General features: G+C 41.1%; 1 protein-coding gene across 1 annotated transcript; it reads right to left on the bottom strand.

The window, feature by feature from the left end:
• Nucleotides 1-38,028: 38,028 nt before the first annotated feature.
• On the bottom strand, nt 38,029-142,183 carry LOC143211333 (uncharacterized). The gene is made up of 3 exons (XM_076428869.1): nt 141,813-142,183; nt 100,314-101,712; nt 38,029-38,194 (listed from the first exon to the last, which is right to left on the bottom strand). Exons 2-3 carry the CDS (start codon nt 100,593-100,595, stop codon nt 38,180-38,182), a joined length of 297 nt encoding a protein of 98 aa, XP_076284984.1. The 5' UTR covers nt 100,596-101,712; nt 141,813-142,183; the 3' UTR covers nt 38,029-38,179.
• Nucleotides 142,184-144,179: the final 1,996 nt, after the last annotated feature.

The raw sequence follows: 144,179 nt of genomic DNA, 5'->3' as shown, positions 1-144,179 counted from the left end.
AATCGCTCTATCGACTTCGCGCCCGCAAAACCTGAGTGAAACGTTCACTGCCTTTTCATTGCGAATTCCAGGCACCCAATGAAACGCGTTCTCTTTGTACGCCCTAATGCAAAATGCTCGTCTGGACCGAAGAAACTTGTTTGATGAATATATGTGAGATTTCGCATTGAACAAGAAATTATATTAGGTCATCGCATAAGTTCTTGCCGTTTTCCGTGCGGTTGCATATGTTCGTTTTGTAAATGTACCTTTAAGTTTGTTTTAGGTATTTTCAGAACATCTCCTCGACTGATAAACTTCGAGATTTCTGTACAAGGTCTTGAATTTTATCTTCGTCTGTCTGGGGAGGACGCCCGGAACGTTCCTCGTCTTCTAAACAAAAATTCCCACCACTTTCTTGGTAAACAGCACATATGTTGTTCGTGGCGATTGTTACTGAACTTACTTTCCGAAATTCATATAACCTCAGATGTTGGAAATGACTAAACAAGAAGACCGTTTAGTCATAATCAAAAGTCTTTCCTTCAAATATTCCCATTTCTATAAAATTTCATGCTTTTCGCGCAACGCCAATGTGGCACGTCTTCCCCTTATCCGATCAAGTTCATCTTCTTCAAGTTCACCAGTGGCACAATTGGAGGGGGAGTGGTGGAAAAAATCTCGCAAAAAAATTTCACCAGGTGTAGCTAAGGTCCACCCTACAGTTTTGATTCCGTATTTCATTTCGAAATTTCAGCAGTTAATCCGTAATCAATTATCCGATTGACGATTACAATTGAAAAGAATGCAATCGTTAGCCGCAATTAACGACTACAGCAGGAGTTTAATTGTTAATTGCGAATAACAATTGAAGGAGAAATTTATTCGTCAATCGTTGATTAAATTTTTGCCCACCTCTGGTTGAAATTGATGCCGCAAAATAACTTTGACCTTGAATTTCAAAGACAAATGATCAACAAAAATGCAAAAGAAACCAGGGGTCAACACTCGATCGTTCTAAATCTTGCTTAGATCGTGTAGAAAATTTAGGGACGAGTCATTGTTGAGGCTAGAAGTGGTTGCACGACATAAATCGTTTGCTAATGGACGCCAACGCCATGGCTTTCACATCGAAAGAGTTAAAAGGAGTTTTGATGCAGCTTGGTTCCACGGAGAAAAATGGAATCTGGGCCACGGTAGGACGTAGAACACCAGGATTCGGTTTTCAGACGTTTCCGGTGTCGTACGTGCGGACCGTGCGCGGCTCACATGAATTACTACGTCAGCCGACGAGCATGTCGTGTTCATTCAGGAAATATGAAGGATCTGGTACGAGGACGCGAACACGCCGCCGGGAAAATAGCTTTAAAGGGAAAAATGGCGACGTCCGAGCGGCCAGGCTTGGACACGCCGAACTGGATAATCAACGTACGTGCTCCAACATGGTTAGGATCCTGTCGCTCTGGATCCTCGTCCTTTCGAGCACCGTGTTTCGAATAAGTAGACCGTGAATGAACTCGAAATTTTGACTCGGGGAAGTCTAAAAAAAAAATCGTAAAATATTCTACATCTGGTCATTTTAAAACGATGAATTTCCGGCTTTTAAGCCGCTGAACTTGTTTCTCAAATATATTCTTCGTTATGCGATAAAGTGAGAAATTGAAGTTTGCTTTACTGTGGTGTTAAAAATTTTATTTCACATTCGTTTCAACGCGATCTCGCGAAAGAATGCCTCCTCTTTGTAATGACCTACCAGAAATGGATGCGCGATTTTTTTTCTACCGTTTTATTGCACTTTGAAGTTCGACGGATTCGCGAAAAGTAGAACTGTCGCAACGTTAATTTTTATTACGTAGAATTCCTTCGTAACATCGTGCATATGTACAGCTTGATGCGGTGAAGATGTTTTATTTCTAAAAGCTTTATAAACTCGACCGTTGCTGTCGAACTAAATAAATTATTTTCGCGGCTCAAACCACTACACACTTAAAGTCTGAAGCCTTCTTCTTGGAACGAGCCCGTAAAACGTGCTGTACGATTTTTTTCTACTGGTTTTATTGCACCTTGAATGAATAATGTACCACGAGCAATAGAATTGAATTGAGCGTAGATGGATTAGTGTCCATCTACCTTCGCCGGAATTGGAACAGTTATTTAATCCCGATTTCCAATGAATATTTGACAAACTGGAATCGACACTTGTCACTTAGAGTTTCATCAGTTTTCTACCAAGATTATTCCAGGATCTGAACGAAATGAAACAATAATTGAAATGTTAAAATAATTCCGAATATTATATCGCGTCCAGAAGATTTCCAATCGTCCGGCGAATCTCGGTAAAATGGGACGCGGTTCTCGCGGGGGATTAATTGGGCGGAAGTATTAATCTGATTCGTGGATCAGCATTAATCACAGCTACGTTCGATGATTAATTTTTCAATGAATTCGTTCGCGCGGCTCCATAAACGGCACCTGTTGTGTCGGGAGAGGGAAATTGGAGAAATCGCGACATATTCGCGACTGCGTCGATTAAGAATAACACAGGGAGAGATCGATAGTTGACGGTGGAGCGAGTGACAACGAAGGGAGCTCTGTGCGTTGGTGGTGCGGGTGGCACGTGTCGGCGAAGCGAGCTGCAGTTACGGGAGATCAATTATTCCGTCGTTGTCCGCTTCAATCTTTATTAGCCCGATCTTGAATTCCGAATCGGTCATCGAGTGGACGCGGGACAATCAGGAGATGGAAGGGTTTTACGAGGCACTTGGTCGAGTTCGTTAAACGAGTTGCATCGCGGCTTCTTATCCGGCCCGTTTCGCCATTCGGTTTCTCGACGGGAACGAGACAAGGGCCGCGTTATCCTTCGAGAAGGGCCGGGCTTAAATCCGACGACACTTCCGATGCTGATTCCTTTCATCCCCTTAAAAGGCGAGGTTACGATTGCAGGCGTCTCGGACAGACTGCGGAGCGGCAACCAGCGCCGACGACATCTCGTCAAACCAGATCGCAGATAGGTTCTGCTGAAAGCGTCCTCCTCCGTGACGCCAAACCGGCGGCAAAGCCATCGAAATGAAAAATCGACGCGCACAAAGCTGCTCTGATATTAATTGACTCCTACGGGAGACAGCGGGCACTCGGGGTTGCGAAACATTTGCATTAGGACGCCTTCTTACTCTAAGAGATGTGCCTCTTTCGTGTTGATCCTTTTAGATGACGGATAAAGAAGCTGTTTGACTTCAGATGGTAAGTTATTGCTTGCGTAAAGCTCTGGAATACCAAGAACAGCTGCGAACGTTTCAGTAGTTCGTTTTTAACCCTCCGTCCGCAACGTTGTCGTTTATATTCTGTGCGCGAAACGTCACTCTTTAGTTAGTCGTGAACATTAACGACCCAGCATGCAGACAAATAAAAATATGGTTGCAGAAAGAGGATTACTTCCGGCTTATTTCAAAAAATTGTTTAAATCGTGTGGCAGATTGAAAGCGAGGACATTTTCTTTTTCAAAAATGTTTTCGCCGCTGGAGTCGCTATCAATGATTTCTCGAAACATGATCTACGATTTTTTTCACCGTTTTATCGCACATTTCCGTAAAAGCGAAAGGCGAACTCAGCGAAACGCCATAAACGTTGTAGGGGTTGAAATGGAACCGGAGCATTAATTACAGCAGGAGCAGAGATTTCTTCGAATAATAATCCCGTAAAAAGTATACCGTTCCCCCGGTCTAAAAGTCGTGAGAAAGTTTCGTCTGGAACAAGCCAATGGCTCGTTCCAGGAGGCATAAACGTTTAGAGAGGGGAGGGTGGCTGTTGAACGGCCGAGAAAGGGACGAAGACGGAAACGAGACGGGACGCCGCCGCGCCGGCACGTTGAAGCCGGCGACGCTTGTTGTACGCCGGGATGAAACGTGCAGATCCCTTGGCACAGTTCCGGCTTACACGTTTGACAGCTGAGGAAATTATATTTCTCAACTGCCATTTAAGTTTGCGCGCCGCTTCGTTCATCAGGTCGAATAGGCAACCGGCATCCCCCTGGTGGATTGCTCTCCTCCGACCACCCTCGCTAACCCCTACCTCCGTAGTCCTCTTTCCGTTCCAGCAGCCACTGTCCTTTTCATTCGTATTCCCCGCGTCTACGTTTCCGTTATCCTCCACCGGAATCCCCGGCAATCCAACTTCGTGGCTTAATCCCTTGATGGTAACACGATCTAGATCCAACCAGCTCACTTTACCGCGCGATCCTCGCTGACATTCGGCCGCGGTCTTACTGACACTCCTACGATGTACTGTGTGCCCGTCAGAAGCGGCAGACAGAGGTTCACCTGACACACCTGTTCCTCGTGGTATACAGGGTGAGGCGCAAATTAGTCCCCACGATTTTTCAGCCCCTTCGGATGGTCGGACAGAAAAGTGTTTCTTACCCCAAAGTTAATCAGTATTTAACCGACAAGAAATTGCAATTTTTTAAAATAAAAAAAGATCTATTTTGAACAAAAAAATCAAGGTCGCTGTCATATCTTTTAATGGTACTGGGTATTTTTAACTTCATAATATTGTAGGCGACGTCAAAACGAATTCAACGACCTACGATGACTTTCAGATGACCTTGAAAGAAAATATCGCCATGAATCAATTGCCAGAATATTTGAAATATTTCGGCGGTACATAATAGCAAAAAAAAAAACATGTTTTCATTCTGTTTTCAATGTGGCTCCGTATAAATTTGGTTTTTTGTGAGTTAAGTTCTGAAGCAATGTTTACGTTCCTTTGTTTACCTATAAATGCGAGGCGTTGCTATTACGTGTGTACCGCCGAAATATTTCAAATATTCTGGCAATTGATTCATGGCGATATTTTCTTTCAAGGTCATCTGAAAGTCATCGTAGGTCGTTGAATTCGTTTTGACGTCGCCTACAATATTATGAAGTTAAAAATACCCAGTACCATTAAAAGATATGACAGCGACCTTGATTTTTTTGTGTTGAAAATAGATTTTTTTTTTATTTTAAAAAATTGCAATTTCTTGTCGGTGAAATACTGATTAACTTTGGTAAGAAACATTTTTCTGTCCGACCATCCGAAGGGGCTGAAAAATCGTGGGGACTAATTTGCGCCTCACCCTGTATACTCCTCCTCACCCATACGATACCGACGAACTATTTATCAATAGCATCTAATATTTGCAATCTCCGGTTTCACCCCTTAAGTGACCCACGAAAATTAAAAACCTGGTTTGAAGAGTCTGTATTATTGTCAAATAAGACATTGTTTTTGAAAAGTATCATTTTTAAAACATGCGAATACATTTTTGATAGCGTATTTTATGCATATAAAATTTTATAATAATTTACGAATATTGAGAGTGTAAAGATGCATCCATGAGGAAATGTTCAACAAATGAATTTCCTCTTTCTCTTGGGTATACAGGGTGTCTCAGCTGAAGGACGCCACCTAAATGTCTCCTTTATTTTTAATGGCACAAACAAATATTTTTGGCATAATTTAAATGGTATCGAAGGAGGAATATCATAGAAGAACAATTTTTATTTGTGCGGTTATTTTTTCATACTTTTTTCAAGGTCATCGTTATTTTTTTTATCGGGAAAACATATTTTTGAAGTGAAACTTCTTTGATGAGGGGGCTACAATTTTGTGGCGTTACGGAAGTGACGAAATTTCGCGAATAACCTCGAATAGTTTGACAAGTAACATTTTCATAATTAATTTACTAACTTTAAAGACATCATTGGTGAACTTTTAAAACTGTAGAATGTAAAATGAAGCCTTGGCTACATTCCCATTTCAGTTTTATGCAGGTTTGATGCTTAAATTGTTAGTTATTAACAAATTTTGGAGAAGTGGTATGTTACGTATGTCTGTCCTTGTCGCACAGTTCGATCCTCCTTGTCTTTCGCAATATGGGAACTTCTGAAACAATCAGTCCGCGCAACAATTGTTAATAACTAATTAACCAGAGTTAATTTGTGAACATTTGCAATTGGATAACATAGAATCAACCTCCAGCTACTTTCACATGCAGTTTCAATTTTGTCTAAATGTCTTGCAAATACTGCATCGAGAGTTGTCCCTGATCTTGTTGTCGCTTCATTAGGATTATTTACCATTTCCAATCTTAATTTACTTCTAAACATTACTAGACTGCAAGAAGTCTTTTTTATTCCATCTTGTCTAATGACTTAAGCATATTCAAATGTATTTTTTCAGCCGCTACAAGATGGAATAAAAAAAAAAGTTTTCCCGATGCAAAAAATAACGATGACTTTGAGAAAGCTATGAAAAAAATAACCGGACAAAAGAAATTGTTCTTCTATGATATTCCTCCTTCGATACCATTTAAATTATGCCATTAAATATTTTTTGTCCATTAAAAATAAAGGAGATATTTAGGTGGCCTCCTTCAGCTGAGACACCCTGTATATTATAAGAAATGGCTCCACATTTGGATAGACACGTTCTTGTTATTTTTATAAAGTAAGGTAAAATACTTGTGGTGTTCTATAAACCTAGTGTTATAAAATTCATCATAACATTAGCATTCTGAAATCGAACATTTCGTGTGCAGCAACGTAACGAATAAAAATGTGAGATCTCAGGCCACAGACGACCGAGCTAAACGGCAGCAATATGGAAACATATTCGAAATTAGAAGCCGGGTCTATGTACAACATAAGCTATGGAACTTGAGGGACTTCCCCCGGCGAAACTTTGATAGTTCGCCTAGTCAGGTTCTATGACTTCCCCCGACAGATCTTGGTAGACGTTGCGCGTCGACTGCAAGTTCCGTACAAACAGAATTCGACACAGGCATGGAGACAAAAGCTTGCGCGAGTGATCCCACCTGTAGACAGCAGTATTCGCGCGCTATAAGCTCGTCTTTATCGTAAAGTTTCGCTCTCGCTCCGCGTCATTACTCTCTTCTCGCATTCGGTACTTTCGCTCTCGACAAAAGAAGAAGAGGCCCCGTAGTCCTTCGAGTAAGCGAGCTTATGCTAGAAACCAGGGCAATGAAATCGCGAGGTAGATCCTCTTTATCGAGTCGCATGAAAATTTTCGGATGAAACCAGTTGTCTCGGGCTCTCGCGTGTATGAAAAGGGTGCTCGCCCGCCGAGAACAGTAGCTGCGTCGGACAAAAGGCAATTCATTAACGTTGTAATCAGGTTTCCGGTGGATGGGTGCCGCCGGGCATATCGTCTGTTTAAATTGAAGTCCTGATACATACATTGACGCGTTTACATTGATGTACAGCCTGTCCCACGTATAATGGTCCACAATACAACTCACTTTAATGCTTAAAGCTCTCCGAATGACGCTTACCATTAGCACTTACCTTTCGCGTGTGCGATGTATATCTTTTTAAACGAACCTTGAACTTTTTCATTTTGCTCGAAGCTTCGTAAATGGTATGTAGAGTTAAATAAAAGAATTGTTCTGAATAATTGTAGTAAATTGAAAATATAATGTAACAGTGCTTTTAAAGTCTTGTCACATTTTAACCGTTTCGTGTTTCACCATTTTGTACCAGAGGCGCATAAAATCCGCCCTCTACTTACGGCTTCTCCAAAAATATTAAAGAGTCGCAACGGGTAGCAAAGAAAATACAATTGCGTCGAAATGACGAACGTAATTCCTGTCGGACTAAAAACTCTGAAGGTCGACAGACTTTCCAGCAGACACAGTACGAATATTGTGGAACATTTTTGCACGGTGGAAAATGGAAGATCGCCACTGCGAATTGTCTGAAAAATAGAAAAGACGAATTAAAGTCTCGCTGGCAAATTCCAAAATTTTATCGCAGTGTGGTTCTTGATGTGGGTAGCGCAGAAACAATTTTTCTGGCGGGTTTTTGCGCGAGAACTGAACCACCGCGCCGGGCTCTGTGTACGAGCTGATGCGTCCCGAGGCTTTCCGGCTCTCTGATGCATAAAAACAATAAAAGGTAACAAAACATATGGTTTCAACCGGATGTCGAATTGACCGCTCGCGAAAAAGCTGACGGGCTAATGCAACAGGGTGTCCGAGAGAGACATTTAAAATTCGTCACGCTATTAAAGCCGGTATTTTCATGCAGAGGAGGATTTCAAATTTTCGGCGAGCTCTCTCCGACAAGAATGAAGATCGCGTATTCGCGACCGAGTGACGGCTGATAAATTCATTTTAATAATTAACAAACCGGTGATGGTGGTGCATTTCGAATCTCCTTCAATTAATATTTAATTTGGCTGATTTTTACTTTACCGGACTGAAAATTTGTGCCTTCCTCCTATAAATTATGATGTATTTGGTATGTAATCCAGTAGATTTGTATCCGGGGAAGCTGCAGATCGAAGTTTAGATCCTGTAGGATCAATGGTGCAGGAGTTATGCTTGCTTAAAGTTGAGCAATCTGCAGTGTTTTTGACAGGTAAGGGCGCCGCCATATTGGTTTGTAGTGACAGTCGCGCGCCGCTTACCGAGCAGAATAATTAAGGAGTTGGACCGGCGCACAGTGCGTCGGAATGCCCGTTTTTTGGACAAAATTCCATATCTTAAAAACTATATAAAAAAATGTTTCAAATAAAAGTTATAGAGTATAAGGAGGACTATATGATGATTGTATTTGTTTGGTATTGTTGTAACCTTGAGAAGCTCTATGAAGGTCACTTTTAAAATTTCATACGGTAATGTACATTTTTGATTATGTATTCTAATAGGTGAGGTTAAAACATTTTCAAAACACTACAAAAACATTATTTTTGCATAGAACGTTGTCAAGATATATGCATCCAAAGGTGGCGTACCGTCTACAGTGGTATTGATTATATGTATTACTACAAGTGAAACAAAAGTCAAAAGTCAAAATCGACTGTTTAGTAACGTGTTTATTTTCGTACGATTTTATATTACATAATAATGATAATAATAACCATTTCTCGAAAATCTCTGCGTACGTGGTTTCTGGGTGTCGTCCTAAATAAATATTTTTTTAAATTAGGGGAGCAAGCAGGAGCAGAAAATTTTTATAGAATTTGGTAAAGAATAGAGTCCTACGAATATTTTCTAGCAAAAATCACAAGACATGTTTTAGCTTTTTTGAGAAAAACTTAGTTAAAGTTATAAGAATTTTCGATTTCGCGTTTTAACAAACGGATCACTTCGAATCAATAAAATACGATAAATAATAATTGTAAAAACCGCTAGGGAGCCAAAATAATTAGTACACACCTTGACCTAAATGATCCATCGCAAATTACTCGATTTTTGGCTTTTCGATATGTTGTTTAACGTTTTCTAAAGATGCGCGTACTTGAGGTTATAACACAAGAAAAATTGGCGTGTCGGATTATGACGGAAGGAACATGTTTTTTTGACAATCGATGTTCAGTTTTTTTCTGGCGAATGTTCATGAATAAATGGTATTTTAAAAATAGATTCATGTAAACAGATATACATTTTAAAAATATTGATTTTTTTATTTTTGCCCTCTTGGCCGACTCGCGGTCGTCACTACAAACCACTATGGCGGCGCTCTTACAAAAACACTGCAGATTGCTCAACTTTAAGCAAGCATAACTCCTGAACCATTAATCCTACAGGCTCGAAACTTCGATCGGCAGCCGCCCCGGGTACAAATCTACTAGATTACATACCAAATACATAATAATTTATAGGAGAAAGGCACAAATATTGAGTCCGCTAAAGTAAAGTTTACCCTTTAATTTCATTCAAAACTAGTGTGCCGATGATTCGAGCTATCGATACTTCTTTCAGTTTGTTAGAATGATTTAGAAAAGGGGAGAAACTTTATCCGTTCCGTGATAAACGTATAAAATCCACAGTCTCTCTAATAATTAGCATCTCTATTGAAATTAGAGAGTGCGATTTGAAGGTTGCACGGTCCACTCGTTCGAGATCTTCACAGCTGAACAGATCGACAAAATTGTTTCGAACCGAGGGATGGTCAGTCGCGTTTGTTTCTTTGCGCGTCCCTGGTCGCACGACCGGTTTGTTAATTGCGGAGCGGCTCTCGCACGGCCGCGCGTCGTTTGTCCCCGCGGCCATTCATCGCGCGTTTAATTCGGAACAATGTTTACGCGGTCGGCGCACGTTGCATCAGATAAAAACGAATCACGTTCGCCCCGTCGCGTCGCGACGCCGTCGGTGTGGTCGCCGCAAAAATTCCCGGCGCACCTCCTTATATACGGCAGGGAAAACAATTACAGGGAGGCGACGAAAAGAGACAAAAGGGAGGCGAAACAAGCCCGGAGGAAAGGGTGCACAGTGGGGACAGAGATGGAGGAAGAAAGGGGGGATGTAAACAGAGATAGAGAGAAGGGTGCATACAAGGATAGAAAGAGGGGGGGAAAGAGAGCCACAGGAGGCGAGAACGAAGAGGGGGACAGCGGCAGTAATTTCGCGGGGAAGAAAGCTCGCGCGAGGGACCCATTAACCCTGACTGAGCAACCCTCCGTGCAACCCCCGGCCCAGCAAACCCTTTTTCCCGGGCGCGCGCAACGAGAAGCTGCGTGCCACGACATAACGGCCCGTAAAACGTAATGGCTAACGAAATTACGACCCTAATACGGCCACACACGGTGAACATTAAACACCGCGGCCGACCATCCCGGCCAGACGAGACAAGCCCTTCGCGAGAAGCGATCGAGAGGCCCACGATCGAGCCCGAGATTCATAAAGTGCTCGTTCCCAGATCACCTTCCTGGTCGAGGGAGGAATATACTCCGTATATTTTTCCAGAAGTCGCTGCCTTTTTATCGCTCCCCCAGGCTTTCTGATGGAGAGCTTCTCCCTTTCTCTCTCTCTCTCTCGCTCTCTTTGTTACACTTTCTCGCTCGGACTTTTTCTATTTTTCTGTCTTGAGCCACCGCGCACGTTGCGTTTTATTCTCCGCTAAGGGCGGGCCGTGTAACTCTCAAGTTCAGGGTCGTAAGTTACGCTTGTAACAGCGAGTGACACGAGGGATGCGTGAGTGCTCGCTGGCTTTCGGTTTCGCAGTACGTGGCTGGCTCTTTTTGATGGCTTTTGGATGCCGACTTTCGAGCTCGAGTGCTACGAACATCCCTCTCCGAAGAGCTTCTTCTGCGGAACATATATCCTGCAGAAATATGTCCCTGTAACATCTCGTATAGATCCTGCTCCTTTGAACTGCCTGAGAAAAATTGCCAGTTTGCGTGATGCTTCACAGCCTAGACATCGTACTCGGGCGTACCGAATAATCTTTCATCCCCTGAATGATAAGTGTGCCGATTTACAATCATAATAATTGCAAATTAAAAAAATTTCCCGTAGATGTAGTGTTAATTAAGTTCTTCTGATTTGGTGGGCGATTGATTAGATTATGATCCGGCAGTCAACGTGCTAAAGAAAATTTAAGAAAATCGATTTTTACTAGAATACAGTCAAACCTGTTTTTGCGTGGTTTTTTTTTCTGCGGTCCCTGTCTACCGCACAAAATCAGGTTTGACTGTAACTTCTTAAAACGAAAATGGAAGTATCACTGGAGAGGGAGATGCACGTATGCGACTTTCACACCGCGGCACAGTGGTCCAAACGGCCGATTTAGGAGTGCAAAAGTCAAAAAACCAAACATGAAGTAGGCATTTAATACTGTTTCTTACATCAACACACATGTCTGTAGAAGCTGAAATCAACAATTTTACTTCTCAAATCAATTATTGTTAAGTGTGGCATAGGTTGAAAGTAGCAGTATGAAAAGTACATCGATATAAAGGACATCCTTTTCACCTATTATTTTTTTGTTTGGAACATTAATATTGATTTCTAATTATAACAGCCGTGTTCAGAAGCATTAGGAAGATATGAAAAAAAATATAAAACAATTTTTCGGAAATGTTTAAATAATGTTCCTCAAGGAAGTATTAAGAAATTTATTTTTTAAGTTTGTTGTAGGAAATACTAATGATATTCGCCCGTATTCGCGTTAATTTTTGCATGAATATTAGGAATGGAATATGTAGTTTGTGGTTTCATCAAATTTATTTACAGAAAATTGCAGATTAGCAAGTTATTTTATTTTTTCTGGTACAGTTCGATGACGAGTACGCGTGGAACGAAGAGGTTTTAAGAAATTCATTTCTTAAATTAGTAGGAAATACTAACGATGCTCGCCCGTATTCGCGTTAATTTTTGCATAAATATTAGGAATGAAATATGTAGTTTATGGTTTCATCAAATTTATTTGTAGAAAAATGCAGATTAGCAAATTATTTTATTTTTTCTGGTACAGTTCGATGACGAGTACGCGTGGGACTTACATATATAATAGACGTATTATTATAATAAATAATATATAATAGACGATTAATAGACGTATTAGGCAATAATGTGCAATGAATGCACATTATTATTATTATTATTGTTGTTGACGTAAATTTCATTTCTGAAAATTATACTTTTGTAAAAAACGAAGAATTGTGTACAAGTTTCTCTTTTCTATCACTATACATTAAAACTGGCATTATAAATTGAAATATGTTACTTCTCTGCTATATTTTAAGAAAAAAAAATATTTCAATAAACTTACGGAACTCTATTAGCCTTCTTTATACTTACCTAATGTGTATAGAATACATGTAACACAGAATTATCGATTATTAGAAGCGTTTATACTTTTGCACTCCTAAATCGGCCGTTTGGACCACTGTGCGCGGGTACGTTCATAATTTTTCGAAGTGCCGCGTGCGGTTCGAGTGTCGGTTACGAGCGACGTATCATCTGCGTGGTGAAAAAAAAGCGGGGCCCGTGAACTATGAAAGGGTGAAAGTGTCGTTCCCGCGGCGGCTAGCGTCCCGAAAATTTAAGCAGAAGCCGCAGAGCGGCACGGAACCGGCGAAATTGAAGTGGCGCATGGAAATAGCGGAGACACCCCGTGACAGAGACGCATACACGATGATGGGGGTGAGTGTGCGTGTGTGGAGCGACGGGGGTCTCGCGTCGCGTGAGTGCTTCAGCCCTATAGAGAACCGGCCTGAAACCGTTTCCCGATCGATCGTGAAACCGTCGGCGTCGTACTACTTGGTACCGGGAATCTATTTTATCAATTTTTACATTCGCCACGCGTTTCATCGCCGAACCGGCTCCCAATTGCGCCGGTTCATTTGCATGATTAATCATTCGACGTCGCGCCCTGGTACCGGATCGGTTGAATGAGCGACGACGAAACCGTCCGCGCAGTGGAAACCACCTCCTCCATGCAATAAATCTACTCTACCGCTTCGAGGATCCGGTTTAATCGGCTGCCAAAAGTGTTTGGATAAAGGAACCTTTGCGAGAACCCATTTTTAGGAGGATTTCATCCCTCCACATTTCAGTAGAATGCTTTTCTCGAGACAATGAACGAACGAGTTAATCACTGTGTTTTCATAAAATATTTAAGGGTACTACGTTTTTCTACTTGACGAACAACCCCTTTTTCTTCACTGGATTTACATCGACGTTGCATACATAATAAATTGAAACACGATATGAAAAGTCAATGTAAATACAGAGAGCGTGCAATAAAATATAAAATTCAATACGATCCTATTTATTTTTCTGTCTGCCGAATGACAATTTTTTGCTCCAAATTGCATTCTATTTACATCCGTAGTCTACACAGGCAAAACATCCTTAGAGATTTGAAAAGTCTGTAAACAAAAAATACACAATATCATTTTATAATCGAGAATCTGCGATTCCAAGAGAAATAAAAATGTTTTTGACCACAACAAGAAATTTAAGAATGTTCCTAATAATTGCGTCCGACCGCATGCGTTCATGATAAATATTCAAACGAAATTTTTCCCGGGGAAACTTTCGGGCATGGTGACTTTTTTCATACATTTTTCAGTGTATGTACATGTTCTACGTGGCCGCCGTAGAATCCCTTAAAAATGTGGAATATTCATTCGCTGGGTGACAGTACGCCCGTAAAAATCGAGTTTGAATATTTCCATTTTGTGCGAGTGCACTTCCAGAACGACGGCTGAGAAAATCGTGCACGTAGAACCTTCTCCCTTCTAATAATAGCTTCCTAATACCTGAATCTACAGCGTAGAACCTCTGCAACCCCATCAAACACTCGAACATTGTGGCGCAAATCTCCCGCAAAGATTTTCCGACACGCTCGCAAACGTTCGCGCGAATCACCGTGAAAGTTGATTATTTCGCAGGTCGCGATCGTTCGTGGAGTCTCGGCATTTGTTTCCCCGCTAATTCCCCGTTCGCCCTCGGTCTTGTACACCTGAAATTCTCCCGATGAATATTCACGGTGCTCTACAAATGATCTCCGCCCTTCATAAAGTTGAAGTAAACACTCGTGTACCGTACAAAGGCTGCATTTGCACGTGGAACCCATGCGCGCGAACCATGGCGCTGGGAACGATACCACGGCAGGCGAGCTGGAACGGGGTTTATGGCTTTTTAACGACGATCGTTCAGCAGACGATCCCTCCTTGGGTGCGTTGATACCGGCAGTTGCACTCGAGCGTGCTTGAACGCGCGCTTTACACGCGGATGTTTTCGGCCAGCAGTCTACTCAACGAACCGCTTGTTAACCGTGATACGTTACACCGAACGGTGTACGAGAACTCGAAAATACCGCAATCCCAGTATCAGAACAGTTCGAGCAGATCTCGGTTAGGTGGGGTCGGTAGGGTTCTCGAAAATTTCGGGATCCTCATGTAGATCGAAAATTCTCGAAAATCCCCACGTATTCGAGAACCCTAACGCGCCCAGGAATCAAGAATATTCACGGGGTCTCTAAAATTTTTGTGGTCCCAATATGCCTAGGATCCTGAAATTTCGAGAACCTTATACAGGGTGGGGCTTTTAAATTAAAAAATACCTCATTCGATTTAAAAAAAATGAAGTTGACCTTGGAATGACCTTAAAAACATGATGAAAATTTTAAATGGATATGACTACTGCATCAGTCCCTCCTTGACTTAAACTTTTTATGTGAAATATTTTTTTCCTCTGGAATTTAGTTTTCGAGATATTCCAGGTGGTCAGGGTAAAGGATGGTCAGGAAAATTTTTAGAACCATAATATTACTAGGAAATCCGAAATTTTCGATATGCCTAGGATCCCCATATTCCTAGAATTCCCATATGTCTAGGATCCCGAAATTTTCGAGAACCCTATATGCCTAGGATCCTGAAATTTCGAGAACGTTATATGCCTAGGATCCCGAAATTTTCGAGAACCCTATATTACTAGGAATTCCGATATTTCCGATATTTCCGACATGCCTAGGATCCCCATATTCCTAGAATTCCCATATGTCTAGGATCCCGATATGCGTAGGATCCCGAAATTTTCGAGAACCCTATATGCCTAGGATCCTGAAATTTCGAGGACGTTATATGCCTAGGATCCCGAAATTTTCGAGAACCCTATATTACTAGGAATTCCGATATTTCCGATATGCCTAGGATCCCCATATTGTTAGAATTCCCATGTCTCTAGGATCCCGAAATTTTCGATCACCGTATGTGCCTAGGACCCAAAAATTTCTACAACCCTACATGTATACCTTTCCAAAATTTTGAGAACCCTAATACCTACCTATCTAGGACCCCGAAATTTTCGACTACCCTCTATGCCTAGGATGCTCATATTCCTAGGATCCCAATATGCCTAAGATCCCCATATTCCTAGGATCCCCATATGGCTAGGATTTCGAAATTTTCAACCACCCCATATGCCTAGGATCCGCCTATTATATATGCCTAGAATTCCGAAAATTTCGAGAACCCTAATATCCCTAGGAATTCCGAAATTTTCGAGAATCCTAATTGCTCAGAAATCCCAATATCTTCGAGAATCCTAAAATTTTCAGGCACCCAATAGTTTGCACGGTGGAATTCCGGAATCGCGCGCGAAGATCTTACTAGCCCGCCCCGAATTCGCTAGGGAAACGGACAACGAAGGGAATGAATCAGTCAGCAAGGGACCTCCATGTTTAAGGAGGAACGCTCTGTAGAAGTATGCTCGGCACCGCTCGTTTCTTGCTCGGGAATAGAGAGACACTCGCCGGATTGAATTTTAAAAAGCCATTTTTGCATGTGCGTCACAGAGCAGAAACAGATATATATTCCGGAATGCGAATTTGAATATTTTTCGTGCTCTCCCGCGTTTCCCTTTGTACGACGCGGGGCCGGCGAGGACAAACTGCGCCGACGGGTTATTACAAAGAAACAGACAGTTTCAATGTTTCGCGAGATGCCGGGTGTTTGACGCTTTGGCTAGAAATGGTTGGCTGCGAGGATCGTGGAGTTCAGTGTTTTGTGCTTTGTGGTATTGCGGTTGGTTAAAGCTGGCATCAAATTTATTCGTAGGTCGTGAGTTGTTTTTGAGATTGCTGAAAGGGAAGCGGAATCTTGATTTTTCGGTGGCTGCGAAATTGAGTCCTTGTGCCGGCAACTTTTAAAACTGACAAATAAAGTGGAAAATCGAGAATGTGTCTATCACTAAAGAATATACAATATAATTATTAATTATGCGAGTTACAATTATGTTCGAACGCGAATTTAGTCCATACAGAAATACAGCAAATTATATACTAAAAGTTACCCTCATACAGTTGTAGCAGTCGGTGCGTAATTCAACATGTGGTTATCAATGCGGTAGTTCGGGTTAAACTACGCGGTTCGCGGTACTAACCAGGTGGGTTACCGCGGATTTTTCTTCGAGAATTCATTAATTTAAAATTATAGAATTGTTCTATTATCATCTTCAGTATGATCAGTGGACTATTAGCCATTAAAAGGGTGGTTGTTCAGGGCAGAGTTGGGCAAAAATGAACTAATATTTAAAAATGTTATTTGATTGTTAGTCAAAACTTAAAAAAAATTAGTTAAAACTTTTTGATTAGTTAGTCATAACTACATGGCACTAGTTAGTCACAACTCTAAGTAATCGTTAGTTATTGCTTATTAGTTATGATTAATCATTAGTTAGTTTAAATAATGTCATCAATCTTTAGTCATCAGTCACTATTGTGCGATTAACATACATACATCAATATGTACACTTAAACTATATCGGAATTTGCAGTGACCAAACGTGTCATAATCTGGATTTTATATGTTTATAAACTAATAGGATATTTTTTTCTTATTATAATGTCTTATTTTAACTTATAACCACTTTTAGTCATTAGTCATAATGAAATTCTGGTTGCGTATTTAGTCATTAGTTATGCCATTATAGTCATTATTCAATATTCATCCAGTAATATAAAAAGTTAGTCATTACGCACAAATACTTATGTAGTCATTACTCATAGTCACGGTCAAGTATTTACTTAGTCATTAATTATTACTCACTTTTGTAGAGCTTCTGAAGTTCTTAGTCAATAATCATAATTGTGACTAGCGTTTGCCCAACTCTGGTTCTGGGTTGAGTTACTTTCAAAGTTACTAGGATTGAACCCTTCTCTCCATGATCACTCTTGCCCTTCTCTAAGGGTTTGAGGATGTTAAAGGGCTTCATCTTATAATTAGATATGCAAGGGTCCGCGGATAGGTCAATGCTAAAGTCCTTCAGAAATTCAAAGGGGGCCAGTATTCCTAAAGGAATGATGATCTCAGAAATAAAAAAGGGAGAATTCTACAAGGATTCATGGGATTCTGAAAAGTTATAATGCTTTAAGGGTTCACAGGAACGAATGCAAGGGAAAGAAGAAAGTATTGAAGGGTTGTTAGGACTGCAAAGTTGAAGTATTCCCAAGAGATCTTAAAAGTACAAACTAAATAAAAATTTCTGAAGGGTGTTCAGAACACAAGAGGGTACTCAGTATTCTGAAAGAGCCCTTTGTAATTCAAACTGCCAATATCCTGACGAATATATCTGTAATCCTGGGGAATAGTAGAAATGCAAGGTTGTAGGTCTATTCCCAAGAGATCTTAAAAGTACAAACTAAATAAAAATTTCTGAAGGTTGTTCAGAACACAAGAGGGTACTCAGTATTCTGAAAGAGTCCTTTGGAATTCAAGCTGCCAATATCCTGACGAATATATCTGTAAACCTGGAATAGTAGAAATGCAAGGTTGTAGGTCTATTCCCAAGAGATCTTAAAAGTACAAACTAAATAAAAATTTCTGAAGGGTGTTCAGAATACAAGAGGGTACGCAGTATTCTGAAAGAGCCCTTTGTAATTCAAGCTGCCAATATCCTGACGAATATATCTGTAAACCTGGGGAATAGTAGAAATGCAAGGTTGTAGGTCTATTCCCAAGAGATCTTAAAAGTACAAACTAAATAAAAATTTCTGAAGGGTGTTCAGAATACAAGAGGGTACGCAGTATTCTGAAAGAGCCCTTTGTAATTCAAACTGCCAATATCCTGACGAATATATCTGTAATCCTGGGGAATAGTAGAAATGCAAGGTTGTAGGTCTATTCCCAAGAGATCTTAAAAGTACAAACTAAATAAAAATTTCTGAAGGTTGTTCAGAACACAAGAGGGTACTCAGTATTCTGAAAGAGTCCTTTGGAATTCAAGCTGCCAATATCCTGACGAATATATCTGTAAACCTGGAATAGTAGAAATGCAAGGTTGTAGGTCTATTCCCAAGAAATCTTAAAAGTACAAACTAAATAAAAATTTCTGAAGGTTGTTCAGAACACAAGAGGGTACTCAGTATTCTGAAAGAGTCCTTTGTAATTCAAGCTGTCAATATCCTGACGAATATATCTGTAAACCTGGAATAGTAGAAATGCAAGGTTGTAGGTCTATTCCCAAGAGATCTTAAAAGTACAAACTAAATAAAAATTTCTGAAGGTTGTTCAGAACACAAGAGGGTACTCAGCATTCTGAAAGAGTCCTTTGGAATTCAAGCTGCCAATATCCTGACGAATATATCTGTAAACCTGGGGAATAGTAGAAATGCAAGGTTGAAGGTCTATTCCCAAGAGATCTTAAAAGTACAAACTAAATAAAAATTTCTGAAGGGTGTTCAGAACACAAGAGGGTACCCAGTATTCTGAAAGAGTCCTTTGGAATTCAAGCTGCCAATATCCTGACGAATATATCTGTAAACCTGGGGAATAGTAGAAATGCAAGGTTGTAGGTCTATTCCCAAGAGATCTTAAAAGTACAAACTAAATAAAAATTTCTGAAGGGTGTTCAGAACACAAGAGGGTACCCAGTATTCTGAAAGAGTCCTTTGGAATTCAAGCTGCCAATATCCTGACGAATATATCTGTAAACCTGGGGAATAGTAGAAATGCAAGGTTGTAGGTCTATTCCCAAGAGATCTTAAAAGTACAAACTAAATAAAAATTTCTGAAGGGTGTTCAGAACACAAGAGGGTACTCAGCATTCTGAAAGAGTCCATTGTAATTCAAGCTGCCAATATCCTGACGAATATATCTGTAAACCTGGGGAATAGTAGAAATGCAAGGTTGTAGGTCTATTCCCAAGAGATCTTAAAAGTACAAACTAAATAAAAATTTCTGAAGGTTGTTCAGAACACAAGAGGGTACTCAGTATTCTGAAAGAGTCCTTTGGAATTCAAGCTGTCAATATCCTGACGAATATATCTGTAAACCTGGAATAGTAGAAATGCAAGGTTGTAGGTCTATTCCCAAGAGATCTTAAAAGTACAAACTAAATAAAAATTTCTGAAGGGTGTTCAGAACACAAGAGGGTACTCAGCATTCTGAAAGAGTCCATTGTAATTCAAGCTGCCAATATCCTGACGAATATATCTGTAAACCTGGGGAATAGTAGAAATGCAAGGTTGTAGGTCTATTCCCAAGAGATCTTAAAAGTACAAACTAAATAAAAATTTCTGAAGGTTGTTCAGAATACAAGAGGGTACTCAGCATTCTGAAAGAGTCCATTGTAATTCAAGCTGTCAATATCCTGACGAATATATCCGTAAACCTGGAATAGTAGAAATTCAAGGTTGTAGATCTATTCCCAAGGGATTTCAGAAACATGTAACACGTTTCGAGTATTTCCAGGATCTCCTGGAAGAATGCAAAGTCCAACCGTATTTTTCGAATGCGAATAGCTAGTATTCGAAAAATTATAGGATTGCAAGACGCCAATATTTCCCGAGGATTTCACGAATGCAGGTCTCCTGGAAGAGTAGTTGGAATGCAAAGGGCCAGAAACAACGTTGCTTAGAATAAAACTTGTCCTATACACAGCGAAACAGTTTTGTCTCGACAGTTCGTGTCTGGAATAAGGATGTTTCGAGGGTTTGTGTGAGAGTGGCTTCCGGGCCACGCTTATCGAGTCGACAATTCCGTCAGCGAGGTGCACGACGGCGACGTCGCCGTTGTAATGAGTCCGTGGAAGGGACAAATGATTTAATTGACCCGTTACGGGGCGGAACAATTTTCGCTGGAACGTTGGGGAACAACGGGGGCTCTCTTTCACGCTGGATTCTTTGAGGATAACTCGGCCACTGCGTCATAGAACGCACCCTCAAGACCACGGGAATTGTTTTGGCTGTGAGTTCCCGGTTAAATGCTCACTCAACCCACATTCAGTAACTCCGCGAAGTAATTGCTACTCCGAGCTGTCAAGGTCCTAAAGCGTTTCACGAAGTACCTGAGGAACTGTTGTTCAAGTACTCCGGGGGACAAAGGGGGATTGTTTATTGTGGAACGCCGACATTATTGTCGTTTTGCTGGACGGAGGCTGCTGAGGCGTCGCTCGGCCACCGCCGAGGAAGGCAAAGGCAATTAAAAGACAGAGAAAATTAATGTGTATTTGTTTCGTTCGTTGATATAAATTAGAAACGCGGCAGCATTTCGCGGCACGGATGAATTATGCGAGCCGTTTAACAGTTTTCTACCCGCGTTGCTCGCTCGCCCGCGCACATACAATCGCGACACACCTTTTCCTTAGGATATTACTTTTTCCCTCTCTCTCTCTCTCTCTTTTCCTCTGTCTCTCTATCCGGTGTAACGACGTCGTTGTAAAATGCAATTGCGTCTTTACTTTAAATTGAGCCATACATCCTTCTCCCCGGTAAATTAGTTCTTCACATCGGTCCGGGTATGGCAACGGTCGCGGATGAATGTACAACGAATGAATATTCCACGAACTACTTGAAAACTTTCTAATAAAGTATCAGAGTTTTTTCATTAGCTCGGCGATGACGTGCCGCCACGGATCTCCGTTTCGAAATTCTTCGTTTGAAATAACTGTTTCGTTATTCTGTAGAATTTCGATTACGCGCGAGCGTTGTTTTTCCTTCGAAATGAAACTGCAATCGGTGGGCGAACGTGATATTGAAGTTATCGCCTCGTATTAATGCATTGTTCTACAAACGCGAAGGTAAAAGTGCAATCGTACGCTATGAATAATTTTCGGAAAATGAAAATGAGGTCGCAATTGCGTGTACCGTTCGCCGCTGCAGAAATATCGAAATAATCGCAAAATTGCTCGACGCAATTATTTACAGCGAATTAAAATCACCCCGGCTATTTAATTATTGCGTACGCCGGTTCTGCGAATCGACGAATACACGGTGAAACGTCGAAATAAACCTCGCATGATCAGCTACCATTTTATACACTATTTGCGCGAGCGTACTCCGAAAAAAACTAATCACGAAGAATTGTGCGAGGGAAACGTCCTTATCCAACGCTGTTATTACCGGTCTGTACTGCGTTTCGTGTCAGTAAAAAGCAGAAACATGTAAGGTTTGAGAGCTGCACGCTTTAATTGGCTCGTTACTGCTGGGTCTCTGTGTATCCAATTAATATAGAAATTGTAGATTAGTTCGCTTGACAAATTGCATTCATCGATAAATATCTTTGAAGTCTCATTTATTTTAGAATTGTGCATTGAATTTTTAGGACAGTTCCACCGCAGTACGAAACGGTGACGTTTCGTCCAGTGATTACCATTTCGTGTACTGAAATTAATGTTCACGATTAATTAACTTTACGAGCTGTGAATTATAAAGACGATACAGCCGACGATATAATTAATATTGTGAATTTCATTATTGCATTCATACTTTGACTCAATAACGATTCCTGCACGAGCAACTGCTACAATTGAATTATAATTATACGCCCTGTAACGATAATTATAATAAATATTCGTGTGCGAGTCTGGCGTAACCGATTCGAATTATTGGAACAACTTGATCGTGCTAGCTCTGGCTTCTGGGTGATTGAATTTTTCGCGTGTCTGACCAGTGGCTGACCTATTCTACTTGAAGCTTGATTGTGACTCCGGTTTAACTTGTACGTGATAAAATTGAAATACTCATAACTAGTCTGCGGATCTTTATGCAAAATGAAAAATGTAATAAAAAATAAAACCTTTATACCAATAGTTTTTTTTTTTCTTTTATGCATGTCCTTTCTTAGTAATTTATGTTAAGTCTTTATTCTATTGTAAATGGACCTCGGTCCGTGCATAATAAATAATAATAATAAAAAATTGCATTGATTGTAAGACAGGGGAACCAAATAAAAATGTATTTTTATTTAAATTATTTTATACTTTTTAGTCCGTTTTAAAAAATGTATTTTTACCTAAATAATTCTTCATAAATGCATAAAATCCGCAGTCTACTCATAACAAATGTTTTTAACACTCGTAGGAAGAGGTTGGCAATAACCTAGATAAATAATTAATTTAAAAAAAATTGGCAGGGAGAGGTGTTCATGTAATAAAAAATATGAATCACGAAAAATGATTCTGCGTCTTCGTACCCGTGGGCGGCTGATAGAAATCTTGAATTACAACCGGGAACCGCGAGATTCTGTTCAATAATGCAGCCGTCTATCGTGTCAACAGATTCGCCGCGAAGGAAAACCCATCTCGCCGCGAGAATTGAAAAACTCCGCGATGTAACATACCCTTTATTTCACGAGGAATAACGCGAGCCACCGCTAGGAAAGCGTGTGCGTGTGAGGGCATATATATATATATATATATATATATATATATATATATATATATATATATATATATATATATATATGTGTGTGTGTGTGTGTGTGTGTGTGTCGGTGATCGCGCGTGCAACGAATGCCAGCCCGGAACGAGCGTGTTTTCCTGCACGCGTACACCTCCCTGCGTTTTATGGTTTATTAGCCGTCGCGAGTTTGTCCGTGTCGTAACCTTTCCACCGGCAATCCGTACTGCTTTTTTTATGGCTCGCCGCGATACCGTCAACCGTAGAATATTCCTTTGTTCTTCGTCCTTTCGTCCCCGTCGCGGCTGCTGTACCGCCTGTCGCAGATATTCCAAAGGGTAGCTCTGCGGGCCTAAATAAGGCAAAGATTGACAGCCAAGAAATTTATATTAGAAGCTCCGAATTATTCTTCCTCGGGGGATGATTCAGTGGACTTAAATGAGACGGAGATTGACAGCAACGAAGTTCCTATAGTTTTTGAATTTTGAATTCTTATTTTCTCCTGCAGTAATTACAAATGCAAATACTGTCCAAACACACTACGAACACAACGCAGAGGAAACGAATTCGAAAATCAAGCAGCGCCAAAAAAGAGTATCAGAAAATTACGGAGAACCGCGCGTAATATTTTCCTGATTGCAAATTATGTTCGATGCGCTGAAGTTTTGTGAGATTTTCGCTCGATCGGTGTTAGCAATCGGACACAAATGGATCGGGTCTCGCGACTGTAGTTCTTCGCGGTCGACGCGGCGCGGAATATTTTTCTGTTTCTTTTACAAATGTAGATGCGATTTATCGGGGGAACGACTGCCTCGATGGGCGTTTACTTTATCGAGAATAGCGTGAAAAATATTTCCGCACATCAAAGGACTGCTCGTTCGAACGGTTTCCAGAGCGTGGCCAAGCGACGCGCACTCGATAGGAAAGTTTCCTGACGGGAAATATCGAATATCGTAACGTTCCCCTTCGATTCTGCGCCTCGGCACGACGATAAAGCAAAACCAAATACGATTTAAATAAGGTAAAGAGATAGACAGGCTTTCTTACGGGCCTCGTGAACATTTTCAGTGAAATCGTCGACGACTATCGAAAATACATTGTCGCATCTTTCTTTCGATATCGTTTTAATGCTCGAGTAATTAAAATTCCGTCTGCTCGTGCACCAGGGCTGAGCTGTTCAACGGGGGCAATTTCGGAATAAAATAACATCCACTAAGATTGTTGACTTTCCTGAAGGCTGCACGAGATGAAGGAAACGTAGTTACCGCCGGGGGAAAATTCTGGAGTTGCAGGAATTGTATGAAAGGGGAGGAAATTGAATGAACGTCAATTACACGATACACGGGCTTCCCCTGGAATTTTTGGTCGGACTGTAACAGCTCGTTCCTCCAACGAAAATATTAAAAGAATAGGAGCTGTAAACGGTGCAATAAAAACTAATATTTGCGAAGCTGGAGATTGTATTCTTGAAGTCGCATTATTCATAAATTCTGGGATGTATCCGTGGTAATTTCGAAACTTCAGCAGTATATTTCCTTTCTTTATTAATGTTTATGTGGGATAATATCTCATTTATTTGAAGTGAACTACGACATCTAACCACGTTGTTTATGTAACGGGACGATAGATACGCTCTAGCCACGCTTTACTTGTTTAATACTAAAATAGAAATAGTCTACTAAGTCTTGATAATATTCCGATTAATTAGATTAAAGGTGTTCGTTAAGGCGAACAATTTTCCTGGAAATTTACTGGGTGTACAAAGTGAAAGTACTTTCATGAAATTAAAATTTGTATCTTCCTATACAGGGTATTTCACATAACTTGACCACCTTGAATATCTTTGTTGTTTTTAAAGATACGTCAAATGTCTGAAGGACAAAGTTGAATGGTAAAATGGGGCTTATATGATACCAACAAATTTTTGTTTTTATGTAATTTTTTTAGAGATATGAAGGTCACCTTCATTTTTTTAAAATGAAATGAGGTAATTTTTAATACATAAATCGATGCAGCTGGACATTCGTTATAAAAAAGTACTAACCTATGTATATCGAAGAGTTAATGTAATAGTTCAGGAGATATTTCAATTTAACCCTTAAAATGCTGAGTGGGTCCTATAGGGACCCCAGAAAGTATTGTTCCTTAATAACTTTGTAAGTAATTGTTTGTAATTTTTCATATTTTATGTATTTTCTCTTTTTTCATCGTCTAATATTGTGGATGAGTTGTTTATTCTAAAAACATTACCGTTATTTTGCTTTTAGCTATAAACATACCGACAGAAAAGTAAATATTCTTTGTGAAGAATGTCGAATGTTCACATCTGCAATGATTATAGAGTAGAAATAATAGAGAAGAAAACTGTACGTTGCTTGGACCATGACGAATGAAGAGTATATTCTATTGTTTAGAATCTTGATGTATTCATTTTTTTGTAAAGAGAATAAAATTTGATTTTATGTTTTTATACCATAATTATATCAATAAATACATATATTAAACATATCTATTTTTTATTTTCAATTCTACAATTTTTTAACGTGGAGTCCCTTGAGGACCCCACATCGTTATTAGTGTTGCCAAAAAGTATACAGCATTTTAAGGGTTAAATAACTCCTGAACTACTAGCTTTTCGACATACATAGGTTAGTACTTTTTTATAACGAATGTCCAGCTGCATCAATGATGTATTAAAAAGTACCTCATTCCATTAAAAAAAATGAAGGTGACCTTTACATCTCTAAAAAAAAATTACATGAAAATAAAAATTTTTTTGGTATCGTATGAGCCTCATTTTACACCTTTAAAAACAACAAAGATATTCAAGGTGGTCAAGTTAGGTGAAATACCCTGTATATGCACAGGATTTTCAATTGTTTCAAATGTCTGTGAAATAAACTGTTTGTTCGCGAAAGGCTGGGGTATTTGTATAAATATTTGGGGTTCGGTAGTGGAACTGTTCGGAATGCGGGCTAAAACTATTTATTCCGATAACGTACTCGGTCACGCAAATTTACCAACTAAAAGGTTCGACGTGAAATATCGGATCTAGTATCGAACCGATAACGTACTTTCCTTCGTTTCGATCGGAAGACTGTGTGTTGGTTGATCGGCTAACGTGGTTTCACGTTATACGGTTATACCAAAGCCAGGACCATTTGAATGGTCACCGGGGAGAGTGGACAAACGTCGATCGAGCGTGGAAAACGCACTGGCGCAGGATAAAAGCCGCGAAACATTCGAAAGTGCGATGCATTAAAAGGTAAAACCGATACGCGTGGATTCTCTGAAAGCCGACGGAGCTTTTACCGGAACGCTCGTTCAGCCCGTTCGGCCCGTGCACTGATCGTGTACATCGAGTGCTCTTCAATGTTGGAAATTAGGCACGCGGGAACCCTTAAACCGCACCGCGTTGCCTTCACATTCGTAACATTTGTTAAGCGATTCTCACTGATATTCTCCCGTAACTCCGCATCAAATTCATTATGAAAATTACATTTTATTATTTGTCATTCAGAGAAAAGTGGTCTGATAAGATGCAGATCAACTTCGAATCAATTCAATTAACAAATGTTAATATATTAATGGGTTATCCAAAAGTACCTTTAGGATGTTGAATGAGAATATCTGTTAAACGCCATGTTTGTTTCTTGCCACTTTCTTATATGTTTTTCTAACCTACAATGATATAATACAATTTTAACAATGGAGTCGTATACGATTCAACAGCGTGTTAAAGTTATTAAAATTTATTTTGCAAATCTGTGTTCAACACAAAATACCGATCGCAAATTACGTGATTTTTTCAGAGCAAACAATTCGAAATTTGGTTAATAAATTTTATGGAACTGGATCTGTTTATAATTGTCATAGATGATACCTGATTATTAAATAAAAAAACCAATAAAATTAAAAATAGTATGTTTTTTATTCAAAAACAACTTCCTATAGTCTATTTTGGATATCCCATAATAGACTATTTTCCGACACGAATTTTCTGTTGGAATAATTCGTCTCGCAAAATGCAGAAGATAATAGTCCAGCGAAATATTAATGTCCGGAATTGTTAATTTTAATGTCACGAAATGGAATACCAAAGTGGTTGCACGCGGCGCTTTATCGTGCAATTACATATTTAAACGATACAGCCTGGTCTTTTGCAATGAGTAATTATGCTCGCAAGAATGTAACAAGAGAAACGTGAGTGAGATGGTTCCATAGAGATAACCTCGAGAGACACGTGGTGTCCGTGAAGCCATAGATCGTACCATGAAGCCATCCAACAGAAAGAATAGGTGCTATCATTGTCTGCCAACAGAGATGAATGTCTCTTTTTGCAATAGGTATTCAGTCCGTCGGAAGATTTGTCGATTTTTATACGATTACGTTCGAGTAAGTTATGGGCCCAAGTCATTCTACATTCAACTAGATTAGAATCTCAACACGTGACGCATAAGCATTAAATAATTAATCGTATAGAAGAATAAATACACTTACCTGATCACGGCGTCGTCAGTGATTAACTCGGCAACATGGAGCCACATTAAATAAATAAAATCCCGAAATGAAGATATTTCTTAAATTGATCATGAAGATAATTAATTTTTCAAATTTAATTTAACTTTCGTCGTAATTATTTAGAGCAAAATTTGATATTTAACGGGTTGAACGAAATATAAATGTTCAATCTCAAAAGATTCGAGTCGATCGTCCCCAAACTCCGGTCAAACGTCAGCCATTCTTGCAATGCGGAAACAACGAAAAATATCACATTCAAACCTGCATCACAATTTATTCGACCATGTATCCTCAATTGATTACACGGTCCGTAGGTTATCCGAGCTTTCAGGAGGACCATTCACGAGCAGGATCGCAGGATCGAGGAAGGACATGGTTGGCTGGTGTATAGGACACTTCGATCCTCAACGACGACATTGTTTTTCCTGAGGCTAGAGGATGCGCTGGCATTAAATTGAATATCTTCCGGTCAGATTTCCCCTGGGGCCGGGAGATCTCGTATCTTTGGTTACGGGTCGATAAATTTCGGATCGCGCGTTTCTATTTAAAACGGACCTGGGTGCCGCGAGGCGGAACGCTCTTATCGACCGGCTGGATAAAAAGGATCCCGATTTGCATGGAAACAAAGGGGGACGTCGATAAGCGGAACACCGGGTAGCCTGATCGTGTGAGTCTTTCGTTTTTCTCGGAAAAACATTGTTCTCGCATCCTGATCGCCGTCCAGCTGACGAGTCCGAAGGAACCCGAACTTCCGACTTTATGCTCGTTCGCATCGGCGGTTCGCGGCGGAGCCGAAGAGTCTGGCGAGGATGTAACAGGTGGCACATTCCCTCTCGCTCCGCTCGACGACGTGCGATTTCGCGCCGCACCGTCATTATTGACGCTGCCACCCTCGCTGCCATCCCCGCGAAGAAGGGAGCGCGCCCTCCACCCTTCCATCCACGCTCTTAAAATCCTCTCCAGAGGAATCCCCGTTTCCGCTCGATCGTGGCCGTGGCACCACGTAACCGCTCTTCTCGCCCCCCCGCGATTTCGCTCGCAATAAAGCTTCCCCCCCGGAACAACCGCTCCACGGAATAGAAACCGCCCGGACCAAATGCATTCGCTCGGCCGCGAGAACGTCGTTACCATCGTCGAACGCGATATCCCGTTCCATTTGACTTCGAAATGTAATATCCGTGCCAGCGTTACTTCGCCGGAACATTGTCCGGGGTATTTTTTTAACTGGTCCTGACTCATACGGGATAATACTGTGCGGAACTGATTTTTTAGAGGGTCCCTTAATGGATTTTGTAACGGGAATTTAGCTATTGCACGAGAGCATACGAATTTTTCTGTCTGATCTATTAATGGTCGAGTCGTTCCACTTGAAATTTCGTGTGGCCTTTCTGTAGCAATGTGTAGAGGCATTTCACGGTATAATTTATGTTAGTCGTTTGTCAAGTCCTCGGGTATTCCATTTTGCGACTGTCCGACTTAGGAGCGACGGGTTCTACTCGAGACTTAAAGCTTCCCTTTCTATGACACACTTTCTTGGGGTAATATTAAAATCCTATATTTATATGTTTCTGTGATAGTACTTCTTTGAGTGCTCCTGATGGAATTTTTCGTACGTCTGGGAATCGATTGATCTGTTCTACTTAAATCCTGAATTTTCGAACTGGTTCAAATTTGTCAGAATAAAATTCAAACAGTAGGTTTTATATGAAAAACAGGATGTCCAGGAATATTTTCGAAACGGAATCAACAGAAATTCACGAAATATTGAAAAATCGATGGTTAAAGCCGACAAAAGATTCGCGAAAACAAATAAACAGAGAGAAGCTTATTTGTATCGCTGTTTGATTTGAAATAGTTGAATTTGAATTTCGGCAGGTACAATCTTAACATTGATTACGGCTTAGCCGGCGCGTTTGTTCGTATTGTACTGTTTCCACTTCTAGCAAGTAGAAATGCTGGCATGAAATCGTTAAAATTTTAATATTTCCGTTGTCAGATTGCTTCTACACTTTCTCACCAAGTGTCACAATTTGGGGGGACGAGACCAGAAAAAATCAAAGTCGAAAAATAAAGGCAACCCTGTGGGACAGTGTGTTAGTGGGTGAAGTAGGGTATAAAGAGGATTGGTTTTTGCCGGCAAGGGTTGGAAAGGAAGTGCGAAGGGACGCGATTCGTTTCGGGTGACCCCGGTGGTTGGTGGTCAATTAGTATTCCGCGGCTGGCCGTGGTGGAGAGGACGAGAATCGGCGCGAGCGTTCTTGGACGAGACGACGCGACGCGGGGCGTTTCAAACACCCTGGAAACATAATTCCACGGCGTCCGCTGTTTACCGTCGACGTCAGACGCTGAAATATTCATGAAACAAACTCTGGTCGGATCGCGTCGCCCTTTTCCTTGTCCCTGGCTCGATGGTCTCTATTGTCTACCCTGTGTTACACGCGCTCATTTTCCCCGTCTTTGTTCCACCTTTCGTCCAAAACACTTGACTCACTTGCGATCACCCACACTCGCACGAAACCCGTGCACAACCACACACGTGCATCCCCTTGGATGGTTCTCGCGCGACTACCAACCCCTGTCTTCATTTTACAGGAGATTTCATGGTCCGCGCTCCACCCTCCACAGAGATTCCCTTTCATCCCTCCATCGCGTATCAATGGACACGACTCGATTACCACTCACGCGAATATTGCATCGCTTTCGAGCTGGTTTTCGGTTAATGGAACCTACAGGGCGCGGCCTCAATGCGGGAATTATGTCGATCCATTTTTTAGTCCGCCCGGCAATCCCATTAATCATTCGGCGCGAAAAGACCGAAATCGAACCGACCAGGGACTCCCGAACTTCTCCGAACGGTTTTCCAATTTTCTGCGATAACGAATTTTCGAACATTTACGGTCGAATGTCATTTTCCAGTGATTTCTACTCTCTGGAGAACGGTGGGGTGGTCAACTCTTTGAAAACAGAATGTCTGACCAATCACACGGTCATTCTACTTGCCACTCTCAATTTTCTATTGAATTCGTTTTGTATCGATCCACTGACGAGGATAACATAATTCTCCGTTACAGAAGCTAATTTTCCGAAATGAACGTGTCGATCTAATTACTGGGATGGTCTACTTGACCAACTATTTCGTTTGTATTAAATTGACTTTCAATTAATTTTTCGATGAAGCGAATTAAATCTGAAGGGTGCTCGCGTTTCCTGAAACGAGTTTGTCTGACCGATGGTTGACCTACTCTACCGGATGCTTATTTTCTCGTAATTTCATGCGGCTTAACTGTTTCACGAAATTAGAATGGAGATTAAACATTGTACGTGTTTTTTTTCTTATCCAAATGACGTATATTTTCCTTCTGCAATTTTTCATGAAAGTTCCATGGTTCGTTTCACGTCGACAGAAGCTTTTACACTCGTGACTCCGTCACGCATTCGCACACAATCACACGCAAGAAAAGCACATCGTCGAGTGACATCTTCTCTCCATAGAAAAAGCTCGTAGTTCACTCGTGTCTATTCGTTGATCTACCTGTCTGGTTTTTTTGGGAGACTGGATAGAGGGAACAAAGTGATCTTTAGACTGCGGGTCTCCATGCAGAATAAATCATTCGTAATTCTCATCTGTTCACAATCATTCTAAATGGTTCACAGCAACATATCAATACTCTTAAATGTTTTTCAACCTCTCTGTTCCTTGAAATTACAGCTATTCAACGTTGTAAATGCATAAAATCCGCAGTCTAGTGATCTTACATATCTAAATCATTCTCGAATCACAACGCGTTGTCTTTCGGCATTTATACCAGTGTATTTACAAAATTACATATATATGTATATTTATATATAGAATACCGCTGCAAATGAGTATCACGTGTGTATCTATGCGCAGGTGTGTGTGTTCGTGTATGTACGTGTACAAATCCGTGTCCGTGTATCCAGTGTCTCGTGTGTCCTTAAGCAATTAGACTTCGTACGCTATGTAGGAAACTTTCTAAACGTTACAATTCAAATGTTGCTGTTCCTTTCGGTATCTTTCATCGTTCGTTTCTCTCTCTCTTTTTTTTTTGTCGTCGATTTCCGTTTTTTAATAAATCCTAAATCTACGCGCGGTAGGATCACGCCCATCGAGCGGGCTACGCGTGTTCGCCGAGCAGCTCCTCCATTTTGGCAACGTTTCATCGTCTGGCACACCACTTCTCTTTTTCGACGCTATCTGTTCCAACCGACCGGAATATCCGCGGAATCTTTCGTACAAAATTGGCAGGAATCGTTTGTTTTCGATTTTCTGGACGCGATTCGCCGCACATCCCGATTCACGAGCTCCGAACCCTGTATCGAGATCACGCAACCGTGTCGCAAACAATTTATTCGCTCGTGAACACCGACGCTTGAGAATCGCCCTCCGAACCTCGGAACTGGTCGCACAGATATGATTTGCTGCGATCCTAACTCAGACCAACCAGCAAAATGATCGACAAGCAGGGACGTCAATGAAACACTCCTACAACGCATGAAAGAAATTTCAGGAGCTATAGTCAAAATTACATACAAATTATATGATAAATTCATTCGTGGAACATGTCTGATCAATGACTGAGATGTACTACTTGAACCCTTCTTCGTTTTCAAATTACATAAAGTGTTCGTTCGAGGAACAGGTCTGATCAATGATTGAGATGTTCCACTTGAAACCTATTCCTTCGTTCCCAAATTGTATGATTAATTTATTTATTTTGAAACATGAAATGGTATATACAATACATTAAGTATACTTAAGACAACTGAAATTTAATAGCAGCAAAATAGAAACTTTGTGTTACAGAATTTCTGTTAAATAGACGCCCGAGATATACAGGGTGTACATTTGAAAAGTTTCCAGTTTTTTTAAAAAGTGTAAAACACGTGTCCAAGGATTTCGAGGGGGAAAGAGGATATGAAAAAACAAAGTTGACCTTCAAATGACCTTGAAAACGCCATTCGAGTAAAAAACTGATACCGCCCCCCACTTTCCCCCTCGAAATCCTTGGACACGTGTTTCACGCTTTTTAAATATGGCTGAATATGGAAATTTTGTACATATTGTTGGGATCTTAAAGTATGGTGTTTGATATTCTTCTCGCGTTTCTAAACAACATGAACGCCTTCGGTTTCGTACTTTTGATTAGTTGTTTTCGTTCCGTAGATCGCTCTAATTTGAAAAAGACATTCTCGAATTGTTCCGAAGGGGGAGTTCGCGCGGCGGGCATCGTCGAAAATATAGTTTATGAAGAACTATCAACCCTTCAGCGCGAACTTCCAGCTCGGAGCTGCTGGTCTGAGTTAGACGATCCCATTCTACTTCAGTAAACCGCGCGCTAGTCGCTCTCCATTGGAGTACATCCACCCATTCATGCGGCTGAAAGAGTGAATACAGTAACCCACGGTTAAACTGAATTTTCCATTCCTCTTCCATTCCCATTCGCGGCGCGCGAGACACGTTTATTTTTCGACTTTTCGTCGCCCCTGGTAAAAGCGGAGGGAATATTCGGGATCGCTCGGACGTTCGATCGCGATCCTTCTTCCCTGGGGAACGCGAGCGCGCAAGAAATCGAGGAATTCCAGAATGGCTCCAGGATTCCCAGCTAACCGTGCGATTCGCTCGATCAGCACAGACCTAGACAGAGAGAGAGGGAGTGAGAGGGAGAAAGGGAGACAGAGATAGACGCGTAATTAGCGCGCGCACTCGCTCGACGATTAGGCGGTTTATCCGGGCCGGTAATTAACGTCGGCATCGTTAGCGCGTTAGTCTCGTTTGCCCTCCTCCCCTTTGCACTGCCAAATAGAGGGGTTGAAAGGGCCGTGTGTGCGACTCCGTCCGCCTCTGGATAGACGAGCGAGGGTCCGCTCGTCGTACAGATTAAAAATAATAACCGGTGACCCCTCTCGTCACGCTAAGTGCTTCATTCTCCTTGGAAAACGCCCGCGACGTGGCAAATGCTAATTTACACCTGCCTTCGCCTGTAAATACTTTCTATCGCAAATCTATTCGGACTTTTGACGAACATCCATGTCTGTACAAACTTCTGGTATCGTTTACTGGTGCCAGAGGATCTTCATACACGTACACTACCGGCCAAAAGGTTGGCTACACCTACTGCTACAGAGTAGGATTTAATATTTGTAAAAAGAAAAAATTTTTTTAATATTTCACACATTGGTGTACATGTATCCTAACTTTTGGCCGGTCGTGACATACAGTAGTCGTTCGGAAATAATATTAATAATTCGTATTTTTTATTCTACAGGGTGGGCCATCTAACGTTTGGAATTTGAATCGGCTATAAAAAAAAAACTAATGAAAATTTTTTCAAAGTCATGTGTTTATTAGAAAGATTGAACCTTTCCATTTAGGAATGGAAGACAACATCATTCAAATGACTGCCACGGCTAACCTTACAATACCCCATTCGATCAGTCCAATTTTTCAGTGCATTTTCGATTGTTTGGGCCTCTCAGTTCCACCTCGGAGGATACGTCAATAAGCAAAATTGTCTTTATCTGGAGCTCAGAAAATTCACACGTCATCGTGGAGAAACCAATGCATCCACAACGAGTGACTGTCTGGTGCGGATTTTGGTCTGGCGGCATTATTGGGCCATTTTTCTTCGAAAATGAGCAAGGAAACAGCCGTTACAGTGAATGGCGATCGCTGCCGCGCCATGCTAAGCGATTTTTTGTTTCCCAAAATTGAAGAGGATGACATAGACGACATTTGGTTTCAACAGGACGGCGCAACGTGCCACACAGCCAACGTAACAATCGATCTTCTGCGCATTGTTTTCGAAAATCGCAATAAATCAGCCGAAATGCTGATGTCAATTGGCCACCTCGAAGCTGCGATTTGACTCCGTTGGAATTTTTTTTTGTGGGGAGCCGTTAAGAACAAGTGTTACGCTAACCATCCAGCGACGATTGACGACTTGAAACACGAAATCGAAGTTGCCATTGACGAAATAGAGGCCCGAACAATCGAAAATGTACTGAAAAATTGGACTGATCGAATGGGGTATTGTAAGGCTAGCCGTGGCAGTCATTTGAATGATGTTGTCTTCCATTCCTAAATGGAAAGGTTCAATCTTTCTAATAAACTCGTAACTTTGAAAAAATATTCATTAGTTTTGTTTTTTATAGCCGATTCAAATTCCAAATCTTAAATGGCCCACCCTTCACAAGGGAAACGCGTTTCCGGGTACTGTGCCGAATCCCTCGAAAGCAGCTTTCGATAGACGGTAGAGCAGCTTCGATAACGCTCGGTATCGCGAGGAATCATAAGTTCGGAACTCGAAACAAAATAGATGTAGCAAATCATTGGTCGTGCACAGCTGGTACGGGAGTCGCCGGACACGGGAGTTACAACTGGGCCCGAGTACGTTCTAACCGGACAGTGAACATGTTAAAACTCGGAAGAAGAACATCAGATAACCGGGTGGGAGGTAACTTCTGGTTTCTCGGTGGCCGGGTCCAAGAAAGCTTTCCAGCGGAGCAATAAATCGCGGTGAGGAGGGTTCAAGCGGGTCCGGCGCGACGGTTTCGCAAGAATGCGTACCGTGTGTCGGCCCCGGGGGAAAAAAAGGAGGACGTCGAGTCTGGGTTCGGTAATTTCACGGTGTCACGCGAGCACGCGTGCTCGTACGAGAAGAATTCATGGTTGCGGGCTTCCGTGTCTCCGGCTTGTTTCTTGCGGTATGTTCTCTTCGCCGGTTTCCGTGTCCCTCGAGGAGTTTATAGACTCGGGGGGTGCAACTTTCTCCGGTTCATGCAAAAACTGTTCGATCAGTAGACGCCGCGCCGGTTAGCTTCTCGGCGCGTATCGCTTGGGACAAGCGGGGAAAGCAACGAGAGACAGTGGGGTCGATACTCGGGGATCGCTCAGTGGGCTGAATTTCAGGCCGTGTCCCGTCCATTAATCCTTCCGCCTTGAAGAAACGCAGAGACAGAAACTCTTCCGGGCCACTTGACGTCGAAATTGCGCTAATTCCGATGATTTACCGCTGCCGGGGAAACCGGCCTGTCAGAAAAGACAGATACAAATACACAAGACCGTTCTAATTCGCGGGGAGCACGCGAGGACGCGTGCGTGGCCGACGCGGCATTCATGAAGCCTCTCTTGTCTGCTCCACCCCCCCGCATCCACCTCTCCACGGTTCTGTTTGTTTCCTCGGCCCGTTGTATTCTTCCTTAATTTATCTTCCAGTAACAACCATGACTTCGCCCCCGCCTCCGTCGTGGAACTTCTCCGAAGAAAAATCTCAGGTTCTCTCTCTCTCTCTCTCTTTTTCTCTTCCAAGCTGGCCAAATAGAGCCCTGACGTAGCCAGAGCCCGCGAACGAAAACGGTCTTTCTTGCGTGCTCGAGGGAAACGAAAGCGGATCAAGTGGGCACGTACTCGACTCTCCTTAACCCGGACTATCGTCTGATCAAACTCATTCCGTGGCTCGTTCGAACGTCTATGTACTCCAACGCTGAGGGAAGGGTCCTTGTGATCCACCGGTCCTTTGTGTGCCGACCAGATAGATGTGTACCCTCGGCAAAGGATCGCTGATCGTCGAAGTATGATCCTCGTACGACTCCGTTTCTCCCGATCGAACCGATCCGATGCCGATCTACAGAACACGGTGTATCGAGGTTGCCCAGATCGTGTGTCATCCCGTGAGTTGATGTGTATCTTCGAAGGGAATGGAGACGACGTCCAAGTGCGACCGTCCAGTTAGCCAAACCTGCCTGCGCGCACGCTGCCCATCGAGCCCTGTCCCTTGGCCGGGATGTGTGCAAACAGCGATCCCAACGATCCTCTTGATACACCAAGCTGCACCGGAACGGTGTATCCTTGGCAAAGGTAAGCCGATCACGGAAGTATGATGGATAAATTGGACAGTCCGACCCAATTCATTCCTTCGCCTGTCGAGCTATAAGCTGATGACGTGCCGGGTATAATCCTGATTTCTCGCTGCACGTGCACCCTTACCAATAAATCTATATTTACTGCCACCATCATCGTGTCGACTGCCTCTGGACCCGGTCCGTCATCCCTTCAACTCTAGTCAGAGGTTCATCGCGCCACTGTTTGTGAATGGGATCGGGATTCCTCTGATCTCCGCGTCTCCTTTCAACGTGCCGACAAACCCGAAACTGTTTTCTGATGTTCCATACGTGTGGCCAGTATCTCGTCAGAGTCTATTAGCTGGTTTAGCAACCGAACAGCTGGACATTCCTTTGATCTCCGTGTCCCCTATAGACACGATGGCTAAACAGGCCCACTTTTCCCGCGTGCCTCCGCGTCCCGTTCGTTATTTCGTTTGCAGGTGGTAGTTCTGCGTTCCCTCTAGGATGCCGGGCAAATTATTTTCCGATGGTGTACACGCTTCGATACCTCTTCAAAATTTATTTGATGGATCGGCAAGTGGACCTCGGTAATTATAGATTTTTCTGCTTTCTTTGAACGAGGTAGCAAAGTTACAATTAGTTCCTAATATCTTGGACCAATTCTTATCGAATCTATGACTTAGTTCGAGAAGAGGGTATGGTAGAGCCATGATTCTCCGGATTCCTCGTGTTTCTTTCCAACATGCCAACAGAACTGGATCAATCTTCAGATTGTCATCGTTCACCCGCAATCTCATCAAGCAAATTGGCTAGTTTGCCTCTCCTCCGCATCAAATTAAGTAATCCTCTGATCCTCTGACGATTCCTTTACAGACATCCAAACTGGAACAATCTTTCGACGCTTCCGGGCTAATCTCTCATCAAGTCCATCTCCTAGTTCAGCTCCAGTACTTGTATCAATGTAAGAAACGCTTTTCCAGAACCGTGGCAACTGAGTTTGATGTTCCTCGATCTATTTATCTGATCATTGGATCAGTTCCCCCATGAATCTTGGTGCAGGTGGGTGGGCGGCCTGCAGGCCCCGTCTTGGCTGACATGGAATCCTCGATTTTTTGATGGACATATTCATCGAAGGCTCTGGACCTGGGTCTTTAGAGTCATGCTGGGTCGGGCCAGGGGATCGATCCTCTCGAATGATCCCGGGGCTGTCCCTCGTCATCTGATCACTGGAGCGGCCTGCAGGCCCAGGCTAGGCTGACAAAGAGTCCTCGAATTTCTGATGGACATATTCATCGAAGTCTCTGGACCTGGGTCTTTAGAGTCATGCTGGGTCGGGCCAGGGGATCGATGCTCTCGAATGATCCCGGGGCTGTCCATCGTCATCTGATCACTGGAGCGGCCTGCAGGCCCAGGCTAGGCTGACAAAGAGTCCTCGAATTTCTGATGGACACATTCTTAGAAGACGCTAGATCAGGATAACTGGAATCGTGCTGAACTATGCCAGCGGATCGATCGTCCCGAATGTTCTCGGGGCTGTCCCCTGTCATCTGATCACCGGATCGGTTCGCTGATGAATCTCGGTACAGGTTGATAGTGTGTGAGCGGCCCGCAGGCCCCGTCTAATCTGACAGGGCCGGGACGCGTGGCGCGCGGCATAGAATCCTCGATTTTCTGATCGACACATTCCGCGGCCGCGAAGACGCTTCCACGGCATCCGGATAATCCTCGGTAGGATCGTCTCGCGGCCAGATGCCTCCGGTCGGTGGTAGACACGCGCCGGATACGGTGCTCGGGCGAATAGCTTTTGCTCGCGGCGCTGCCAGTGGCATTCGTGCTGTCGGTGGTGGTGCCGTTGCTGTTGCGTCGCTCGTTGTCGGCCAGCGGGGAACAATGGGTCGCGACGGCTAGGTCGCCAGGTTCTGCAACACATAATGACACGCAATGATGAACGATGCCTGGCTGGTGCGCGCTGGGTCTCGTTAAAACGGTTAAAACGCCTAGTGCGTGAACACGCGAATTCACCGGTTCACGTTTCTGTGTAGTATGTGTTTGTTCTTGTGTGTGTGTGTGTGTCTGTCCGTCGAGTTCTTGTTTTCTATTTTTTATTTGCCGCTTTGTTGTCCGCTCGCTCTCCCACCCATGCTCTCTGTCTCTTTCTCCCTCGCTCTATCTCGCTCTATTTTTGTCCTTTTTGTATTATTTGCCCCGAGTCAGCTTCCGCGCATTGTCCGGGAATTAAAGGGACGTCCAACGGGATGGACAAAGAGAAATCGGCCTCTAATTCCGCGCGACAATGTCCGTTAACGAGAAACGAAGAATTTCTATCGGCGAAACATCATCCCGCTCCCTCTCCGACGCCGACGACCCAGCCACACTCGAACTCACTAATTTTCCCATCCGTCGTTGAGTGGAAATTCATTGACGAACCGTGGGGAACGCTCGCTCGAGAAAGGTGGCCAACGGGATTGACGGAATGAGGACGATTCGTTGAGTAACGAGGGAAAAAATAGGGGACTTCCGGGGATTAACCGCGTGCGAGCTCATCAACTCGATTGCGAGAATTTTCGTTCAGCTGCGAAGACCGAGGGGGTATAATAGTCCCGACTATTACTGACCACTCAAGGTCTCTCCCCCCTCCGCGAATCAACTTTATTGTCCGGTGGAATCTAACGAATTGGTGGGGATAGGTGTTGGCCCACTTTGCTCTGCCAAAAATGCTAATCCTCCCCAACTGCTGTTGCACAGAATTCGCAATATTTAGAGCGCAGACCTCGATTGACGATTTTGCTAAAACCGAATGCAGTCTAACATAATGATGAGGATGGGTGGAGTCTAACGAATTGGTGGGGGTAGGTATTGGACGACTTTACTCTCCCAAAAATGCTAATTCTCCCCAACTGCTCTTGCACAGAATTTGCAATATTTAGAGCGTACACCTCGATTGACGATTTTGCTTAAACCGAATGAAGCCTAACATAATGATGAGGATGGGTGGAGTCTAACGAATTTGGTGGGGGTAGGTATTGGACGACTTTACTCTCCCGAAAATGCTAATTCTCCCCAACTGCTCTTGCACAGAATTCGCAATATTTAAAATGTAGACCTCGATTGACGATTTTGCTTAAACCGAATGAAGCCTAACATAATGATGAGGATGGGTGGAGTCTAACGAATTTGGTGGGGGTAGGTATTGGACGACTTTACTCTCCCAAAAATGCTGATCCTCCCCAACTGCTCTTGCACAGAATTCGCAATATTTAGAGCGTAGACCTCGATTGACGATTTTGCTAAAATTGAATGCAGTCTATCATAATGATGAGGATGGGTGGAGTCTAACGAATTGGTGGGGGTAGGTGTTGGACGATTTTACTCTCTCAAAAATGCTAATTCTCCCCAACTGCTCTTGCACAGAATTTGCAATATTTAGAGCGTACACCTCGATTGACGATTTTGCTTAAACCGAATGAAGCCTAACATAATGATGAGGATGGGTGGAGTCTAACGAATTTGGTGGGGGTAGGTATTGGACGACTTTACTCTCCCAAAAATGCTGATCCTCCCCAACTGCTCTTGCACAGAATTCGCAATATTTAGAGCGTAGACCTCGATTGACGATTTTGCTAAAATTGAATGCAGTCTATCATAATGATGAGGATGGGTGGAGTCTAACGAATTGGTGGGGGTAGGTGTTGGACGACTTTACTCTCCCAAAAATGCTAATTCTCCCCAACTGCTCTTGCACAGAATTCGCAATATTTAGAGCGTAGACCTCGATTGACGATTTTGCTAAAACCGAATGCAGTCTAACATACTGATGAGGATGGGTGGAGTCTAACGAATTGGTGGGGGTAGGTGTTGGACGATTTTACTCTCTCAAAAATGCTAATTCTCCCCAACTGCTCTTGCACAGAATTCGCAATATTTAGAATGTAGACCTCGATTGACGATTTTGCTAAAATCGAATGCAGTCTATCATAATGATGAGGATGGGTGGAGTCTAACGAATTTGGTGGGGGTAGGTATTGGACGACTTTACTCTCCCTAAAATGCTAATTCTCCCCAACTGCTCTTGCACAGAATTCGCAATATTTAAAATGTAGACCTCGATTGACGATTTTGCTAAAACCGAATGCAGTCTAACATAATGATGAGGATGGGTGGAGTCTAACGAATTTGGTGGGGGTAGGTATTGGACGACTTTACGCTCCAAAAAATGCTAATTCTCCCCAACTGCTCTTGCACAGATTTCGCAAGTTTTAGAGCGTAGACCTCGATTGACGATTTTGCTAAAACCGAATGCAGTCTAACATAATGATGAGGATGGGTGGAGTCTAACGAATTTGGTGGGGGTAGGTACTGGACAACTTTACTCTCCCAAAAATGCTAATTCTCCCCAACTGCTCTTGCACAGATTTCGCAATATTTGATGATGAAGCCTAACGCAGTGATGAGGACCGATGTTCACAGACTCTGAACATTCAAAAATGCTAATCACTTCTCAACTGCTCACACACAGAATGTGTAATCACGTTATGGAAATTGTAATGATATGCAAAACATTGTACGCCCCTTTCAGCAAAATAGTCAATCGGGGTCTACACTCTAAACACGGTATTGGAATATTTGCTAACTACACACAGCATCGAATCACAGGGCAAACACCATCGGCTACAATACACATCGGTATACAATAGTTGTCGGTTGTAACTCTCATCAAAATACGTCTACTCAATTAATACTTCCTATTGACACCGAAACAATTAAACAATGGAAATATGTAACCCACCCGAATATACGAACGACAATAGGTTGTTCGTTTCTCTCGGGGCTAATTAGAGGATTGAATTGTAAATCAGCGCCTGAACACCGGTCATTCACGATTCATTTATACATCTCCGCTGCGATAAAGTGATTATTAGGTCGCGAATGTTTGGCCATTGTTCCGCGAGGTTCGGAGTTAAGTGTAATCTTGTCGAGTTGGTGAATGACTCTTCTAATCGTGCTTTTTTAACAAGTAGTCCGCGAGTTGTTTTATCGAACCGACCAGTTAATTTGGTGTTCATGCTCTTCGTGCATTTACGAGCAATTTTGCTCTTTTGTTTCCTATTTTTTCAATAAAATTTTTCAGTTTTCTTTCCTGCTACATCTTACTGCCTTCTACAATGTCTACTGTATCTTAATAATTCATCGTAATAATTAATAAAATTTAACGTTTTCAATTGAATGAAGAAGCATCATGTTGAGTAAAATTTTATTTTCCGGATTACCATTTTTAAGTAAGCATTTCGCAAATGCTCAAAAATGTCTGCACAAATTTCCTGAGAGAAATAACCAAAACGTTTATGGAGATTTGCATCACGTCGAAATTGAACGTATGCGTGATTGCATGGACAATGTCTCGCGCACCACCGTGCCAATTCGAGGAAGCACCGTATAAAAATTCGCAGACGTCCGGGGGTCGATGTTACGCCGACGCTAATACAGGCAAAACAGACATCAAACAGTTTTAACCTGGTTTACGATCGAAAAGCCATCGAGCAGACGTTTTCGCGAAAAATAAAATTCAGCCAACATCCCGGCGTGGCGGCGTTCCGCTAGCCATGGAATTCATTTAGGCGATGATCGAGCGAGTCGAAACGAGCAGGGGCGCATAAAAATTCCTGTCGTCGGGATAAAAAAGATCGATCGAAAGAAGGGATACGTCTGCTCGTCGACTAATTTTACAGCGGCGCCATGGTACAAATGAAAAACGGACATCCTATAAATCGTGCATGGTCGCGTGCATCCGGATACGGAGATCTCCGTAGCCGATCGCAATTTGCGCGATCTCCGATATTGCTGCCGGCTCGTTTCGCGTCGTGAGATATTAACGCCGCTGGAACCGACCTCCTCCCACTCACTCACTCTCTCTCCTCTCTCACCCTTCCTCTTCCACAGTTAGCTACCCCGCGTCGCTCCTCACCAATCTAGATCCCCCTTGGCCATAGTTCGACGTCTACCCCTTCGGTTATATCGAGTCCGTCTCCGGTGTTCCCGAATTAACCGTAGCAAACCGATCTGCGGTGGGTCAAAGTTCTACCGTGGACTGTACGCAATCAGCTGCTAATTGGGAAATGATTGGAGCCACCTACGCCGATACCATCGGGCCTCTAACTATCCTCCGGACGGCCGAATAACCCGTGGCCCTCCTATAAATGCCCCCATAAATGCCAAAACGTACGCACACCGTCGCGATATCCTCGCCGCAATCGACCCACCAGCCCACGCACAACTCCCGTGTTCGTGCGTATGCGTTCTCCAGTAGCATTGTGCTGCCACGCTCCACATCAAACGCCACGTTCGTATGTTTAATAATTCGATAGACTGATTTTATTTTGATCCCCGCACTGTTTGTGTAGTTTTACACGCGTCGCGGTATAATATTTGCTTGTCCCGGGTGAAACGCGCGCCCGCTATTCCGTATTTTGAGGGATTATGAGTCACGTGCGATCCATATGATAAAATACAGCGGAACCGCGTCTGTCAACACACGGCCATGCGAGTCCTCTGTGTGAACGATCGCTATGTTTGTTTTAAACGGATAAACTTTCGGGCCCCGACTGTAAATGTGACGTGCGGATTTCCGGCGGTTATTGCTGTAACAACGCGAATGCAAAATACAAACAAACGATTCGACGAGACTCGATCATCCCCCGGTCATCTTTATTCATTATTTAATGAATCTTTTTAAGAGCCGTTTAATTTATTTGCCGAGCCTTTCGTTCCTCGCTGTCATCGTTTTTTGTTTTAACAGTGTAAAAACATTGCCAAAATTTTGTCGTATTATATTCGAGTTGGTATGCACTAGAAGCACAACCCCTTGCGCGTTTCTTTTTTACAATTTATTCTGCTACAGTATGCAAAAATTTGTTTTATTTGGTCCTTTTCTCTCTGTGAAAAATAGCTCGACATAATACACATTTTTTAAAACTGCTATGCTACGCAGAATTCCGTTCTACTCGGTTCTACGTTTAAAAAAAAAACAAGTAAAAGATACAGACAAACACTTTTTATATCCGGAATACTCGACTTGGGAAAATTGCCTCCCGAATTAGTATTTTCAAGTAGAAACGGTCAGCCATGGTCAGACGCCTTAGCCACTTTCCAAGTTAATTCTCCCGGAAAAGTGGGCTCGTGTAAAAAATTTTGTTCTACGTTTTTCACTCATTATTTCACGCAGAATTACCTCTCAGTGCCGCACCACTGTCGTAGAACACTTTGTGTAATAAATAAAACATAATTAACAGAATGTAAAGCTGAAAACGTTTAGTTTCTTTAACGTAATGGATTGGTGTGCCAAAAGTGATAGAACTGATGGCAATTAGGGATGAATGAAATATAAATATACATTCGCGTTTATTCTAATATTTTTAATAAACAGTTACTGAATTAATACCAGTTCCCAATTACTACAATATGCGAAATTAAGAACACGTTCACTTTGTACACAGGGTGTGTCCGTTAAGTTATGTCACCATTTTTTAGGCATTTCCAGTAGTGCAATTAAAAAATGTTTTCGACAAAAGTTTCTCAGTACTTGGTCAGCTACATGTTCGCATATTCTTAAATCTGAAAAAATGCTTTTCACGTAAAAAAGTAAAGGTCACCTTGACTTTTTTAAATGGCACCACATGCTTTGGACATCATGGGATTGTTTCTGACGTCGAGACGAATTTGACAGTGTACTATACTATGACCTTGAAATGACCTCAAACTTGAAAATTTATTAAAATATAAATCAAGTTACATCAGATGTCCGAACTGCGGCTCTTTGTATTAGATTTTTCTATTATTTTTTCTTAGTTTAGAAATCGTTGGATAGGAACGTATGGTCCAATTCGTTGGCCACCGCGTTCTTCAGGTCTGTCTCCGTTGGATTTTTATCTTTGGGGATATCTGTAATCTGTTGTATACGATACAGCAATCAATAATGTTCAAGAACTTCGAAATCGCATAACAACTGCATGTAGTAACATAACCCGAGACACTCTAATTATGGCGACAACGAAAAGTCTAATAGAAAGAGCGGAGCTCTGTATCGTAGAAGATGGATCGCAGTTCGAACATCTGATGTAACTTGATTTATATTGTGAGAAATAATGTTTCATTAAAATTACGTTTGCACAAAATTTCCGAGTTTGAGGTCATTTCAAGGTCATAGTGTAATACACTGTTAAATTCGTCTCGACGTCAAAAACAATCCCATGCTGTCCGAAACATACGGTGCCATTTAAAAAAAGTCAAGGTGACCATTACTTTTTTACGTAAAAAGCATTTTTTCAGATTTAAGAATATGCGAACATGTAGCTCAGCAAGTGCTGAGAAACTTTTGTCTGAAACATTTTTTAATTGTACTACTGGAAATGCATAAGAAATGGTGACATAACTAAACGGACACACCCTGTATACCGTTATAAATTTCAAGCCGCCGAAATAAGTTTCCACGCACGAGTATATTTTATAAAATAGTGCATGAGAAAATGTGAATTTGCATAACAAAAACGAGTCGGACGCCCCATACACGTAGTGTGCTCGCATGCAACCATATAAATATCAAAGAGCCGCGGTAAGTGGCCGCAAGTGATGCTTGCGCTTCGGATACGTCTTTCGGTTTTATTGGTATATCAATTCCTCCACACCCTGGAGGCAACAGTAGACTTTCATCTTTCACAGAGAGCAGGAAGATAAACATAGGTTCGCGACTGGAAATCAAGCGTTTAATTTCCGAACGACGGGGGACATGTTGTTTTCTGCTTTGAAGGGTGGAGGAACGTTTGTAGTATCCAACGCGGACAAATTGGTTTGATAATACCGGCTGGTGACAGATTCCTTTACCGATACCACGAAAATGGTGTCCATCAAAATTTCCCACTTCACAGGCTCGGTCTCTCGCAAGCCCTGTGCGTGTGTGTGTGTGTGTAGCTTGCTCTCCTTTATATTCACGCAAGCCGGCGCGGCTCTCCCTTTACCCCCGCGGCCGGGGTGTAATTTCATGAAAGATCAGAGGCGGCGAATTAAAGAAATTCCTTTGACCGTGGACTGGCAAAGGGCCGCCGCCCGGAATACCTAATCGGCATAAATATTTACCGTCGCGAGATATCCCGTCCCTTGCAATTTTTCCTCCGGCCGGATAAATGTTTTATGAGGCCGCTAATCAAACGAAAGGACTCACCCCTCTCTCTCCGATGGGAAGGGGAGCAAGAGGAAGAGAGCGGGAGTATCGGGCCATCACGAGCTTCGAAATCGTTTAAAGATACCCCTCGGCGTTCGTGAAAATTTCAGGCTATCCTCCCACATACACAGGCGCAGCACATATTCGACTCATGAATTCGTGACGAGCCTGTCCGCGCACCCCGTTAAAACCTGGCTCGGCGAACCGGCGGCAACGGCAAGAAAACGAAGGGGAATATGCCTTTTCAGCCAGACACGATGCTCAGCTTTCCTACGCTTGTTTCAATCTCGCGGCGGAGAAGAATCCGACCAACTTTTTGAATTTTAATGCTATCTCTGTTATTCAGTTAGCCGGGCCCTGTGTTTTCAAGGTACAGATGCTTTGTTTAAATGCAATAGCCGACTGACGGCTATTTCATTGGCTACCGCATTTATTGCACCGTTCCGTAAGAAAGTTTTACTTTACCAATATACAGTTGTGATAAGAAATTCGCAATTTTATTAGCTACTACTTTTACTATATTTTCCAGGGACCAGAAATAACAGTTATTCTAAAATTTTATACGACAGAAATCATTGACAAAAAGTTTAAAAATTTAAGATAATTTACACGCAATTTTATTAGCTACTACATTTACTATATTTTCCAGGGACCAGAAATAACAGTTATTCTAAAGTTTTCTACGATAGAAATCATTGATAAAAAGTTTAAAAATTTGAGATAATTTACACAAAATATAAAGAAAACATTTTGAAGAACAAAGTGGTTAAAAAATATAGATTTTATACTTTTTGGTTACAAGTAACAGTTGTTAGTGTCCAAAAAATTGGATCCTCCTCGATAACTGTTATCGATGAAGAAAAACTGTTTCGATTGCTCAAAGCAGTTATCGATGGGAGAAGTTCATTTCGATCGTTCATAACAGTTATCAATCAGAGAAATTTATTTTCACTTACTCATAATAATCATTGATGAGTAAATTCATTTGGGGTGCTTATTTAATTATTGAGTTGTCTACTCTTTTTCGGATGGTGCAACCCTGTGAAATTCGTTGACACAAAATATGTTTGTTAACTGTCTTTGATAATTGATTGTCTACCATTTGAAAGTTGTGCTATTTAATAATAACTATTACAAATTTCCTTCATCAATAACCGTTGTGAGCGATCCAAATAAATTTCTCTCATTGATAACTGTTATAAGTGATCGAAATGAAATTCTCTCAACGATAACATTTACCAACAAGAGAAAAAATTTTCCACTTTACCAAAATACGATATTCGAAATTGCAATTTTATTTACCAGCGTATTTATTGTAAGGGGGTATGAAAAGTAATTGTCTACTAAAGTCTACACCTCTGGATCGGTCGACATTGGTAAAAGAAAATTGTTGTTAAATTTGAAGTTGCAAAATATGAAAGAGAACTTTATGTCCATTGTTACACATAAGAGAATACTAATACTACCGTTCCTTCGGCGGATTAGGCGATGTACCTGGATAGGACGGTGTAGCAGGCAAAAAATTTTACAACCACCGCGTTCCGACAACTTCAACGCCGACAGATGGTCAACACGTGCGACAGACCCATCGAAGCGACGAGTGGACATACACTTATAAATCACGTCATTGACGACCGAAGTCAATACGAAAAAAAAATTTCCTTGACAGTTTCCCACTCCTCAACCTGAAATCCTTCCGACACACTCGCGTCCAATTAACAAAGGCTACATTTCCCCACCTAAATCCACCCTTAACCATTCACGAAACAACCGAGGTGACAATCGCAGAACTATACATATTTTGATCGCGGTCGGAGTGACTTCTTCTCGTTCGCTGCTACGATTTCGGAAAGTGTATTGTGTAGTGTTTAGTGGTTGTGTAAAAGTTTGGTGTTTTGTGCTACACAGTTATTAACACGTATTCGGTGTAAACTTTAAGCGACCTTAGCTTCTCAACTATTAATCTTAGAGGTTCGAAACTTCGATCTGCATCCACGCCGGGTACAAATCTACTGGATTACATACCAAATACATCATAATTCGTAGGAGAAAGGCACAAATTTTGAGTCCTATCCTATGGAGTCGACGGAGAAACAGAAGATTCTGAAAAATTTGTAAGTACCTATACTTTACATTAGTATTTTATAATTATGTGTAACAATGGATATAAGGTTTTCGGTTGACTATTACTTTTTACACACCGTGTACAATTTTTTAGAACATGTACAGATAAATTTCACTGTATTAAAATACGATCGAGGTTGACAGACTGCAATTTTATTGGCTGTTGTATCAACTGTATACATTTTTTTTTAAATTTCTAGTTACATTTCATAAATAAATATAAAAATATTACAATTGTCCAACATTGTATATTTTTTAAGAAAATTGGGTGGTATTTTTCACTTTATTGCGACATAGTGGTAGCAATAGCAATTGCATTTTTTTTTTATCTGCTATTGCATGCATTGTCCATTTTATGCAACAACTGCGTGTTAGCTCCCGGCTAGTTTCAAAATTTTGTTAGCGGATGACGTACTATATTGAAAATACTGCAACGAAAAATTGCTGATTCATTCAAATCGCTCGAAATTCGAGTAAAAAAAATTTCATAATAGAAACTTTTGTGAGAATATTGTTCTTATGCGACCTTAAAAAGTTTAACCAATAACAAATCCTAAGAGAAATTAAACTACTTTGATGGTTGAGAACGGTTTAGGATGATCCAAGCATTCAACTAATAAATATACAATTTCAATCGCATTTTTACAAGTACACAATCTTAGGATAAAGCTGAAAGTGCTATAATAACAAAGGAACAAATGTCCTCTAAAACGTTATCCCAGCAAAGTCCTGCGAAGCGTAGCGATTTATTCTGTTTAAGAATTACGAATTTCCATTCGGATGCAGGGCGTACGTCCCAGTAAAAAAGGAAACACTCAAAGATCACCCCTTTTTCACCCTGATGGATGAGAGTGCACCCTCGAGGGGAGAGCGATAGCGGCTGATCATCGTCTGCCGGTTCCCCGGATGGAAAGGAGAGCACCGTAAAACTAATTGCGGCCGACTTGCACCAAGCTTCCGACCCCTGGTCCCCATCTCCTTCATTCCATCCCTACCGTTTCCACCCCTGTGTCGTCGTTTCTGTGAACCGACCACCCTTAATAGCGTGCGGTTATTACAGAGGAACGACAGGCGAGCGCGATTATACGCAACCCTTTCCCGTTCTTCGCTATCAACCCCCGTTCGTTCCTAATTTTCACCTATTTTCTTCGCGGTAGAACTTCGTTTGAAGAATTCCTCCACTCCCGGGGGCGAGCCTAGGGGACCGGTGTTTTTTTAACCCCGATCAAACTAATTCCACGGTTTATCGAGGAGGATTTTAATGAGAATTCTGAAATCTCTCCGCGCCGTTCTTATTTAATATTTGGATAAATAGAAGGGTCAAGCGAGCAGTATTTACCCTCGAGTTTTAATCTTGCGACGTTTCTTGGCTGCGCGTGTACATAGGGTGTCCCGAAAGAACCGGTGTAATGAAAAGATGGTGGGAGTTTGCTGGACTGACCAATCAAATCGCGATACGCTTCGCAAGCACACGGGACTTTAAATATTTAGACAGTCTGCACACACGGTGGCGGCTTTATCAAATTTCTTGGCCCTTTATTAATTTCATAGATTGGATAAATTTTAAGGGAGGATCGAAACTCCGAGATCTTATCTGAAGCTTTAAATTAAACTCTACCGCATACCAGTGTCGGGCAGAAAATTAATCAACGATTGACGACTAAATTTCTACTTCAATCGTTAATCGTAACTAACAATTAATCTCCTAGTTTAGTCGTTAAAATTGCGGTTGACGATTAAATACTTATTAATCGTTAATCGCGGTTAACGATTAAATTTCTACTTTAGTCGTTAATTGCGATTAACGATTATTAATCGTCAATCGGATAACTGATTAATGATTATTGCTGAAATTTCGAAATGAAATACGTAATCGGAACTGTATGAATACTGAAAAAAATGTAAACTGAGTTTAGGTGTATTGTCATTTGGTCCATAATACAAATTCTGTTTACTGTGGATTCCTTTTTTTCATCAACGATTGACGATTAAATAAATCGATTGAATCAATCGCCGATTTATTCGACGATTTCTTAATTCAATCAACGATTGACGATTAACTTCGATGAATCGATTGAATCAATCGCCGATTATTCGACGATTTTTTTTTTTAATCGTATACATTGATCAATCAATCATGATTAAAATTTTAATCGTTTAATGCCCAACACTGCCGTATACATAATGATACGAGGAGTAAAATAAAACGTACGAATCTAATTTCACGAACTAGGTCAATCGTCTGTTCACATTGGGTTCATAATTCTTTGATATTTTAATACATTAAAAAGAGACCTCGAACGAAGATATTGATTATTAGTTGCAAGCTGTCTTTGCTGATGGGTTGAAGTAGATTAATATGTTCAGTGTCAGAGAAGGAAATCACGGTCTCAGAGAATGACCCCGGCAGTCCCTTGAACGAGGTCCGTCATCGGTTTCCGTGGATCGAAGAGTAGAACGGCGCAAGGCCTCCTAAAAAAATGATGAAATCGCTCGGAGTCGAGACGCTGCCTTTCCAAGTTTTGAGGATTCCATTAAAATACATCGGCCACTCTAAGATATTGCAGCGTTAAATTTGACACAAGTTTCTGCCCCGCGCGGCCATGAATCACCGTGCCGCAATCATTTTAGCCGCGCGCGGCGAGCTTCTTTTGTCTCCGGCGCGCCTCGCCTCGCGTGTTTTCTTCGCTGCCTCCCCCGGAGGAATAAAAATGGTATTCGGTAAATCTTGCAGGATGATTCGTGTATTTCCCCGGGATGGGATGGATTATACTTGGAATCGCAGTTCAAAAAGTCTGGAGCACAACGAAATGTCTCCCGCCGTATTTTTCCATGCCTGATCCCCGTCGATTCGTCATCTTTTTGCGGATTTTTTCCTAATGTCCTGCTTCCTCCCGCCGTTATCCTACTGTCCTCCCCGGTTTTAGATGATTAAAAAATTCTGCATCCGGCCAGCATGCTATTTATTCGACCGTCCCATCCGGTCGATTTTAAATGGAGATCATTTAGTTTAAAATGATAGTACAGCAACGAATCTCATTTTTGAGCTTGGAAGTTCTACTATTTTCACTATGCATCGTCTGTGTTCGCCGAAAAAATTTTTTGAGAAAAAGAACTTGGAAAACTCAACTGTTTTACTATATTTTTGGTTTAAATATTGGTTGCAATATTTAAACTATTTTTGATGAAATGATCACAGTTTAAATATTGACAATTTTTCGGGTGTCGGAAATTTTTAATACTTTTTATGAGCATTGAATTTTGCAGGCGGACGCAAAGTAATTAATATTTCGTCAAACTTTGTACAAATTTACTGGTTGTTTAATTAAAACTTCCAGTCTCTCTGCGCTGTGTTTATTTCAGGGGAATTGTAACTTTTGTTTGCGCGACTTTTTAATTAAATTTTGTATTCTTTATAGTTCTACATCGAATTCGTACCTTCTACACGAATTTTGTGAAATGCTTTTGAGCACATTCGTGTAATGAAAACAAGATATTCTTTATCCACAGGCCTGTTAAAAAATGTAATTAGTTACTATTTCCATCTTTTAAACTTGATTTCACTAGGTTCTATAAATATTAGATATTAATAAACTTAACGATTAATTATTAGGCTGCTGATTTCACGCATTTATGACAGAAACGAGTACAGAGTTTGGCGTTAATCGATTAAAATTTTAATCATGATTGATCGATTAATGTGCACGATTAAAAAAAGAAATCATCGAAAAATCGACGATTGATTCAATCGATTGATGAAGTCAACCGTCAATCGTTGATTAAAAGAAGAGATCATCGAAAAATCGAGGATTGATTCAATCGATGGATGAAGTTAATCGTCAATCGTTGATTAAAAAAAGAAATCATGGAAAAAAACATAAAAACACGTAAACAGTGTTTGTATGTATATAGACTAAATGACAATACACCTAAATTCAGTTTACATTTTTTTCAGTAATCATACAGTTTTGATTCCGTATCTCATTTCGAAATTTCATCAATTAATCATTAATCAATTATCCGATTAACGATTAAAGTAGAAATTTAGTCGTCAATCGTTGATTAAATTTTCGCCCAACTCTGAACGAGTAGATAAAATACAAAAGAGCCGTTAAAAAGGATCCATAAACACTGATAGAGCCAATTAAACTGATTAAGAGAAGAAACAAATTCAATTTAATTTCCTCGCGACCGCTGTATATACATTTTTCGCGGAAAGATCCGCAGTCCATTAATTAGAAGATAAACGAGGCAGACGAAACAGCGAAACAAACGCCGGTGAATCCAACTATGAGACCCGGAGTGCTTACAATACAACGATCGCAGTTAAATCGTGCATTTATGAATCCCTCAAATACGCGAGTCCGGTTTAAAGTCCGCATCGGTGGAATGCGGGAGCTGGTGTTCGACGAGCGGATTTCGCGTTCGGGATCGATCGAAACGAATCGAAACGAAGAATGCCGGCCACGGAATGCGGCGTAATCGCGCGGAATGTGGAAGTTTGTTTATCCGCGAGCCAGTCGGAACTTCCCGAAAAAAATAATTAGCCGAGCGGGACGGGCAACCGACGCGTGTCAGAACGTTCAAGTTAATTTCGCGGATAATCGTTCGGGCAATTTGGCGAGTGTACGCGGCGGCAAGTAACCCCCCGAATTCCGCGTAAATCGCGGCAAAGAAGTCGGCAACTGCCCGCCGCCGAGAAGAGAGAAGTTGCGGAACCGCGCAATTACCGAGCGAGCCAGACGTCCCGGAACTTTAAGCCTGCCTCTAACGAATACCGAGGAAAATTTTAACTAGGTGTCCGCCGAGAGTTAGCGACAAGAGATTCAGATCAGAATGGAAACACTTTTTCGTCGCGGGAATTTTCCTGTGAACGGGAACTTTACAATAAAATGTCGCGGGCGAGAAGTGTTTCCAGAGAGATAGGATTAAAGGATACCGAAAGGCTCGTCGCGCAGGGCTCGTGGAAAACGACGGCTAAAAAGGAAACTTTTGCGAGATTGAACGGAACCGCTACTTCGTCGGACTTCTTGATGGATCGTGTCATCCCCGGAGACAAATTTATTAGCCCCGGGGAAGAGATCGCGCTGTCGGCCAGAAGATAAGCACGGAGATGTTCTTAATCATACGAAATTGTGACCTAACACTTTTTGGAAAAATTGCTCAGCTGTTAATCGCTGATTTTTAATCCCCGCGTGTACCTCAGCTTCAGAATTTGCCTATTTTTCATATTAGATCAAAATAATCCGACCAAATATTAGGTTAAAATGAAAGTTCTTACGGTTTTTGTTATTTTGATTTTATAATGAAAACCGCAAGAACTTTCTTTCGAACCTAATATAATCGTAAAAATGTGTTTTTGCATTCGAATTTGTAGTCGAATTAATGTGTAAAACGGTAACGAATGAAAACTATCGTAGAAAAATTGCTGCAACTATTTCTAAAGATTGTACGACTGTGAAATTACATCATTTAAATTCGCAAGCAGGTAAAATACTAAAGTCACAATCTCTGAGGTTCTTGTATAATTCCCACATAAACATATCTAAAGAATCCTAAGTCGAGAAACGATTGGAAATTATGAGTTTCTTTACCACAATACAATCTACTAGAATTTCATAGCGTCCCAGCTGACTTGACGCGAGTTGTCCAAATTAAAATGAAAGTCTAATTGACTCGCAGGTTGTTGCATAACGTTAATATTTTTGGTGATATTCTCAAACAGTAAGAATTTTAAAAAAATACAGCAAATATTCGCCGCGCAGGACAATTATTGAGTCCAATTAAGTGTAGTATGAAATTCATTTCCAAGCGCAGTTTGCAAACAAATATAATGCCATATTTATTCTGCACCGAGGATAAGTGTACGAGAGAAATTGTGTGGGAAAAAAGTTTTCCATACACATGCAGAGTGTGTCAATTAATTCTGATTTGTTTTAGTTGTTTCCCATGTGAAATATATTATACTCCATCTTTTCCCTATTGTCATTTTAATTTCCTTTGCGCTCTTTATTTCCAGCCAGCTTTGTTTTGTTATGTAATAATTCACGTGATATTGCAACTGTTTGTTGCTAATGAATTCGTATAAATGAGCCTGTGTTTGAAAGCTGAAAATTGCCTTTGTAATGAAAGAACGTTGAAACAAGTTTGTTGAGCATTTTTTTAATAACAAGGATTTATGCAAAATTACTCTTTTCCGTATCGAGAAGAAGCGAGAGGCGAATAAAAAATTAATTCTTCCTTAAATCATTTTATAATAAATTGGAAATAATATATTGACACTCTCTTGAATTCTTTAATAAGTGAATAGCATCCACAGTCTAATTATAATAATCTCAGAATTCGAATTGAATTTGTGTAAATATAATCAGCTATAATGGAAATAATTGGAGTTAAAAATTATGGTAACAATGATCACAAGGATCGGTTGACGCGAAGATTTATTTTAATTGTTTTTTCTATGTTCGTCAACAACGTTACAGATTTATCAATACTCACATTTCCCTTCATGTCAAGATTGTTTGTCAGCAATATGTTTAATGACGCTGCTATTATATATCATCTGCGCGCAGTTGCTCAAATGTCACGCAGAATCCCGACCGTACAGTTTCCATTGCATTTATTATTCATATGGTATCCGTAAATACGATCGTATCTCCCATTTCCTACGCTGATCGATTTTATTGACAATGAAATAGAGATGGATGCCTCATTTGCGTTGCTTCCCATACAAAATCCGTAAATCCATCAATTCTTCATATCTCCGTGAAGAATTCATGTTCGACGCTGTGACAGATCATAACAGCTCAATCCATGCAAGCAGCCGCGTTTCCAATACACTTCTCCCCGTTTGTCGTTCGTAAAAATACTACACAGTTTTCCGATTGTACATAGACCTCCAATTTTCAACGTAATTACATGGACTTTCTACATACGAATTACATGGGTATTCATAAAAATATTTTCAGATAATTCACAGACTTTAAAATCAAATTTTCACTCTAAAAGAATTCCAGTAAAACCTAATTCAAGAATAACAACTTCCTCCATTAAAACCTAAAATAAATGTAGAAGCTCGGCGTACTATACATAGACTGATTTCAAAAATTTAAACCAATTGAATAAATCACTAGATTGCGGATATTTATGCGTTTACAGAGCTTGCCTTTTTTTTAAGAATATAAGCAAACATTTATAATAATAAATATTATCGACATCTCCACTTTGTGCTTCTGTAAGACATGATTTAGTTAATAAATTGAGCTCGTTCCTAGTCCTGATAACAATTGAAATTCGCATAAAGACCCGCAGTTTATAAATTGCATACAAATTCAAATAAAATGTGTACGATATTTTCACGTGACCATTTACTACAGTGGTAGTAGTACGCAGGTTTCCATTTGAAAAAACAAAGTTGACCTTCAAATGACCTTGAAAACACCACCCAGATAAAAAACTGACACTGCCCCCCTCTTTCCCCCTCGAAATCCTTGGTTCTACACTTTTTTAATATCTTTCATACTTCTCGAGATATTCGGCTGGAAAGTTTTCAAATGAACTGTATATTTTAAAGTTTCATTAAGGGCCCAAATATAAAAAAGTTTAAAAAATGCCTTTTCTTACTTTTGCATGTAACCTTGTAAGTTATATTTTTTGGAAAATCCTTTTTGCACATCATCTAGTAAACCTTCTAATTGATTATACAAAATCGGTGTTACGAGTATCAATTATAAAAAAGTTATTCTGTGTTAAAGGGCGTACGTATACTGTCTACACCCACTGTATATTTTGCACAAAGGTTTGGTCTCCTCTCGCCACCGTCGAAGTACGCACTATTTGTCAATTTTCGCCGGAGATTCTACGCATACTTGGTGGACGATCGATCGCGCTTTGTCTCATATCGAGGTATCCATTAATAAGCATCATTCCGGGGAAGATCAAACATCTAATGCACCTGGTAAACCTTCGCCCGCGCCCTGTAATCCCCGAGCTATATTCCCTCATCAAACGCGAATTAATAAACAATGTTTCAAGCCGGTAGGTATGATGGAAGTTCAATGAAACCGGCAGTAAGAACGATCAGAGGGTGGCCTTGCAGAGTACAGAAACGCGGGCGCACGCCACGGCCAAGTGCGGTTCGTTTCCGGCACAACGGCGATATCAATTTGGCCAATTAAATGCAGCCCGTTTGTAGCGGGTAAACGCGTTATCTGCGCGATTATATCCGTTAACCAGGCCCCTTCTCTCCCTTTCTCGTCCTGGCTGCTCATCGAGATGCCACGCCAGGAACACGCAGCCGCGACACCGGCCCGCGGTATCTACGAGCTTCGAGGAACCGTGTTAGAGGTGAGCACAGTTGGCACTACAATCTCATATCCTGCCCTTAGACTAGCTTCACCAAATGAAACCTCGGCCCGCGGTCCGCAAATATCGCGGCGAAAGATCGGCCCGAAGTCGACCCGACTTTAACAGAACGTCTCCAGACAATGCCATGTATATGCATTATGCTCCCGGTTTATTTTCGACGCAAGTTTTCCAGCTTCGGATTTTGTTTTTTTTTTATAGAGAAAACACAGAACAGTCGCAGCAAGTTTTTATTGGGGCTTTATTCCGCGAATCTTGCGGAGTGGGGCAATATTTTTTTTTGTTTAGGTGGTCTTACACAATGGCAGCGTTATGGTCGCGCGTTTCGTTATTTTCTAGACAAATCTACCTGCGCTGTTGCAGATATTTTTTACTTTCCTTGTGCGTGGTGATTTTGTGAGATAGAAAATGCTGTGGTACTCTCCGAGGTCCACTTGATAGAGAGCTAATGAAAAGTTTCTGATTCTGTCTTCTATTGTCTCGAAAAAATTCTAGGTGTAACAATAGTCATTAGTAAATTTTTGTTGGGTCATGAGAGACCCCGAGACGCCATTCAGGATTAATAATAACGTCGGGGCTCGTCTGGATCGTGAATTTTGAAGAAAAAGGGGATAAAAAGAGACCGAACGACACGAATTTAATTGGAGCTTATTGAAAGGACACTACTCTGAATGCATACAAGCTGTTCCGAAAAAATAACTTGGTGACACAGGAATTAACAATCCATTTCATTATTTAATTGTTCGACCGAGGTTGAACGTTGAACGAAAAGACGAGTGGCTTTCACGATTAACCTTTAGACTCGCGGAGATTTCTATGTATTCAGGTTTGCGTAACAGGATTTGTAAAAATGGAATGTAGATTAAAGCGTATTTCCTTTGCGAAGATTTTACGAGATTGGAAATAAGAGTAAATGAAGTTCCTCGTCCGTCGGGATATGTTTTCTATGTTAATCTTTTCTGCAGATTTACATATGCTATAAATGCATAAAGAGTCCGTAGTCTACGCATTGAAATTCCATCTTTTGTTTGCCTTGACCGTTCGGGCTTGTTACAAATGTATGAAATCTTTGTAGAACATTCAGACACACGTTACATCCATACAATTCCGGCCCTTTGTATTAGCAGTTATTTCACAGACGATAATTATTCGCGTTATTAACTGCCCCGCTGCAAAAAAACAATTCTTCCAACGGGCAGTATCGAGCGTGAAACACTGAAAGGATATTCCTCTTTGAACGTGAAACCTTTTTAAACTGAAATAATCAGCTTCAGCAATCGCGTATCTCCCATTGTTTGCGTTTTCCTTCGATAACCATTTTTTTTATCATGCTTATATTAGCTTGCCGAGTTGTCGTTGTCGATGTTGTAATCGAAAACGCTTTTATATATAGTCACTAATGCCTAAAAAAATTATTTTTGTGGCAAATGAGTGGGTGGAAATGCATATTTGTTTAATAGTAGTTTAATATAGTTAACGATTACATATCTGCTAATACAAAAAATAAAGAATACACTCTCGACACGTGGCGTCCATAGATCGACTCAAACATAACCTCTAAGAACAAGCACTCCCTCTATATACTTCTGGCCTCTCACTCACTCATGCGCACTCACGCTTCCATCTATACTCTACATTCACAACTCTCACACACAATACAATCACCACTCACAATTTTCTCCTTTTTAGTGCATTTTAATATAAGCGTGGTTTTTAAAAAGTTTCTTCTTTTTTGCTCAGCCTCTTTGCGGAGGCTTTATACCTCCGTTCTTGACACAATCCCCTTCGATAACTATGCCTCGCCGTACACCTCTTTACCAAACATTTCTCCCGGAGTAGCAAATACACGAGCTCGAGCCAAGGTAAAAAATTAATTCGTTAATGTACCTCGCCGAGTCGAAAGTTCAAAATGAAATACTATCAATCTTAGTTAAAGTTTCCGTCCCGCCGTGTATTACGAATTTGCATGTGCAATAAATGCATAAAATCTGTTCTCTATTTATAACATTCATAAATCACTTTTGATCCCGCGCTCCCATAAAACTTTCTACCCCGCTCCGTCCCCGGTTTCTTTTCCATGAAACAGCGCGCGACTGGCATGGCAGCGGGGCGGCGGCGATCATTCAATCTGATAACCCCGAAGATCGCGCGTCGTCTGCATAATGCATTATCTGTTCGAATAAATCCAGCGGTTCGGGACATTCGTTTCTTACGGCGAGTTCCCGGCGTGCACGGGCGATTAGAGATCGAGAGAGAGAGAGAGAGAGGGTGCGTTAAGGAGGCAATATCACGTTCCGCTGATTGCAACATTATTCCGTGGCCTGCACGCCGCAGCGGACGGAACGAGCAATTTTCTTCGGGATTCTTGAAGGTCCGATTCCGCATCCATCAACGTCCTCGACGACCGTCCGAGCCGGCACGCGGCCACCAACCAGAGCGTATTCGACGATTGCGTGTCCTCCCGCAATTCCTCGGCACCGCGCGACTGACGAACGACTGCACAATTACAGCCGCTGCCGGGCACGCGTGGACGCGATAATTAAAAACAAACTGTCGCTCTCTCAGTCGATTCTCCGACGGCCCCGTTACTGCCACCGATTTCACGATCACTTCGTGGAATAACAGAGGGGAAAAAATAGAACGGAACGGACGGAACGAGCGCGAACGAAACAGACAAAACGGAGAACGCACGCGACCGTGTCTCGTTTACCGTGGAAACGCTCGAGTATCACGTAAATCGACAGCGTTTACCAAGAAATCCGACGAAAAAACTGCTGCCATGATAGAAGAGGGAGTACCGTGCTGATAATTCTTTATGATACGACATTTTCTAGCGGTGCACTCTTGTGTGATGATACAGGGTGGGTCAACATTTCTAGTAACAGCGGATGTTTGTGCAATTTTTAATTTTTCCAAGCAAATTTCAAGAAAGTGGGAACAAATGAAATCGTATTTTCAGTGGTAAGAGCCGGTATACATCTGAAATAAATCAAAATCGTATTAAATTCTGTGGAATTTTACAGTCCAGCATTTTCTGAAAATTTTTAGAAACCATAAATGCATAAAGATATCCGCAGTCTAGTCATTAACACGTTCGCTACCAGCATTTGTTCCGTTTCTTACCTTCCTTGTTCGAAAGTTTTATTAAGTGCAACGTACCGAATTTTGTATTATTAAAACGGTTTAGCTGAAGAAAGTCACAGATTCTCTGAAAATTATGCATTCTACCACGACTTTAAACTACGAAGAGTGCATAAAATTAATTTTACTGTTTTCAAGTGAACTGTCAGATCATGGGAAATAATTTTGAAAATTAAAAGTTTTAATGTGTAACTTTACCGAAACTGTCCAGTGGAAAATCTAGTGGAAAAGCTGGTCTATAGTCAGACAAGTGAGATAAGGGGTCAGAGAGGCAAAATAATACGGTCTATGACTAGCCAAGTAGAATTATAGTGGCTTTTGGAGGGACAAGTATCATAGAACGGGTCGGTTTCTATGAGAGCGAGTAGAATACGATAAACTTTGACCAGATAAGTGGAATAAGACCGACTTCATTCGTATCAAGTACTAAAGAGCAGGTTTTACGGATTCCTCGTAGAACGAGACAGGCTTTGACCAAACGAGTGAAACAGAACTGCATTAATCAGATCAAGTTGTAATGTAACAGTGTGTGCTCCGACAGACGGAATAGTTCTAAGTGTGGTCGGACCAGTAGAATAGGTCAAAATGTGATCAGACGAATACCATATATGATCGAACAAGTAGAATAGGTCAAGGGAGTATCAAGCAAGTAGAATGGGTCGAGAAGCGATCAGACAGATGCAATGGGGGAAAAATTTCTTTCATTCGATAAGAGGTTTCTTGTGGTAAAAATGATACACGTTAGCAATTTTCACAAGTGTTAATTGAATGCAAATGTTATTCAGCATTACCTGATACATAATACATAAATTGTGGAAGAATTTTTATAAAGATCTAATTCCGAGGGGAATTCTTACAATAACTGGTTAAGTACAGTTACTCAAATTAATATTTTAAATGTTTTACTATACAATTTGAACTTTTTTGGGAAGCTATAGCAATTAGTTTACCACAGAATGTGAAAAGAAATTTTTTCAATGATTGCAATTGATCGGAATTGTAGAAAAAATACTAAAAGTTGCATTTTACAACTTTTTTTATGTGAGCCTATATTGAAATTTTTAAAAAACTACGTTTTGTAGGTCTGTGTGAATTAAACATGTTCTGAAAATTTCGTCAAAATCGGTCGACGTTGCAATGAGCTACAATTTTTCGGCCCCCCCCCCCCCCCGCCATGTCTAAGTATTCTTACATTCTCACATCATACATTCGTACCTTTTAAATTTTCAATATAGGCTCACATAAAAAAATTGTAAAATACAACTTTTAGTATTTTTCCTACATTTCCGATCAATTGGTATTTCTGAAAAAAATTTTTGTCACATAATTATTAAGAAATCGTCGTTTTTAGAGCGTCCGAATATTAATTCGAGTAACTGTACGTTTCCTTCGAGAAATTTGCAGATGTGATAAATGCATCAGATAAATATCCCAAACCGATTCATTCGGGAACGAAGTTATCAACGAGGAAATTTCATTTCTGGTTCTGGACGAATTTCGTCGCACCCTATACCAGCAGTTACACAACGCCCGGTGCCTTTCGAACAGTGACGAAATAAAATCGCATGAAAGGGCTACGCCGCACGAAAAAAGCCCTGAAATTGATACATTTCGACGGGAGTCATTGTAGTCGAACGTGAAATATCCGCGACGCCGATAGAATCCAATAATATGCAATTTCAAGTTCGAGAGCAACTCCATCGCCGCGGATCGATACGACGCAGGCCGTCCAGGATCGGTCGGTGTTCCCGTTCCGTTCCGTTCCGATTCACCGGCTCACGGCGTAAAAATCTGCAACAAGCCCGCCGGAGAAAGTATGCACCCGTGGAAGACGAGAGGGAGACCGTTAAGTTTGATAATCAATTTCTATGCCGGCCCGTTTTGTAATCTCGTTACGCGACCGCGAAACTTCGCCTCGGATACGTCTCGAGAGCTGCTTCACACTTTACCTGCCATTTTCTAATAGTCCCTTCGAAATCGACGTTCAACAGTTGTTTACAAATATACAGTTTTTCTATCCTCTTTCAAACGTTTCAATTTAATTTGGATTTACGTTTGGTTAACAATAAACCTGCCGATCATGTGACCAGTTTTATATTTTTCATTTCGCAATTATTGGAATTGATTGATAAATTGATTCAATAGATCTCTTTATACACATAATCTAAATAAATAGAGCATTTTTTGCCACATTTTTTAACACGCTTATATTAGCTTGCCGAAGTTGTTGTTGTTGTTGTTGTATGCGTAAAATCTTGTAATCGAATTTTAAACCACTTCCCGTTGAGCTAGAGACTTTAAACATAGCTCAGAGTTGCATGACAATGCAATTTAAAAAATAAATTAAAAAAAACTGTGCGTTTCAGGAGAAAAAAAATTGTAATATTAACCGTTACACCTCGTTGCGCGACTCTCGGTAGTACGTCATCGCGTTCAGCGATCCCCACTCCGCGCGCCAGCGTTCCCTACTCCACTACGCGTTCCCATTCCGACTCATCCCCACTACACTGACCCATTTCGCACCGAAGGAGCTCAGTGTGGTTGTGGTGTTCCGTTCATTCAGTTCCATTACGCACAATTCCGGACTCCATCCAGAGACGTCGTCTCTCAGAGTCATCCCCTCATTCTATCTCGCGTATTTCTACATATCTTACTATTTCATACCAGTATTACTATATCTTGCGTTCCATTTAAAAAAGACTAAAAAGTAGAAAACAAAAAAAATATAATATAAAAAAAAACCTTTTTGAAAACCGCGCTTATATTAAAATGCACTAAAAAGGAGAAAATAATTTTTTTAGACATTAGCATAAATAAATATAAATATAAATATAAATAAAAGCGTGGAGCGCCCACGAAGATTACGTCAATATAGTTTAGCGCTCCACGCTTTCATTTATAGTCGCTAATGTCTAAAAAAATTATTTTCTCCTTTTTAGTGCATCTTAATATAAGCGTGGCTTTTAAAAAGTTTTTTTTCACGTATTTTTTTTTATTAGCTGAAACGTTTTAAGCGCTTCTAGTGCTCGGTAGGTTCAGTATTAAATTTTTACGGAATTTTTCGGAACATTGTGAGAGATCTCGTTCTGAGGGAACAGAGCATACATTTGATGATCAAGAAGCAAATAATGTAAACGTGCTGCATGAAGACGCCGCTGTTTAACTTCCGGAAGGTTCCGCTCTCTCTTGGTTATTTTATTCCGACAGAGTTTCCGAAGACACACGAACACTTTTCTTGGTAGAATTTTCCGGTAGCTCGCCAGATTGATAGCGGAACACGGAGGATACGTCGCTCGATGCAGGTGAAAAAAGATCGCGCGCGTCCCGAATATCGATATTCCCCGGTACGAGACCTCCTTCGCCTCGGCATATGCCCGAACGACCACGATAACGACGATGTCCGCGTCTTGGCCGCGTGCCTGAATCTTCCGTGGAAATTCTCGAGTAAACGAAATGCGCGCAGGGAGAAATGAATACGAATCGACGGGATTTTTCGGGCGAAAAAGGACGACCGAGGCCGAATTACACTGTGTGAGCATTAGCGAGTCCGTCCGTTTGATTTCCTCCGTTTGCCTTTCCTTAAACGAGACTGAAAAAAAAACGGGAAATATCGAGCACATTTCCAATATAGAGCCAATCTCTCGTTTAAATAATATTATAAGCTTCTGATTGATTCCTAGAGAGATTGCAGTGAAATATAAAACATTTATCTTTCTCTAAAACATTAATCCTACCGCATGATTGGAAAATTTTTTCAAAGGGAAGAACGATTGAAAACGAATTGGTAAATAAAAATATAATTCCTGATATCAAGTGAAGTCCATAAAATCTTTTAGTTATAAAAGAATTGCTTTTTTTTTTGAAAGACTCGGAAAACCAGAAATTTTTAGTTAAAATGGAATTTCGTGTTACAATGAAATTTTGTTTACATCGACTTCGTATATTTCTCTAGTCTGTTTCTGACAAATGCTCAACTTTTCTACTTAGAACGAGTTTCGAAGGTTTATCGAATAATTTGAATTCGTCCAAGTGTCTCTGGGACTATTAAACCCAGTGAGATTAAACAGTGAAAACAGCCAAGTGCGGTCAGACACGACCGATTTAGCGCAGTTCAAGCACACTATATCGATTTATTCGGAAACGCAGTTCAAAGCAATTGCGATGAACCTTTGTCCAGTTATTTTTTCCTGCAAAATCACCCCGTTTTTATTTCCGCCGTCAGTTCGATACCCGGCACAAGAATTCAATCGTCCGTTCATATTTTTTTCATATAGTCTGTCAAAACGGCGATTTCGAAATGTTTGTCCCGTCGATCGATATAAAGTGTTATTGAATCCGGGCTTGTAAAATAGATTGTGGAACTCGGGGAAATGATGTGAAATGTCTGTTAAATTTGGCTACGTTATTCGCAATTTACGTTGTGGCATAGAAAGTCCCATTCTCGAAAATTCCCGTTCTACAAAATTCTATTACTCGAAAATTGTAGAGGTGATACGGAAAAGTGTTGCAGACGAAAATTGTAGGGAATAGAAGAATATAGAGAGTATTTTAATATGAACATTATAAAGCGTTACAGACGAATATCTCAAAAAATATTGATTATACGCAAGAATTTTTGAAATAAAAGTTGTTCAGTACTGAGAGGGACATCATGTGGTGAGATTTTTATTTTTCCCGATGAGCAGTCCAAGGTGAGAGGAGAAGGTCACCTTGATTTTTTTAAATGGAAGGACCTACTTTCTGTATCATGAATCTATAGACTGTCGAATTGTGAGTAAAAATGTATATTGATCTCCCATATGTCCTGAATCTAATAGTTAACGAGATATTATCGAAACAATTTTCATTCTTCTTTGGATAATATCTCAGTAACTATTAGGTTTAGGACATATGAAGGTCAACACACTTTTATACTCAGAATTTGATACTCTATCGATCTATGGTATAAAAAATAGGTCATTCCATTTAAAAAAAGTAAATTGACCTTCATCGCACCTTAGAGTGTCCACCGGTAAAAATAAAAGTCCCACCGCATGATGTCCCCCTCGGTACTGAACAATTTCCATCTGAAACATTCTTGCGTACAATCAATATTTTTGGAGATATTCGTCTGTAACGCTTTATAATGTTCACCCTGTATACCGGGTATTTAAACTAACTTGACCACCTTAAATATCTTTATTGTTTTTAAAGATACGTCAAATATGTCTGAAGGACAAAGTTGAATGGTAAAATGGGGCTCATACGATACCAAAAAGATTTTTGTTTTTATGTAATCATTTTTTTTAGAGATATGAAGGTCACCTTCATTTCTTTAAATGGAATGAGGTATTTTTTAATACATCAATCGATGCAGCTGAACATTCGTTATAAAAAAGTACTAACCTATGTATGTCGCAAAGTTAGTAGTTCAGGAGATATTTCAATTTAAACAATTCTAAAACACCATTACTGTCGTACTAAGACATTAGCGTTTATTTACTAATGTAACGTCTTGGTACACAGTAATGGTGTTTTAGAATTATTTAAATTGGAAAAAAAAACACAGTAATGGTGTTTTAGAATTATTTAAATTGAAATATCTCCTAAACTACTAACTTTTCGCCATACATAGGTTAATACTATTTTATAACGACTGTTCAGCTGCATCGTTTGATGTATTCAGAAATACCTCATTTCATTAAAAAAATGAAGGTAACCTTCATATCTCTAAAAAAATTACATAAAAACCAAAACTTTTGGTATCCTATGAGCCCCATTTTACCATTCAACTTTGTTCTTCAGACATTTGACGTATCTTGAGAAACAACAAAGATATTCAAGGTGGTCAAGTTAGAGCTGGGACGCCCTGTATATAAAACCTGAACATTATTAATTTGATTTCAAGGAAGTGGACAAAACAAAAAACCAACCTCCAGCATAAAAGATAATTATTTTATTCTTATCCATTGTCACACCGCATTGTGCGTCGCGTCTAAATACGTTGATATTGTCCGACGCACCGTGGGATAGTTTCGAGCAATTAAACACCGTAATAATGTAATTGGCCGACCTGTAATTCTCCATCTCTGAGGTGTGTTGGCTCGGTCGGTGAACAGCGGCGTCGACGTCGCACAATCGCCGACGTAGAATCGACGGAGCAATTTATATGCTGCACCCCTAAAGGGACCGCACCGCAAAGGGTTGCAACGTGTCTTTTGATCGAGCAAAGCTGATCGAGCCATCGAACCGGTCAGCCGAACGGTATTGAGCCGCGTGCTGGAATGTAACACGGGAATATTGCTTCCGGACGGAAGCTGGAAAACCGCTCCGAGATAAGAACGCGTTAATGAATTCTGTGCCAGCAATACGCGCGCGAGCATCGCGCATATTTTAATATTAATTCGAGACCTGGCTCACTCTGCTTCCCGAGCGTTCACCCCCTCCCCCTCCCCGCCGATAGAACCCGTGTGTCGTCGATGGGAGAGCGTATGCTAGCGTAATCATCCGAGCAAAGGGCGGAACACGCGAGGACCGCACAAAGGGTCGTAACGCCGTGTCCTTTTCACGAGGAACATTGATCAAAGCGAGGGGGAAACACCATTTTCCAGGAATAAATTAATTCCAGGTATATATTCGCCTCTCGAACTATTATCTCAAGGCCTGGACAATTTTTCAGGCAACTTTCACAGCGCGTTCAAACAGTTTCCGCGTCGAAGCAAGACAGAATCGACATTTTTTCCTCGACCTCATTTTTACCATTCGATGAAATGAATATCGTATGATCAATACCATCGGAAATATTTAATCCATCGGTTTTTCGAGTGCATTGTTCATATTTTACTGCAATCTGTGTTTGTTGAATACATTTTTAGCTGTTGTTGAATATTTTATTACTGCGAAAGTAGAGTGGGGGAGTAATGTTGCAAAAAGGGAAGATATTTCTGTAGAACGGCGCTGTCTATTGTCCGAGTTAGCGAAGTGTTAACGTGTCTGTTGTTCTGCAAGTAGAACAGAACCGTATTTAGGCAAACAAGTCGTACAAATTAAATGGGAATGGTTTACGAGGCAAGCTTCATCCAGATCAAGTGGAATTAACCGGCCTCTGGTCTGACAAGTGTTAACGAGTTTGTTGTTCTGCAGATAAGTACAACAGAACTGTATTTGGTCGAACGGAGCAAAACAGAGCTTGCTATGGTCATGCAAGCAGAACAAGGTGATTTCTAAGTAGGCAGATTAAACAGAAATAATGTACAGGGTATCCCAGAAATTCCTGAGGTCAAGTAGAATGAGTCTGTGTGCGGCCAGACAGTCGAAACAAGATAGCTCGTAATAAAGTAAGTAAAATAGCAAAATGGGAATTGATTTCAAGTTAACTAAAACTGATCTACAACGTATCCAGATTTGTTCAGGTGACATAAAATTAGACTGTCTATGGTCAAATACTGGAAATAATCTTCCCCTTAACCGAGTAAGTAGAATAAGAGTTGATTCGATCGGATTAAGTGAAACTGATCTACCTCTCGGACCCAGCTTTATTTAGGTCAACCAGAGTAAGACAAGCTTTAATCGGACAGATTGGGACAGCTTTAGCCGGATTAAATGGAATACCGTTGTTTAGAATTACTCAAATAGAATACAGTAGGATAATCTAGAATTACGCAAGTAGAATCGTGACAACCTATAGTCAGACAAACAGAATACTGAATACTGCCAACAGACAAGTAGAATACGGATGGCACGTGGCCAGAAGAGTGGAATAGGACGACCGGTGATCAGACAAGTTGATTCTCCTGTCGTACGAACCTACATATGTCTGAATCGTGTAATGGAATCTTATCATTAGACTCGAGATCTCTATGTAAATTTCATCTTCACGGTGTGTCTTGTAAAATCAAGAGTAAGAGAAATATTTCTATCGTTGATTACGGTATTCTTCGCTACAAAAATAAAATAAAAATGTTAGTGAGCGTTTACGAGTCCCAATTATTCTATTCGGTTCTAATCTGGTAATTATTTACAAAAGTACTGCCCTCTCCGATTTTTATGAAATTTATATATGTTATAGATATGGACATTTTGAACAATTTTTCCTTTTCCAATATAGGGAGGTCGCTTTTAGTTTTCGAGATATTTGCAAAAAACTATCGCGAATACTGTATTGAATTTTTCGTATTCCTGGACGCTCCGCTGCAACGTAGACTGTTTCGGTGCGGCGTTTGTTTACATTTTGACGCTGTAGAGATAAGAGAGAAAACAGGGGGGGCGGAAAGGGCCAGCCTGACACCACACACACCCACCCAGTGCTTAACACGCACCCACTGTTTCTAAATTATACTCTAGATTCTTACATATTTTCACGTGCTGATTACGAATATGATAGTGAAAATTGGTGCAAATGTTAACTTTTTAACGGAAACCTTCTTTTTAAAAACACTGGGTGCGTGTTAAGCACTGGATGGGTGTGTGTGGTGTCAGGCTGGCCCTTTCCGCCCCTCCTGTTTTCTCTCTTATCTCTACAGCGTCAAAATGTAAACAAACGCCACACCGAAACAGTCTACGTTGCAGCGGAGCGTTCAGGAATACGAAAAATTCAATACAGTATTCGCGATAGTTTTTTGCAAATATCTCGAAAACTAAAAGCGACCCCCCTATATTGGAAAAGGAAAAAGTTGTTTAGAATGTGTTGCTGCATAACATATAATATATAAATTTCATCAAAATCGGAGAGGGCAGTACTTTTGTAAATAATTACCTCTAATCTGTGATCTAGTCGCTTATTATTCGTTTCCCATTATTCTAAAACGGTAAGAATTCTCTACATTTCGGAGAACCTTTGATCCGCGTATCACGCCTTTCAGTATCACCGGCACGGGCGCGGCAGCAGCTCCCGCGCTCGCTTCAGTATTAATTTAACCGTGGGCCTTGCGGGCGTGAGCTAGCTTGTAAACCCGTGTTCGTTGATAGAGAGAACCAGTAGCGTAATCTTTCAAGCAACGGCCGGAGAACGCTAGGACCGCACAAAGGGCCGCAACACGATGTCCTTTTCCCGAGGAACGCTGATCAAAGCAGGGGGAGAGGGTTGACGGCGGGGTATGAGGGTTTCTGGGGGGGGGGATGTGGACGGAGGTTGGAGCGACACGGAGGGTGGGTGACGGAAGCACGGGGAAAGATATCGGGGCACGAGGCACGAAGCGTAATACGGAAATTTCGCTTCCGGCCAGAGGCGTGCGTGGAACGCGCGCGCGGCCGCGACGTACCGCACAAAAAGAACCGTGCGCCACACAGCAAAAGGGCCATCGGGATTGGTTGTGCTGGAATTGTCATCAAGGGATTCACCCCGCGGCGCTAAAATATTTCCACCGGCTGATTTCTACCCCGGCTCGTACCATTCTGGCCGCGTTCTATCCCTTTTCTCCTGGGCTTCCCTTTATATCCCGCCTAGTTTATTGCTGTAGCAGTCCTCTCACCCCTTCCCTGGCACCACACCACCGCGTTATCAACCACTCGTGAACCACTGACGCTGCGATTTCTGAGTTTCCGATACCCCACTGCCGAGCGAAACGCGTGCGTGCCTGCGTAACCGCTCTGCGATCTCGTTTTCTTCGGGATATTTGCCTGCCAACCTTCGATCAAATTGTTTTAACTCGCACAGAACGACGAATCCGCTTTTAGAGTTTCACTGCGCTCGCAGGCTGCCGACCTTTATGCAAATTCCGCTTAAAAACGAGCATCAACTTGTCCCAGTTCCCAGAATGACTCTGTATTTTATTCAGAAGAAGAACGGAAATTGAGTGCAGTGTTTGAAGGATTCTGAGACAATAAAAACGATCGAGAACAAATCCATAAATTTGTACCAAGCCACGATAGCTTTTAGTCTACTTTCTCATCTTTGCTAAACTTCCGATTACGTCCATGCTCCGAATTGAAAAAAGATTTTTGCAATAGGTTCCTTTTACTAATTTGTAAAAGCTGTGTTAATTCTTCGCAAAGGTCTACGATCCCCTGCAACGAACGACTCCCAAAATATTAAACAGATAAGAAAGTCCCCATATAAAATGTTCCGAAGTAAATCCTATTTTCATAAAGTCTATCGCATCCGAGAATCACGTTCCATCAAGAAACTCGATTCCCGCCAACATTCCTTCTCAGTTTCACTCAGACTCTCCGCGATACCCGACATCGGAACAACGAAGACGTATTACGAATATAAATCAGCGTGCGCCTTCCCAACGGGGTTGCCGGATAATTATACGATTGCTCGGTCCCCACGGAGTACGCTGATAATTTCCACCGCCTCGAATCAAACTTCTCAATGAAAGTTTTCGCCTGTCTGCGGTCCATTGTGCGGGCCACGCCGCGCCGCACCGGTCCCGCGGCCCAACTTTCCCCGAGTTAATTAATTATCTTGGTCATAACACGGGGATCGCTCGATCGGGATCAGCGACGCGTGTCGCGATTCCTGTCGCAGATTCCCGGCCGAAATCGTTGTGATCCCTACAACTTGAAACGGATTGAGACTCGAGGACGATGAGGGTTGTTGGACACCAGGTGATTAAGTCATTCATCTTGTTTCCGTAGCAGGTGTCCAAAGTTAAGTGGACTGCGAGTCTTTATGCAAAATAGCTACAGGAACTTCGTCAAATCAATTTTCGTTGTATAAAATCGACAGCCTAATTATTAATTCGACCTAGAATAAATAATTCCATTGTATATGATTTTTTTCATTTTACGGCTATGAAATTGATATAATACGCCGTACAATATTTAAATGTGTAGTAATTGATTAGACCAACATATTTAATAATGTAAACAATATTGTAAATAATGGCAATACAGCAACTTTAGTGGTAACTCCGAGTCACCCCTCGACTGTTAAGTGTTAAAATAAAAACAAATTGTTCATTTACTAGATTGTGTTCGGACAAGTCGAATAGGATACGCTTTGATCGGGCAATTAGGACAGCGTGGTCTAGTCGCAGGGAAGTTTAACAGAGATAGCCTGTGGCAAGGTATGATTTAATCTGGCCAAGTAGAATAAGACAGCCTGGGGTCAGACGAGTAGATTAGAGCCACTGTATAGTTAAACTAACTCGAATGTAACAATCAGATCAGACGAACAAGTTTGATTCAAATAATAGTGCACTGTGAGAAAGTATCTCAGGAGTAGGGTAGTAGAACATAGTCCTGTGATCAGAGTTGGGCAATAATCAACTAATAATTAAAAATGACTAATAATGTTTTTGAATGTTAGTCATAGCAAAATAGGCAATTAGTAAAAACATTTTGATTAGTTAGTGATAACTAAATGGCAAATAGTCAAGTCACAGCTCTAAATAATCGTTAGCTATTGTTCATTAGTTAATTAGTAGTTGATTATCAGTCATCAATCTTTAGCCATCAGTCACTATTGTGCGATAAACATACATTAATATTGTTAATTAGTTATCACTAACTAATCAAAAAGTTTCGACTAAAGGCTATTTTGCCATGACTATCATTCAAAAAGACTATTAGTCATTTTTAATTAGTAGTTGATTATTTCCCAACTCTGCCTGTGAAGAGACAAGTAACGTAAACACAGTTCATGGGTAGAATTATCTTGATCAATTATTACTAGACTGCGGATTTGATGCATTTATGACAAAAAATAGTTCAGTCAAATATAAAACAGTGATGGTACTGTTTCCCTCTTTGCATTAGTTCCGTCTTGTGTAAACCTGATATGTAATTTGATATGTAATACTTACAATTAATGTAAGCCAAATGTAATAATATTGTACTTGCTGTATAAACCACACTTGGTTTAAAGCAATAACAAATAAATATATAAATAAAACAGGCAAAAGATTATAGGCACGTTTTCATATAATTGAAATTATTAACACAAGAAATATATTTCTGTTTAATACAAATAAAAATGGAGTTTCGTTTTAATGTATCAAGTAGACTAGAACTATCTTTGGGTGGACAGGTAAAGCCTGTCAATTTGATAACGAGAAACTAGTTCTATTCATTTATGAACACGAAAGTCTGATAGCGACCGAATGTGGAGGACTTTGAATAGACCGAGTAGAACAAAACAGTTCATTTGAAAACTTTCCAACCGAATATCTCGACAAGTATGAAAGATATTAAAGAAGTGTAAAACACGTGTCCAAGTGTTAAACACGTGTTAGATCTGGTGATCTTGGTGGCTACTCAATAACGCCTCTTCTACCGATCCATCTTAGTGGGAATCGATTGTTTAACCACTGGCGAACTGGTAACGTGTAATTCAGGGGAGCACCATCATGTTGGAAGTACAAAAACTCTCGCAGTGTAAGTATGATTCGCTCTACTTCTTTTTAAATATCTCCGAAACGCGGTTGAAAAGAAGTATCCTACAAAAATTGCTGCTCTTTTTACGGCACAATAAGATCCCATAATCAAGCATATAGGTGTCCATTTGCAAAAAACAAAGTTGACCTTCGAATGACCTTGAGAACTCCACCCAAATAAGAAACTGATACTGCCCCCCTCGAAGTCCTTGGACACGTGTTTTACACTTTTTAAATATCTGTCATACTTCTCGAGATATTCGGCTGGAATGTTTTCAAATGAACACCCTGTATAAGTATACACAGAGCGAAGTCGGGCGTGATCCCGATGACTCGAATCAGACGGGAGCACGAGGACAACGACGCGCGCGTAATTACAGTTCGTTCAACTAGTTTCGCCGGCAATTCCGCCGGCAATCGGCTGTGACGTAGCTCGCTAGGAGGGCGGTTCCGCTGGCCGGTGGCTCGCAACACGCGTGAAATTCGTTTCGATTTGCGACACGGACCGCTCGAACGCGTTCCGACGTTTTTTCTCACCGACTCACACCCACGCTCGCGTCCCCTCCCTCACGGAATTCAAGTGTTTCACCGGTGAATAATGCGCCCGGGAATCGGATATTTCTGTATTTAAAATTGTCTGAATGCCAATTTCTGTGCTTCGGTTCCGGGAACGCGGGATGGGGGAAGTCGATGGGAAAATTTCGAAGAATATCCGTATCGTTAATTAACGACAGGCCCGGAGTGATCCTTGAATCGACTGGCTTCCCCTGCGCGGCCGATGAGGTTCGTTTTAAATTCATTCCGACGAGTGGCACTCGACGTTAAAGCCCGCGAAATACGATGTATTTAATGTTACGGCTGAAAGTTGAGCGTTGTCGCGGCGACAGCTGCGTTGCTTCGGGACGAGTAACGAGGGAACAGATTGCCGGCTTAATTAACACTCTGGCCGTCTCCCTCCCTCCCTCCCACCCTCCCGCCGAGTCATCCCCACCGTGCCATTGCCATCCTTCCTATTCCTTCTCCTAGCCTGCCACTGCACTCCCCCTTTTCCCCGCGGAAACTCCGAAATTGCGAATTATGCAAGAAGTACGGAAAAGTGGCCGGGTCCTTTTTCTCCCGCGGAGTTTCTTATTACGTCGTTCCGTTGCTTTATCAAGAATTTAAACCTCCATTCCGCCAACACCCGCCGTTGGAAGCGCCGTGATACACCGACCACTTTGCGAGCCCCGAGAAAGAATAAATAAAAGCGCTGATGAAACGTTCTTGTAAGTGGAGAATGCTCCTCGAGATTATTCTCGGCACCGTCGGGGAACAGACCGCGAACGGCCGGTCGCTCCCAACGAACTGCGAACTCGGGGATTATTCTAATCAGAACAATGCAAACAACCGCTGATTTTTCCTCCGTGATACACTGATTTTCTGTTCACTCGGTGAATAACAATGCGGAGTTTCTGCGCGATTTATCCTACTGGTTAATCGTGTGTTGGGTCTATTCAGACAGGTATTTTGCATTCTGATTTAAAAAGCTGTCCAATTATTTTTCTACGATCCTCGTACGAATGGATTGGAAATTTTGTACGAAATTCTTCATCATTGTTGGGTCTATTCAGACAGGTATTTTGCATTCTGATTTAAAAAGCTGTCCAATTATTTTTCTACGATCCTCGTACGAATGGATTGGAAATTTTGTATGAAATTCTTCATCATTGATTTATTAAAGTATTCAGCTGATTGAATAATACGAAATTGTCGAAATAGAAATAGTCTGCAGTAATTGCAACACGCGGGAACCATTTTGACATTGCTTTCTTAACACTAAACTTGCCACCGTTCCAGATTTTTTATTTTACAATTATTCAAATAATAAATACGATTTCAGAAGAAATGATTGTATAGATAGTTTTAGTGATGCACGTATTACAATAGGAGCCGCACAAAGTCTAAATGAAATCAATCTTGTCATTTTTGGTATTAATTATTCTAACTGGTCAATTCCCATTCTTTCATTCTTGTAGTCTTTTCGCTGTTTGAGACTGTAACTATAGTCAATTTTGTTATACAGGGTGTCTCAGCTGAAGGAGGTCACCTAGATATCTCCTTTATTTTTAATGGCACAAAAGAAATATTTTTGGCATAATTTAAATGGTGTCGAAGCAGGAATATCATAGAAGAAGAATTTCTTTTTGTCCGGTTATTTTTTCATAGTTTCTTCAAGCTCATCGTTATTTTTTATCATTTTTTATTCCATCTTCTTAATGACTTAAGCATATTCAAATGTATTTTGTCAGCCGTAAATGGATTTTAATGACCTTGAAAAAACTTCTATGATATTCCTCCTTCGATACCGTTTCAATTATGCCATAAATATTTTTGGTGTCATTAAAAATAAAGGAGATATTTTAGGTGGCCTCCTTCAGCCGAGACATCCTGTAGATTCATAAAATATCCAGTCTACGATCTCTACGAAATCAAGATTTTGATAGCAACACCACAACGATCTTTCACGAGAAAATCGAGTGGACACCGAAGAGAAATTCGAACACACGTACAATTTCCCTATTCTTAATAACACGAGTTGATAGTCGGCTTATGCTCCGAAAAGATTTTATTTACGGCGAGTACGTGCGAGTCGGGCGTAATAAAACTGAAAGTTTAACGAAGCCCAATAAATGTTTTACCGCCTGCTTCATAACCAGATTAAGTTTTCAACAGGAGACATAAAATCCCGAACAAGTTTCCGTCACTGAAAATCTCGAAAAACCTAGAGAAGTGCATCTAAAGGCTAATGACAAGTTTCGCAGCTTCAGAAAATCGCATACATTGAAAAGTTTCAACGAACTCGATCCTGTTCGGCAACGAAAGAGTAGCGAATCGAAGCAACAGTAAAACAATGAATTGAAGTTACCAACTGTGGAACATTACGATTAAAACAAGTCCTCCAGAAGCGTTTCAATTCACGAGGTAGAAAAATCGGTGAGCAGTACCGGGAAACATTCGCTTCGCCGAGCAACAATGAAAAAGATTGGAAAATTCGCAGATCTGATTCGGACGGTTCGGGGTCCTTATCAGGATCTCGGAGAAAAGGAATGAAAAAAAAATCGTGAGATGGGAATAACAAATTTCCAGGATAGTTTCAAGTAGCCGGGGCCGTTTTGTAGACCGGAAAAAAAGAAGCGAACGAATCCGAAACGAGCCACTCTGAAACGGTCGGTCCACGTGGCAGGTCTGCTTGTCTGGCTACGCCGTATCGTTCTTGCTTCCTCTTTCCCAGCGTTGCGCCCTTCCCACCGTTGCATCAGCCGTTCTCTGCCTCTATTTTGCAATACGTGCACGGGGCGCTCTGCACGTCAGCAGTAGCAGCCCCCGCCGGATGCAAGAACCCTTCCCCTTCTCCGTTTCCTCGTTCCCCTGCGCGCAGCCAGGCTACCACCCTACGACCACCCTCTATGCACTCCATACGGTCTCGACCTCGATGCTGCTGCAGTCACGGGCGCCGACGCCGCTGCAGCTGCTGCCAGATCCTACGTAGATCGGGTTGATGCTGGGCTGCTGGCACCGATGCTGTTACCGGGCTCGTTTGGAACTCTCGTCAGGCGAAAACGAAATTGTCCGGTAGCGCTCGTACCCGTCGTTTTATCGGCCGCCTATGGACGCTTCAACGGCGACCGGCTACGTCGTTTCACCAGACTGTATTTTTACGGAAAGGCTCGACGATGCACCGGAAAAATCAGCTATCACGCGACACCCCTCTGATAGCCGTGTTTATAAACTACAACGACCATCTACCCGGAATTGCGTGGCCGAGCACAACGTGACTCGCCCGTTCGCAAGATTTCATTGCCACACAGATCAACCAAAGGATTCTCTACGCAAAAATTCAGTAGAAACATTACATTTAATTTTCTTGTACACTAGTGGTCGAAATGATAAGGCACCTCAAGGTTTTTAACAATCAAATATGTATCTTTGTTGTTTTTAAAGATACGTCATATGTCTGAAGGACAAAGTTAAATGGTAAAGTGGGGCTCATGCGATACCAAAATAATTTTTGTCTTTATGTAATTTTTTTTAAAGATATGAAGGTCACCTTCATTTTTTAAAATGGAATAAGGTATTTTTTATTAACCTATGTATGTCGAAAAGTTAGTAGTTCAGGAGATATTTCAATCTAAATAATTCTAAAACACCATTACTGTCGTACTAATTAGACGTTAGCGTTTATTTACTACTGTAACGTCATATAAGATAAAATAAGAAAAGTATTAGAATTCAACAAAATTACACAACTGCTAAAAAGCAGTTTTAGTAATGTGTGGACTGTCCTTTACGTTGTACCACTTCAATTCTTCTTATTAAACTTCTATATAGATTTTTTATATAATTTTAATGTATGCTTTCCCAACCTTCCAAAATTGCTGATTTCAATTCGGATACTGTACTGTACTGCTTTCCACCTTCGTATAATATTCTTGACAGTCTTAAACCAATACAAACATTCTCGATAATATTAATATTAATATAATTAATATAATTAATATAATATTAATATTAATATAATTAATATAATATTAATATAATATTTAACGTTTATCGATAATGTTTAGGTCAGGAGACCTTTCAGGCCAATTCAAAACCTTTATATTTTCCGCGCTTCAAAATAATTCCGCGCTGCATTATCTTGCTGAAATATATATTTTCTGGCAGCAATTCTGCGAGCATATGTTCCAATTTGCTCTTTGATTAAATTTAAGTAGCCAGTACTATTTATACGGCCTTGTGTGTGTGTCGATAAATTTTATTTCTATTTTCTCTATAGTCGATTTCTCCGAACATCATTACTGTACCATCACCACATTGTCGACGACTGAAAACCCTTTGTTCCTTTCTTAAATCATGGAAATAGTACTTGTATTCATCTGGACCATCCACATTTAGTTTGTTTTCATCCGTGAATATAATTCGTTTCCACTGAGGTTTCATGACATTTATATGAAATTTTGTGTGTGTACAACGGTGCCTTGTTATTTTGTCCACCATTGTACGTGGAAACAGTTTTGCATTTCACCTATACATTTTTGTCATAAATCCATAAAATCCGCAGTCTACTTTGAACAATTCATTCTGTCGCTTGACAATTTTAGGAAATCGAAAATATTGTTGAATGTTTCAATTGTTTTACGCGTACTTTTGCCCATTTTTGTCCAAAGTGCATGAAATCCGTGCCTGACTGGTGCACGACGGATCATGGTCGCACAAGTAGTATCAGTTGACAAAGGCTAGACGAGTGGTGCGAGTCAACAATCTTCGGCCAAGTGGTATGAATCGACAATGGCCAGTCGAGTAGTATGGGTTGGCCCTCGTCTGACAAGTAGACATTTCCCATAGAGAACTTTTTGTGTACAGGAATTTATTGTTACACTTTTCGTTAATTGTTGGAAGACGAATCGTATTTTAAGTAGAAAAAGGTAAAAATAGTCGGACATTCAACCTGGGCATTGGAGGCAAATGTTAATCTGCAACCTTCCATTATTTTTACAATTTAACAATAGCAATTCAGCTACTGGAATATTGTGTTTGGACTCTGAATAAAATTTATTGGATCATATTGCACAAGTCGGTTAGTACAAAAATAAAATTACAAATGCTAATGAATGCTTCTCTATGAAGTTCTGTTTACCTCTGATTTCCATGTAGTATGAATTACCTGCCAGTTTTAATTTCATTCGCGATACAAAAATGCCAAAACAGCAGCACCACAAGGATACAATAGAAAACCGAGCAGGCACACTCGTTGAAAACAGGAAGATAAAAATCTCTTTACGATCAGGTACGAGGTTGCTCGCTTCGTTCACAATAACAACGCGCTACCGCCAGCGCAGCATATTATTTTTTTATTTCTATGGCAACGCTGTGCCCGGCAAAAATGTGTCACAAGGGACGACCGGGGATTAACATTGGGTAGAGGTTTACATTTCCCACATTTTTTCGCACTCAGTCAGTTTTGCATTTTCAATCTCGACCAAACGTCGACGCAGGGACCTTTGAGCAGCGGAACGAGCACGATTGTACAATTAGAGATCGCAAAGTGTAGGGAATGGTCCCGAAGTAAACCTCAAAGACATTCGACCAGTCATTAAAGGAACTGCGGGATCGTATCTGTTATCATAAACGAAACCGTGTTCCCTTTAGTATAACAAGGAAAATCTCGTTAGCGGGGAACGATATGATTGAATAAAGTCGGTCGATCTGGCATTAATACGATCTCCATGAATTGTCCTCTTTCTCCAATTCCCTCGACTAATCCCCGCCTCCTGGCGGATGCCATTACTGGGTCCAGATAGCGTAATAAGCAAAAATTATCCTCAAGATTACGCGGAACGAATACCGACGCGATCTAATTACCGAGCCGCGAAACCTTAATGTCGAGTACATTAGGGAGAGGAAAGCTAGCCAGAGGGAGAGAGAGAGTGAGAGCGTGGGATGTATCCTGGTCGAGGAATGCTGAACGCGGGATGAGTAAAAAGAGATTCTAATACTGAGCACAGACTTAAGATCAGTACAGATATTGCACTTTATGGGCTTTCCTGTGTCTAGACCTCGGAAGCTCTTAGAGCTCTGTATAATTTCGTCGTCGCACACCATGTTACCAATAGTTAGCGGATTTAGGCGTATTAGCAAGGATTGAATATTTAATATTGTATAAGATTCTATTTTGTTCTATATTGTATATGTTTTGTGGTGATAAGTAAGTCCGAATAGACCCAATAGTTCCCGTAGTCCCAATGTTTACATTTCACGTTACACGCTACATAGTAAGACGATTTAGCCAATATTTCTGTTGCAGATGAAAATGCGTGTGAAACGAGGTGTCCCCATTGCACTCGGATCCAATCGGCTATACGTTCACGCTTACGTCACCGAATTCCTACCAGGGACCTTCTTCTCATTTCATCACTATACATGTTTAATATTGTAATCCTTTTGGTGAAAAATAAAGAATATTACTACAGTTAATGTGTTCTCTTTTCCCCATCCTATACAGGAATATACCATAGTAGAATTAGATCAACATTTTCGAAGAATTATCGAAACATTACCGGCCGTCTGGCTTGACGTTGAGCTGCACTACTGAATTTCATGCCATCTCCTTCCATATCATGTGCTCCTAATACTTTCTCAATATTCGAGATTTCCGGAAATTTTTACGAAAAATCGAACTTTGTATTAGGAGAACATGATGTCTAAGGAGGTGGCACGAAATTCAGTAGTACAAGTCAACGTCAAGCCAGACACTCGAAAATTTTCGAAATTCAGTAGTAAAACTCAACCACTAGCCAGACAGTCGAAAATTCTCTGAAATTTTTCGAAAATCTCGTAAATCGAACTTTGTATTAGGAGAACATGATAACGTAGGAGGTGGCACGAAATTCAGTAGTACAAGTCAACGTCAAGCCAGACGCTCGAAAAATTTTCAAAATTCAGTAGTGCAAGTCAACCACAAGCCAGACAGTCGAAAATTCTCGGATATTTTCGGAAAATCTCGAAAATCGAACGGTGTATTAGGAGAACATGATATCGAAGGAGGTGGCACGAAATTTAGTAGTAAAAGTCAACGTCAAGCCAGACGCTCGAAAAATTTTCAAAATTCAGTAGTGCAAGTCAACCACAAGCCAGACAGTCGAAAATTCTCGGATATTTTTCGAAAATCTCGAAAATCGAACTTTGTATTAGGAGAACATGATATCGAAGGAGGTGGCACGAAATTTAGTAGTAAAAGTCAACGTCAAGCCAGACGCTCGAAAAATTTTCAAAATTCAGTAGTGCAAGTCAACCACAAGCCAGACGGTCGAAAATTCTCTGATATTTTCCGAAAACCTCGAAAATCGAACTTTGTATTAGGAGAACATGATATCGAAGGAGGTGGCACGAAATTCAGTAGTACAAGTCAACGTCAAGCCAGACGCTCGAAAAATTTTCAAAATTCAGTAGTGCAAGTCAACCACAAGCCAGACAGTCGAAAATTCTCGGATATTTTCGGAAAATCTCGAAAAATCGAACTTTGTATTAGGAGAACATGATATCGAAGGAGGTGGCACGAAATTCAGTAGTACAAGTCAACGTCAAGTCAGACGCTCGAAAAATTTTCAAAATTCAGTAGTGCAAGTCAACCACAAGCCAGACAGTCGAAAATTCTCGGATATTTTCGGAAAATCTCGAAAATCGAACGGTGTATTAGGAGAACATGATATCGAAGGAGGTGGCACGAAATTTAGTAGTAAAAGTCAACGTCAAGCCAGACGCTCGAAAAATTTTCAAAATTCAGTAGTGCAAGTCAACCACAAGCCAGACAGTCGAAAATTCTCGGATATTTTTCGAAAATCTCGAAAATCGAACTTTGTATTAGGAGAACATGATAACGAAGGAGGTGGCACGAAATTCAGTAGTACAAGTCAACGTCAAGTCAGACGCTCGAAAAATTTTCAAAATTCAGTAGTGCAAGTCAACCACAAGCCAGACAGTCGAAAATTCTCGGATATTTTCGGAAAATCTCGAAAATCGAACGGTGTATTAGGAGAACATGATATCGAAGGAGGTGGCACGAAATTTAGTAGTAAAAGTCAACGTCAAGCCAGACGCTCGAAAAATTTTCAAAATTCAGTAGTGCAAGTCAACCACAAGCCAGACGGTCGAAAATTCTCTGATATTTTCCGAAAACCTCGAAAATCGAACTTTGTATTAGGAGAACATGATATCGAAGGAGGTGGCACGAAATTCAGTAGTACAAGTCAACGTCAAGCCAGACGCTCGAAAATTTTCAAAATTCAGTAGTGCAAGTCAACCACAAGCCGGACAGTCGAAAATTCTCGGATATTTTCGGAAAATCTCGAAAATCGAACTTTGTATTAGGAGAACATGATAACGAAGGAGGTGCCACGAAATTCAGTAGTACAAGTCAACGTCAAGTTAGACGCTCGAAAATTTTCATAAATTCAGTAATGCAACTCAACGTGAATTTTCACAATTTCAAGTCACAGACAGTAACTCTACGATAAGTCGGACGTTCGGGACAGGTTTGGTGGGTCAATAAATACATACGCAGATATACTTTTTTATTACATTGTCTTTATTTATTCCTTGTACAATAGATTCATACATAAAGTGTTTGCATTGTACATGTACATTTACGACGCTGTAAAATCTAGCACACTCACGATCAGACACACACTTTTTGCGTTGTAACATCATGTAGTTCACTAGCCGATGGTTTCGTTTCGATAGAGTTCGCTGTTGTATTAGGGCATTTTCTGGAGAGAGTCGGCAACTCCGAACCGTAGACAAAAAATGTATTGCAAGCAACGTCTGTAGTCTGTACTGACGTTGAGTCTGTGTGCCGGGATTCCAGGATCTAATCGAGTTCAAGGCCATTTACCCGGAGCATTCCCCGCCAGTTTCCTCGGGGATCTCGGTCAACGTTGTAGACGGGGTTTTCGGGAGAAGGCTGGAGAGAACGGAGCGGCGAGGCGCGAGGATAATGGAGTTCTCAAGTTCCCGTAAACGGGGGGACAAAACCGTAACGGCGGAAGTTCGGGGCAACGGTATCGTTTCAAAGGGACGGTATCGATAAGAACAGTTTATAACGAGTATCGAACGAGACCAGACTAATTAACCCGCTGCGGGATAGGGGCGGGGGGTTAAGGTTACCGCCGATCGAAAGGAAACGCGAACCGTAGGGTCGACCATCGAGCCCCGCGGTTTTAATCACCGCGAGACCATGCCCCGAAAGTGCTGCCGCCGTGCATAACGAATTTCGCCAGCGATTTTCAAATAAAATCAAACCGGACGGAACATTGCGGTAACGCTTAGCGGTTGCTTCGGTGTAAAACGGATTTTTGCGTAACCGATGAATAAAACAGAAAGTGTATCCGCTATTTTTCACGGTAACTCGGTGAAACAGCCTTTCGATGGAATTCTGGTGCGAAATGGTTAACCAATATTGAAAAATGAAATCGAAGTCTAATTTGCAAGCTGTTCGAAAATAACGTTACATAAAATGTGGGTCTAGTTGGTAGCTTCTGGTAACTGCTAGAACAAGAAACAGAACACCTGTTGTAGATAATATACATTGTAATATATATTCTTGTAACCTCCCATTGTCCTCTTTGTCCCGAGTTCTTTTTCGAGGAAACGAGTAGCGCGCGTAGATTCTCACTCAAGTAGAAACAGACAGCAGAGGTCAGGCAGTACATATTTGCCAGTCCATTTACTGAATGATCGGGAATCGTGTAGAGCATTCATTGTCACACTTTGCATTAATTTCTAGCAGTAAATATTAACTAGCAATCTTAAGTAGAAACAGACGTAACTAGTCAGACATCCCAGTTGACACCTGAGAATAATTTCTTGACCGACTAAGCACGAAAAATAAATTTTGACAACGTTTAGTTACCTGAGTAATACAAATTGATCCGCGGTCGGTAAATAACCATAGATCCAATAAATTTTATAAAGATGGAACGTTTCACAACAGATGCAATTCTGTTGGCGTCGGAAGAGGAAGCTGCGGGTAACAAAGTAACCAGGGAAGAATGATCGTGCATGATCGGCTCGCCGTGCGAAGCTTCTTAGAGTAATGCGAGACGAAAGCGTGAATACTGGTTTAATAATTCCCCACGGTGGTATAGTAATTCTATTTGCCGCATTTGTCTTGGCCGCGTCGACGATGAATTCCGGGGGAATTTCGCGAAACAACCGTTGAACAAAAGGAGCGTGCACCGGGTGCTTCCATCAGCCCTTGCGAGCACGCTTTCGTTTCGCGCGCATACTCCCCGCGAGTGCCGAGCCCCGACTAAGAATATTTCATAACTAGCGTCGGTGAATTGCGGTAATGGGTTCGTACAATCCTGGTATTTTACTATTTATCCGGGCCTCCGTAATATTATCAAATTACACGAGTTCGCGCGGCAGGATACCGTGTAATCAATTTTAATCTCGGCGCGGGCTCCTTGAATGGGTTCGCGATCTCTCTCTTTTTTTTTTGCACGCCCCCCTTACACCCGCTGGCAAACCATCTCTCGTTCTTTTGTCCGGAACGGATTCCGGATGCTCGCATTAAGAGCCCGCGGCGTAACTTCTCGAAGCGAAGTTGGGAAATTGTTTCATTCCGTCTTGCGAAATGCTTCCGCGAGTAATAAAATTCATATTAGATATAACGTCGAAAGATTACGCTGCTCCCGAATTTTTGGTAGTAATTTACCAGTCGCTATTCAGTGATTCAGGTGATAGTGGTGTTGCAAAGTTCACTGTGTCTTCGGTATGGAAGAATAAGGGTGATGTATGCGGTTCATAACACCGTTTGCTTCCGCGAGTAATTAAATATGAGGAACATGCTAGCTCTGCGTTCATACGAATTTTTATTAGACTGGAAACAATGGATTCTGAAAAACTGCAGCTTAGCGAATAAAAGCTGCTCGCAGTATTTACTCCGTCGACCTTATTCTATTCTCATTATTTCGCATTACACGCAATTTTCTCTCATCGTTCTCTACGGGGCGCGACTGACGTTGCTAGCTTTAATATTAGTCTTTATACGAAGTTCTATCCTGTAGGAAATTGATTTAAAATTGTTTAGATTGATTTTGTGCTCGCTGTAAGGAGAAAGGGACAACAATGGTCAGACACGTCAGAGGAAGCCAATCAAATAATATGCACGGGCGAGGAATATTTGAATTTAATTTTCTCCTACAACGAAGCAAATTAATTTTGACCATCCCTTATGCAACGCTTCATCACATTTAATGAAGTGCGTAGTTGATTAAAGGTTTATTGCTGGCTCAAGGTTGGAAGTATTGTGTAAAACTGAAAAAAGATTAAAATTCAACGATGAGTTTTTAAAAGAATTAAAAGAATTTTAGAATATGTTAATTTCAGTGTTGGGCAATAAATAAATTTATTTAAATAATGATTTAAATAACAAGTTATTTGTTATTTGGATATCCAAATAAAACGCAAAAGTAATTATCTATTATTTGAGCAAGTCTAAACGAATTTATTTGAAATAATAAAGTTAATTGTTATTTACAAATACAATTTGCAATTATAGTTGTATTTCCGTAAATATTATACATACGAGTATACATATACAAAATACAAGAAATAAGAGAAGAGCAAAAACTATTTAATTGATTTTCACCTCAGTCCAAATAATAAATAATCTTTTATTTGCAAATAAGAAATAATAAATACATCATTTTTGGAATTATTTAAATAATTTTTATTTGAATAAAAAGTCGAGTTATTATTTGCAATTAAAATCACGCGTTTATTTATTATTTAAAATAAAATTTGCCGAACACTGGTTATTTTCAAGAAATTGCTCATTAATGAAAAAAGGAAATTTTAATATCCATTGTATTCTGTTTAGAATAATCCAGAAACATTTCCCAAATAATCGAACAAACTATTTCGGGAAAGATAATCAAATTCTCGGGGCCTGACACTTCACCTTAAAGTTTCCGGAGTTTTAACTAGAGCCGTATTCCTCGAAATATCCCAGCCGCCAAATAAACCCCGGTTCGCACCGGCCGCAGATTGATTTAGCGCGGCGCTCCCGGCCCCAGTTTGCCACAGTTTTTCCAGCTCAGCAGGCCATAACTTCGGAATAAAATCACGAAATTAACGATTTTACCTGGGAAAGGAACTCTCGGTCTTGGGACGGCCACAGGAAATTCAGCGAGCGTGTCCCATTCACTGAATAAAATCAAAACTTCACGACCCCGCTAGAGAAAGAAGGCGAGACCTCTCCGTGCGGCGTTCCCGACCGGTATGAAACGCGATTTCACCGGGATTGGCCGTGTTACAAAACGATATTCAATTCCGTCCGCGCGTTTAGCCCGCGCCTACGGGTCGGGCTTAAGGCCGAAGGATCCGCGATTGTCTCGGGGAATATCGAACAGTTGCCCCATCAGGCAACGGCTCCGGCGTGTAACAGCTGCTGTATTCTGGATCAGCGAATAAAAAGGCGTCGGGACGTTCGGTGGGGTTCGAGGACAGACGAAAATGGAGGGAAAGAGGACGGTCGGTGAAAAAAGAAGGAGCAGAACCGGTAGAAGGAAAGAATGGAAGAAAGGAGGAAGAGAACTGTCGAGAGGCCACGACGCTGAGAAAACATCGACGCTGCATTTACGTGGAGAATATTCCTGGGTAACCGTGCATCTCTAGGAAGCGTATGCAGTCATAGACGTAGTGGGGGGGGGGGGGTCCAAGGGACGAAGAGCGAGAGAAACAGGGGCGGGATACGATACCGGTCTACGGCAGCTTGGCTGGCAGCTATATCAGGTTACGCTCTAGCGCCCATCCACCCGCCCAACCACCCATCCGACGAACCTACCACCTCGTCCAACCCCCGCACCGACTCACTCTTTCGCCACCCGCACCCTCTCGCCTTTCCCACGTCTCTCTCGTTTTCTATTTACAAGCCTCTCTCTCGCTCCCGCCTGCGCGCCACGCGACTCCCTCACACAACCTTTTATGTCACCGAGCCTCGACATTATCACGGAACACTACATGCTAGCAACATTCCTCGCGCCGTACCCTCGATCGCCCGCAACCATCGCCGCCGCGCCGGCCCGTCGTACACTTCGAGAATACCGCAATTAGCTGCGCAAAATTAATTTTCAAATCCGCAAAAACGAACTCGAAATTCTATGCATTTATGCATTTAAAGGATATAATGTTCGTACTGTTCCAGTATTTGCTTTTCCAGTATGCATCCGCAGTTTGTCGATATTTTCTTTCTACCCTGTACAGAATTGTTGAAGTTTTTACCCGTTCACTGTATTCGGTACAATGCATCCATTTTTGCGGGCCGCTCCATGCCGGTAGAAACCGCGTTGTTTGTACCATAATCGAAACAGAACCGGCTGAAAGCAAACGGTACGGTTCTAGACTTCGCCGTAAGTAGAAACAGCCAGCGATGATCAGACACGCAAAACGAGGACACTCGGAATTGGTTTCCTGTCGTGGTAGAATCGAAAGAGGGAGCAATTCCACAAACTGAGTTGACATCGTGCGGTATACATGGTCGATCTAAAAAATTTAATTCAAGGAAATTGCTGAGGAAATTTCGATACGTATCCGCTTCGCAACGTAGTCTGGGTTTCATCTGATATTAACATAAATTGGGCGATGCAAATAGCTGGTATGTTTAATCCAAACATTTGTATTTCTTGCAGACTATGTTGGTGTGTTTCTTGTGCTCTCTCTCAATTCAGAAATATACTTTCCATATTTATGAATAATTGTGTGATGAGTAGACTTTATGCATTCATGGAGAAATGTGTTGGTAAAATTTTAAACAGCGAATTTATAACAGGCTCCTACTTCTTATAATCGATTCGACGAAGAAAATCTGTATGCAAAATAAAAATTGTTTGCATATATTGCAAGACACAGCAGCCAATTATCTCATTAAGCTGAAACTGATACACTGATGCCCTTATGTAAATCTTTTTAGTATGTCCACTGCTTTATATTGGGCATGCCCATTTTTCTCGTAAATGCATAAAATCCGCAGTCCAGTGAAGGGAGACGCCGAGTCTCATCGATGAATTTTTCCCAGGAGTGTCCAAGAAGAAATTGCTGGTGCATGCAATTGATCTTGCATAAAGGTGCGCGAAGCCCGTCTCTCGGCGACCCGAGTCTCCAAGATTTTAGTAAGCTCTAAGTGCCCGAAGATTAGCAGTCTATTCATTAACGTCCACTTGCAAGAGCCCGCCGCGTAAATTGGAATACATTGCAACGAAGTGGCACTCGGTGGGCCAAAGACGGGGCTGCCGCTTTGATCATCGACTGCCAGTAGGCCAAAGGTGAATCGATAGTGTCCACAATCGTCTTTTGAAGTCCGAAGGCTGGCAAAGCTGCCAAGTGAAGTCTCGTGTAACGGACAGCTGTCTCACAGAAGTTTACCGTCGTCGAGCATCCACAAAAGAGAACGGGACTCTTATTCCAGTTTCATAAAGGTTGAAACCGGGGACGAACTTTCCGCCGTAACTTCCGAGCCCCATAACTCCGAATACTCCGCCGATTTTTAACAGTTCCCTGTTTTTACTTGTAGATCGGACTCTGAATATAGAAAAGAAAATCTTTCCGGGACGAATACTGACCTCATTATGCCAAGAACCACCGTTTGTACGAACGGATTTCTAAAATGAAAATTCACAGAGTCTAGAGAGACTGAGAGGGAGAGAGCGACGTCGGTGAACTTCGGAATTGGCCTCCCATGATTTCTTCCTTCGTCCGGAGTTATTACCCGAGCAATTCCGATAAAACGGCGAACTTTCTGATTGATAATCCCAAACCGCAGAGGAGCACGTGGCGCGGCCAACGTCGCGAAAGTCCCTCCGACCGATTCACATTCGGAAATCCGACTTTTTGGCGGGCATGTGTCGATCCATGATCGCCAGATGCCGGCGATTGATCCATCTCCTTTCAACTCTACTTCTCTTTCGTTTTTCTATGACCTCAATTCCGAAGTCGTGGAAGAAGATTCCGAAGAAAATTTTTCCGAAAGATCACGGGAATTTTTACTTCCGTAGAACACTGCTAATTTAAAAATTGTGCTTGCTACCACGTATTCGCGGGAAGAAACGTTACATCGTTCTGACTCTGCACATTTTAAAGGGTGAAGGCTCTACTTGGAAACTAAAGTTTCTCATAACATTTTAGAAATAAAAACGATTCGGCGTTTTTGTACATATTTCTTCCACATTTGCTAGAATGTGACCTTATAGGGGGTAGTTTCCCCTTTACAATGATATCTTAAAAATTGTTCCACAATTCTTTGTCACGGTTTTATTGTACTTTAAATGACAAGTCGGAAATTCGTTAACCCTCCTACGTTCCCTTTACTTTCTTTTGCGTTACCAGCCGTTCAATGTAACAGTGGTGTAGTGAATATTTGCCTGTTTAATTTAACAGCTCAAGGGTTTGATCGTCATTAAACAAAATAATTGTAATATAATTTTAGCGTGGCTCTTGCTTAAGACACACGTAACATCCTTCAACGTTATTGCGTTTTGTAGAATCGTTACTTATAAAATTTATTGACTTACACCATTTTTGCATGAATTATAAATGAAGTACAATTTGTTCATTTAAAATGATAAATAAAATTGGCTGCATTATTAAATATAAAAGTGTATTTGTTCTCTTAGTAGATTTAATGAGTTGAAAATAAAGTCACGGTATTTATAAATTCTTTAAATGCTCTATAAGTGCATAAAATCCGCAGTCTAATTGCATGATCTTTGAGGAGACTATTTCTTTGGAACGTATGGGGGTTAAATTTCAACTTGAGTTTCTCGCTCTGATTATTAAAGAAAAGTTCAGGGTGTCAGAATAGATACATCACCCATTGAAACAAGCACAGTTAGAATGTCGGAATATTTTTTTTACACCAAAAACAAAAAAAGAAATTAGAAAATAGAATTCTCAAACATGTACAAGGAAACAAAGCTTTTCCCCTGGAAAAACAATTTCACGTTCCGCCTCGCACTTCTCATTTCGCTGTACGACAAATTCGTCATCGAGGAGTGTTAACGAATGGCGGAAATAAATGTTTGAAGTGGATGTACGAGGAGAGAGGTGTTAGCGGCGATGCTTGGAAGAAAGGGAAAAGTCTCTGGGGCAAACGGCCGGGATAATTGACCAGCGAAAAGTCACATCACGGTTAAGAGGTTAATGATCAATTATACAGGGCAGCGTGCCGGTTCTCGCGCGTGGTCGTGCCCTCGCGACTCGTTAAGGAAGACAGGTGGCATCCACGCTGTCGGGCTTTGCACGCGAATCAACTAGAAATCACCCGATCCGCGGACAGATTCACACAGGCCAGCACAATTTCGAGGTAACCCCGGGACAGCTGTGCGGGATGTCCGTCAGTCGTGTCACGAATATGATCCCCGGAATATCCGTCGAGTCGGATTTGTCCCTCCGCCTTCTAATTAATTAATGCATTAATTTACCCTCCTCCACCCACTCCTCCCTTCCCTAAACCCCCCCACCACGACGTAACTGTACCGTTCAACCACATCGCTTTGGGGTTAATCAACGGAAATACAAAGAACGGCGAACGAACGAGTCCAATTTCGCTAATGTACTCATTTTGTTAGGATTTCGCCGAGCTTTGGGTTTATTATACGAACGCCTGCGGGTTTTGCTGTTTCTTTACTTTTCTTCCTTCACCCTTATTCTCTCTCTCTCTCTCTCTCTCTCTCGCTCTCCTTCCTTCTTTACTTTTTTCTGTTGATGGTGGACTGAAAGAAACGCGAACGCGTAGCAGAACTCGATGAGATTCCAGCCGAATGGGTGAAGTACGAGGCGAGGTTTGACGACGAAATTTTTGTTGTTCGTTGATTGTTGTTCGCCGGTTCGAGGATGCTCAAAGAGGATGGAGTGGAATTGAATAGTGCCCAGAGAGATTTATTTTCGATATCTAGTTGCTCCGGCAATATTTAGTAAGATGTATCGATTTTTTAATGGAAAATAAGAGTACAGCCTGGCTTCGAAAATCACTGCATTCTTTGGACCCACTGGGAGCCATTTTAAACGATGGTTGTGACGACAGAATTATTTATTTTCTTAACACGAAGTGTATTTAGCATTGTCAATGGAAAAACGCGAAAAAATATGATACCTAAAGAAGTTCTCACTTCAAAAATTATGCACGACAAAATGCTCCTGGAAAATCCCCACAAAAAAAAGAACGAGTAGAAAATTCATTTAATCAAGAGATGCCTAATTTATATTGATCTCGAGTTCCAAATAAAACTTTATAACAGTTAGGGTCCCTGATTGATAGTGTTAAGTTGCGAAAACGAGGAACAGAGAGGGAACGTTTCACAAGTAATTATTCGGAGAACAATTCACTCGATGCTTATCCCGACGAATATACAAATCGCGATCACAAAGAAAGGTACGGCGGCAATTTGATTCGAAACTGCAGTGCTCAGACAGTTCGCATGGCACGTGAATGCTGGGCTTTTCTGCAGAGAAATTGATTTCCGGTGGTAAAGCCTGGAATTCCTCGGTATGGAAAGGTAACGAAACGGGTGACTCTTATGCGAGGGAACGCGCAATTAAGCCTGGGCTTAAATAATACGGGTAGGGTAACGGGAAGAATGAAATTGGAAGTAGGTCGTCCAGTTCGAGTGGTGGAAAAAGAATCGCGTTCATCTGTGGTAAAGGAAGGAGAAGTCGGATCCGGAGCGACCCTGTTTCGTTTCCTGGTACGGGGATCGGGTCGAAACGATAGTCGGGTACGACGACGACGAGGCGACGCGACGTGCCGCTAGAAAAACGAATGCAAATGGAGAAACGCTTTCGAACGAGCCACGTCGATCCGATTACCGCGCGACCCGTGGACGGGTGTCACCGACCATTAGCGGGAACTCGAATTTCAAATCCCGTTTCCGTGATTACCGCGACGGAAACGAGTCCGTGAAGGAGAGGGAACGGAGAAGGCGAAAGGGAGAAGGCGCAAGGGAAAAGGCTTGACGGGAGAAGCACCGATCCAGCTGGCGATTGTCACGAGATCCTCACACGTCACCGTAATCTACGTACTCCTCCTCCGATTACTCTACCGATTAGGTTAATTAGAAAATTGTCAATATCAGGTAATTTGACAGGTTCAATTTTGCTCGTACGCGTGAGAAGAGAATTAAATAAAATCTTTATCTTAGAATAATTTTTATGACGATCTGTGTTCAATGAATGAACACCATAGGGAAGGAATTTTCACGCTTGGAACGCGCTGAAGTTGAACAAACTCGAATGGAGTTCGTGGAATAATTACCGAAAGGTTTTGTTCGATACGCGCGACAAGAGTAGTTAAGGAAGGCGCGCTAATAAATAAACAGGTTATAAATCTCCTTTATCTCACTTAACCGATCCCTTTCTCGTTTCCTCCCTTTTCATGACCCCTTTTATGCATTGAATGCGAGAACGCCACATAAAGATGTTATCAGGGTTTCAAGATACGATTGTGCGATTTATTTTGTATTATACTAGAAGCACTGCTACTTCGCTCCTCTCCAGTGAAGCCACTTCCCTGTTATAAAATATTATTTTCCGTAGTCTAAATATTCCTGCTGGCAGGAAGATCTCTGGACTTCGACTTCTCTCCATTTCGTCGTGTTTTCAATTCTTTGATATTCGAAAGGTCCGCGTAGACACAACTTTGCTCGACATAAAGTTATTTCAAATAGCAGAATTTCTGTAGATCGTTAAGGATGTTCTGGAGGTATATAAAAACGCAACAAAATTTTTGAAAATTTCACAAGGTATAAAAATATATTCTTACTAAATTAATGCAATTACCAAAGTTTGGGTTCGATTCACTGCACCGTTTAAGAATTATAGCAACTTAAAGTTTGCACATTTTAACACGTCTTCTTATGGAGAATTCATAAAATTCCACTTCAAACCCTATTTAAACCTTGAAAAAACGCAACTAGAAACTCCAGTTTTTTTTTATATGTAGTAAAAATTCTGTAATTAATTATGTTCAAAATTTATTAGGATTCACTAAACAGTTACAGAGTAAAAAAGTTATAAACTGCTACAAAACGTCAAATTTATCGTGTTGTCTCTCACTAGCATGGAAACGCGACAAGCGTAGACCACTGAATATAGCTACAGAGGCTACAGTATTCGCAAAAGTTTAATGCAAAATATACTCATAAATGGCTTTCATTGCCATGTATTGATGGATTTCGAATTTCTTGTACCTTTGTCTCCCATTGTACCTCCAGAACATCCTTAAATGAAGAACAACTATTTGAAGAATATTCATTTGACAAACTGTTTGATCGAAAATAGTCGTAATAAAATAACGAAATAATCGAGAGGAAAAATAAAATACGTGAAAATTTGAAGTAACGCGTAACCAAATAAGATAATTTTAACTATTATTTTTCAAATAATTAATTTGAACAATTCCCAAGTCTGCTACGTATTTAGTAGATTGTGCTCGCCGCGAGTCAGACTCGATACCGTAAGGCAAGTGGTTAATTACAGTAAAAACGCGGGAACGGAGGATAAATAACTGTTGCAAGTGTGCTTCCATAAATCTCCGTCGAATTTCCATGAACATTTACGAGTGTGTTTGTAACGTTTTCTTCCGATTCACTGCTGCAACTCGTTTAATCCGCTCGCGGATTTGGCCAACACTGGCGCCATCTCTCTCATTGTGTAAATATAAACTGTTTAAACGAAATCGGAGCCTTCGGGGTCTTCAGAACGCAAACAAACTCGAATGATGAATCCTCTCGCGTGAAAAGCTTCCCGCGGATAAAACCGTTCTCCCGCTTAAGGGGTTAATTCGAGCACCCTCCGGGGTGAATATCCTTCGTGACCAAGTGTCGTTCAACGACTGAGCACAAATGTACACTGCATTCGAACTACGGCCGCCTTTCTCTTTCCCCGTTCGATCATTACCGTTCATCGATCCGACTGACAATCTGTAAGCCTAACTAATTCGAAAAACATTCGAGAAATATTCGCGATTTTCCATCGAAACGAATGAAACTCGTTCTGAATTGCACGCTCGAGAAGATCAAATTTAAAACAATGCCCGCATATACAGTCACTGACAATTTAAAGTGGACACCCTTAAAAATCGCATAACTTTTTAGAAATTGGACCAAAGGACCTGAATTTTTTTAAGATGTTAGACCGGCTAGTTCGCTAGAGAATAAGTAAACAAAAATTTAATACGATTGCAATTGGTAGGAATTATACAAAATTTTTAAAAATGATGTTCTGTCAACTTTTTTATCTGGGCCTGTAACGATAATTTAAAAAATGCGTTTTATAGATTTCGGTAACTTATATGCATACTGAACATTTCATCGAAATCGGTCAACATTGCAATGAGCTACAAACGTTTAAAGATGATCACGTAAGGGCGAAATGCCCTGGCAAGGGTGAAAGTCGCAGATTTAAACGTATGTAGCTCATTGCAATGTAGACCGAGTCCGATGAAATTTTCAGTATGCATATAAGTTACCGAAATCTATAAAACGCATCTTTTAAATTATCGTTACAGGCCCAGATAAAAAAGTTGACAGAACATCATTTTTAAAAATTTTGTATAATTCCTACCAATTGCAATCGTATTAAATTTTTGTTTACTTATTCTCTAGCGAACTAGCCGGTCTAACATCTTAAAAAAATTCAGGTCCTTTGGTCCAATTTCTAAAAAGTTATGCGATTTTTAAGGGTGTCCACTTTAAATTGTCAGTGACTGTATGTATTATGCGCATAGATTTATACCCCACATGTAGCGGTGAACGAAATTTTATTTCGAGTGCCACGTTTTTGCGCGAAATTACTACCGTCCGACCGACGTGACCGACCATTTTCGGAAATACCCGGAAGTGCGGCTCTTCCGACCGTCAATGTGATCTATCGCCATTTGTATTTTACTATAGCGCTCTCTTTTAATTCTTTCGCCGGCTTGACACCATGACAGACTCGCCTGCAATCCGAATGAACTGTTTTGAATAAAATAATAGCTCGCGGCGGCCTGCTGGCAACGGGATAAAATGTTCAGACTGTTTGTTCGAACAAACAATTCTGCAATCCATCTTTTTGGACTTTATAAAGCATCATAGTATTTTATCGATTAAAGTTAATTGCCTGATTTTGTGTATCTCGCTTTTAAAATATTTTCTTTAGTAACTTAACGTCGGAGTACGTACACTACAAAATTATCCAAGCTGTTATACTTGTGTTAGTTCAATTATGAGGTAATAAATAAATCCTTTAAGGTAACATTACAGTGAATAAATACCTCGGCCAGAAATTGTCTCGAGCAGTTCGCTTCGAAAATCGAGAATCTATCTGGCGTGGAAAATTGACGTCACCGGATATAAAAGTTTTGTCAATTATTCCGGCGGAAAGTCGATTCGGAGGGATCGGGAGCAGTGTTTACGCGACGGCGGCGTATTTGTTTTCTCTCTCGTCGGAAGATCAGGGAAATTCGCTTGGTTTCCCAAGCAAAAATGGAAGACATTATTTTTCTACGGAAGACAGAGGTACTGAGAATTACGTAACGCGCGGGGGTTGAAAGCAACGAAACAATGGCGCCGGCTCCCCGGTTCTCCGGCCGGGTGCATTTCCGGTGGCGATTCAACGTTGAAAATCCACGTCTACGCCGTCAAATCCTATCACGGGAAGGGCATAAATTTCTCCGGGGCGGCTCTAACCCCCGGCACACGGCCCACCCTTTTCAACCCCCCCGGTGCCGCGTGCAGCCCTATAGATACCTTCTCGCAATGTCATGACTCGCTTGTGTCCCCGCAACCGTGTCACCCGGACCAGAGATCGGACATTTATGATTCCGTTCGTTCCTCATCACGGACGGCAAACGCATGGTCACCGTTCCGACCGACGCACACGCACACGCGTGACAGGTCAACCCACTCGCCGGCCGATGTATAATACAATGCCTTCCATATGCATTACACTAGTGGCCAATAAAATTCCACTGCCGCTCGACAATACACTCGAAACTTTCCATCGGATAGGATACAGCCTCGCCAAATGACTCGTCGGACCGGCTTCATATACCGAGTCCATCATTTTCATTCTCCGAAATCCATTCTAATGCACTTTCCATCGGAAAACAGTGTGCATATTTTCAACAAACATGCAGCTGAAGTGCTCATTCACTAGACACACTAGCTCGTTGATAGCGATACCAACCCAGTTACTCGATACAAAATGTACACTACCGCTCAAGGAAGTTTGGCCAAGAGAGAAAATTTTGGTAATTATTTACATTCAGGGCTTCCTCACCGGTCTTGATGAAATTTAAATATGTTGTCAAAGTCATCATTCTGAACAACTTTTTCTGATACATGTTACCGCCGCTCGATTTTAATTTCGAGATATTTGCGAAAAACTATCGCTAATACTGTATTGAATTTTCCGTATTCCTGCACGCTCTGCGGCGACGTAAGCCTGTCCCGGCGCACCGTTTGTTTACATTTTGCTTGCAAACACGCTGCGGAGATGAGAGAAAAAACAGGGTCTCACTCTGGTCATACATATATAGGGTGAGCTTTTTCAATTTTGAAAGAATACTTCGGGCCCTCTCCGCCCCCCACCACCTGACCCTAACTAATTCTGATCTCATGATTTTTCCATTACTAGTTCAAATTCTGTATGACGGCCATATGGAATGAAAAGATTATGCGATCAGAATTAGTTAGGGTTAGGTGGTGGGGGCGGAGTATATGACCACGTATACGAAAATGTAGGAGTAGTCTTTCAAAACTGAAAGCTCACCCTATATATGTATGGTCAGAGTGAGACCCTGTTTTTTCTCTCACCTCAGTTTAATTCTTGTTAATTCTAATCTCGGTTAATTCTTGTTCAAAATGTAGAAATCTGTAACATATTTAAATTTCATCAAAATCGGCGAGGAAGCCCTGAATGTAAATAATTACCAAAATTTTTCAATACAGGGTGTTCGCGGTATCACTAGTCAGCGTTTTTCTTCTAAATAGTAAATATTCGAAAAAAATGGAAGAGGAAAAAGTTTTCTATACGCAACACTATGGGCTATGTAATTTTTTTGTGTGTACACTATTTTGTTAGATATGAAGGTGACCTTCAATTTTTTAAATGGAATGCTGTATATTTTTTTATATCACGTGAAAACGTGTGTCTAGATGAATTCGATAAACAAACTTCATATAACATTTTTTTCGTATTTTCACTTGTAGATTCATGCTCCTACAATCTCGCCGGAGAAGTAGAAAACACCCTGTATAATTTGTACGTAAAAGTAAATTCAATTGTGCTACGATACCACAAAATTGTTCTAAATATTTTTCCTACAAGCTTAAACTAGGTTTTGCAGAGAAAAAGGAAGTGTCCGGATACTTTCGAGCGGTAGTGTAAATATTTAAGAATCCTGCCGGTGGAAGATCTAAAACCATGTCAGCCTCAACATTTTTGGAGCAGCACAATGCTTCACTTTTCCTCAACTCTTGTAAATACTTGATGACGGTGATCGTCCAATCGAAACGCACACACGGGGTCGGGAAGTTCGGCGCGGAACTCTCGCTAATTATCCCAAACACGGAAAGTAGCGTTGGTCAGAATCCCGACTAAAATCCTCTGCTCCTCAATCAACAGTGATTAAACCTTTCCCAATGAAGTTTGCTCTCGTGCTTCTAAGGCCGGCGCAGTGTTTCCCTTGGCAGTCTCCAGTCGGGTATCGAGGGCAGAGATTTCGAGCTGACTGGAGAGAGTGTGCGTGAGAGAGAGAGAGAGAGAGAGAGTGAGAGAGAGCTGTAGGGCCGGACCGCTCGATGCCATTATCGTCCAACGTTAGATTTTCTGGTCGAGCACCGGTGCCCTGTATATCCGGGGCTCGCCTAACCGAATATGCATCCGCGTCCATCAAGCGTACAGAGAGATAGCGTTAACAAGCTGTATATAAGCGACGGCGCAGAGACCGATCTGCTCGTCGACATCAAAGAGAGTTCTCCCCTCGTGTTTCCTGCCACGGATCTCTCCGAGGCCCGTCGGGACCTAGCCGGCACGAAATCAGGCTCCGCAGCGAGTACACGTGCCCCACGGGCATCGTCGTCGGCGACGTCGGTGACGACGACGAGGTCGACGTCTACGTAGAGTTCCACTTCACGTGGCTGAATGGCTGGTGAGTATCGAAGGTGGGTCACCGGTAACGCGGTCGAAAGGTTTCATCGGAGCCTGGGGCCAATGTTTCTGACCGCCAATCAGTCGGTTGGCCGATGATCACGGCTCGGCTTCGTGCCACGTCAGTGAAAATCGCTACCAATCCTGCCAACGAATCAAAGGGCGGGAGGGTCGGAAGTTTCCAAGTTGTGGTTATTGCGACCGATCGATCGACCCCGACCGGTAACTCTGTGTAGCTTATGGAGAGCAGTAAGCTGCAACGCCGCTCTCTCTCTCTCTTTCTCCTCCCTCTCTCCAGTTAACCCTTTCTCTACGTCCGTTACTTGCCGCTCTTAACCTCTCTCGCGGCTCGAATCCCCAACCCTCTTCGCCATCATCCCTCTCTTTCTCCTTCGGTCTTTTCGACCCGTAGGGACAATAGGAACACCCGGGAGAATATCAGACGATAGGAGGCACTGGTTCCCTAGCCAGGCTGCGATGCAGCCCACCCGTCGATTGGCCAGCGGTGAGAGAGCACTTCCTGTTAGCCTCGACCCTCGTCCGCAACCAGCCGCAGGCCGCAAGCCTTGGCTCCTGCGAGCCGTAACCTCTAACCTCACGCTGTTCGGCCTGACCTCCTGCCGACAGCGTAATTGTTTAGAAACCCCTTGATCTGTAATTTCAGCGCCCGGCCGCCTCTCTACACGAAACATCGTTAACACGGTTTCGTCCTCCTCTATCTATCTTTCTGCCTGTCCTTCACTTCCACCCTCTACCCTCTCCCCCCTTTCTCTCTCTCTCCCCACTCTCTCTCTCTCACACTCTTACTCTGCTCATACTGCAGTCTTCAACCTACTATTTCGACCCCTAAGGCTACACCGGCGATCTACCGAGCCTCGTCTTACTTTCTCCTGTAGGCTGTGCTCTGTCTTCTATACAGGGTGTCCAAAAATGTGCTTCGTTAACACTTATACCATCCTCAGGGCAGAGTAGGGCAATGATCAATTAATATTTAAAAATGACCAAGTGTTCGGGAATCCGCCACCGCGCGACCGCTTCAAGTCAAATCATAAATAACGATCAAACCAGCGAGCGTCCCCCCTCTCCGTTCTTTTGAACCTCGTGTATGCGAGCACGAAGGTGACGAACGGTGCCGATCGAACCAGTTCAATTTGAACTTCCGAGATCGCTGCTACCAACAAGCACACTTTACTGTCGAATCCTTCACTCGCGCCAAAAGTAACGAGTTCGCGACCAGTATACAATAGCTCACGCGCTACTCCATCCGACAGAGGCAGGGTTCGAAACTCACCAATAAATAGTGTTAGTGAATCACCTTTGGCTTGAACCCTTCATTTATCCGTCTATAAAGCGATCTCCATCCGACCTGCACACAAGACCATTCAATCCTCCTCAACCTATCCAACATCCGCTTACCAGCATCCCAAACACCAAGAGTCTTTTGAATGTTAGTCACAGCAAAATAGTCATTGGTCAAAACTTTTTGATTAGTTAGTGATAACTAATTAATAATATTAATGTATGTTAATCGCAGAATAGTGACTGATGACTAAAGATTGATCACTGATCATCAACTACTAATTCACTAGTAAGCATTAGCTAACGATTACTTAGAGCTGTGAGTAATTATTTGCCATTTAGTTATCAGTAATTAATCAAAAAGTTTTGACTAATGACTATTTTGCTATGACTAACATTCAAGAAGACTATTAGTCATTTTTAAATATTAGTTGATTATTGCCCTACTCTGCCTCGGGGTAAAAATTCGCCCATTTACTATTTTCACATACAGTAAATCTATTGATCCTTTTATGTCTATGTTGTGACATGTATTTCTTTAAATAGTGACGTTACGAATGGAACATAATTTGTTGATTTCACGTGTAGAGCAACATGGGTATTACCCTATTCTCTTTTATGCAACTATTTTTGAGGAGCGTATGAGGGTTAAGAGGGTAGACTCTCGTTTCCAGAATTGGAAGGGTGCGGGATGCGTCTTCTCCTTTCTCGGTAATGCAAAGATGGACTTTTTCAGTAGTGAAAAGCGCTAGATAAAAGATCAATCTAGGTCACGATTACCCTCAAACGTCCTATAAAAGTCCTAGTAATTTGCATTATTAGGAAGCATAAATGTAAGAGTATTCGATATTTAAACGTTCTAAATATTTTCGTAATTGTATCGTATTTTAACCATTTCACGTCCAAACTCTGTGAATGCGTTTCTTTCGTAATCGTTTCAGGAAGTGATGTTTTGTTTGTCTGTTTACATTAGTTACGTAGTCAATCGATGTGATATCGATTGACACACATAAAATACACACATACAAATATCATTACACACGCATACAGAAAACATTCATAATCTCGCTCTTACATAAAGCTGCGCATGTAGCTCTTATATTTTCATAAAGCTGCGACAGTTCCATGCAGCCGAATAATTTAAATTACGCCTCGTAAACATAAAAATTGGAATTTTGAGGGCGATTGCGGCCTGGATTGATCTTTTATTTAGCGCGCGTGACTACTGAAAAAAACCCCATCTTTGCATTATCGAGGAATGGGAAGGCGCATCCCGCATCCTTGCAATCCTGGAAATGAGCCTACCCCCATAACAGTAAACCTACCGAGCTCTAAAAGCGGTCAAAATGTGCTTTAGCTTGCAAAAATGACAAGGCTCCATTTATTTAGATTCTGTGCAATTTTTATTACATGTGCTTAGATAAAGAAAATTGAATCAATTCCCCCTAAGCAACTTTATAATTTCAATAATTGAGAAAAGAAAAATATGAAACCGGTCGTTCAACCAGCATGGTAGGTTTAATGTTAGAAGGACTGATTCCTCCAGTCGTTTCTGCAGCCGAGCTCTGATTGGTCCGTGTTTTTCGTTGATAACCCCTCAACAAAGCCGTGGAGAACATTTTCGAAAAGGACAAAGTTATTAGTGCTAACCTCGGGAATCATCGATTTTAAGAGAGCACATGTTTGGGACACCCTGTATACGTACTCTTTCCGGTATAGACTCTGCAGTCTCGACTTTCTCCGTTCAACGTGACCAGTCGATAGACCGCGCATGCACCCCGTGTCTGCCATCTGCGGTCGCGTCGCGGACAACGACCGCCGGAAAGTTTGTGTGCACGCCGCCGCGCCACGTGAAAAACCAATGAATCGTCGCGCGAAAGGCTCCGGCTTAATTGTGCAAGCCTCGGCGAGCACCAGTTGCCCGGCGACCCACGGGGGATGGGGCGCTCCGATTCGAACTGTTTTGCTTGGCTACACGAATACCAGACCTTGTACGGCTTGTTCGAACTTCCGCCACGCTTCGCGTTCTTGCACCTACAGCGAGACAGTTTGCTCTTGCGTAAGTTTCCGACCGACCCCCGCAGTGGTTCGATTACTCTTCGAGCCAGGCGAACGAACTTATTTTCTCGCGGTTTTCAGGTTAACTCGTGTTCTAATTGTTACATGACAAGTCAGATTTTTTTACAGTTTTTATAGTTTCATTAAAAGTGTTAGTAACCAGTACTGATATTTCAAATCTGCCTTCGCAGATATATTCGTTACAGAAAATCACACAATTTTCCCCTTTGACTTATTTCTCCGGTTGTGCATTCGTGATATAGTATAAGGCTTTTTCATTGGTTCGTATAAAAGAGGTTCTTACCGTGGATGCATCAAGTTCGTAAAAGTTGCTGGTGATTATTTAATTTGCCTCCAACGTGAGCTCTCTTCTTCGAGAAGATTAACGCTTCACCTACCGGAGGACTTTAAATAAATTTTTTAATGACTTCGCCGCGTCTCAAAGAAGCCCTTCTTTTACATGAAAATCTCAAAAGAGATTACCAGATCAGGTTACTCGAGAGAACTTCCCTGCTTCGCGAGTAAAATTGCTATCGTCGTGGGAAAATTTATTATGAAAGTTTCCATTATTAATCGTTGTGTTCGATAAGCCTATTAAGCCACTACAATTAGATCAGTTCCTAAAAATACACCCTTCTGGCTAAAAATCCAATCTTTACCCTATAGAGTACCCAAACAACGACAATTGCACCCTATGGCGCTCTCGAACTTAGACCTCCCCCCAACGATCCTTTAGCTTGTCAAACCCTGATTCACGGGAACGAGATGGTAGCCTCGAGTCGCAGGTGTAAAAATTCAGATGTAATTTCTACTCACGATTTCCTCGAGCTTCGAGCATCCTTTCCTCGCGGTGCATGCGAGCGCGACGATCACACCCCCGCCGAACATCAGCAGTAGGAACACGGCTAGTTTCCATCCGTGATCCCTCTGTGGTATCAGTTTCTTGGCTGTGGGCAGCCTGGCGACCTCCGTCGTGGAGACACCAAAGCGTGACGCCTTCACCAGTATGCTCCTGAGCCTCCTGGTCGCCTTCTCGCACGCCATCTTCGTGGGGTTGCTCTTCGAGGTGGACCTCGACTTAACGTGCACGTGATCCATGATAATCCTTACTCGATCACGAAAGACAAACACTTGTACGAAGACATAACAACTGGCAAAAGAATAAAGTCCACTCCTCCTCTCTCTCGGTGGTCCTACACACTATCACTGGCGATTGTACGCGAGCGTCAGTCACGAGAGATGCTCTCTTCCTCCATTTGAATGAATCATTGGGCACCGAGCGTCTGAAATGTTTCTTTCTCTCTCTGTACTTTGCGGCAAGTGTTTTCGTCGGTGGAACGCGAAGAACGGTTTCCGTAGGTGATCTCTCAGCCACTTCGGCCACCGCTGAGGATAGCCCGGTCGGGGAACCGTCGAAACTGTCCCCCAGGAATGCGCAGTGTACCAATTCCCAGCGCTGAAACGTCGTCGACGGCTTTACCGCTCCCGTAGATGGACTCTCCGGCAGGGTTTTATGAGATTATACCGGCCGATCCCGCGGTATCGCGCGCGACTCCTCTTCGCTCACCCAGGCTCGCACCCGTCCCCCATAAGCCGTGGACGAGTCGTTATATTTTTATGCGCACGACGTGGGAGGACGCGGAACGGGACGTTCGTCGGCCGAATGAAAATCGGCCCAGATAAAAGGAAACGAACGGCGAACGAAGCCGCCTAAGCGTACACGTCTCTATCGTCGGCGCTCGTTCGAGGTTTCTTCAGAGTCACCCATACACGAGCTTTTCTGGCTATCGAACTTGTACGAAGCCCCTGCCGAGCTCGATACTATCTCGATCTAGCTGCAGGTCCCGAAATAACACCTCCCGATCTATTCTTCCTCGCGCTTCGTCGCCAGACTCGCATGGATCGATCGAGATTGCAATCGATAAATAATCAAGCTACTTTTACCGCGATTTCGAGAGTTAGTTTTGGTTTTCTGAGGTACTACGGTTGGTGTTCTAGTCCGGGTTACGGGGCTTCCGGAGCTGTCGATGCTCGTTTTCTCGAGGATATCTTCTGTTTCCTTATTTCCCAGGAGTCGATAATCGGACTCTATTATCGTTTTTACGGAACGGCCGGCTATTTTCTCTTATTCCCCTCGGTGGTTCGCGGGATGCTGCACTAATGGGCCGGCGATTTCGCTCATCAGCGTGGCTCGTGTTGCTTCTTTCCGTCCCACCTGCAAATAAAAACACCCGTCAGAGGATCGTAACGGTGGATCGTGAAACGGGAACTTAATTGCCGGACTATCCGGATCAACGGTAGGGCCGAGTGTAACTTGAGTAATGAGACCCGCGGACATAAATCTGTTCTATGGACATCTTAGAACCATCGTTAGGCAACATTTATTCTTAGTCGAACCGGCTTAATGATAGCTCTCCGATCGCCAACTACGATTTCTGTAATGGGAAACCGAGAACGCCTGACCGCCGCCCATCGAATACCGTTGATTAATTGTTTACCTGAAACTTCTGAAACCCGTGAAATATTCGCTGCTCTCCGAAATCCGATTTCCCACGATATAACATGTAACACTGATTTGTAAATGTATAAGCAACTTGACGAGAGACTAACACGTTCAAAATTGTTGTAAAATTTAGAAAATTGAAGATGTTAATGTACGATTTCTCTCCACTTTAACACGTTTGCTATCAGCATTTGTTTCGTTGCTCACATTCCTTGTTTGGAAGTATATGAAATGCAACGTGCCCAATTTTGAATTGTTAAAACAGTTTGCATTCTACTACGACTTTAAACAACGAAGTGCATAAAATTAGTTTGACTGTTTTTCAGTGAACAAGTTAAAATCATTAAGGGTAGAAATAACATTCAATTTAGTTTCTATTTCTTGCAATCTATGCAGACAATATTTATTTTGCATAAAGACCCGCAGTCTAATGATTACTGAACTGCGGATTTTTATGTAAAATAAAAATTGTCTGGGTCAGTTACAAGATAATTTATTTAGACCTTGCACGATTGTTACTAATCACTGTTGGGTGGTTCTTATAGAGTTTTTTGCGCTTATTCCGAATCTGACCTTAATTTTTCTCCTAGACGCACGGTTTTTGAGAAACATGGCTTTGAAAAAAAACACATTTTTCAACTTTAAACAAATATTGTGACGTTATTATAAAAGATATTGAGTTGTTCTTTACAGCAGAAGATTAATACATTATTAAAGACGGAGAGACACCAGTTTTGCATCAATTTTTGAGGATATTTTTCAATTTATCCAGCGGAAGATCGAACTATACCACGCGCTAGAGAAGACTTTTATCTTGAGAAACCACCCTTTCAAGTTTGGAACGTCGTGCCACTGGTGGCAACTCATGTCGGGCGAAGATATTTTGCTTTCTGGTTCGAAAAAAACGTCGACGTTCCAAACTTGAAAGGGTAGTTTCTCAAGATAAAATAAGTCTGCTCTATCGCGTGGCATAGTTCGATTCTCCGCTGGACCCTTATTTTTGAGATAAATTGAAAAATATCCTCAAAAATTGATGCAAAAATGGTGTCTCTCCGTCTTTAATGATTGTTTAAACACGTTCAAATATATGAATATTGGATATCACTGTATTCGGGAAAGTCTACAGAATCTTCTGCTGTAAAGAGAACAACTCAATATCTTTTATAATAATATCACAATATTTGTTTAAAGTTGAAAAATATGTTGTTTTTTTTCATGGCCATGTTTCTCAAAAACTGTGCGTCTAAGAGCAAAATAAAGGACACATTCTATAAGAACCACCCAACAGTAATTGTGGAACAAATTTGTTGTTAGACACTGTTATTAGAATATGTGCTCTAATAAAGATACCGATTTGTTAAATCATTTCTTACGAAAGCATGTTTATAATTTATCGTGGTATGTCGTGGTAGTTTTAGTGTGAAAGATCAATATTTTCTCCCTTTCTATAATTTATGAACAATGAGATTTCCGGGAACTGGTGGCATGATTATTAATTGTAGTGAATGCACGGGCGATTCCATTGGGTAACGAGCAGCCAATGGTCAGTCGGGGCCGGAAGAGCGGTGGGGTTGACGAGGCGATTATAACGAGCCCGTCAAAGCGTGATTACAAAGGGAGAATATGGTGTTTCAGGTAATTGCCGCAACGTTACACCCCCTCTCTCTCTCTCTCTCTTAATTGCACGGTACAATGGCACAAGATCGTTTCGATGCGATGGATGAAAGTAATCAAGGATCGATGGAACAGACAGACGATCAGTCTTCGGGGGTAAAGTTTCCACTCGGCAGCAAGGTAAGCCCGGCCGATATAGATGTAGGGCGATCTTATTTCTGTCGATTCGAAATCGGACGTACGCGGCGAATCCCGAAGCGGGATGGATTTTGAGTGCATTAAAGATGGAGGCAATATCGGGGATAGGATTATCTTCGGACGGACGATATCACGATGAAAATACTCTAGTCGCAGTCGAACGGAAACGAACGGCTTGTCCCAGGACCATGTCCGAGGATTAAGCGAGAATTACCTTGGATTCCCGGTTCTCGAATTCCGTGCACTTAATCCTGTTTCTGTCGGTCTACCTACAGCCGCTGCTTGAATGCCATTTTCTTTCCTCTAATTCTTCCCTGGTTAATCTTAAATCCCTCTGTTAATTACGTCACCTGCGTAGAGACAGATAGAGAGAGGGAGAGAGAGAGAGAGCCGAGGGGAAAACCAGCGCCGCGCGCATGCTAATCCGTGTCTCTTATTGTTTCCTTCGTATTTCCCGAGGAGTAAATAACGAGGCGACAGAGTTGGTACAGTGATTCACGGGGTTTGTTTCGCCGTGCACTTCAGACAATAAACGCGTTTAAAATTTCCTTGGCTTCGCTCTCCTCACTTCCCGGTTTCTCATATCCGCGAGAACGCCCGCCGCGGCAAACCGACCGTCATTTGTTTCGCTTATTCCTAGACGGAGGGACGAAATCGCCAGACACAATTTAGAGAAATGAATAGGACGATTCGGAGAGCGAGCTCCAGAGAGTCTCGGTCGGATCTGCTGGCATTCAGAAGTTTTCGTTTCTTATTCGATGGAGGGAACTTGGATTGGATTTAGCGAGGGATCGGGAACTTCGAAAGCGAGGCGCGCCCAAACAGTTCTTCGAATTTTTAAACAAATAAAACGCACGATGCGTGAGAACAAGAAAGTCACGAGCGCGGATCGCGGATCTTCGGGAGAATATAAATTTTTTTCGCGGTCTCGTGATTCCGAGAAACCGGAGTCGAACTTCAGTGCTTGTTTCACTTCGAATAATACCGGTGGTTCGATAACCCTCTGACACGCCAGAGAAACAATTGCGATTGTTATGTGGTAAATGAGTGGGTGGAAATGCATATTTGTTTTATTGTAATTTAATATAGTTAACGATTACATATATGCTATTCCTCTCTCGTCATGTTCAAATTTGTTAACTCGCTTAGGGCTTTTACCTTTATAGGTTCTGATTCTTCTGCCATATTATGTTCAATCAGGTTCCATAGTCTACCTGCATTCCTTTCTTTGCAATATTTCAACACACTTGTGCCGCTGACATGGTATTTATCATTATTGCTCTCCGGGCATGGTTTCCATCGTCCCACTCATTCCATATTTTGAATCCTTGTTCGAAATTTTTGGCTCCCTCAGGCGGTATCTCTGGTTCTTTCTTTTCTATCACTTTTTTCCATAGTTTCTTTCGACAGAAAATAGTTCACGTCATTAAGTGGTTCGATATTCGCTAAATTCCATCCATCTGCCATTTTATTCTCTTTTTATTTCTTTTTCCTCACAAATTAACACGTGCTATTTCTTAACCTCGAACCACGACCCACGAACCGCGAAGTTTTCAAAATAACGAACTAGCAATCACAATCTGCTACCATTTATGGTAAACGAGTGGGTGGAAATGCATATTTGTTGTATTGTAATTTAATATTAGTTAACGATTACATATATGCTAATACAAAATAAAGAATACACTCTCAACACGTGGCGTCCATAGATCGACTCAAACATAACCTCAAAAGAACAAGCACTCCCTCTATATACTTCTGGCCTCTCACTCACTCACGCGTGTGCTCACGCTTCCATCTATACTCTACATTCACAACTCTCACACACAATACAAACAATCACCACTCACATGTTATTCGATTCAAGAGAGAAAAATCTGACTTTAGTCTGAAATGATTACTGAACTTTCTCTCCAGTAGTGGAAAATTAAAACAGCTCAAACTTTAAGAATACGGAATTTCAGAAGAACCGCTGCAAATTCGCGAGGATTAAAACAATCGCGCGCGGCAGATAGAACAAAATGGCAGGGGCCGTGTACCGTTACACCGTTATTAAATTCCGCCGGCGGAATCGCGAGAAGAGAATCGTAGATTGCCGGATATCCGGGTCCGTGTTAAATATTAATACAAGGCGGGTATCAGGCGCATAAAAGTCTCCGTACGATTCCGGGGGAAAGGTGTGTAGACTTTTGTTAGGGGTTGAACGGGCCGCGCGAGAACGCGGGTCTAATCAAAGACTTTAAGCGTCCTAATCCCGCGTAAAAGAAAATTATGTAACGGCTATTGTTCCCGCGGCCGATCGGCCGGATTAAGAACGTTATCGCGTTCTCGGGAGCGCGGTACGAACTTTTCCATGGTTCCCGGGGCCCCGTCGCTGGGGGGTTCGTATCTAAATCACTTGCCGCTAACGATAATCTCGATCCAAGGAACGTAAGCTTAATCGTGCCGAGCTAATTCTCGCTCGAAACTCCCCAGACTGCAATAGTCGTAACATTCGCATGGAAGCCCATGTATGAGAACGTGCCAAGAAAGCTCCGCCCGTTTTGAGACCCCCGCCATCCGACTCGGAACTCGAAAGTACTTTCCTTTTAATCGTGAGTGTGTGTAACTTCGGGTTAAAAGCATGTTAAAGGCTCAGCCAATCCGCGACGGCTTACGTCTTTGCCGTTTCTCAAAAGATTCGAGCTGTTCCTCCTCGGTTACTCTTCCTTCCTCCCCGTTTCTACGGGGGTTTGGTCGGTAGGCTAATTAGCGCGATCTAATGCAGACACTGTGATTCGGATAGTATTCTCCCGGCAGTAATTCCGGCGGCCCGGTTTTGCTAATCTTCCAGAATTAATCACCGCTGATGTAAGCCCCCGGTCGCGCAACCCTCTTCGACGCCACACATGCTCACACCTGCACACACGAGTTTCTTGTACGCGCGACTCACACCAACCGAAAGAGGCACCCTTAAATCTCGCATAGCGCGCAAGCCTGCCCTGGCATTGTGTCAAAGGGAGGAGCGACGAACCAAGTTTTGCTTGTAAACGCGAAGAACCGTCGTAATTTCCGCGGAGTTCGGCGATATTCGCGCGGCGATAATTGGCTGTGTTTCGAAATTTCATTCGCGGGACACGTCCAACTGCTGGGATATTTAGTGGGAACTCTCTAATGTAGCATAATCAGCTAGCTGAAATACTGTCGCAGACGTCAGTCGTAACAACAAGCTCGGGAGAGATCGAGCTTCTTTCACGCAGTTGCAACAATTTTTCAACCGTACCTATCATTATGAAACTTGACTACGATAAAGTAGAAATTAATCTTTGTGAATATACAGGATGTATTATTATTCTTAGAATACTTATAAAAAGGAAAAACAAGACATCAGTAGTCGGCTAAGGATAAGAATTGGAGAAATCTATGAGGAAACAAGGAACATAGTAAGAATCAACGGACAAACGACATCAAAATTCTGGACAACAAAGGGTGTAAGACAAGGTTGCCCACTGAGTCCGACTCTATTTAACTTGTACATAGCGGACCTAGAAGAGGCAATGAGAAAAAATCAAGCGGGAGGTATTGTAATACGGAGAGAAAAAATTTGGACGTTAGCGTATGCAGACGATATGGCGTTACTAGCGAAAGACCCTCAAGATCTGAAAGATATGACGAGTCTCAAAATACTTCGATGACAAAGAACTACAGCTGAATACGGATAAAACCAAAATTATGATATTCCATAAAGGGAGGGGGAAGAAGGAAAAAGAGGAATGGGAATACCAAGGACAAAAACTAGAGGTAGTGAAGGAGTTTAAATATCTAGGATACCATTTCCAGAAAAACGGAAGCAGCGAAGCACATATAAGAGAAACAACGAAGAAAGCAAGAATAGCTATGGCACAAGTATGGGGAATAGGCCAAAGAAAGTTTAGAAACAACTATGAGAGGCGAATGAAGATGTTTAACAGCTTAGTCAAAAGTATTTTACTGTACGCTTCAGAGATATGGGGATGGATGGAGGCTGAGAAAATGGAAAAAATACAGAAGTATATACGCTGGACCTTAGGACTAGATTTTAACACACCTGCATATCTAATACTAATAGAAGAAACAAAAACGGACAAAATAAGAATAGAAGCAGGAAGAAGAGCATTAAGATACGAGGAGAAAACAAAAAGTCAGAGTAGCAACGCAATTCTAAGAGAAAGTTGGAAAGAGATAGACAGGAAACAAGAAAAGAGGAAGTCAAAATGGGAAAAAACAAGAGACTCATATTATTTCAACAAAGGAACAGACATGGAAACAATGGAAGCGGAAAGAAATGAAGGTAAAAAGTACGAAGAATTTCTGATACAAACCGATAGAGCGGAGCAGTAACAATGGCAATATGACAAAATAACAGAAAGCAGATACAACAAACAGTATAGAGAAATCAGGGAGGCTCAGATGGCTGGATACCTATGCAAAGCATACGAGGGCAGAGATCAAAGAATGATTGCCAGATTCAGATGTGGGAATGAGGAACAGAACAACAAGTACTGGACTAAGGAGAAGGATAGAGTCTGCAGACTATGTAAAGAGAAGCCAGAGACCCTAATCCACATGGTAAGAGAATGTAAAGAGCTGAAAAGAGTAAACATAGGAGTGCGAGGAATTCTGAAAGGAGACAAAGAGGGCACAGAGTGGATGAGGAGAGTTCTAGAAAAAAGGAAGAATAATATAGAAAATATTTAAATAAACATACACTGACACAAACACACATGTACTCCCCATTTTAAGGCCGAAAGGCATACAAAATAAATCTATTTACTACTATTTATAAAAAAGATGTGAGTGATGATTGTTTTGTATTGTGTGTGAGAGTTGTGAATGTAGAGTATAGATGAAAGTGTGTGAGCACGCGTGAGTGAGTGAGAGGCCAGGAGTATATAGAGGGAGTGCTTGTTCTTGGAGGTTATGTTTGAGTCGATCTATGGACGCCACGTGTTAAGAGTGAATTCTTTAGTTTTGTATTAGCATATATGTATCGTTAAGTATATTAAATTTCCACCCACTCATTTACCACAAAAGAATCTCGTATGTCTTAAATAAATAATTTTGACGACGTTTCGAATTATTCTGTTCTATGGACGCCACGTGTTAAGAGTGAATTCTTTATTTTTGTATTAGCATATACATGTATCGTTAAGTATATTAAATTACTATTAAACACAAATATGCATTTCCACCCACTCATTTACCACAAAAGAATCTCGTATGTCTTAAATAAATAATTTTGACGACGTTTCGAATTATTCTGTTACCGGTATATAAAAAATGTAATGTGTCGCCACAGCACGTTTGAGAAAATAATGAAATATTACGAAGAATAAGCGAAAGGTCGCTGGATTTTTGTCGCGTCATAATTCTAATTCCGAATTTGTCCGAGGCTGATTGCCACGTTGGCAATCGCGAAGCGGGATCGAGAAATTCGCCGGCGTTGTTAACAAGATCGTCGTCTCCGTCCGTCGGTAATTCAATTCCAAGATGTCCGCTCGTTTCGAGGAAGTTCGAGCCCCGAGTCCCGGACCATTGGGGACGCGGGGGTAGTAAGCTAACTAAACCTGAAAAGGTGCTTTTTGCCGGCGGTATTAGCCGTCGATGTTGACCGTCGCGGGTTCTTCGGTCGTGACTCCTGGGATCTGCTCGTATTTTCCAGCAGGAGGATCGGTGCACCTTTATTGGATAAAACTCGATGAAGAACTACGGTGCCGAAGCCATCGACCGGTCCCCGTAGCCCCTGAAGAAAATGAGATACCTTAATAAGGCGCCATCCCCGAGTGTAATTACGCGTTCCAACTTCCTTCGCTATTTTCGTGCTGCCAGTAATTAGAATACCGATAGCTTCAGCGAACATAGCCCCTCCTTCTCCGTGTTCCCCACCCTCCGCGCAACGGCACGCTCTCTCCTCTTTTTACTTCCGGCAGGAATGCGTTCGGGATTCAACGGGCGCGCGCTCTAGCCGTAGAACTTGGGCGACATCCGGCGGTGAAGGAGCACCGTCGAAGAATCGAAAGCTGCCATTGTGCTCATCGGAATATCTCTAATTTATCCTCTCGTTCCCCTCAGGCCGCAGCCAGATGAGAATTAATTACGCGGATGATCGCGGGCACTTGAGAGGCAGCGCCTTTAAAGCGTTTCGTCGACGTAATATTGCGCAATCCCGAGGATTCGGGGTAGCTCAGTTACCGATTCACGAGGATTCTCCATTAACCGTGACAAAATGTGGGGAACAGTACATCGTCGCGCACAAATGAACCCGATTCATTCAGACCCGCGTATGTAATAGTAATCGATGATTGCTTATTGTCGCTGTACAATGGATATCGGAACTTAGCGAAAATTACGGCAGTGGGAATTGTCAGAGTCTAGTCCTCGATGTTGTTCAAGGCGAACAGACACGAGCTATTAAACAGGAATTTTAATGCGAGTAGCGAGATTGTTTCGTGAATTGACTTGTGCATTGCAGTATTTATCGAAAACACACTTGAAAGAAAATTATTAATTGTTTCTTATAAAATTCAATCCCGAGATACAAGAAATTGTAATTTATAATCTATTACTGTGATATATTCGATTGCAAATATGAGGTTGTGCAGGTTTTAAAAAAATTATGAAAGCCACTGTACGTGGTAAGTGATATGGTGTATGATGTGAAAAATATTTTTTTTGTAATGTTAGGGTAACTGCACCAGTGAATAAACGGACACCAGTAAATGAACGCTTTTGTATATTTCAACAAATTTTAAGCCGCACGGTATACTAGCGATAATGACTCTTGGGCCAATGGAATATATGACTCTTTTTCGTAGCTGTATTCCTATTGGTTTATATTGGTCAATTGACCATTAGTTTCTAAGATGGCCTATTTTCACCAAGTGCGTCGAGTGTGTGCAACAGAGCTAAAACTAGTAGGTATGTATACAAGATCTTTTCTTTTACACATGAGTTTTTATACTTTTCTTTTACACATGAGATAAAAGTTACTAACAATATAGATGTACGAGGGTTTAAAAATTGAATATAAATCACAAAAATAGCTATAAAATGAATATTCCTTTAAAAATTCGTTGTGTCTATTTACTGGTCCACGATATTACTTATAGCCCAGTAAATGAACAGAGTGTTCATGAAGTGACAACAATGGTAGAATGTGAAAAAGGAAAGGTATGGAAATGGCCAGAGATTCCAGATACGGTTTGGTACAAGAGACAGGATGTTTTAACAAAGATAACGGAGCCAAAGAAAATTAATTCTAAGGGATTTTTGTGATTAAATGTTAAATAAATAGGAGAATATTGTTTAGTAATTTTGTTCATTCATTGGACCACCATTGTTCAATTACTAGAATGTAGTGTTCATTGACTGGTATTTTTTATATTTTTTATTTAACGTTTAATAAAGAAAAATAATAATAATTTCATTTTATTTGTGTTCATTTATTTTTGACAAATGAAGTATAGGGAGCCATTTGGCATATATGAGATTCCTTTAATTCACATATTTTTTTTAAAAATAAAATATCTTCCTGAACAATTTCTTAAATGTTCATTCACTGGTGCAGTTACCCTAGTACTGTTCAGGCTAGACTATATCACATTTGCGACCACAATGAAATTATGGTTATTAATCGCCGCGGAAGATAGTAGAGAGAATGCTCTTTCCAATGGATTTTGTTTCATTCCGATATCCCAATCCATTCTCCAGATATAAGCGTTCAAAGTTTGCGCGTACCTTGAATGGGGAGGGCCCATTCATAAGTAAGTGCGTACGAGGTAATAGTAAAAACTGACCTGCCCAACTAGCGTAAAGTAGAGGTAGGTCAGTACCACCGTGCGAGAGAAAACGCGACATAGTGTGCGACCGAGACGGAGATAGTCAAATGTCAAAAAATTACTTTGTCTTTACACGACGATACCTCGGGAACTAAAAGTCGCATTGTAACGAAACAAACGCCATTTTCAAGAGCAGGCTTTTCGCTTTCCAACAAGCTAAGATTTATCAAAATAATGTTAAAAATTACGAAATTACAACGACTTGAAAATCACCAAAGTTCAATACGACTTTTTCGTCTATTTCTAGAAGTTTAATGATTTGAACTGGATAAATATAGTTTATTTAACACTGAAACACATATTTTGGTATAAGATATTGTTCATAACAATTTTATTAACTATTCAAGGAAAGTTATTAAACAATGAAATCCGAAGTTCTCGCATGTAATGTAGTGAAATTAATTTGTTTATGTATCTTATGGGACAAAAATGACCCAGCTCTTGTTTCTAACTATCAATGATGATTAAACAATGTATCTTCATTTAACATAAAAATTGTTCAAATCGATTGTAAGAAACAGACATTAAATAAAATGGTGTTTCTTCATTTAATAATTTTTATGAAATGAAAAAGTGATGTGACAAAATTCTTAAATTCTTCTAACGTCTTCACAATCTTTATCATAAATTTGTTAAAAAATAATAATGTAAATATATTTTTAAATTGGTTGTACATATGATTATTGATTCTACGGTTACAGAAACATGTATAAATCAAATGTTTTCGCTCCAATAACTCGCTTGGACACAGAATTAATTTTAATAACAATAACGGTAAATAATCCTGATTTCTATTGAATGTTGCAACACGGAAACTGTACTCACCATGTAACTTTCTGCGTCCCGGTAACAACTGACGCGGTTGACAAGATCAGAAGAAGATAAACAAAATTATGTGTGTTCACTTTGACTTTCACGCACATTATGAAGCGGCGATCGGACCCTTGCGACCGACCGTCACCGAAGATCGGCGATTTCCCCCGAACTAGGATCATACATACCCTCAATTGAACCATTAAATAACCTCTGTAAGTACACGCAACAAAAAACAAAAGTTCAAGTACCTTCTATTGAGTTTAATGAGAGGTACCACAGTAATAAAAAATCAATACTGCTTCCCATTTATTACTCCCACCAAAAAAAAAATTATCAGACTCATTCAGTGCCCAGTAATCGTGTACACGGTGCACCTAAAGAAGCTTCCACTTCAAAAATTATGCATAAGAAAATGCTCCAGTTGATTCCTATATTACTCTGAAAGACCGCACCATCGAAAATTCCCACAGAAAAGAGAACTAGTAGAAAGTTTGCCCGCAAGGCAAACATTAATCAAGACATGCCTAATTTATGTCGATCTCGAGTTCCGGCAACAGGGAGCGGAACACGACCGGCTCTCATCTTGAAGCGGGTGATTCGTAGAACAAACTTTGACAATTTCATGATTCCCAGGCGGGACGCGTGATCCGTCATCGCCGGCGCAATCAAGATCGCGCATAATGCTGTGGCAATCACATTTAAAAGTAAAACCGTAGAAAAATACTGTCGGGATAAAGCGGGTACTGTAGCACGACGACGATACGGATCCTTGGATCCTCATCGGGTGGTGTTGCTCCGCGCTTCGTTACGCAATCATAAAGGGGAAAGTTACGAAACCGTCATTACGTAAAATTTTACAGCGCCGCTTACTTCTCGGTAAAACGATTCTCGTCGACGTCGAAGGTGCCACGTCTACGAGTCGTTCACAGTCGCGCGAATTTCCACGGGTTTTCCTCGGTTCGCTCGCCGCGCCGGCCGCTTTCGTTCTTCATTTATTCAGCCGACTCTGAAGCAGATATCGTGAAAGTTTCATGCAGCCTGAACATCACGGCTCGAAACAATAGCCACGTGTGCACACGGACAGCGCGGCACACACACACGCCCTGCTGCAAATCCACGATGGGAAGTTCATTCCCTGTTTTTCCTCGCCGACAGCATCGAAGTCGCTCGCGTCTTTATCCGATCGGACGGGGAAGAGTTTACTTCGCCTCGTAATTCCCATCCCACTGTACCCGTTCCCACCCCTCTGTGTAGCCTCTCGCACACGTACCACGCTTGCCCATCCGCCCATAAGGCGAGCGTCCCGACGTTCACCGTCGTTTTTCCCCGCCGCTGTCACGATGAATAAATAAAAATCGGCTCGGGAATCTGCCGCTGTAATTTATCGACGCGCTATCGGCTTCCCGATCTGAGGGCCGCACTCGAGAAAATCGAGGACATTTCGCCAGTGCATCAAGAATGCACACCCGGAATCGGAATGGCGACGCCGAGAAGCTCGGAAAGATGGAGTGCTCGATGGAAGCGTCTGTATAACGGGAGCATGGTCATTGATTTAGTACACCGATGGTGCCTGGGAAAGTCTCCCTCTCCCCCGGAAAGAATTTTGTAATCGAGTAACCGCCGGCATTCTGTGAATTCTGTGCGTTCAAATCACGGAATTCAGATTTTCTCTTTTATTCCTGAAGTTTCAATTTTTTAAATCGGTCAGCGAAGCTCCGTAGTCAGGAAAGCTCCTCGATCAGAAGATCTCCCCGGACAGAAGAGCTCCGCGGTCAGTAAAGCTCCTCGGTCAGGAGAGCTCCGCCGTTATGATAGCTTCGCGGTCAGGAAAGCTTCGCGGTAATGCGAAGTCCGCGGTAATGTAAACTTCACGGTCAGCAGATCTCTTCGGTCAGGAGAGCCCCTCGGTCAGAAGAGCTCCTCGGTCAGAAGAACTCCGCGGTCAGAAGAGCTCCTCGGTCAGAAGAACTCCGCGGTCAGAAGAGCTCCTCGGTCAGAAGAACTCCGCGGTCAGTAAAGCTCCGCGGTCAGTAAAGCTCCGCAGTCAGTAAAGCTCCGCGGTCAGGAAAGCTCCGCCGTTATGATAGCTTCGCGGTCAGGAAAGCTCCGCGGTAATGTGAACTCCGCGGTAATGTAAACTTCGCGGTCAGCAAAGCTCCACAAGCAGTGGAGAAAACCAGAAAATTCGTAAAGTTCAGCGAAACGACGTTGACAAAATGTTTACCGATGTCGTCTCGTCGAGCAACATGTCACGCGAAAGAGGTCGCAGAAATTGAACGGCAATTTCTTCAACTCGGACTAATTTTCATTAAACTCGCATAAACATCAGGCACACTCATTAGAATCTTGACTCCAGTTTAATGAAGTTTAAAATCGCGAGTTGAAGTTGAAAGTTCCGAGCTTAATCGCACATGAAGAAGTTAATAACTCTTCAATCTCCTACGATGGCGTGGCCTAATTGATCCTCAACAATCTTCACCTCTATCCATTCTGGGAACGGAGACTGCTTTCACAAAGGATTAACTGCTGGTTCTCTATCTTTCTAATACGCAAACACGGGTACAATTTAATGGATATTAGATTAAAAATGTAAATCGTCCTTTTCGCTTCTGTTGCAATGAAAAAAATACTTTAATTATTCGAATGAAAATGTAAAAAGTGTATTAAAAATTATATTTAGAATAAGAGTAATACAAATTATATTAAAAATGTAATAAATTACCTTAATTCATTTGGTACGCATATTTTACTTTTTTAAACTAAAGAGCTATGATTTATTGATAATACCGACTCTTTGGACTATTTTCTTGATTCTCGCGGATTATTTACGGGGCTAACAATGTATGTTAATACAAGATAAAAATAATGGATCTTGTTCCACTAAAGCGGTACGAACATAATAATTGTTCGTTTTGGCTTAATCGGTGTCGAAATATTTATGGACGCCGTTGTAATTGCATTGTTTGCGAGCAGACTTGATCTATTTGTACAATTAAACGTTCTAAATGAAACATAGCAGCGACTGTTGGATTTCAGCCGGATATCGTCGCCGAATTCTCTCCTCTTAGCTTTCCTGGCACCCTCTCACGGTGTCACTTTCTCCTCGAGGATTATTAATGCCTAGTCCCGGGGATGCCGCGACGGGAAGCCAAGAAAATTATATCGTTTCCTCGTTACCAGGCTTGTTTCCGTCTTACGAGCCCATTCATAAGGATTTGACGGGCGGAATTACGTGTACTTAAATACGTTCGAAAATTCGAAGGGTGAATGGCGTCTGGACGATCGAGGGGTTTGAGAAAGAGAAATTTGTCCGGCACCACGTGGCCTCCCATTGATATATCGTCCCGTTACGCGCGGTCACGGGACTTCGAGGGCTTAATGTGATTTACAGGAGGGGGACAGAAGTTCCTCGCGATGGACCGTATGTTTCGAAAGCCCCGGAGAATTATTGGATACGTGACGCCGCGAGTTACCTTAAGCATGCCCGACGATGAAAGTGTTGCGAATCGATAAGACTTCGTTCCCCGTCGAATGATAACGTATGCTTGTCGCGTGTCGTAATCGAATAAACGGTGTTTCCCCGTTTGTCTCGTCCGCCCCCGTATCTTTCTCACTTTCGATAATGGGAGATAACGTGTCAGCCAAGCTATCGGGCCGGTAGATCGAACGCCTCTGATCAACGACTTCGATTCGTGAACCCCTTTCACCTCGATTTTTCTCGAACAAAGCAATCCTAGTTCTGGTATTTCATGCATTGAGGAGTTCGAATATCCGTAAACGTTTATATATGTTTGCGCGTAATTTTGCTCGAGGAGAGAGCAGCCTCTCTGTGGAAATATGAAAATCATGCCATGCTGGGAATTAATTCACGGTGATGTATAATTTACCAATTCATTTAATGCGCCACTTTGTTCTGCCATGTTGAATACGAATATTATTGCAGCGTGATTAATTTAATATTGTAATGCTTTCAGATGCACAATATAATTCTCCCATCAGGGACGGGTTCGCTCGGTTTCATAATTTGGGTTTTTTGCAATCCGAAAGGGTAACTATGCAAAATTTAGTGAAGCTGATCAAAGGGTTTGTAAATCTGTGGAAAATACACGTGCATCGATTGTAATGGACGTTTAAATAATTAATCGGGCAACGTCGATGAAATATGTTGATCGTGCAAGAAATAAAAATTGATTGGAAGAATTTTATATGGGCAATTACCAGATCAAACGCAGCAGTAGGTTAGGTCGACCGATGGCCAGGCAGAATATTTTCGTCGGATATTTTCTGAATAGCTACGTAATTTGATCAGCCTCGAACCAATCTAGTAGACTGCAATTAAATTTCGCAGTAGAATTAACCCTCCAGCAGCCAGACAGACAATAATGCAAAAGTGGCTACAACTTTACGCGAGCTTTAACAGTTTTGAAGTCCCCTTGGGTATCTTTACGAGACTGAAGAAGCTAATCAATAGATTTCAATCAACTTTATCTGTAGATTTCAATCCAGCCTATCAGTAGATTTGGTCGTCCAACAGCCCGACTATAGACGATCTCTTTCTCCTTTAAGCCTGACACAATGGACTGTCGGCTGTCCTGATACTGCTTATGGAGGGCCTCGATTATGCTATCTCTATATAGACATCGATTCCATGAGTCTCCATTATCCGGACAGGTAAACAGAGACTCGGGTACTTATCATATCGGAACAGTTCCGTGTTCCCATGCAGGATCGTCAGCTCACTCAATCCAATACTCTGATTTATTGAATGTTGTGCGAGAGGGTGCGATCATGATTCTAATTAATCGTTCTCAATTTTCATAATAGATGGTCCCTTCAAATAACACAACCCACATACTAAACGTAAAACATATTTCTACAATTTATTGATATTAATTTTAACCATTTAATTACGACTCATTTCTTGGTGCCATTTTTTTGGTGCAATAAAATGATCAATGGATCTAGATAAAATTCCATTGAAATATACTGTAAAAAATTGATCAACGAAACTATCCATAGAATGTAACATAGTCATCTGTACAATCGGCTGATCCGCCTTTTAAGTGTAAAATGTAATTCTGTACTGTGTGTTTATGCAAAATAAAATGTTTGTGCATTATTCGCAAGACGCAGGAGCTAGATATGAATTTATATTCTTCATTAATAATCTTCAAGTCTTTTAATAATTTCGCTATTTTAAATTGCACTCGCTCATTCTTGTTATAAATGGATAAAATCCGGGGTCTATTCATTAATAAATAAAAAGAAATACTGGCTTCGAGTTCGAGAAGACTGAATGTTGTATAAACCGAGCAGTTCAACACGTGCAGCGGCATTTTACCGAAAATAGTACATCAGCCAGCCTGCAGAGTATCATGAATTAATATTTCATAAGCTCAGCAAAAATTGCCCAATCGCAAAACCGATTTAGCACCTCGATCCATCTTCTGGATAAATTACCTACCTGAATAAGCGTCAGCTCTTTCTAAAATTTAGAAAGATTATAACGCGAATCGCAGCTTATGAATAAAGTTGCTGGTCGGTCGATTCGATCGCGAGGTAAACCGAGGTTTTGCCGTAAACAGCACCGCCCGCGGTTATTTTTCATCAAGTGACGCACTCGAATGCGACAGGGACCGGAAGCCGGTGTCCGGACAACCGGAAAGGCGTTATTAAAAGGGCGTTCAGAGACGGATGGGACAAAAACACGGGCAGATTCGTAACAGATGCCTGCGAAACGATATCGAACGCAGACACCAGCATCTGGCATCTCGGTGTTCAAGGGTCGAGCGGATCTTTCCCTTAAAACGATCGCCAGCCGCCCCTTGTTGACGGGCTCACGCGCGACCAAGCCCTTTTTGTTGCTCCTCGATTCCCACGGGACCCTTTCGTCGCGCTGAATTTTCGCATCGGCGGCGCTGAAATTTCCCCCACTACTCAACCCTTTCGCCAACCTTTTCCACCAGTTAGACATTTTCTCTCGGCGAATCTCTCTTTCCTGTTCGCGCCCGTCGCCGTGCGGGCGTACAATTTTCCACGGACCGAGTGAAACGCGTTTCCGCCTCGGAAAGGGCAGGTAAACATTTGCTTTCCTAGCCTACGGCTCCGCGATAAAACATTTCCGCCGCAATTGTTAATGCGTTCGACATCCATGTCCCGATGTGATCAGAGCCAATTTATTCCCTGCGGTTTCAACGTTACGAATTTTCCGTGAAATTTTAATCGGTCATTCGCGGACGCTCGCGCCCCGATATTACCGAATGAAATCTGCACTTTGCTGATAAGAAAATGAGGGATTTATTTCGAAACGTTACTGACAGACATTTGCAACGATGGTATATCGGTGCGCAACGCTGTAGATTCCACGATGAATGTGGAACAGCCAGCGCAATAAAGAATAACTCACCTTTAATGGAACGAATGGAAATCCGATGTTCAGTATAGAAATGAATCGCGTTATCGCAACTGCGCTCGCTAATCTTTTCGAACCATTTTCGAAACAGATTTCACTGTTTTAATCATGCTGCTGTTATTCGTCTTTGGTTGTCGCACATGGAACGTCCGATTTTTAACAGCAACGTTGAACAAACAAATATAACGGTGAATATAAAATTTGACAGAGTTTAGTGCGATTTTAATATATTTTAGATCTCCAGAAGAGCTATCAGGGTAAAGTGCCCAAATATCAACCACTTTTTGTTGATGTAATTTTTTCATTATTTTAGAATGCTCTTTTTCGACCAAAAAATTACCAGTTGTAGATGCATTTCCTCTCTATAAGATTCTGGGGTCAAGTTTGTTACAAAATTAATATCATGTGTCATTTGCAGGTTCCAGCGGAAGGGGTTCTTAATATGGTACACCTTGAGTTCATAATATGACAGCTAGTGCCATATTTGGCACCCACACCAGGAATGTCAATAGCTATACGCATATTAGGGAACCCTTGGTAGTGCCATATTGGGAACTCCACGTGGACTGATAATACTAGCTACTGACAAAGAGAAAATGAATTTCAGTCCAAACCAACAGTTAGCAAACATTAATATAAATAAACTGAAACTACAGATATGTTCAAACATTTCGAATCATTTGCCTTCCTCGAATACAATCGAAAATCTGACCACAAAAATATTCAACACGTGGAGACACAACTGGCGGAGTATCGATACTAAAATTTATAAATATGGTGCGATTGCACTGCACACCGTTGAGTAAACATGGTAAAATATTGTTTGAGGATTTTCTCAGTAGAGTGCAACTTCTCCTTTACAAGATTTTACAGGTAGTGCCATAATAGGCGGCTGTACCATATTTGGACACGTTACCCTTCCACTGAAAATAATATTTTACTTGATATCCTCTCTTTTTAAATTGTAGAAGAATTGCAAATTGCATGAACATCCGCAGCCTACCAATAATATTTCTTGACCAAACGCTTCGCAACATTTGCATTCTAAAATGCGACATTTCATGCGCGACAACCTAATAGCTCGAAATGAAAGAGTATATTTCCAATCGTTAAAATGCTTCACTGAAAACAGTTTGTGATTAATGGAGAATACTTTCGGCTCGGCATATGTCCGTTTTTCGTATCTTCGAAAAGGTAGACGCAGCAAAAAGCACGCGAAATTCTCCATCATTGTGATTTAAAACTAGATATAGCGGAACGTTGCGTGGGCGAAATAAAAGAAGTGATGGAATAAAAATCTCTGTTTCTGAACTCGACGACGGATACAATTTTTGCCTGCGTTTAAAACCTATTTCATTTCGCGGAGCACTACTGGCTGTTCCTCGAGCCATCGTTTTTCACGCAGCCTGTTTTTTATCCGGCCAGCTGTCGGAAGGAGCGTCGTTACCTCGACGATCGGGGGATATTTTCGAAATATACGGAACGCACTTTTGCCGTTCGTGCAGATTTTTCGGCCCGTTTTACCGCGTCCGACGAGCACGCTCGAGCTATCCCGAAACTTCATATATTTCCTTTCGAATTGAACGCGCGCGCGCCGGCAAATAAACGACGGTCCCCGAAAGTTCGGGCTTTTTTCCACCGACCGGAAACGTTAATTTCTCCGGGATACGTGACGAGAGACAGAGCCCTCGCGCGAACGATTTTCGTTCACTATAAATTTCGCTGTGGCGACGCGGGGTTGAATCCGAATGCGACCGAACGCATCAAGAACGAGAAGTTTTAATTGTACGTTTCGATGATCGTGGCGGGGCGACGACGCCTTACCGTGCCAGATCCCCGCGGATAATGAACCCTATTTACATAAAATACTCGTTAGTCTTGCGAGCCCGCCGCCCGCTCAGCATTTTGATAACAACGTGGTCGATTATCGGGCATGGCTCCCGAGATGTTCGAGACGCTTCAAGTACCTCCGCACATCTGCGACATCTTGCTGCACGGCCGAGAAAAATTCCACCGGTGTAGAACGACACGAACACGTTTGATTTACGAAGCAACTGCACACACACCTCCGAGTAATAAATAAATTACAAGACAGATTTTAAATTTGCTCTACGATATAATCCTTGTATTATTTTTAAAATTCCTTTGTTGTTCAATTTTTATTGATTTTACTGTACACATTCTTTTATTATTATATTTCATGTAATTCGTTTATGAGCTTGTGAAGCTTTTAACGAAGTAATCCCTGTTTTGTATTTTTTATCCCTTCCTGTTCGTACCTTACTGGATAGATTAAGTTTGACGTGCTTAATGTTCTTTACAGATTATTACTGCATGTCGCACTCGGTTCTAAATATGATGTATGTGATATATGTGATTTTTAAAGAAGTACTCCGACATATCCCGGCTCGATTGGATAATGCGCTTTGCAAAGGATTAGTTGCGAAGTTACATTAAGCTTGTTTATAGCAGCATCATAGAATTAAGTTCTTATAAAGTTAGCGTGGCAAGGTGTGATTTATTTCGAGCCACTTTTCTGCGGACTCTGTGGACTCCGTGGTACCTATCAATTCAACCGCTTTTACGCGCATAACTTTCTTAATATTTCATGTGGAATTACAATGAGGTGGACGGTTGCCACATAATTATGAAGTTAACTCTTCCCTTCGCGCTTTTGTTACGAGGGCAATGCATCTCTTCAGTGATTATTAGACGCTGTTGCAGTCTTTACATTGAAAATTATCGCCTGTACGACAAGTTACCCGGAGAAAGCACAGGCGAAGTTTGATAAATTTTTCCAGTAACCTCAACGGTTGTTTAAAAAGCGAGAAGAAGTAGAATACGATCAAGATTCGATAAAGAATTCGCAATAATAAAGTTTGAATCTTGAATACAAACTGCTCGGAGCACAAATTCGATAATATTGTTCCATGGGTTTCTTCAATCTTAGATTGGAATCATGAAATTCTCCGTCCGAACTTTTCAACCCGGGCAAGTTTGAGACAAATTTTCGCTAGTGGAACGGTAGTCACCCTCTTCTTAAACTCTCTTCCTCTTAAGTTATCCATTTCTCCATTTCAACTTCCAAGCCGAACAATATTTTTACGGTCGGAGGGGAACATAAAGAATTTCGAATTCGGTCGGTGTCTCCGAGAATACAATTCAAATATATTCGACGGGAGCGAATTTTTATTCACTCGATCGAAGGAATGGAGTGTAACAATCCTCACAGCTTATTTACATCCTCCCCTGACGAAAATATTCCACCCCCTGCGATATTAAATTGAATATTGTAATCCTTTCATTGCTACCCGATTTAATCTCGTCTTGATCGTTTTACTGTAGCATCCATTAAATAATTATTAGAATGTAATTTTAAAAATGGGGGTGTGAGAAATACAAAGGAGAAATCATTCTCAGAAAATCATATATGGACATTCACTCGCAAGTGCTCTTCGGTGGCGCCTGTCTGACCATAACTCAGCTTTTCTACTTAAATCAGACATTGACGGCTCTACCGTCTGTGTTCATCGAATTCGCTGTTCTCTAACAGCCAGTCAAATTATGAGAAACGTGAAAGCTCTATATATTACCAATATTCAATGGTCGTTCTCAATTAGACAATTTTATACCATTAATCTTCATCAAGAATAATTAAGAATAATAGTAATTAGTGGTCCGTTTAAGTAAGGCCACCTAAATATCTCTTCAGGTTATTGTGATGCAAGAAATATTTGTTGCGTAATGTGCATGGTGTCAATGGACCAAATATCTGGCAAGAATATTTTTTTCCGAAAGACATTTTTCTCGGAGTTATCAAGATCATCGTTGTTTCTTGATAGAGAACTACATTTTTTTATTACATCGTGTAACTGATCGAAAAATACTGAAGGTAAAACTCTAATTTTCGAAGATCAAGGTCATTTCAAGGTCATGTTATTCTAAATATTTGAATGTATTTTTCGATCAGTTACACGATGCAATAAAAAAAAATGTAGTTATATATCAAAAAACATCGATGACCTTGATAACACTCCGAAAAAAATGTCTTTCAGAAAAAAAAACTTGTCAGATATTTGGTCCATTGGCACCGAGCACATTACTTACGTAACAAATATTTTTTGCATAATTTTATATAGTGGAAGTCTATTAGGATTTCCAATAATTGTGCTATACCAAAAGAAAGCATAGAAATGTTGTTTTACATTGAAATCTTAAATGAAACTATTAGATGACGTTATTGAGGGTGACTTCTTAGTTCACAATAAAAATTGCTGTTACTATCGAAGGTTCGATTAAAAAGTGTCGAGCCATGTACCATATAGATTTTTCAAAATTATGCAATAGTTAATGTGTTAATAAAAAGACACATATTCATTTGATCATCTGGCTAATTTTTAAATACAAGCTACACCCATGAAATGTTTATCGAATTGCATTCTGAAATGTAAGAATTTAATAAAGACACTTATGGACAGGCCACCCAACTCATAGTTGTCGTAAATGGATAAACTCCGCAGTCGAATAATAAATTATTGATTGGGTAACTCCGACTTGCAGAAGACATCTAGTTGAACGATCGTCGCATAGAAGACGGTGGAGGGAGATCCGTGGCAGCAGATTTGCCTGCCGTCATCGACGCTCTCGTCGATCGAGAATCTCGCGGTTGCTCTCCGTCCTTATCTCTGGATCAATGAAACATCAGCGACGTCTCGTTCCGCATTGTCAGGCGCAGACGAACAGGGTACATAGCCGGGTTCTGCGAGAACGGTGGCCGGAAAAACAGAAGGGGGGGTGGGTAGGAGACGGGTCGCGGAAACGACCCGTAGTAGGAGGACAGAGAGAAGAGGGTTGGAGGGTTTATATATCGGCGTGAGACACAGGGGTTGGAGGGCGAAGGTAGGCGGACGGAGGGTGAGAAAGCGTGCTCAACACGTGTTTCTCTTATCGCGTTCATTTCGAAGCGTGGAGTGCAGCCCCTCCGACACCATCAGCTCGGCGTGCTCGTCGCGCCATCAGGAACACACACCACACACACACACACACGCGCGTGCGACGCCCTGATTTATTTCGCTCCTCAATAATTCTCTTTTTATTTTCTCCGTCGCTCGCCGCTGGCTGGCCCGCAGCTACCTTTTGATCTATGGCACCCCCGCGACGCCGATTCATTTTTATTTACGATCCGATCCGATGCCCTCCTGTCCTGCCTCGTGTCCCTCCGTTAGGAAGCCGCTCGAAAACCCGCCTCCATCGCGCGGGTCATTATCGATGTATCGGGTTCGCCGCGTATGAAGTATGCGCGTCCGTTCCTTTGCGCCCGTAACGGACGTGGGCGTCGCGAATTTATCTGATACGCCGATCGCTTTTTACGCCGACAAGCCGAAAAGGCCGTGGCTAATCTTTTCCAAACAGAACCCTTGCCTCTGACACTGACTCTGCGACATGGTTGCAGATATTTACGCATTTTTATTGACGATTACTTTTTTATTCTATTTAATGGACGATTACTTGAGCGTCGCACCGTCGAAAAAATTCGATTAAATTCTATTCAGAATAGAAATTGCAAGGCGCGGGATACGGAAGTTTATTTTTTCTGCGAATAATTTTAGCGAGTCGGAAATAATAAATATAATAGAACAGTACTTTCACATTCTTTAAATGTTCTTACTGTTTCAAGATGAATGTACTAATCTTTGACACGACTGTATTAATTCCGGTGTGTATCGATATGGAATGAAGATAATACTGCCAGACAGAATAGGGAAATAATTAACTAATATTTAAAAATGACTAATAGTCTTTTTGAATGTTAATTAATAAGATTAATGTATGTTAATCGCACAATAGTGACTGATGACTAAAGATTAATCACTAATCATCAACTACTAGTTCACTAATAAGCAGTAGCTAACGATTACTTAGAGCTGTGACTAACTATTTGCCATTTAGTTATCACTAACTAATCAAAAAGTTTTGACTAATACTATTTTGCTATGACTAACATTGGAGAATACTATTAGTCATTTTCAAATATTAGGTTATTATTGCCCTACTCTGCTGCCAGATAACTCGTTCGGAAACCATTACTAAACAATTAGTTTAGCAAATAATCAGCTCGTTTACATTTGTTCAGAGCAGTTTGAAATCGCGTCCACAACAACTAAAGATACAGCATTAATTAATCACAGAGAGCAGTTTATATTCCGCGAACCGAATTGTATAAATAAAATATAGGATGTACCGACGTTTTACTATGAATAAGGAAAAAAGGTGTGCAAACGCAACTGTGATTGCTTCGATAAATATCTAAACCGTTTTATTAAAAATACAAAGATGTATTTGTTAGATCTGTGATGATATTGTTTGATCACAACCGTGATAGTATATCTAAATCTACAATTAAAGTCGTGTCTGCGTAGTAAACATTTTCTGTAGGTAGAAACATCGAGCAATGGTCAGACAGTTCCGCATCTGAATACATGATCGAAGTAGAAACACTAACCACTGGTCGGACAGGACCACTGCCTAAATAATGGAAGTAGAAAGCATGTCTTATAAATAATGGAAGTAGAAAGCCTGTCTATAAATGCTGAAAGTAGAAAGCATGTCTACAAATGATCGAAGTAGAATGCATGTCTACAAATGATCGAAGTAGAATGCATGTCTACAAATGATCGAAGTAGAAAGCATGTCTACAAATGATGAAAGTCGAAAGCATGTCTACAAATGATCGAAGTAGAAAGCATGTCTACAAATTATGAAAGTAGAAAGCATGTCTACAAATTATGAAAGTAGAAAGCATGTCTACAAATGATCGAAGTAGAAAGCATGTCTACAAATGATCGAAGTAGAAAGCATGTCTACAAATGATCGAAGTAGAAAGCATGTCTATAAATGATCGAAGTAGAAAGCATGTCTACAAATGATCGAAGTAGAAAGCATGTCTACAAATGATCGAAGTAGAAAGCATGTCTACAAATGATCGAAGTAGAAAGCATGTCTACAAATGATCGAAGTAGAAAGCATGTCTACAAATGATCGAAGTAGAAAGCATGTCTACAAATGATCGAAGTAGAAAGCATGTCTACAAATGATCGAAGTAGAAAGCATGTCTACAAATGATCGAAGTAGAAAGCATGTCTACAAATGATCGAAGTAGAAAGCATGTCTACAAATGATCGAAGTAGAAAGCATGTCTACAAATGATCGAAGTAGAATGCATGTCTACAAATGATCGAAGTAGAAAGCATGTCTATAAATGATCGAAGTAGAAAGCATGTCTACAAATGATCGAAGTAGAAAGCATGTCTACAAATGATCGAAGTAGAAAGCATGTCTACAAATGATCGAAGTAGAAAGCATGTCTACAAATGATCGAAGTAGAAAGCATGTCTATAAATGATCGAAGTAGAAAGCATGTCTACAAATGATCGAAGTAGAAAGCATGTCTACAAATGATCGAAGTAGAAAGCATGTCTATAAATGATCGAAGTAGAAAGCATGTCTACAAATGATGAAAGTAGAAAGCATGTCTACAAATGATCGAAGTAGAAAGCATGTCTACAAATGATCGAAGTAGAAAGCATGTCTATAAATGATCGAAGTAGAAAGCATGTCTACAAATGATCGAAGTAGAAAGCATGTCTACAAATGATCGAAGTAGAAAGCATGTCTACAAATGATGAAAGTAGAAAGCATGTCTACAAATGATCGAAGTAGAAAGCATGTCTATAAATGATGAAAGTAGAAAGCATGCACATAAATGATCGAAGGAGAAATACCTACAACTGTAAACAGAGTTGGGCAAAAGTATTATTTAAATAAAAATTTCGAATAAAGTGGATTATTTCCAAGTTGGTTTCGAACATAAAATTTTTGCCCAACTCTGACTGTAATTAAGACCTACAAGACTCGTATCTTTCCGAAGACAGAAAATACATTGTAGTTGGCAATTTACAAGAAGATATCAGTTCAGCAAACTTTCTCGAGCACTGTCTCGGAGTTGTTTTGTACCGCGGCTAGACAGATGTGTCAACGAAATGCGACCCGGTGAGACAGTCCAGAGAGAAGCGGGCAAAGAAGTTTGGAACGAAGGCGACACTCGTCGAACAGGATTCGTCCGCGTCGAATTAGTCGGCGACAGTGATTCAATTTAATCGGCGCGCCGTCGTAGCAGCAGCAGCTACGGCGACAAGCTAGCGCAGGGTTTTATCGTTAGTTTTCTGACCGGGTAATTAAGTTATACGCGCAGGCGACTGGGAACACCGGAGACGGATAGTGGGTTTTTGTTACACGATTACGATCTGGACTCGCGTGAGCTGCGGTAGTTAAGATCGCCGAATCGACTCGGCCGAACGAATTCCATCGCGTCCTTCATCGACGAACTTGTTCGGAGATGAACGTGTCGCAGATTAGAAAAATGTTTCTTACGTGCACGCAATTAGTGACCTTAGGATTTTATTTACGACAATATCATAAATAGATCAAATATTAGGTTGTCCCAAAAGTTTCTTCCGGAATGTGTTCCTTTAATGTCGCTACATAAATACAAACAATACGCGATAATCTTTATGTTAATATTTTAGTACTTCTTAATATGAATTTGCATTATGTGCATGCATCGAAAACCAACTTTTGGGACAACCTAATATTTATTTAGCAATATTAAAGGATCACATTCCGGAAGAAACTTTTGGGACAACCTAATAACTTAACAGAAAAGACTATAAAAATTTCGTTTTATTTTTCGCTGCTGTTTTACGAGTAATTAAAATCACCTTGTCCTGAATATATTCGTGATCACTTAATACACCTAGCAATTTGAAGTTACTTACAGCCATAAAAGATTAAAATTGATTGCGCTATGCACACGTAATACTCGACCTATAAATTTGTAATAATACAGTAAATGCAGACCGATTTAGTAACATAAAATCTCCGACATCAAAAATTCTGATTACCTTAATATGCAGTGATAATTTCCAAAACGTTGAATTGTTTTCAATATTTCAAATGGTAGTAAAGATGCCAACAAAAGCATCCTGTAAACAGGAGCCAAGTTCCTATGGCCGCAAAACGTTGTGAGATCAAACAAAATACGGCCAAGTTCGTTAGCTTAGAAATACCTCTTGCAATACTGAAAAAAGCGTTTGTAAAAATTAGTTTAAAAGAACGCTATTTAATTTTTACGAGTTACATGGAGGGCTAAATTACTTTTTAAACCAATGGTTTGTTTGTTTGAATAATTTAGTCCTCCATGTAACTCTTTAAAAATTAAATAGCGTTTTTTTAAATTAAATTTTACAGACGCTTTTTTCAGTATTGCAATTGCAAGTATTTGGCTCCTGTTTACAAGATGTTTTTGTTGGGATCCTTTTTTTCCAATACAACCCCTTTAAGGTGTAAAATTTCAAACTTTGATAATTATTCCTTTGAGTGTTTGTTACGGTGGACCTATGTACCAAATTTCAATCTTGTATATCAATGGGAAGTACCCAAAAGCTTTTGATGATCTGTCCGTCAGTCAGTGACAAATTTAGCGATTTTTTGAGGTCCTATATCTCGGAACCTACTAATGTTGGAAGATTAATGTTTTGTCAATATCGAGACATGATAGCATTTAACAAGTGTACGAAATTACATCTCTCCGTCTGCCTCCAGTGCCGAGTTATAAGCCTCTAAAAAACGGCCAAGTTGTTTCGTGTAAAAGAAGGTAGTGTGAGAACTTGGCTGGTGCACTGCCGTGCACCTAGATTTACAAATCTAGCGCGATCAAATAAAAAGTAACAGCGGAAAAAGGCAAGCTGTTCTGTCTAGCACGAGACGTCAGCGTCATCCAATTTTTAAGTAGATATCGCATCAAGATCTTAGCGAAGGTCGGCCATGTCCCGTTCGGTACAGGTTCGCTGCAGGTTATTTTCGAAACTGCCGGCTAATCCAGGCTGCGCTCCCGTAGAATTGAAACGAATATCCAACGGAGATCGATTCGCGGAACAGAAACGCCGGGGACGCGCTCTTTAAACGGCAAAGCTGAATTCGTAACAGGGGCGCATCGATAAAATTCGTCGCGTTATTTACGAGGTTTTTATTACACCTATGAAACGTGTATCGTATATCCGGCAGCGTCGTGCGCGCGCCAGTTCGAAAAGCATTCCGTAATTGATTAAATTCCAAACGAAAAATACAAGAACGCCAGAGACGCTGCGGGGTACGAAAAAAAAAAAATATTTAAAAAATGTCGATCAAGAGGATCGACGCGTGGCGTTTTTTGGGTGCCGGATACGTGTGCGAAAGCGACGCTCGCAGAAACGAGCGGGACGCAGAGAGAGTTGGGAAAGCATATCCGCGGCAATCGTTTATTTTTATTCAATATATCCCGCCGCCGGCAATGAATCAGGAATGAACGATCTCTCTCGTTCGCTCTCGTTCTCTTTCTCTCTTTCTCTCTCTCTCTTTCTCTCTCTGTCATGGCAAAAATACGTGGCACCATTCGGTCACGGGCAAATAGAAATAAGAGGGGCAACCGATGGTGTCGAGACAACGCTCGTTAAAGAGCTCGCGATACGGGACGACGACGCACAGTGGGTAAAATCGACGTTCTAGCTGTTCACGGGCTAAAAACTCAAAGTCCTCATATCGATTTTTAACGAATGCACAATGTTTCTTAGATGTCTATTACATTCGAAAACCGAGAATAATAATTAAAGCTATTAAAAACTCTCGTTACAATAAACGTTCAAAGATCAAACTTTTTCAGATACGATATTATCACCGAAAAAATTCCTTGTCTTCATAATGATGTCCTGGAAAACCTATCGAAGATTAAGTGACCAATTTTTTTTTATATGAAGAATGTATATCTATGTTGAGAACGCACCAGGAACTAAACATCATTGTTCATAATTTATTATAAAAAAAAATATATTTAATCAACTAAGGAAAATCGTCGAAGTTTTTCACCTTTGACAAGGGATAAAGTTGTCATCCCCGGGGATCCCCATGTTCTGACAAAGAGTGGAACATTTTCGGCAAGATCTCCTCTAAAAGATCGTGCAAAATTTAGATCCAATCATAATCCATCCCCCGAAGTTATGATAGTTTAAAGCGTCGCGTGACACGCGCACAGTGGTGAGTTCGATCGAAATCGTGGCCAAATTATTCATTATTCACACGAGTTTTCAGACATTTTCGGTGGTGTGACAAAAAAATGTTTCATATAAAATGTAATCAGTGCACAGTCTTCTACAAATCTCAATACAAAAAAATTCAATAATTTTTTTTTTAATAAAAAATTGTGGTCACCTTGATTTTATTTATTTATAACTATATATTTTTTATTCAATAATGATATAGCTGTCGCCAAGGACGAATCCAACGACATATTTAATGTAGTCTTTATGTATTGAAATAATGGTGAAATAGGCGTGAACACGCAGTTTTCAAATATTATTCATTATTCACACGAGTTTTCAGACATTTCCAGTGATGTGACAAAAAAATGTTTCCTACAAAAAGTAATCAGTACAGTCTTTTACAAATATCAATACAAAAAATTTCCAAAAAAATTGTTTTTCAATCAAAAATTGTGATCACCTTCATTATTTATTTATAACGATATATTTTTTATTCAATAATGTTATAGCTGACGGCAAGACGAATCCAACGACCTATTTAATGTGGTCATTATGTATTGAAATAATGGTGAAATAGGCGTGAACAGCTAGAACGTCGATTTTACCCACTGTGCGACGCGCCGACTGCCGCGTTGTTTCTATTCACGACGATCCATACGCGCCGGTAATACTTTCTCCACCCTTCTCTGCATACGGACAGCTCTCGATCCGTTTATTGCAACATTGAAAAATGTCGTGATCCATTTTATGCGAGCTACAGTAGCCGTTCTAATTTTCACAGAGACGCGTGCTTCCTCCTCCCGGAACGAGAGAATTTTCGACCGTCTATCGACTAATCTCCTCATTTTTGCGCGCGTTCTTCCCTCGCGAATTTATGAAATATCGCGTTAAACTTGTGAAATATGTTTCACAGAATTTTTCCGCTACCTCCAGAACGTGATGAAACTGAGTTTACTTGTGTTTATGCAAAATTAAAATTTCCTACCGTAATTGCAACATACTGGAGTGAAATAGAACGATGTACTTTTTTAATCATTTGGAAATTAATATAGCGATTTGATAGTCTTTTTGCGTTTCTCGTGTTCTTGATCATAAATGCATAAAATCCAGTCTAGTTGTGGTCCTCACGAATTAAAAATCTGTAAACATTTCGTTTCAATATGTTTTTACAGATTAATGTATTTCATGTGAAATTAGATGCTTCAATGTCTGATTGAAACAGAAATAGTTCATGATCAATTATCATCTGTCAGTCGGCCAATGTATTTAATCCACCATTTTGTACAGAGCCATGCTACAAAGATAGTGAAAACTGTCGAAGAAAAAGAAGTCGAGCTTTAAATATGCGTGATTCCCAAGTGGGAACCTCAATTTACAGGCTAAGTAGATTCAACCAATCCGGCGATATTTCCCGAAGAATTATTCTTTCACGCAACGAAACACAGATACTTTAGAACTATTTCGATCGAGAGTGTTGCAGCAATAATTCCATAAATCGTTGCAGACCGTTATGAAACTCGCCGAGTATTAAAACCATTGAATTCTCGCGAGAAATAATCCGTTTAGCCTTTCGTACAGCGGAGCATAATCGAATAAAGAAACAAAAACACAGTGCCGGATGAAAAAGTGCAAAATACGGTAACGCTACACCAGAGAAGCTGGATTTCCAGACTGCAGTTAAAAAACATTTTCCAGCGTACGTAAAATAAATTTCGAACTTCCGAGCTGTTTTTCGAAAAAGTTTTCGAAACCTGCTGCAGGGAATATCGCAAAAAATACCAGCGAAATTTTCACGGGGACACAAAATTGGATTGTCCCTTTTCGACAAATTTTTTTCGACACGTTCCCGTCTAGCGAAAAAAAATGGATATAACAAAACCGAATCACCGTTGCGTTGGAGTATTTACTTCTGGGAGTCCACTATATTTCCGAGGGAAATAAATGTATCTCGAGTGGTCCTGGAGATGTATGATATTCTTGGTGAGAAAATTTCTCTGCGGCGAGAGAGCTACAGAGTAATTAATTTAGAATCTCATAGAGAGCGAAAGAGTGAGGCTTCAATGATATTAAAGATACCGTGTCTTCTTTCTAAATAGTGTTTAACAGGATCCACCACGGTTTCGACCATTTACCTCGGGGGGGGCTCGTCATTAATACACGTCCGTACAATACCGAATTGTGCAATTAGCACTGTTTACTCGTCTTTAAAAAGTCAACGCACACCACGCAGATTTACGGTCGTGTGCTTTTTATCCGCGCACACTCCCTAATTTCCGGCGGATAACTACGATGAAAAGCAGCGAGCGAATGGGGTACGTTTTAACCATAGAAACGTATTTTTACTATTTAACGTTGAAGGGCCTCCGAAACACCGGAGGCGATTCACGACCTTAGAAAGAAAGAGGAAATGAGAAAGGAAAGAGCGCACCTCGTGGATTCATATTAACGAGTTACCTTCAGACGAAACTCGCGAGCGGTATCCAACGCTTTTCGTCTTTATTACGCGCGGCGCGTCGAAAGCAGCCCGGAGAGCCGGAACATGCTCGCGTTTCAAAATGAAAGCGATAAGAGGAACACGTGTTGAACATGATTTCTCACCCTCTTCGAATCATCCTCCACCCGTCTCCCTTTGTCCCTGATTCGCTGCCCCTTCTTCCTCCCCCCACCGGTGTGATCTCAATGTATAAATCCTCCCCCGTCCAACACTCTGAGATTCGCTGCACCCTTTTTGCTCCATTTCCTCCCGTCTTCGGCCGTTTCTTCCCTCGATCACGATGACCCTGTATTTTCGGAGAGTCTTCCCTGCCAGACGAAAAAAATCGCTGTCTTTTTCCCCGCCGGAAACGGATTTCACCACTCAACTATCGACACCGAGCGTTGCGAATCAGTTTTCGAACACGTTCACAACGTATACTCTTGCAAATTGTATCTGTAGGACGTTATTATTAGACTGCGGATTTTATGCATTTATACAGGGTGAGTCACCTAACGTTGCCACCTGAAATATCTTCGTTGTTTTAAAAGATACGTAAAATGTCTGAAGGACAAAGTTGAATGGTGAAATGGGGCTCATACGATACTAAAAAAATTTTTGTTTTTATGTATGTAATAAATAACAAAAAATGTAATTTTTTTAGAGATAATGAAGATAAACATTATTTCTTTTTAATGGAATGTTCTGTTTTTATACCATAGATCGATAAGAGTATCAAATTCCGAGTATAAAAGTGTTGACCTTCATAAGTCCTGAACCTAACAGTTAACGAGATATTATCCAAAGAAAAAAGAAAATTGTTTCGATAATATATCTCGTTAACTATTAGATTTAGGACATATGAAGGTCAACACTTTTATACTCAGAATTTGATACTCTATTGATCTATGGTATAAAAAATAGGACATTCCATTTAAAAAAAAGAAGGTGACCTTCATATCTCTAAAAAAAAGTTACATAAAAATAAACATTTTTTTTTGGTATCGTATGAGCCCCATTTTCCCATTCAACTTTGTCCTTCAGACATTTGACGTATCTTTGAAAACAACAAAGATATTTGTGGTGGCAACGTTAGGTGACTCACCCTGTATATTAAGTTATCAATGTAACTCTAATATAGAATTTTTGAATCTAGGTAGAGTATGTCACCTCCCAAAATCAATTTTGTGTTAGCTGGAGTGAGCCAAAGTAGGGAATTTTTAATTGATAACACTGAATTACTGGACTTTGGATTAAAGAATTTATCTGTTAAAACTACTAACGATAGAAACACCTTTTCATTTGGTTTCTAGTTCTTTCAATTGACGAAGAAAATTATTTTAGGCGAAATAAGAATTTTGTTCAATCAATATATTATGGAAAATAATTTTGATGAACAGAGCTATGTTCAGGCATAGCACTACGCTATATTTTTCAGCACTGCTGTATTCTCAATAAATCGATAGTGCACAAGCTGGGAAATGCAACCGTCAAGTATACAGTGCATCGAGGTAATATTTAAACTGCATTATACACAGAAATAAAACGAACAGTGCATCTATTTGTATGCACTTAACATATGCTACAACGATATAATGAGCAAACATGGCCAGCTAATAATTTTGGGGGCAAAATATGATGAAAAAAGATATATTTGACTGCATAAAACCATAGAATATTGCATCCGATTATTACAATGCGGATTTATTTCTTGCGAACGATGGAAAAACAACATTTTGCATAATGATCCGCAGTAATTAAATTTAATTACATTGTCAAAATTTCTACAAACTATGAACTCACAAAAATCAGCAGTAATTAATGGTTTGCGAACCATTATCGTGTAACAAGAGCTTATTTGCGAGATTATTACTGTTGCTACATTAATATGAATCACCATTAAACACCCTCTGAACCATTTTCTTTTAGGTTTCCCACTGAAACGAGAAACTAGAATTAAAAGAACACAGTATTCCCGAGTACGAAAAGTAATAATAATTATAATCATAATTATTTTAATTACCTTAAAGTACACATTAACCTCGGAAAAAAGACAAGCCATATGCTCTATAACTCGATGCACGCACGCATTCGACTCTTTCAGTTAAAAATTAACGTGGAACAGCATTTCCAGCGTAAATACAGAAAGAATTGATTTCCGATTGAAAGTTTCTCGTTACGTGGCCGACCTGACTCGAGCTGCGTCAGACATAAAGGAACCGCGAGAGGCTCTGTGCGCATTAGATTTCAATTAGAAAATTACACGTGCCCGATGGAAGGTACGAATAGCTAACATCCCAACCAGAAATGCAGGGTATTCGGCGAGCGTGTAAAAGTTATATACGCGGGAACCGTGAAGGGGGATGGATGGTTTGTAGAAAAGGGGTTGGTGCAGAAAAGAGAGGGGGTAGTGGCAGGAAAGGGTTGAAGCAGATCGGAAAACAGCGAGGCGTTCGAGGAAGGGGTCACGGACCTTCGGATCGTTCTCAAACTTTGCCGGTGCTCGTCAAATACGTTCCGAGGCTGCGGCGTCTAACTTGACTAATTGGCTTCCTGCTGGAACTGAATAATAATTGAATAATGGAATATTGAGAGCGCGAGGCTACGGTTCCAGGAACGTGATTCCCGCACGCCACCGGGAAATCGCGAAACGATCACGCGCTTACACCGAAAGTCTGCTCGAAAACCCGATTAATCCTAATCTCATCAACTCGTTTTGCTCAAACACTTTTAGCCGGACGCGGCCATTGCACGTTGCACAAACAATTGTGACTTTTATGAAATTTTCAGAGTATGTATAATTGGTACAGACCTACAAAATGTATTTTCTAAATTTTGAATGGACCCACGTGAAGGCCCATATACAAAACTGTAAAAAACAAATTTTATTATACGGGGTGTCCCACGTAACAGTTTTCACGATTTTTCAATCAAGTGCTTGCGATAATCTGACAAAAAAATATTTTAAACAAAATTCGATCAGTTTTCGATTAGCTATACATTGCAACAAAAAAAGTTGGAAAATTTTCTTTTTTAGTGTTGTTAAGGCCATCTTCATTTTTTTAAAATGGTACTTCAAGGTCATCCGAAGGTCATGGTATACTAGGTCGTTGAATTCTCTTTGATACGGACTATAATACTGCCAAGTCAAAAATACCAAGTGCCATTTAAAAAAATTAAAGTGGCCTTGACAATACTGAAAGAGAAAAAAATTTCGAACTTTTTTTTATTGCAATGTATAGCCAATCGAAAACTGATCAACTTCTGTTGAAAATCTTTTTCTGTCAGATTATCGCAAGTACTTGAAGAATCGTGAAAACTGTTACGTGGGGCATCCTGTATTTTCTGCAATTTTTTGAAAATTTCTTTTCGTACAATCAATTCCTAATTTCTCAAAGAAAAATTCAAGTTGCATGATTCAATATTAAAGAAGCCTTTTTAAAAATGTCCGAATATTAACCCTTCACTGCATGATTTTTTCAATGGGGATGAAAAAATTGAAGGGTCAGTTTTTTTGCTTCATTTAAGGGAAAATATTTAAAAAAATTAAGACAACATTCTATCAAATTAGATAAAATGTGTAGAATAGTAAGAAAACATTCTTGGTTTACTATATACCAGATTGGTTAACTGTATCAGACATGATACACTATGCAGCGGATAAAATTCTCTATGGCTGTTCTTGTGGCTCATCCCTTGCAAATTTAAAATTGGATAACTGGCCATTGTTAACACAAATTGTACCTCTATAGGTACCTCGACCAGCAACGTGATTGTAGAGAAACGTAGACGCTATTAGAAGGATGGGGTCAGTATCCAGCGGTTGTGATCATAGAGGAACCTGCACTGCAATTGTGATTATGGAGAAAACGGGGTAGCAGGCTATGGTTGTGATTATAGAAAGAATGGAATGCTGTGATAGATTTATTGACAGCTTTCAACTAACGACGTAGGTGCACTGAGAAAAAAATCCTGTCGAAACAAAAAACAATATATGTTGATTCAATAAGATGTACTATTGAATAGTGCCAATATCATATGAACTTATTTTAATATTTAATACTATTGAATTTCAATAGCAAAACTCATTTCCGCCAATCATATAAGCGAATAGCGTGACATCAATGTTTTCAAAAAAATAAGATATGGCCTCAAACCAATTCCAGTATAAATCAATACATTTCTCAAATTTTTTTAACAACATATCTGATTGAAGGAAGAAGAGAAATATTACGAATAATAATGTACGGTATTGAATCGAATAATATTTTCAATCATTTCATGATAGACAATTCAAATACATCACGATTTGCTTCTAAATTTCATACTATTGAAAAGAATACATTGATATTCATCGAAGTAAGAAAATTACAATAACACGCGTGTTATTGAAGTAACTACTTTTTTTTTCTCAGTGTGGAGGCCTTGTACTTGTGCTCATAATCAATAATAAAAATATATGTGACATTATTTACAGGAAAAAACAATTCCTGCTTTTTCAATTTTCGTGAAAAATTTCTCATTGCAATTGAACGCATGTATTTGCAAAAATCCACAATTTACACAATGCCTGGCCAACCCAGTTTCGCAGTTCTCCATTGAAAAATGTAAATACGAATAAAAATCTACAAGTATAATAAAATTCTATTTGTTCGGTCTGTGCTAGAAACTGAAAAATTCCCGCGGCCCTCGGCACTATCGCGATATATAAAATACGTAAAAATAATACACTATAAAATTCCGAATGTACTTTGGAATAATTGTCTCTCGAACATAGTTCGGGAGAGAAAGAAATTGCAGCGGCCGTGAAACGTGCCAAAAATTTCCGCGACGCTATTCCGGCCGGTGCGTTTCGGTTTTGCCATTAGCCGAGAAATCGCTCGAATTTTCGGCGAGGGGATCTCGCGATTCCGTGCACGTACACGAAAAATAAATTCATGTAGCTGTCGGCTGTCCTGCTCCGTCGTCGTCACCAGTAGAAAACGATGCGAGACTGGCGCGGTGGGTTTCTGATTCGCAGGCGAAAAGTTGCCGCGAGTTTTCGCGGTTACGTGTGCGAATGGATCGCGTAATGGCCAGGTTCGACGAGCCGCCATTAACACCGAGTAATCCTGAATCGGCAATCAGGGATTGAAAACCGTAATCGACGGTCTGGGCCGTCGACGTTTGACGGACAAGGAACGTTTTCGCTGAGCCCACGGAAAAAAAGCGAGACTTCCGGCCCCTTCTGGGAGGGACGGGAACATCAAGGGTAGAACGTGCTAAAGGGAAAGTTTCCGAACCCTCCGTTAACCGTATTTTTTTTTTTTTTACCTAACTATGGGACCTTGTTAGCGTGCCCGTGTACTTTCTTGGCAATCTGATTATGATTTGTCTCCGGTCCTTCGCGCGAATCTTTAGAACAATGTCTTCCATTAACGTTTAAGCGGATTTCGTTCTTCCGGATTGCGTTCTGCTCGAAATAATTGGAGGATTAAGTTAACTAATTTCTTCGCGGAGACGTCTAACATTGCCCGTTCGCGATTAGTCGGCGAACTTTTTGTGCAAACTCGTATTTTCATAAACAGATTCCATCCTGGCCAGGTAAAAAGTAATGCGAAAACAATCTTCCCCGTGGTTATCAAGCGCTGGAAATATCGACAAGCTTCATATTTCCTCAGGAAAATGTTGATAACGATTTTAACGAAGCTTCCCCGTTATCATATTTAACAATTTTCATTGGAGAACTATTCTTATATTCGAAATAATTGCGAGCCAAATAATTTTAGTGCACAAAAGCAGCCGCAGTGCAGTCGCGATGTTTCTTATTGTCGGACGATGATTCTTTACGAACAAACGCGTCGAAAGTCAGGGGAGAATATATTCATATGATTCTTTGTTTCTCGGGTAATCTCCTTTGAATATTCATGCATTTCGACTTACATAAGTGGAAACGGTGCGCGATGAACAGACACAGCCCCGCCAACCCATTTAGCGGAACAACCCAATAAATTTTCAAAGTTAATTGCCTAAGAAAGCGAAGCATGAAAAATTTTGTTCCAGAGCTCTGGCTAATTTTTCGTCCATTGGAAAATTTCATAAAGCATTGTTCGTACGTACAGTTACTCGAATTAATATTCGGACGTTCTAAAAAAAGAAACGATAACCTTTTAATATTGTACTATACGATTTGAACTTTTTTCGGAAGCTAGAGCAATTAGTTTACTACAGGATGTGAAAAGAAATTTTTTCAAAAAATGCAATTGATCAGAGAGTTTTAGAAAAAATACTAAAAGTCGTTATTAATTTGAGTCACTGTAGTTAAAGAATTACCCAGCTCAATTGAAATTAGTATAACTTTTCATTGCACGTTGAAAATTTACTTTGTCTAGTAATAATTAACATTGCCGTGCGCAGGATTACAAAGTTTGGTTATATATTTACCATAACGATCCGGAATTTTGGATTCCGTTTGAATGCCTGGAAACGAGTTAATGACTATATATGCTTCATTGAAATGCATTTATTATTACACATTTTCCATTGAACAACGGTATACCGAAACCAGCCACAGTACTCACGCGAAAAACATACTCCTGTTTTATTATTCCACAAATGGGAATATACAAACTCGCAACCGCAAAACCGACAATGGAACATTAATTATACAAATGACCGTCACACAGTCGTCTAAAGAAATGCAATTTACTATATGGCCAGCTATAAATAATTTACTGGAACACATTGACCTTTACCTGCCGTATCCAGGCCATCAGGAGAGATAGGAACGTACAATTAGAATTATTCGTTCGAAAGAGAGATAATATATTTAAACAAATAGATTGAAGAATAAACGCTTTCTTTAACTACACTATAATGAAAGTACGAAATGTATAATGCAAATTTGAAATCGTTTGTAATGTTGTAATTGTTCTCCTTTGTTTCGGATACAACAATCACATTCATTAAAACATTTCATGCAGGAGGAATAAGGTGCAAACAAATGCTTAAAATAATGACTCGCAAGAAGAGGAGAAATCTACAATGAAAGACTAATTGCTGTACACGCTTCTCTTAGTTTCTTAAAAGTGGAGCGTCAGGAGAGAAATAAAAGGTTAGTACCGTAACTAGTTAAATTATAAATTACGAATGATAAATTTAAACGTTTTACCTGACTTTTTAAAATTCCCAACAACGCTTAATGGTATAAAGAGAATTATTTTACGTACGACAAATTGCGTAGAATAACATTTTCTAACAATGTAGCCTTCTCCTAACCAATTCTAACCAATTTTTACAGTCGAAAAGTTAGTAACTTTACAGATGTAAAATGTCCACGATGTTAACTTTGAACGCTTTTACTATCGACGGAATGTCGGTCGGTTAAAAAATGTTACAACGATCCGAATAAGTGGATGCGGCACGAGTTCCGAATCGTAACTTTTAATTTTTTCTAAAGTTACTTTACCGTGTGCGAGGTCCCGCGTTATCGTTGTGGAGCAGAATTCGTTTACGATTCACTAACTATGGTCGTTTTTCCACTCGCACCGCGTCCAGCATATTCCTCTAACCTTCCCCAAACCGATTACCACACATTCTGATCAACGTACCATTTTTTTCACAGACATAAAAATTCGCTTTTCACTGGCCACTTAAAAGTACCTTCGTACAACCTTTTTTTCACTGACAAAAATGCTGTAATCTGCCACGGGGGACGCATTTATATTTTTTACGGAGACGTGCATCCATTTTAGGAAAGTGGAATTTATCCGTTTCAATATGGACTGCGAATGTTACGATTTTTGTATGATTAAAAGCTGACATTACTCGAAAATTATGCACTCTGAAAATTGACATATACTCGTACAAAGAAGCATACTAGAAATTTCTCAAGAAAATATTTCTGTAATTTCACTTACTCGTTTTCAATTCGATAAACAACGAAATACATTGAATGAGATCCTACAAAAGCACAGTGTCACTTTCAGTAATTACAAACTGAAGGACACGAGATCTGATAGCGAAAACTGTACGGTGGACAAACGAATGAACGCTAATTAATGCTGTCCTACAGAAGTATGCTTTTACGACTCCAGTACACGTAAAATGAAAAGTTCCATAAACAACTTTGATGCAGCCGACATGTCCAGTTTCAAAACTTAGCACTGAAAGTTATCAGGGAGATGCAACAGCGTTCACGTCTCTAATAACCACAGAACGAAAAGTTTCAAAGAGCATCCGACATTTTTCTCAGTAAAAGTGACGAGGGAAGAACGAGTTGCTGAATAGAACGTTCAATAGAAAATGATGACTGCTTGGGAAAATCGTGAGTTTTCCTTAGAGCACGAGGAGGGGGGATCGCGTTCGAGGTGGCTAATATCGGCACGTGACTGCGAATAATTTTCGCCGGCGTCACCGGCAAAAAGATCGCAACGCCGCGTCACGTTCGCTGCCGTATGAGATATTGCTGATCACTCGACGATCGAGCTCTATCGAGGATCGTTTCAATTTCCCGTGCGTCGGCCTCTTGTTCTCCGTCTCTTCGGCTCCCGGCGAATCATGACGGACGGGCCGGGTCGGGTCGGCCCGAGAATAAGAGAGAACGAGAGAGCGAGAAAGAGAAGGCAGCGAGCTGCACCATTTTTCTTCGACGCGAAATTACTTCTCGGTCCTTAGCAAACGTCGAGTCATTGTTATCACGCCGGCCGAATGACGTGACGGCCCTGCCTTTCTCCCGAAGAGCGAGAGAGAGAGAGAAAGAAAATCGAGGGGCGAACGTTTCCCGATCTTCGATTCCGTTTTATCGTTCCACCCTTAGTCGCGAAATAGACCAAATAAAACCCTTCGATCCGATTTATCCGAGCCAGCAGCGTGGTCTGACCATGAACGTCGCATTCTACTTCGAGCGACCACTTTATCCGGTTTTTCCACGTCGAACCGAACGCGGTCGCATTCATTTTTTAGAAACGACTCGAGTCAAGTGAACGTCCGACCGACATCCTCCTCAATCATTCACCCGACCCGTCGACCGCAAGAGACGAGCGAGACACATACGCGAATCCCCGAAAACCGACGACTGCACAAAATTACCAAGCAGCTACTCCGTCAAAATCCTTTGTGACCGACTAATCGCGTTTATCAGCGGGATATGACGGATACGGCTCGGTAGAATAACACCGATAATCGAATACGGAGCTCCTAAAATACGATCGAAATTCGCCGGAATCCGAATCGTCGAACTCGGGGGAAGGTTCGCGAGAGAATGATATTTCTGTGTGCCTCCGTGAACGAACCCGAGGGGCTGCGGCTTCGAATATTAAACCTGTACGTACCGGCAAGCACGATGACACTCGAAGAACATCCTTCTCTTTCGACCTCAGACCTCGGTTGCCCTTTGAGAACGCTCTTCCGCTGGGTAGAACGGAATTCAATAACAGCTCCTCCTTTCCTCTTGATGGTGGAGAGAGAGAGCAGCGGCGCGGCCGAGTCTTGTTTCTCGCGCCGGAAGCTTTTCCTAGGTAACCAGAACCAAATCAAGCACACCAGCACAAAAGCACAAGTCGAAAGCAGATAGAGGACCCGCCGAAGGGATCGAACCGAATCGCCTCGTGTTACCGGCGATCGACGACCGGTCGTTCCACCCGACACGTCTCCGAAGGCGTCGCGACGCTCACTGCGGAGACTCCGCTGCGTACCCGCCCTTATAGCATCGTGTTGCGCTCGGCACCGCGCCTCCCCCCCTCTCACTCTCTCTACCCGACTCACTCCCTCCCGGCAGGTTTCCGTTCCCCCACCCGCTCTCTACCCGGTCCCGTTCTCTCACTCCACACCCTTCGTTTTGACCCTCTGCGCCGTACCGCGAACCTCGCAACCCCTTCCCGACCAGGCAGACGACCCGCCGCCACGCTACGCCGTCACAGCGCCGCTCTACCCGCCTTACACGATAACGCAAGCGTTCTGGAATAAACGTTCAAAAGGCCAGCCGATGCGTTCTTCGAGTGTGCTTCGACACCTCGTGCGCGGAAATTGAACTGCTTCGCCGAACCAGTCCGAAACTGCTCCCACCGCTCGCGTACTCGCGGCACTCGATCGTGCGCAGCGCTGTACAGTGCGTGGAAAAGCCCTTTTTCGAAATTACGTTACTCGAAAATTATGGGTGAGAAGAGAAAATGTTTCGAAAGATAGTCGTAGGATATGGAAGATGATAATCCCAACAAAAACATTCTGTAAACAGGAGCCAAGTTCTTATGGCCGTAAAAAGTTGTGAGATCAAACAGAATACGGCCGAGTTCGTTAGCTTAGAAAAATAAAAATAAAAATTAGTTAAAAAGAACGCTATTTAATTTTTAAAGAGTCACATGGAAGGCTAAATTATTCAAACTTGGCCGTTACTTTTTAAACCAATGGCCCTAAAACGTGTTAGGTAGCGTTAATTCGTTATATTGTCAGCTACAACATTACGTTAACGAAAATATATCATTCCATTTAAAAAAACATCGATAACCTTGAAATCTCATAAAAATTACCTTGAATTTTTTTCCCTTACACCGTTATATGTGGCCCTTCAAACAGTGTAACTTTGTCCTACAATGTTTTTTTGTACAACGAAAAGTAACGGAGATATTTAGGTGTCCTGCTTTATCGAATTCACCCTGTATAATAGAATGATGATAATATTTCGTTGACGTTGCAGTAAGCATGAAAAGCTCAGCAGAATTGAATCTGTAAAAAAAAATTGTTTGACACAAGGGTGACATAATACGGTGTGCCATGTTGATTTTCTGTAGGCTCGGTGATCCGGAAATTTGGAAATCAAATTGGACCATAAATGGAACCATATATTTTCCCCCAGGTTTATGACGGTATTTATTGAAACGAATTCAACGACCTACATAAAAGGTCATTTCCTATTATACTCTAGCCCGTTTTAGCCTCGTCTGCAATATTTACAGTTGCCCGAATTATTATATTCGGACGCTTTAAAGAAAACGATAACCTTTTAATATTGTATTATACGATTTCAACTATTTGGGGAAGCTAGAGCAATTAGTTTACCACAGGATGTGAAAAGAATTTTTTTCAAAAATTGCAATTCATCGGAATTGTAGAAAAAATACTAAAAGTTGCATTATACATACAACTGTTTTTATGTGGGACTATATTGAAAATTTTAAAAAAGTACGTTTTGTAGCTCTGTGTCAATTGTATGCACTGTGATAGTTTCATCGAAATCGGTTGATGCGGGAATAAACGACAGGCATTGGAAGATGTACAATAAGTCAAGTCTCCGTACACATTTTAAAATAGAATAACTTTTTTTATAATTGTATCAAACGCGATCTGATTATTTGTAAGCAGTTAGAAGCATTGGTTTACTAGATGATGTGCAAAAAAGATTTTCCAAAAATTACAATTGAACAGGTTACATGCAAAAATAAAAAAAAAACATTTTTTAGAACTTTTTTATTTGGGTCCCTAATGAAAATTTAAAATATATGTCTAGTAGATCTATGTTAGCTATACACATGGTGAAAACTTCATCGAAATCGGTTGACGCAGGAAAAAACGAGACGAATCGAAAGATGTACGTGGATTTTAAGCAGAAACTGATCAAAAGTCGTATTTTCACCATTTTTAACCGCTTGTAGCTCGTGTGTATTTCGATTTCGATGAAATTTTCAGCAGGTGTGTAACTACTA

This window comes from Lasioglossum baleicum, chromosome 8 (assembly GCF_051020765.1).
Source record: "Lasioglossum baleicum chromosome 8, iyLasBale1, whole genome shotgun sequence".
In the NCBI taxonomy this organism is placed as follows: Eukaryota; Metazoa; Arthropoda; class Insecta; order Hymenoptera; family Halictidae; genus Lasioglossum; species Lasioglossum baleicum.
This window is presented reverse-complemented; position numbering and strand designations above follow the sequence as displayed.

Coding starts and splice junctions, on each gene's coding strand:
- LOC143211333 (XM_076428869.1), bottom strand. CDS start 100,595: ATGGATCACGTGCACGTTAAGTCGAGGTCCACCTCGAAGAGCAACCCC.